The following is a 133,239-nucleotide window of genomic DNA, read 5'->3' as shown; positions in this document are numbered from 1 at the left end:
AGAAATTATGTAAGGGGAGCAGATGGGGATTGCAGTATTTCCTGTTTTGATTCTTTTAAGAACATGCACATGCACACTGGTCAATATATGAATCTACAGCTCCAGACTCTCATTGTATAAATCAGCACATCAATTGTCATTATGTAATTTGGCACAAGTAAAAGGGATGCAATCGAGTACTGCTTTCTTTCATGTATTTCCAGAATAGTTGGAGAATAAGAGGATTCATACGTGAAATCCTGTCCAAAAATCTGTTTTTCTCTGGTATTTGGAAAGTCATGGAGAATCGGCACATGGTCCCCAAATACTGGAGAAAGGAAACTGGAATTCTTGGCCACATGTAGCTAAGGTTAGTTCTAGCTAAATGTCATTGAAATAATTAACATATTAGGAGGATTGATGCTGCTATCTTTTGAAAAGGAAAGAAGGAAGTCTTACTTTGATTTTTGTTTCTGGAAAAATGTTAGATTGTACAAGGTGGGGCATACAAGGACCACCTTATAGGGGGGATTTAGAACCACATATTTTAAAAAAGAAATTTCTGCAACTGCAGGTGTTGGATACTGCAGTTGTGGTGGCTCCACTATGCAGATTTTAATACCCCATGAGAGACAATTCCTTGACTATTATGTATGACAGTAATAAAACAGTTAGGATACCATTCAACCAACTGTAAGCTCATTTCACTTCTGTGGTTTCAGACAGAGCTACTTAATTTTCTTCCATTTAATAAATACCAAAGTATTTAATTTTGTCAGGGCTGTGCCCTAAATATTCAAGCAGCAAAGAAGATTGAGTAGTTACTACCATAGTTTTGTTAAGAACACCATAGTTTTGTCACCATAGTTTTGTTAAGAACAAATTTTGCCTGGGAAGCATAATATAATCAAACTGGTTTAGAATCAAACTGGTTTAGCCAACCGAGTAATCAAACTGGTTTAGAGGGTACAGGAATTAAGCTGGTATTTGTTGGGCTTCAACCACACAACTTTGGGTATACCACTGATTTACAGGGGACTCCTGAAGATCCATTGGTACACTATACTTTCACCAAATACTTGGATGAAAAGATAGACATGGGAAGGAATGTGACTACTTTACTGAGGTGTCTGTTAATGTATTTCTAGACTGCTTCACTGTCCCGTGGCGCAAAGTGTTAAAGCTGCAGTACTGCAGTCCTAAGCTCTGCTCACGACCTGAGTTCGATCCCCGGCGGAAGCTGGGTTCAGGTAGCCGGCTCGAGGTTGATTCAGCCTTCCATCCTTCAGAGGTCAGTAAAATGAGGACCCAGCTTGCTGGGGGGGAAGTGTAGATGATGGGGAAGGCAATGGCAAACCACTCCGTAAAAAGTCTGCCGTGAAAATATTGTGAAAGCAACGTCACCCCAGAGTCGGAAACGACTGGTGCTTGCACAGGGGACTTTTCCTTCACTGCCTTATGTTGCTTGAGGCCTTGAACAAAGATTAAACAAATTAAAAACCACTAAAAAGAGTTAATAAAAACAGCAACAGTAAACTATTTTTAAAGGAAATTACAACAGATGGGACCATAAGAGAATAAATAATATGTACACCTGCAGCAGTTAAAAACTCATAAAATCTGTCAATCTAGCAAAAGAATAGAAAACGACCAATTCCAAAAATGCATTAAATGCCAAAGAGGCATGCTGAGAACTTCATGGCAAACATGATCTCAGTGTTGGCTGACTTTCCAGTGCTTAGCAGGAGAGCCTTCATCTCATCAAGAGTCCTGTTCTCATACTCTATCTGCTGCTTCTGGCATTCTTCCTGCAGCTCTTGCTTTATCAGTTCAAGTAGTCTCACTTCCTCTGCAAATTCCATCCTACCTAGTCTGATCTGGCCCTACTTCAGTTGACCTGGAAAAAACCCAAAACTTAAATTGCTCGCTCCAAATTCACAATCCCTGGCCAATCAAGTTCTTATCCCACTGTGCCACCAAATTGTGGACTGCAGACTGTTCCACACTGCCCTCCAAGGCTTTTTCAACACCTGGAAAGGCTTTTCTCTCTCTCCTGTAATCCATCACCACCACTTGACTGGGAGGGTCAGGAGTCCCAGCTTCCCTTCCAAGTTCTGAGGTCTTGGCTCTGTGTCTCCTGCTGCCCAGCACCTGGTCCTCACAGGGACTATTTACTGCCTTGTGTGCCCCTGAAGGAATAGCCATTTGCCAACCACCTACCTTCCCCCTGGCCCTCCTTTTAAAATAGCATGTCCAAGATGGTGGAGGTCTATGTGGTACACAGGAACACTACCAGCATCAAAAGTTGTAAAGTATTTATTAATAAGAAAATGCTTACAAGCATACTTTTAGCACAGCACCAGATTGAGGAAGGGATTAAAAAGAAATGGGTGAAATTCAATTCCTTTGTCTCTTTCCCTATACATGTCCTATCAGATGTTAAAATGTAGGACAGACTCCTTAGCTTAGAGAGTTACACATCTTACAGAGCTACACAGTGGTGGCTGGCTGGCTCAGAGTTACACATCTCTTGCAGTGCTGCCATACCTTGAAGTTTCCTTCAGCTCCTCAGGACAGCACATGTTAAAATGGCTGCCTCCTCCAGATGTCAGTTAAGAGTTCTGTCTGCACCAAAGACACCTTCCTCCTTGCTTCCAGGATTTTTCCCCCACTGACTGACCAGGTCAGGCCAGGTCAAAGAGGCTTTTCCTGAAGATTCTTCGTGAATTCTCTAGTATTTAGTACCTCCAAGTCTCTATTCCCTGCTCTAAGGGGGGATGCTTGACTATCCCGTTGTCTAGACCTATTAGCATTTGTATGAAGGTAAGCTAAGGTAAGTCTAAAAAGTCAATGGACTGAATTCGCTTCTGCCTGCCTGTTCTCTGTCCAAAGAGAGAGAAAAAAACTTTTAAAACTCAGAGTAAAGGTTTTGCTCATTTCAAACCTTGGATTGTAATTCAATGAACAGCAGTTGAAGTTGGCGGCTTGGGGGGGGGGGGGGGGGTGGAGAAAGAATCCTGTCTGAAGTGGTTTCCAGACCACAGTTGCCTTTTTTGTTTTTGTCTGTCCTGAAGCTGACTTCAGACAGGCATCTTTCTTTCTCCCCTCCAAGTGCCGTTTTTAACCACTGTAAGGAAAGGTCCCCTGTGCAAGCACCAGTCATTTCCATCTCTGGGGTGACAGTGCTTTCACAACATTTTCACAGCAGACTTTTTATGGGTTGGTTTGCTATTGCCTTCCCCAGTCATCTACACTTTCCCCCCAGCAAGCTGGGTACTCATTTTACCAACCTCAGAAGGTGCTATTCTCTTTGTTTTTCTCAACATTCATTCAGCTGTCATTGGCTGCTTGAGGGAGAGGTGGAATTGAATCTGTCTGACACAGAGAGTCAAAGCTTCCTTCATCAGTTATTCTTGAAAGCTCATACCCAGAAAATCTGATGGATCTCCAAGGCACTACTTTTCAAATCTAGCTTTTCTGTCCGCCTATAGTTTTCCTTGTAAGAAAAGGAAAAAAATATTGCCTGCTGAATGTTTTGAAATTCACCTGTTTATTCTTGAGTAGCACCATTGTGATTGTATTTTAATAATTTTAGTAATCTTAGTACTGTATTTTTTGAAGATGTTACTTGATTGTTAGCTGTCCTGAGTCTGCTTGTGGAGAGGGAGGGTGTGTCAGAATCAAAGGATTAATGGAGAAGCTGAGGACTCAGAGCGCCCTGAGTCATGTGACCCGAAGGTGGGGGCCAGGGGTGCTCAGAACTCTCAAGTCCTGAGTGACAGCTAACAGCTCAGAGGGTAACTGTCAGAAAAAACGGTCAGAAAGAGAGAGTTGGACTCAGAGTATGGTGAGAGAGACTTGGTGTGAAGTGAAGCTCTATATACACTCTGTGAAATCAGCCAGGTGGCTGAGCGTGAGGCATATCTCTAGGTCACGAGTGCCCTCTCAGGAAGAGGAAGGTGACAGAGAGTGTCTAAGTGGAAGTCCTTAGTGGTCACAGACATATGATACACTGCTCCGAGGAGCTTATAAGGTGGCTGAGGGAGAGCCATGGGTCGGAGGGAGTCAGGAGAGCTGGGGCTTGTCAAACCAGACGACTCGAGGGACCAGACACTCAAAGCCCAAGAGGCCAGCTTGATTCAGGTTTAGGAGAGTGGATTAATAGAAGAACTGTGTACCCTGAAATACATCAGTGCACTGCTGGAGGGTCTAGCCGACATACTGTATAGAAAATGTTATTCATACAAGATACAAACTAGCCTCTGTACATACATCCCATCCCCCAGTCAAAGCCTATTTTGTAAATAAAACACTATAGTTTACTGTTACGTTCTCTGGTGCCTGTGTGATTGGGAAAGACTTCAAATTTGCAGTGGTCCCCTGCTCATCTATCATATCAGACCCCCGAAGAGACTAACGTATATTTAGCTGCCCTTGCTGAGGCTGGAGGCGATAAGCTGGCGTCGCCATAGAAGGTGTGATAGAGGGATATAAATGTAAGGTAAATATAATATAAATAAATATTCAGGTCCATTAGATCTATATTACCTTGGAGACTTTGTATTTATAGTCTAGTTATGCCCAAGTGGGTATGCTTTCTAACTGTGACACATCCATTGCTTTTGCTTCTATTAGTAGAACTGTACATGCAGAAGAGGGACAAGGGAGCAGTTTAGTCCTCTTTCCTTTCCTGAGTACTGCCCTCCAGATTGCATGTCCATATGGGTCTTGCAAGCCCTAGGAATCAATGTTCTTAAGGTTAGGGACTTGAAAGGGTGGAGGAATGTAGACGAGATCAATGGTTCTTGCCTGGATCCAGAGGAACAGTTATTATAAATTATCACTTCTTTCAGCACAGTGCAGTACCAGAGAGGGATACCAGTTGTAGCAAGGCAATTGTTTGAAAAAATTGTCCTGGTATAGTTCTTAATTAGTCCTGGTTCTTAATTAGTGGCATAAAAACAACAAACATAGAATGAAATAAGGATTAAATGAATAGTTTTGCCAATACACTTAAGGTTATAGATAATTCTAATACTATCAGGGTTAACACATACATACACAAAGTAAAGATTCTCTGATCTGATTTGGCTTCCCAAAGAGCTATCCTTGTATAGAAGCCAAATCTATTTGGCTCCTATGGGTGGTTTCACATGAGAGATTTGGCCCAACCTAGCCCAAACTCAGAGGATGGTGGAAGACAGGAGGGCCTGGCATGACTTTGTCCATGGGGTCGCAAAGAGTCAGACTTGACTGTGTGACTGAACAACAAAAAAGCCCCACCTCCCAGTCAGATTAAAAGTGCACAATCACACAAGCACATCTGCCTTCCGAGTTGCACCCATTCTCACTCCATCTCCAGATGCCTCACATCTGCATTAAAAAGCTACCTGGATTATCCCAGTAGTATCTTCCTAAATCACATTTAGATTAAATTATCGGCTGCTGTCTGAACGCCACGGCGCAACTCGTAAGCGGAAGAGTTGTGTGATTGCGCCAAGCTGTTTTCTGCACAGTCGGGTTTTTCCCCTAACCCCTCTTCAAGGAGTGCTTGTGTACTTCTCTGCTTGAGTGCACACACCAGGGGGACTTTAAAAAACAAACATCAACCCTTTCTGTAGCAAGTCCATGGTTGAGCCACTCTAGCAGTGTGAATGGGCAACCACGAACCACTGCTGGGATCCTGCTGCTTCAACAGTGGCTGTCTGATACCCGGAAACAGATCAAACTCAACTGGATTTTTTCCCCATAGGATAAAATTGTGTCAATTTCACCGTGTGAAACCACCCTATATGGTTTAGCTGACTTCCATTTTCTTCCACAGCCAGAGTGCCACAGTGGTGGCTGGCTGGCTCAGAAGCGAAGGGTAGAGAGAGGCATCAGTTTCACTCCCCTCTGCTTCCACACTTCTACTACACTTCTACTTCCGTTTCCAGCCATCAAACTGGTGAGGGAAAGGTGCAGGACAAGCAATTCATGTGTAAACTTCAAAATCGCATATCTGGACTGAAACAGACAGTGAGATGTTGGAATGAGGAACCACTGAATGCGAACTAAGGAAAAATTTGAGTAAAGCAAGGGAGAACGATGTGTATTCTCATGATACAGAGACAACAAATGGATTTATATTCTGATTTATGTGGATGACCTTCTTTTATACAATGAAGAAGGGAGAATTGTGATGAAATAGTTCAGCATCTGAATCAAGAAGCAGAAGTGAAACAATTAGAAAACATCAACTACTATCTCGGAATACAGGTAGAATGAGAGGAAGATGGACGCTATCTTCTCAGTCAGAAGCAGAAAATCCCATAATTTCACCATGCGTGTCTTAACTTGTTCTGTTTCTTTATCGTATTATAGTAGATATGACCTAAGAGATGAGCTTTTTAATTCAAAATTATATTTTGAAATTGAGTCAAGTTCCTTAATATATCTCCTTCTCAGTGCTTATCTTTTTTAACCCTCAATGACAATTGAAGATATGTTAACTATTGTATCTTCTTTCCTTCTTCATTAATAACTTGCCAAAGTTTAATTTCCCCATCTTTATTGATCATGTCTTTCTATGTTACAAAGTCATTATTTCTCCTATCCAATTTATCACGATAAGAATCTAGTGGTGACATTGAAGGTGACATTGGGAACTTATTCTTATGTTAAGTAACCACCAGTGTTTCAACAGGCTGTCTCTAATAGCATGGCTTGTGCTTCTGATAGGTTTTTAAAAAGATGTTTTGTTTTTAATTGAGGGCAAACTGCACTGGGCAGCCTGTCCATGGCTGCTTTTATTCTGGCAAATCCACCCTGGCTCCAAACTCAGTCAGTTACTATCACTGGCCTTGGTTATCCTCGCTCACACATAAGTCTTCAGTGCCTTGGAAATCTCAACAGCACTGAATTCCCCGGCAGCTCACAGTTTTCAGGGCATGTGCATTTCAATCTCTGGTGTTCTTTTTTAATCCTGATTGCAAAATCTTAGTTCTTCAGAGCTCTGGATCGGGATACCAGTTGGGCAGCTATGTGGTTTGATGTTACCTTCAGATTTCCTCAGAGCACAGGTGGGCTTACACTTTTTCAGTAGGCTCCAGGCTTTCCTACTGGAATGCTGAAAGCCAAATTCACGGTTTCTTCACTCCATTTTTGTCTACGTGCAATGTTGAGCTCATGGAGTAGTTAATCTGCTACTTCTGGGTCTTTGCTGATGAGGAAATTTTGATACAGTCTCTCACTCTGATCACTCCAGACTGGAATACATTCTTTCTTATATCCCCGAGGAATGTGCTTTTTTGCCATAGATGTAACAGCGCTAATGAATTGATGGTAGTTATTAGGTGTTGGGGGGAACCCATATAAGATACTTATCCAGATCTTCACTGAAACATTTCTGGTTTGCCCTCTTTAAGTTCCAACAAGGTTTTGGGAAAGACCTGATAACTGGTATTTGGATTCCTAGCTGAAGGATTGCAAGTTGATGCTGACTGTGTGGGAAAGCCTCAAGAATATGTCTGGAAATAGGTAAGGGCTGCTTCTCCAGTCAGGGTTGGACACTGGACTCTGTATTCCATGTTGTTGGTTTGAAGGTGCCTGTCTTTACAATTGAAAATGAGATGTTCTTCAGCCCACTCAACAAGTGCCTCACCATTATTATTAACTGTGCTATCTCCAGTTTCCATGGTGGCTGTAAAAGTGACCAGCATATACAAAAGGATGAGGGAGGTTGGTAGGATGTGTGCTTGCCATGGGAATGCAGGAGGTTTATAAACAGTTCTCCCTTAAGGTCGCCAGGTTGAAAAATTTCTGGGGATTTGTAATGGAGCCTTGGAAGGATGAGGTTTGGGGAGGAAAGTTACCTCAGTGGGGTATAATGCCATAGACTCTATCCTCTAAAGCAACCATTTTCCCCTGAGGAACTGATCTCTGTCATCTGGAGACCAGTTGTAATTCTGGGTCATCTCCAGTCCCCACCTGGAGGTTGACAATCCTAGTTCCCTCTGAGGTCTCTCCCCTCCTCCAACCACTTCCCTCCCCCTCAACCCACCCTCCTCATGCTCACATCCTAACCAAAATGGAGTTGGCAACCCTATCTCTATCCCACACAACAGCCAACCTACCTTTATCTGTTCTCCTGTCTTAAGCTTCCCCCCACCACAACCACAACCACAACAGCCTCTATCCAGGAAAACTGTGATTCAGTTGTGTGGTACCAGGCAGAATTGCATGGAAGAGAACCTTCAAGGTAGGGCTGGGGGCAGAGGATCCCCCAGTTTGGTGAGCCCCAACCCGCCAGCAGGGAGGAGGCTGCCAGGGGATCTCCCCCCTCAAAGAGTCCTGCCACCACATAGTGTACATGGCATGTTGAAATCACCCAGAAGTGACATATCATGCCAGGCACATCATGCGGGGATGCTCTAGGAAATTGCAGAAAACTCTATGTTTTCATGCAGGTACCATAGAGTTTTTCCCCAAATTGCTACAGCATTCTGCACAAAACCATAGAGGGTTTTGGGGGGTTTTGCAGAGCATCCCCTTGCGACATAACCATTCCTCAATTTTCAACCAAAAACGTGCTGAGAGATGCGGTTCATCAGCACCATTCCTCTATGCTGGTTATCCTGTTTGTTCAGATGTTCAACAACAAGAGAGTATATTTACCCAGGAACCTTGACTGTCCAATACACAGTGTCTGTTCTGATTAGTTTCCCCTATTGACAGATGCCTCAGAATGCTTACCAATCTAATTTAGTGAAAGCACTCAAACCTGCTTTCAGATAAGGGGACTAGAGGAGACCCCAGTACTCAATCCATAAGCTTGAACTGTTGAATGAGATTTTCTACATAGTTGATAGTAAAATTTGCACCAACATCCAAGGTCAATCATTACAGCATAAAGGTTTTTATTTAAAGGGATACATGCTGCCTTTTGGTTGCTTTAAAAACATGAGTGTATGATGTTCAAGACCTTTATTATACTACTTCTAATTGCTAATTGTTATTTGCAGTTGGGGCATGAAGGCCATCTCGTCTGTACAAAAATATTTGGTTATCATTTCTTGGCTATATCTGTTGTTAATGTCTTCACACTATGTATGGTGCGTCTGAAAGGGCCTATACAATCCCACCCAATTTTTATTTTTGTGTGACTTAAATGTCAAAATCACTCTTGCCAATGTATGAACTGAAACAGCATATTCCAAAGCTCAAGTGTTTCCTGTAGTATCAATTGAATTACACTTATTCAAGGAAAAGTTGAAATAAAGAGGGAATTCAATAAAGAAGAATCTTTCTACGGTCAGATCTACAAACCATGGAAACAGACACAAGGGTCTAGAACTGTTCTTTCACAAAGGGAAACAAAACTTTTCTGGCCTTGTCAACTGTACTCTGACAACAAAATAATTCTTGTGCAGTCACATGTGTTTTTAAAATAATGTGGTATGATGAAATGCAGAACTTCTCAGAAAAGGCACAGGAGACTTATTTGCTTTGTTTTCTAGGAAGAGAAATAATTCTGCTCCAGAAAACTAGCCAATTTACAATCGTGTACAGGATTTCATGTAGTATTTAGGAAAAATTATGATTACACAGTATCTGAATATCTTCTCACAGTCTGCCATCCACTGGTGAGATGTAACATTGCAAGGGTTATGTTATCACATAGCAGTCATAAGAACATAAGAGAAGCCATACTGCATCAGGCCAATGGCCCATCCAGTCCAATACCCTGTCACATAGTGACCAAAAAAACCTAGGTGCCATCAGGAGGTCCACCAGTGAGGCCGGGACACTAGAAGTTCTCCCCCTGTTGCACCCCCCCCCCACAAGCACCAAGAATACAGAGCATCACTTGCCCCAGACAGAGTTCCATCTATACTTTGTGGCTAACAGCCACTGATGGACTTCTGCGCCATATGTTTATCCAATCCCGCCTTGAAGCCATCTATGCTTTTAGCCCCCACCACCTCCTGTGGTAGTGAATCGTGTTAATCAACCTTTGGATGAAGAAGTACTTCCTTTTATCTGTTCTAACCCAATTGCTCAGCAATTTCATTGAGTGCCCACAAGTTCTTGTATTTTGAGAAAGGGAGAAAAGTACTTCTTTCTCTACCTTCTCTGTCCCATGCATAATCTTGTAAACTTCTATCATGTCACCTCCTTGGTCATTGTTGCTCCAAGCTAAAGAGCTCCAAGCACTTTAATCTTTCCTCACAGGGAAAGTGTTCCAACCCTTTAATCATTCTAGTTGCCCTTTTCTGCACTTTTTCCAGTGCAATATCTTTTTGAGGTGTGGTTATCAGAATTGTACACAGTATTCCAAATGAGGCCGCACCATCGATTTACACAGGAGCATTATGATACTGGCTAATTCAATTCCCTTCCTAATAATCCCCAGCATAGCATTGGCCTTTTTCATTGCAGTGGCACACTGTGTTGACATTTTCAGTGAGTTATCTACCACAACTCCAAGATTTCTCTCTTGGCCAGTCTCCACCCGTTCAGACTCCATCAACATGTATTTATAGTTAGGATTTTTGGCCCCAATGTGCATTACTTTGCACTTGGCCACATTGAGCCTCATTTGCCATGTTGACGCCTACTTGACAAGCCATGACAGATCTCTTTGGAGTGCCTTACAATCCTCCCTGGTTCTCACCACCCTGAACAATTTAGTGTCATCCACAAACTTAGCCACTTCATTTCCTACTCCCAACTCCAAATAATTAATGAACAAATTAAAAAGCATTGGACCTAGTACTGAGCCCTTCAGTACCCCACTGCTTACTACCCTCCACTGTGAAAATTTCCCATTTGTACTCACGCTCTATTTCCTATTAATTATCGAGTTTTTGATCCATGAGAGGACTTGTCCTTTTATCCCATGACTACTGAGCTTACTTAGGAGCCTTTGATGAGGAACTTTATCAAAAGCTTTCTGGAAGTCAAGGTAAATAACACATGTTTGTTCACCCCCTCAAAGAACTCTAACAAGTTAGTGAGACAAGATCTTCCCTTACAGAACTCATGAACAAACTACAGGAGTAGCTTGTCCATTTCCCCAGATATTAGCCCTTTGTTTGCACTTTTGTTAAACAACAAGTTCAGTTTTAAGTGACTGTGGCTATTTTGAATGTAAAAAAAAATAAGGAAAAGGGAGGAGTAGCATTATATGTCAAAGATGTATATACTTGTGAGGAAATACATGAATCTAAGAATAGGAGGATAGTTGAGAGTCTACAGGTAAAAATAGAAGGGGTAAGAAATAGTGATATTATGGTGAAGATCTGCTATAGACCACCAAGCTAGGCAGAAGACTTGGATGAGATACTCCTAGACCATATTACAAAGTTTTCAAAGAGACAGAACACAGTGGTCATGGGAGATTTTAATTATCTCGATATCTGTGGAAATCAAATTCTGTTCACAATGAAAGTTCTAATAAATTCCTGACATCTTGCTGACAGCTCCGTTTTCCAGAAGGTGGAGAAGGAAACAAGAGGGTCTGCTGTCTTGGACCTGAAAATCAATAATAGAGAACTGGTTGATGAGGCACAAGTAGTGGACACCCTAGGTAGTATGTAGTCAGACAATGAAGATCCTGTGAATTTAGGGGGAGGTATTTGTGAGTTTCCTGAATTGTGCAGTGGATTGGACTAGATGATCCTGAAGGTCCCTTCCAGCTCTATGATTTTAAGTCCCCAGGGTCAGATGAATTGCATCCAAGAGTACTAAAGGAATTTGCTAATTTAATTTCAGAGACTACGTAATTATAGAATTTAAGATCTTGGATAATGTTGTGTCCTAGGTTCAAATGGAGAACTGTTACTTTTGGAGGGAACTGTTACTTTTGGAGGGAAGCTGAACAAGCCAAGCTTGTACTCCACACCAGGGTTCCAGAGAAGGCCTAAGCGTGCCCAATCAGGGGAAGGATTGAAACATAAGTAGCCAATCAACATCTAGGCTCATACTGTACCCTGATAGGCCCTTAGGCCTCTGTAAATAGCCAATCCATGTACATAGTTAAGGTCCAATCAGAAGGGGGCAAGAATTGTATAAAAGGAGCGGGAGGTTTGAATAGAGCTCAGTCTGTGTTGGTGTTCCTGAAGTAAGCTTGCTGAAATCACTCTCCGACTCTGGTCTCTTACTGCGCCGACCCCAGTACTTTACACTGGCGATGAGGATGGGATGCCAATAAGAACCAGCAACAGAACCAGGAACACGGAAAGGTGGCTAAATCCAAGCCATCTGGGTCCCCACCTCCGCTCTGCGCACACCCCAGCTCGCAAGCCGCCCAGACACGCTGCCAAGAATGGAGGCTCCAGCCAACCTCCTGCAGCCCTTTAGCATCGATCGCCCCGAGCTGTGGGACTCGTGGGTCGAAGGCTTCCAGTCATACCTGACCTTCCGGAAGATTACAGAGACTACCATGCAGAGAGCTCTGCTTATCAGTACGTGTGGCACGGAGACCGTGGACTTAGCCAGGGCTCTTCTCCAACCCAGGAAGCTCTCAGAGACGCCGGTGGACGACATCATCAGCGCTCTGGAGAAGTATTTCCAGCCCCAGCCAACCAAGCTCACCCGGCACTGGGACTTCCGACAAAGGACACAGAAGGCAAGCGAAACCACGATGGCGTTCTTGACAAGCCTGCGCCGGGTGGCAAGCCGATGCAGTTTCGCAGACCTCAACGAAGCCCTTCTCGACCAGTTTGTATGGGGCTTGAGGGACGAAAAACTAGTACAGAAACTCCTGTCCCTCTCCGAGTGCGACCTAACAAAGGCAATTGATGTGGCCACCAGCTGGGAGAAGGGCAGATCAGCAGGGCCACGGCTGACAAGACAGACTGCGGCACACCAGATCAACCCTGAACCATCTACAGAGGACTCAGACAAGGACAAAGCTCTACAAACCGGCTATCGTTCAGCAGGAAGGAAGACCACCCATACCCCACAGGGCATGAGACACAAGACACCACCTGCATGTGCAAGCTGCGGGGGCCAGCACGAGCGAAAGACCTGCCGATTCCGGAATGCCACCTGTCGACTCTGCAGCAAGGAAGGCCACATCGCCTGCGCCTGCAGATCCACATCCCGAGCACGCGTCCCGCAAAGATCTGCGCACTCCGAAGGCCAGCCAGACTTCGAGACCGACGCTCTCCACGCCCACCAATACCCGGTACAGTACCTACCCTCGCCAGTCAGGCCCTCCAAAATCCGGGTCAATGTAGAGATCGGGGGGGTGCCCTGCCAAATGGAGGTGGACTCTGGGTCAGCATCATCTATTATAGCGGCAGAGACATTTTTTAAAATCCCCACCAGGCTGAGGCCTCGTCTCAGGGACCCGGGGTTTACCTTAGTGGACTTCCAGAAGAATAAGGTGCCTATCTTGGGAGTGGGCCCGGTCCCAGTCGAATACAAGGGGTTCAAGGGCCAGCTACAAGTGCTAGTGGTCAAGAACCACCTTACAAACCTTTTGGGTCTCGACTGGTTCAAGCCCCTGGGAATAGAGATCAGGGGGGTCAATAAGACTGTCGGAGTGGACTTTAACAAGGTTTGCGAAGAGTTCCCGGCCGTTTTCGATGGCACCTTGGGCTGCTACACGGGTCCCCCGGTTACACTACACCTCGACCCCACAGTGCGGCCTATTAGGCTTAAAGCGCTGCGAGTTCCATTCGCGCTCAAGCCTAAAATTGAGGAGGAACTGGATAAACTGATTGCACAGGGAATACTAGAGCCTGTCACCCACGCAGCCTGGGAAACGCCCATCGTGACTCCAGTCAAGCCCAGTGGGGAAGTGCGGATTTGTGCAGACTATAAGTGCACCCTCAACAAGGCTCTTCAGGCCCACGCATACCCTGTGCCCATCGTCAGCCACGTTTTAGCCACCCTAGCCAGCGCAAAAATTTTTGGCAAGTTGGACTTGGCCCAAGCTTACCAACAGCTGCCGGTGGACGAGGCCACGGCCAACGCCCAAACAATTGTGACCCACCGGGGGGCCTTTAGAGTAAAGCGGTTGCAATTTGGCGTGAGTGTGGCTCCGGGGTTGTTCCAGGAACTCATGGACTCTCTTTTAAAAGGACTTCCCGGAGTCACTCCATTCTTCGATGATGTGCTGATCGCTGCAGCCTCGCCTGAAGAATTCGCCGCCCGCCTTAGAGGAGTCCTACAAAGTTTTGAAACAGCCGGCCTCAAGGTCAAACGGGAGAAGTGCCTCCTGGGCGTGGATCGGGTGGAATTCCTGGGGTTCTCCATCGATGCCCAGGGGGTCCACCCCTCCGACGCCAAGCTGCGTGCCATCAGAGATGCTCCAGCGCCCACCAACAAGCAAGAACTCCAGGCCTTCCTCGGCCTCCTAAACTTTTATCATGCTTTTCTCCCCCACAAGGCAGCGGTGGCCGAACCCCTGCACCGGCTTCTAGACAAGAACCGACCCTGGGCGTGGGGCCGCCAGCACGCTAAAGCCTTCCAGGATATCAAGGGCCTCCTGATGTCCAACTCCGTCCTTGCCCATTTCGACGAAACCCTGCCCTTGGTCCTTGCATGCGACGCATCCCCTTATGGCGTGGGGGCAGTTCTGGGCCACCGACTCCCTGATGGGACCGAAGTCCCTATCGCGTACTACTCGCGGACCCTCTCGTCGGCGGAGCGGAACTACGCCCAAATCGACAAAGAAGGGTTGGCAGTTGTGGCCGGCGTCAAAAAATTTCATGATTACATCTACGGCCGGCCCTTTACCCTCTATACGGACCACAAACCCCTCTTGGGCCTCTTTGCATCAGACCGGCAGACCCCTCAGGTGTTGTCCCCACGGGTCCTCCGTTGGTCCATTTTTCTAGCCGGCTACACTTACACCCTAGTGCATCGCCCGGGCAAGGCAATGGGCCATGCTGACGCCCTGAGCCGCTTGCCCTTGCCTGACGTGGATCCCGATCCAGCCCCGGCTCATCAGATCCTACTGATGGACATGCTTCCGGACAGGCCATTGCTCGCCCGCGACGTTGCTGCCCGCTCCGCTCGTGATCCAGTCCTCTCCCGTGTCTTGGACTGGGTGGGGAGGGGGTGGCCCAAGGGCTCGACTGGGCCGGAATTTACTCCGTTTGCAGCCCGGAAAGACGAACTATCCACCCACAAAGGCTGCCTACTATGGGGCAACAGAGTCGTCATCCCCAAACCCTTGCAAGACCAAGTGCTTAGAGCCCTGCACGAGGCACACCTGGGCATAGTCCGCATGAAGGCTCTCGCACGAAGCTATGTCTGGTGGCCCGGCCTCGATGCAGAAATTGAGGCTTGGGTTAAAAGGTGCCCGACATGCCAGGTGTCAAGGCCTGACCCCCCACGTGGCCCAGTGCAACCATGGGAATCCACCAAAACCCCCTGGTCAAGACTGCATATGGACTTTGCTGGCCCCTTCCATGGGCGGACTCTACTCATACTAGTGGATTCATACTCCAAGTGGTTGGAGGTGGTCCAGGTGCCCTCGCCATCATCGCAGGCAACCATCACGGCTCTGAGGGCCATCTTTGCAACCCACGGGTTGCCGGAGACCATCGTCACCGACAACGGCACAGCATTCACGTCTGCAGTGTTCCAGGACTTCTTAGCCAGGAACCTCATCAGGCACATTCGCTCTGCCCCGTTTCATCCAGCCACCAACGGCCAGGCAGAGCGGATGGTGCGCACAGCAAAGGAGGCCTTGAACCGTCTGGGCCCCTCAGACTGGCCAAAAGACTTGGCGTGTTTCCTAATGGCCTACCGGACCACACCCACCGCCTCCACAGGTCGCAGTCCAGCCGAACTCCTCATGGGCCGCCGCATCACCACCCTGCTGGACAAGCTGCACCCTGACCGAGCCCCAGACAGGCGACCGGCGCCGGAACACCTTAAAGCCCCCAGAGGGTTCTACCCAGGTGAGACAGTGTGGGCACGGAACTATGCCACCACTGGCCCCGCCTGGCTCCCTGGAAAGGTGGACCACGTCACAGGACCGGTCTCCTATGCAGTGACCTTGGAGGGTGGACATCTCCTGAGGCGACACATCGACCAACTCCGTGGTCGCCTGCCTGCCGGGGAGCCAAGGTCAGAGGCTCCAGATCCGGACAATGTAAGTCCCCGTGAGCCTGACACAGAACAGGGTTCCGTGGAGCCCGCTTCGGCCCAGCAGGAGGAGACCCCCGACCGCGCAGCTGAACCCAGGTCTTCCGGGGCTGCCGTCCCAGATGTCTCCTGCTCTGCAGCCGCGGAACCACCAACCGAGTCAGAACGCCCAGTCCCCTCGGAGCTCCGACGCTCGACACGAGACCGCCGCCCTCCGGCATATCTCCAGGACTATGTCACCTGATAGCTGGAACTATGGGGGGAGGGGTGTTGTGTCCTAGGTTCAAATGGAGAACTGTTACTTTTGGAGGGAACTGTTACTTTTGGAGGGAAGCTGAACAAGCCAAGCTTGTACTCCACACCAGGGTTCCAGAGAAGGCCTAAGCGTGCCCAATCAGGGGAAGGATTGAAACATAAGTAGCCAATCAACATCTAGGCTCATACTGTACCCTGATAGGCCCTTAGGCCTCTGTAAATAGCCAATCCATGTACATAGTTAAGGTCCAATCAGAAGGGGGCAAGAATTGTATAAAAGGAGCGGGAGGTTTGAATAGAGCTCAGTCTGTGTTGGTGTTCCTGAAGTAAAGCTTGCTGAAATCACTCTCCGACTCTGGTCTCTTACTGCGCCGACCCCAGTACTTTACAGATAACAAGCTGTATGTAATCAGACATGGTTACAACATAATAACTTTAATTGTGTTTGTCTGTGTTCTTTATACAGTTTATATCTCTGCTACCTCATATTGCATTTTATGACACACATGGCCTGGCTGCACAAAGTCCCATTAAAGTTCTGCAGGGCCTGTAAAATGGAACTGTTCTGCCAGGCTTTTGGCTGTGATAATGGATACCCAATTTCCTTGGCTACTGTGTCTTTCTGGTTTTTTTATATTTTTGGGCACTGGGGGGTTTGGGGTTAGCTATATGTATGTTTTTTTTCTGACATAAGGCATGTGGGTTTTTTTGTTATTAATTGTTATTTGTTGTTGATTCTGTTTATTGTTTCATCTTGCTGGTTTTATGATGTAAGCCACCCTGAGCCCATTTTGGAGGTAGGGTGGGGTATAAATTGAATAAATGAAATGAAATTCTGTTGTCTTGGCCCTAGGGTTGCCAGCTCCAGTTTGGGAAATTCCTGGGTATTCCCCCAAATTCCTGGAGATTTGGGGAGTGAAGTCTGGGGAGGATAAAATTTATATAGATATTTTATATAGATATATATTTCATATATCAGGGGTGCAGTCACACCTACCATTAATAGTGGGTGTATAGCGCTCAAATCTGAACTGCTGAATATTAAATTAAAATGAAAATGAAAATCTTAGAATTAAAATGAAAATCTTGACAGATACAAAAGAGAGAGGTGGATTCCAATTACCAGATTTGAAATTGTATCATGAAGCAGTTTGTTTAGTATGGATGAAAGAATGGATAACGTTGTTAAATAAAAAACTTTTAGTGTTGGAAGGCCATGGAAAAAAATTTAGCTGGCATGCATACTTATATTATGGAAAAAAGAAGATGGATGGCCTTTTCTCTCACCATTATATAAGAAGTAATCTACTAAATACATGGATAAAGTATAAGAAATATGGTGATGAGAGGAGACCTTTGTGGATAGTGCCAGCTGAAGTGATAAAGATAATGGCTAAAACAGGCAAAGAAAAACGGCTATCATACAATCAGCTACTAAAAATACAAAGTGGAAAAATAGAACTGAAAACTGCAGAAGAACTGAGTTACAAATATGATTGATTTCAAATGCAACAAATAAAAAGTTTGGTGGAGAATGATATCAAAACTGAAGGAATAAGGAAAGAGCAAACAGAAATGGAAAGAGTTCTGCTTGGAGATAATGAGAAATTATTTTCAAAAGTATACAAATTACTCTTACAATGGTCTACAGAAGATGAAGTAGTGAAATCTCAAATGATAAAATGGGCAATTAAGGTAAATAAAGAAATAAAGAAGGAATCTTGGGAATATTTGTGGAAGAATTCTATGAAACTCGCAACATGTCAAAGTATCAAAGAAAACTGTTTTAAGATGATGTATAGATGGTATATGACTCCAAAAAAAAATAGCAAAGATGAACAACAAGATGCCAGATAGGTGTTGGAAATGTAAAAAGCATGAAGGTTCTTTCTACCATATGTGGTGGACTTGTGAAAGGGCTAAAATGTTTTGGCAAATGATTCAGCAAGAGATTTCTAAGATTTTAGGATATGAATTCAATAAAGTGGCAGAGACTGCCATGGCGTTGAGCGGGCTTCAGCAACAGCGCTGAAGCCCCGCCCACTCAGGACGCGCTTGGAAGCGCGCCGAAGATTCCGCTCTCCCTCCGAGGGGGGGCAAAACTTCCCCATCAGCCACGCTGCGATGCAGCGGGCTTCCGGAGGCTTCATTCTGCTGGGATTACAAATGGAAAAATTTCCAAAAGAAGACAGAACTTTAATATGGTACTTGCTCTCAGCTGCTAGGACATTGTATGCGCAGCTGTGGAAGCAAGAAAAAATACCAGAGAAATGGGATTGGATTACAAAAGTTACGTCATGGAATGAAATGGACAAACTAACAAGAAAATTAAAAGACTATGATTTTTTAAGTTGGAGTGGAAGAAGTTCAGAAGATATGTAGAAAAAGAGTGGAAAATAAAAGGACATTGGACAATCTTTGATAATGATTAAGTTTTTTAAAATAAGAATATAACTTTTGATTTTTTTTTACCAGTTAAGGGTACCTTTAATATTTGTTTCCTTTAAGTAAATAACACTGGCGGGGGTCAAGTAACGGGGGGAGGGGTGGGGGAAAAGTAAGATATGGGGTAGGAAAAAATTTTCTTTTTCTTTAAGTTTTTATAAGTTGTAGATATAGTTTTGCTGCCATATGTTATTAATAAAAATTGTTTATTCACTAAAAAAAATAAAATTGTAAGAACACAATACAGAGGGCAGTTATTGCAGATATTAAGGGCAATCTTTGATTTAAAAGTATTTTAAAAAAGAAAGAAAATTTATGACACGGTAGCTTAGGAAGCCATGATAACCTAACCAAAATATGCAACTATTTTCTCATAATATGTTTTCATTTTTGTCCTATCTTATGAATTATATAATGAAAATAATAACTTATCATTAACTTTGTATATAATTTTAACATAAGTTTGTTGTAACAAAAACTATACAAAAATAATGTTCTTAATACGTCATATAAAATTGTCATTTATAAAGTAAACCATTCAAATATATAACTACAAAGATTAGTTATAATAAGCATTAAAAGCTTGCCATTTGTTCTCAAATTAATCTTTTGGTCTCTGATTAATATAATTTTTCAATTTTACCATAACTGCATATCCTTGCATTTTGTCTATCCAGTTCTCAAAAGTGGGACAACCCTCAATTTTCCACTTTGCTGCAAATACTACTCTTGCTGCAGTTAACAGGTATCTAAGTAATGTGTGCATTGTTCTATCTGTGTTCATCGGCAGAATTCCAAATAACATAGTCTCTGGTAACATAGCAAATTTTATATTCAATTTTTTAAAAATTTCATTGTGTTTTTTATTCCCAATATTTACTGGGTTTTTAAATAAGGCCATCACATATGGTAAAAAGCACCGGCTAACTCTTTATATTTCCTTTATAATTTTTATCCATCTTCTCAATGTCTTTGGGGGTAATATACCAACAATAGAAAGGGTCCCGTGACACAAAGTGGTAAAGCTGCAGTACTGCAGTCCTAAACTCTGCTCACGACCTGAGTTCAATCCCGGCAGAAGCTGGGTTCAGGTAGCCAGCTTGAGGTTAACTCAGACTTCCATCCTTCCGAAGTCAGTAAAATGAGGACCCAGCTTGCTGGGGGGAAAGTGTAGATGACTGGGGAAGGCAGTGGCAAACCACCCCGTGAAAAGTCTGCTGTGAAAACGTGAAAGCAACATCACCCCAGAGTTGGAAACGACTGGGGACTACCTTTACCTTTTTTTTACCTTTACCAACAATAAAACATTTTGTACCAATTTTCTTTGTGTGCTTGACTTGCTGTGAATTGTATGTCTTTCTTCCATAGATTTTTGCTTTGCTGAAATGGGATCTCCTTCCTGACAGTTTGCAATCATTTCACCATACATGACTTAACTTGTTCTGTTTCTATGTCATATTGTAATAAAAGTTGGTAAATGTGTCCTAAAAATTATCTTTTTATTCAATATTATTTTTTTCAAATTAAGTCAAATTTCTTAGTTTATCTCCTACATGCATAAATTTAAGTCTCAATTAAAGTTGAAGATATGTTAACCACTGTATCTTTTTTCCTTCTTCATTAATAACTTGCCAAGATTTAATTTTCCCTTGCTTATTTATTACAATTTGATATGTTATAAAATCATTATTTTTTCTTTCGGGTTTGTTGTCATAAGCATCTAGTGGTAACATTATAGGTTATATTGGAGGACTTGTTCTTATAATAAGTGACCACCAGTTTTTCAATAAACTGTCTTTGATAACACAACCATTACATCTCAGTTTTGTCTATGTGTTTTCCCAGCTTTTTAAATCCAAAGATGACTGTGTAAGCCTTCAGACAAGTCTGCTGCTTCCAATTTCATCAGTCTTTCATTCAGGTTTTTAATCCAGTCAGAAATCCAGACCAAGCCAGCTCATTTCTACACCCATTCTTCCTAGCCCAATTTTGATCTGAATTCAGGCCTGTTTTTGAGATCGAAATAGCCTTAGTCAATCTGACTGAGTACCTTGGTTGGAACAGTGACAGGGGAACTGCTTCCCTGTTGATTCCCCTGACCTCTCAGCACCTATCAATACCATTGACCATAATATCCTTCTGAGGCTGACTAGACTGGGGATGAGGACCACTGAGTTTTCGTGGTTTCACTTGAGTGATTCCAGAAGGTAGTCCTGGGGGATTGCTGCTCAGCCTTCTGCATTTATGCTAAATGGTTCTCCACAGTTCCATCTTATTCCTTGTGTGATTTAAGATCTACATGAAACCACTGGGACAGGTGAGGTGTATGTAGATGACATTAGCTGTATTTCTGCTTAACGGCTAAGCCAAGTGGGACTGTGGAAGTTCTGAACAGGTGCCTGGAGAAGACAAAGGGATAGAAAGGATAGTGAGGGGTACTCAAAGGTGGCCAAAGATAGCTTGGTGAGAAAAGGCTTTCCCTCAAACAAGGGGTCTTCCTTCAGATGGTAGAAAATGAGGGGAAAGAGGCTTGTATCCTCTCTCTAGCTCTGATTTCCTGCTGGAGACTTTTTGTCCTTTATACCTTACTTGGCTCAACTGCTGATTCTTCCAACTCTACTACTGCTTTTGGATCTTTAAAAATGTGATGAGCACAGCTCCTGAACCTTTCTGAGAGTTCTACCTCCTGGTCCATTGACTAATATGTGCAGCTGCATAACAATCCCTGGATGAGCTCCACCACCTATTTTTCTACAAAATGACTCCTGCTAATACATACTGATACATATTTTGGCAATTATTATCATATATGCATGACCTTTCTAGGTTTCCCTTAGGCAAAACCCCTCAACATGGGTCAGATCAGCAGGGCAGATGCTAGGTTTTTTGGCACTCTAGGCAAGACCATATACTAGCGTGCCCCCCCCCCCACACACACACCAATTTTAAAAACCAGGAAAAATGAACATCAAACTTGAAACTCTTTACATTTTAATTTACCATTTTTTAAATTTAAATTTATTTTTTTAAAAAACTGAGAATAATATAATATCGTCATAGGTGGTTTTCTTTTTTGATCCTAGACCTACAGGGGAATTCTGAGTTTAGAGATTTACCATGTTTCACCAACATAAAGCATGAAGCAATACTGCGCTGACCTGCATAAGGACTATAAAATATCCCGATTAGAGATAGACACTTCAGTGAATGACGACATCTCTTGAATCTGGAATAGGGGTGGCCAAACTTGCTTAATGTAACAGCCACATAGAATAAACATCAGATGTTTGAGAGCTGCAAGACATGAACGTCAGATATTGGGAGGGAGGAAGGAAGACAGATAGGGGAGAGGTGGAAAGAAAGCAACTTTAACTTTAAATGCATTTTCTAAGCTGCTGATTAGCTTGGCTTGGAGAAGTGAGCATTCTGTATCTTAAAATATAGCTCAAGAAATTGGCATAGTTAAAGTTGCTGGAAATATAAAATAACCTAGAGCAGTTACAGTAAGATGTTTTCTAGCTCCTACAGACTTAGAAGCAGACATACAAACTATTAATATTTCATAACGCAAAATCTATTAGCAACCAGTGTTAAATAAGGAATCTATATACTATATCTGACTGGATTACAGTCTTTAAGGTGCTTCCTGTCACACAAGCTAACAAGAAAACTAAGAGACTGCGATTTAGAACTTTTTAATCGGGAGTGGAAGAAATTCAGAAGATATGTAGAAAAAGAGTGGAAAATAAAAGGACATTGGACAATTTTTGAAGATTAAGACCTTTAAGACAAGAATATAACTTTTGAAGGGGGGATCTTTTTCTTAATCAATTTTTGCTTTTTCTTGATAGTTAAAGGTACCTTTAATATCTGTTTTTTTAAAAAAAAAATAACACTGGCGGGGGGTCAACTATTGGGGGGAGGGGTGGGAGGAAAGTAAGATGTGGGGTAGAATGATGGGGTTTTTTTATCTTAAGCTTTTTATAAGTTGTAGATATAGTTCTACTACCATATGTTACTAATTAAAATTGTTTATACACAAGGTGCTTCCTGTCATCACCAGCCACAAACTGGTCATTCAGGCATACATCCTAACTGCATCCCTAGGGGAGTAAGTTGTAGCAAGTGAATGCAGAGTCTTCCCTGAGCTGTCTTTTTCTGCCACCTACAACTTTTTCTGCTCAAGAGCAGAAAACTGAGAAGAATCCCGGAAGTTTTCCGGCTCCAACTGCAGAAGGATTGGGATTCTTTGCACAAGGGTTGGGGGCTTATCTTTTGCTTTGAAGAAGTTTCTGCTGAGCTGTACCCAGCTGTCACTTTGATTCTGAGGCAAAAACAACTAAAACCTTGACTGACAAAAAAAATATGTCTTAAGGAAGGATCCCGAAGCACTTTCTCTGCATTACAGCAGCCTTTGCAGCACTCACAGCTAATTGCAAGCCCCAGACAAAATAAAAGTGCCCCCAAATGCCCAAAGCGGGGGGATTGCAAAAACAACACACACCTCTGCCATTGGCCATGGAGAAGTTTTTTTAAACACACACACACTTTAAACCAAATATGCACCCCCTGGGACTTGAAGTACTCACAAGAGCAGTGCTTTTGCAAGCCCCCAAGTCTTTCTCTATGCTAGGCAGACGTGCTGATTTAAGGAAGTGCTGATAACCACATTGAAAAGGGCCCCCAACATCATCATCATCGTTTTATTTATATCCCACCCTCCCCGCCGAAGCAGGCTCAGGGCGGCTAACAACACAAATCAATACATTCATTAAACAATAATTGACAAGACTAAATTAACAATTTAATTAAAATTCTATTAAAATTCTAAAACGATAAAATTAATATCAATATGCTGGTGCTATTGTACAGATGGTAAGTTTACTTAGCAGCCTCTCTCTTTAATCGGTGAAGGCCATTCGAAAAAGGATAGTCTTGCAGGCCCTGCGGAACTGTTCAAAATCCCGCAGGGCCCGCATTTCTTCCGGAGGCTGGTTCCATAGGTGTGGAGCCACAACAGAGAAGGCCCAAGCATGGGTACTCTGTAGTTTTACCTCTTTCGGCCCGGGAATAGTCATCAGGTTCTTCCCTGCTGACAATTGCTGAACCGTCTCTATCCCTTTTGCTTTTGCTTGCAAATAGCTGTAGGGATCCTGAAGCACTTTCTCCTCACTGAAGCAGCCTTTGCAGCACTCATAACTCATTGCAAGCCACAAACCAAATAAAATGCCCAAGGGGGGGGAGATATATCCAAGGAAGTTTTTTTTAAGTACACACACACATTTACAAGCCCCCAGGTTGTTTTCTGTGCTAGGCAACTGCAGCACTCTAGGGCCAAACTTCTTGCAAAGAAGGAGACCCCCTCCCAGCCCAGCCTTTTGCAAACTTCCAGCTTGAGTGAGAGGGAGAGAAGCCTATAATGGAACTGTTCCCAAACTCACTTCTATTTTGGCCCAGCATTCCTGACATGGCCTCTCTCCTGACAGCATCCATCTTAGAATCAAACATTTTGTGGCAGTCACGCCTTCTTCACATTCAGTTTCCCCAAAAACCATCCCTTTAGGAGTTTTTGGTTACTGACAACAATGGATACAATAGTGTATACATAGCACAGGTTTGTAGCATTAATTTCTATGAGATAACATAATTTCATGGTTACATAAAAGCATAGCATGGGGTAGTGATAAAATAGATTCATTTTAGGACCATCTGATATTGTTATATGGTTTACTGTTTTAACTTTTTCAGGGCTGGATCGGGGGGGGCACAGGGGGGGTGCTTATCCCGGGCGCCGACGGAGGGGGGGCGCCAAATTGGGTATGAAGTCCACTGTATTCTATGGGACCATAAGACAGAATGGCTCATAAGGGGGAGTCATTTTTTTAATTTTGCCCCTCCTTCAAAAAAATGTAGATCCGGTCCTGTTGTTTTTAATTTGATTTGAATGTACTTGTACAACTGTTGTATACTGCCCTGAGCCTTGTTTCACAGTGAAGGGCTGTCTAGAAACAAAATTTATAAATTATAAATACATTAATTAATTTTACTACAGAAAAGGAAGATTTCAAACAAGAGAGGGGGAGATTGCAAGTTTTTGTTCATGCTTTGATTGTTCATAGTTCATGGTTTAGCCACTGTTCAGATTTGCCCTGGACTCCCACTTTTCTATTCCTATTTGAACTTCAACGCCAGCTGTTGGCCATTAAGGCTTCTATGTGGCTATGACTGGAATCTTTCCTTTTTTCATGAAAGAGATTTTTTATCTTATTATTTCTATTTTAAAGAAAAAGTTGGTTTTTCCTTATGGATCTTTCCTTTGGTTTTAAAATCTACCTAAGTGGTAGGTTTTCTCAGCTTGGCAAAATACCTTACAGCTCACGGTAAGTCAACATACAATGAGTCAACATTGGGCTTTCAGCCTTGCTAATCATTAACCAGCTGACCTCCTCAAAAATCTATCTAGCTTATTAGGTCAGGAAAACCCCTAAATAATTAGGCTATTACGATGGCTGGTATGAAATTCTTCCTTTTTTCTTTCCATCTACTCAGGGTGCTTATTAAAATCTTAAGGTATATTTAAAGTATGCAAGCAAAACATCTATTCCCATTGTCTCAGTTTCACCCCCCTCCAAATTGGTTTTCTCTGGAAGTGGTTTAATCTTTCTCGTTCTGTTTACTGTGGTTTGCAAAAACCATGGACTTTGCATGTCTGGAGTTCCTTTGCCCTTGATCTCCATCCAGTGCCTATAAAGTCCCTGCCAGTGTGTTTTCATCACAAAACAGGAACATTTCTCATGTCTTTTCAGGCCTGTTTCTGGAAAAACGACTTCTCTTTGGTTCAGGCCTCCCCTAGTAGAACAAAAAACTGTTCAGGGGCTGTGAAACCAGCCTGTCTTCTTTGGCACGCTTGTCTATCTTGAACATGCTATCAAAACCATTTCATAGAAATGGAGAAATGAAGCAAGGATGCCCTCTATCAGCTTTATTGTTCAACCTACATATAGAGGTTGTGGCAAAAGCAATAAGAGGTTCAGCACTTGTATCTAGTTTTAAAATTGGTGAGATCCATTATAAAATAGTTCTTTGTGGATGATATTGTAATACTGATCAGGCATTTTGAAATCTAGTAATAGCTTAAACCAGATCCCTTTTTCATTCTCAGAGGTGTCTGGTTATAACCTACGTAAATATCTTTTTTAAAAAGCAGCCTTGTCTGATCTAGACCCCTCGATTTGGCTGAATAAAAGGAAATTGATGGGAAAGCTTGTTACTTATCTTGGTCTAAAAATTGGTCAGGATATTTCTTGGGTGATAGAAGATAATCTTAAATCAGTAATTGCTGACATTGAACAATGACCTTTCTATGTCAGGGCACATTAATATATTTTTTAAGAAACTTAAATAAATGTTATTGATTAGCAAAAGAAATTATGTACAATATGATATATATAAAAAGAACTACAAGATTTAAATAATAATATACCAACCAAATTCAAATAATAATATACCTACTATATAAACCTTCATTATATAATACTAATATAACACAAAACCATGCCTTTCAAAATTGAGCTCTTTTCCCTTATTATTCTCAGTTTAAGGAGTATAATTATAAGTTCAACACAACATTATAATCTTTTCTATTTGGCAGGATATTATTCTTTTTGAAATAATTTAATATAGGTCTCCACATGTCATCATATCTATTATTGTAAATATTCCTGGTATTATCCTCAAAAAAGGGATTATTCATTATTCTTCCCATCACATATAGTTCCCAAACTTTATTATATCAAAATGTTAAAGTTGGCAACTGAAGAGACTTCCAACATTTTGCAATAGGCTTTCCAATCCCACAATCCCAGCAGGGGAACCCCCAGTTTTCCAAGCTCTACCCTGCCCCCAGCCAGCTGGTCGGTGGGGGAAGCCCCTCCTCCACAGCCACCATGTTCCTTTAGATCTCCAAAAGTTTAAAAGCCTGCAAACATCTTGTGTTTTAAAATGTGCATGTGTGTGCCTTTAAATTTGAGCAGGAAGTGAAAGCTGCATTGGGAGGGGCCAGCAGCAGAGCCATATATGTGTGTGAGAGTGCAGTCCCTCTGCTTTGCCTGTGTTAGTCTGAAGAAGTTGGTTGGAAATACAGCAGATCCTGTACGTAAAGCCCCAGTGAAATCACAAAAGTGTGCACTTGCAAACTCTGTTTATTTTGGCTGCTTTGTTAGTGTGTGTTCACTTTCATTTACTGGAATTGCAGATGCTGGGGGACAAGGAAATGAAGACTATTCAGGGAAATTGCACTGCTGGGTTTTTATTTATTTTAGGGAATGGGAAAGTCTCCTGGCTCCACACCCAAAGTCCCCAGGTATTATCTGAGTTGGACTTGGTAACCCTATTTTGCAACCGTCAAACATGCAGCTGCAAACATAATTGACAGTGCAGTTCTCTATTTTTTCCTTACTGAGAAACTTGTATCCATGCATCAGATAGTATCCATGTATCAAATAGAAGTGAATTCAAGGTAAAAGGAATTGAAATTCTAAAAATAGACATTGTTTCCTATATTTCCTTACAAAAATTTTGGATTGGTGCGCAGCTCCACCACATGTGATTTGGAGTACCCACGTGTGATTTGGAGGACAACCTCTCCAACAATTAGGACTATATGATTCTGTAATTTTATGAATTCTAGAAGGGCACAAATACCATTGTGATATCATCTTATAATACTGTGTCCTAATATTTGATATTTTAGAGGATTTGGATGGGGACATCCATATGTTGTCCCAGTTCATATCCTCTGCTATTTCTCATTGCCAACATTTAATGTATGCTGGAAGGGAAGGATAAAATATTTCTATAATAAATTTGCATAATTTTGAAAGTAGTCCTTTTTCATTTCCCCCCAGTTCCCTTAATGTAAACTCAAACTGTGTTAAACAGTGTTCAAAGACTCTTTTTTTAATTAAAGAAGATATAAGATATTGAATCTGGAGATATAAAAACCAATTCATAGAGTCTCCGAGTTTTTCTCTCCCCGTGTTTTAATAATCATTTTTCCATTATGTACCCACTCCTGTAAACTATCCAATCCTTTACTTGCCCATGGATGTGAAAGTTTAGCTAGTAAAAATTGTGGGAATCAGATTTGGTTTAATATACTAGCCATAGGGGAAATGTCAGGTGCAATGTCTTTCCTTGATTTATCCCAGATTCACAAGGGATTATCCAAAAAAGGATTTGCTGGGATTGAAAAGGATCCTTTATTACAGGGGTGGCCAATGGTAGCTCTCCAGATGTTTTTTGCCTACAACTCCCATCAACCCCAGCCATTGGCCATGCTGGCTGTGCTGATGGGAGTTGTAGGCAAAAAAAGCTGGAGTGCTATCGTTGGCCACCCCTGCCCATAGTGATTGACGATGCAATGCTGAATGAATGGCAAAAAAAAAAAAATCATAATGAGTGTATTTGGAAAGCCAAAAGACCTAACATTAAATGGCATTTAGCCCAATCCAAATGGTCTTTGGGTGCTTTAAACATTCCAAAATAAGGGTATACCATGATGCAGCGAAGCTAACCTGGTTATCAGCATGGCCAACACGTCATTTTTTGTCTAAGACAAATAAAATATATAGTGTGCCTACTGTGGTGCAGAGGCTAGTGTGTTGGACTAGGATCTAAGAGACCCAAGTTCAAATCTCCATGCCCCAAGGGACTCCCCTTTTGTCTGAGACAGTAGTTGAACAAATTGAAGTAAAAATGCCACATGATGACATTTATGTTGGCATATTTAAAATCTAGAATGGGAAGGACAAGAGATCTCTTCAAGAAAATTGGAGAAATCAAGAGAATGTTTCATGCAAATATGGCCATGATAAAAGACAAAAATGGCAGAGACCTAACAGAAGCAGAAGAGATCAGGAAGAGGTGACAAGAATACACAGAAGAATTATACAAGAAGGATCCCAATGTCCTTGACAACCATGACAGTGAAATCGCTGACCTTGAGCCAGACATCCTGGAGTGTGAAGTCAAATGGGCCTTAGAAAGCATTACTAACAACTAAGCGAATGGAGATGACGGTATCCCAGCTGAACTACTCAGAGTCTTAAAAGATGATGCTGTTAAAATGATGCACACATTATGTCAACAAATTTGGAAAACGCAACAGTGGCCACAGGATTGGAAAATGTCAGTTTATATTCCAATCCCAAAGAAGGGTAATGCCAAAGAATGTTCAAACTATAGCACCATTGCACTCATTTCACATGCCAGCAAGGTCATGTTAAAGATCCTACAAGCTAGGCTTCAGCAGTATGTAGATCGGGAATTACCAGAAGTTCAAGCTGCGTTTTGGAGAGGTCGAGGAACTAGAGATCAAATTGCATCTATTTCTGTTTCATTGACGACTCTAAAGCCTTTGATTGTGTGGATCACAACAAACTGTGGCAAGTCCTTAAAGAGATGGGAGTACCAGGCCACCTCACATGCCTCCTGAGAAATCTGTATAAGGGTCAAGAAGCGACTGTCAGAATGGGATATGGAACAACTGATTTTTTTAGAATAGGAAAAGGAGTTCAACAAGGATGTATATTGTCACCCTGTTTATTTAATTTATATGCAGAGTACATAATGAGGAACGCCGGCCTGGGTGAAGCAGAAGCCGGAATAAGATTGCCGGGAAAAACATCAAGAACCTCATATATGCAGATGATACCTCTCTAATGGCAGAAAGTGAGGAGGGCCTAAAGAACCACTTGTTGAGGGTGAAAGAGGAGAGAACTAAAATAGGCTTGAAACTCAACATCAAAAAAACTAAGATCATGGCATCCGGCCCCATCACATAGGGTGGCCAGACCGTCCCGGTCACCCGGGAATGTCCCACTTCTGGGTCCTAATTCCCGCCTCCCGACCTGCCTATACCGGGACCATTACAAGTCCCGGTTTAGCCAGCGAGAGGAGCCGGGCATGGGCGGGGCCAGGAAGCGGGGGGAGGCTGCGCTGCTGCTGCCTCTTCTCCGTAGCTGCTCCTCTGAGATGGGCTCAGCCTGAGCCCATCTCGGAGGAGCAGCTGCGGAGAAGCGTGGCAAGCCCCGAATCTGGGTCCTTCTAGGACCCTGAGCAGCAATGCTGGAAGAGCAGGAGCAGGCCGGACTTGCGCCCCGCCCCTCCACTCCCTGCAGGGGCAAAGGCGGCATGCGTGGGCCTGCTTCACTTCTCCGCCCGGCCCCTCTGCTGTGCGGGCGGCAAGGGACATGCTGGGCCGGCCTCGGAGGAGAAGGAGGCGGCCGGAGGAGGAGGAGGCGGCATGGCTGCGGCGGAGGCGCGCTGGCCTTCCAAGCCAAGGACTTGGTAAGTCCGGGGGTGATGCGGAAGGTGGGAGGGGAGCTGTGCTGCGCTGGTAGCCGAGGGAGAGGCCCTCCTCGCCTTCCCTGCTGGCCCTAGGCTTCCCAACCCCCCCCCCTTTATCCCCCGGTGGGTCTCCAGAAATCAGGAAGCGGGGTGGGGGTGGGGGCTGGAGGGGGGGAGAACATACCTGTAGGTGTAGCAGTTTGTAAAATGCCTGCCCCTTTAAGGCTGGCCTGGGCAGGAAGGAGGAAACAGGAAGGGCTTCGGAGAACCGCCCCTCCCTTTCTTTGCTTTCGTTTTCACAGCAGGCAGAGGGAAGAAGACCAAGTGCGGTAGGTGTTTGTGTGTGTGTGTGTGTGTGTGAGAGGGAGGGGGCCCGGGGCAAGGAGGGGTGATTCCTTGGTATGGAGGCCCTTCCCCCCCTTTAGAAAGCGTGTGTGTGGGGGGGGGGAGGGAAATGTCTACTAGGCACTCTATTATTCCCTATGGAGAACAATTCCCATAGGGAATAATGGGGGATTGATCCGTGGGTATTGGGGGCTCTGGGGGGGCTATTTTTTGAGGTAGAGGCACCAAATTTTTAGTATAGCATCTAGTGCCTCTCCCCAAAATACCCCCCAAGTTTCAAAACGATTGGACCAGAGGGTCCAATTCTATGAGCCCCAAAAATGGTGCCCCTATCCTTAATTATTTCCTATGGAAGAAAGGCATTTTAAAAGGTGAGCTGTCCCTTTAAATGTGATGGCCAGAACTCCCTTGGAGTTCAATTATGCTTGTCACATCCTTGTTCTTGGCTCCACCCCCAATGTCTCCTGGTTCCACCCCCAAAGTCTTCTGGCTCCGCCCCCAAAGTCCCCAGATTTTTCTTCAATTGGACTTGGCAACCCTAGCTGGCCCGGCCTCCACAGGGTTTAAACTGGCACTGATATGAACTTTGGAACTGTACTCAGATCAGCTCTGATGCCTAGAAACTACCTCTGTGTGCTTGCTGTGTAATAGCACTCAGGATAGTCCTCTTCAAGCTTCAACATCCAAATTTCCAGGAATTTCCAACCCAGAGTTGGTAACCCTAGCTCTATCACAGATTTAGGAGGTCTTTGATTGCTGATTTAGGAGGTCTTTGATTGCTGGGGAGGGGGTCAGTAGTAGGAAGTACCCATACAGGGAGCACATACATTGAAGGTGGAGGTATTGTGACTCAATTCACACCCTACATTTTTTATAAACATGGCACTTAGGTATGCATTTTGCAGGGACAAATGTAGTCATATTCTAATATGTTAAATGTGCCTATTTGCAGTGTTTGGTTTAGCATTCCTTGTTAACTGAACTTTCCAGCACTTATGGTAGATGCATTTCTCTGATGCATAAAATACATATATGTTAGACAATAATTTACATGGAATTTCCATCTCATTATAAAACATTGGGTGTAATTTTGCATAACTAAAGGTAATGGATTGGGCATGCAATAAAAATCCCAGTTTTATTTGATCATTACTTAAGTCCTTTCTTTCATATTTGCATAGTGGCATGATAAGAGTTATAATTTGCTTTGTTTTAATTTAGTGTCAATAAAATTGATTCAGACATCTGTTTCCAAAACAGAAAAAAGTGTTGTTTTTCCAACATGAATTTTTAAAGTAAAAGATTGCCTGCTTCTTTTAAATTTTGCCCCAGAGGTTTTACTTTAAGAGCATATTCCTACAGCTGCAAACCTGGTAGAAATTTGCAAAGTCCCATCCACTCCAATTATCTAATTAACATTGACCAGAGTTTTAATATTGCTGCTTGGTAATTCCATTGGCCATTCCATCTAAGAATTGTACACAAATTTTAAGTCAGCAGCCAATATGGTATTCCTGCAGCACAGATTAGTAAAGCTGCAGTACTACAGTCCAAGCCCTCTGTTCACGACCTGAGTTTGATCCTGGCGGAAGCTGGGTTCAAGTAGCCAGCTCAAGGTTGGCTCAGCCTTCCATCCTTCCGAGGTCGGTAAAATGAGTACTTTCTGGGGGGAAAGTGTAGATGACTGGGGAAGGCAGTGGCAAACCACCCCGTAAAAAGTCTGCCATGAAAAACATTGTGATGTGATGTCACCACAGAGTCAGAAATTACTGTTTTGGAGAATTTGTACCAGTATACCATTAACGTACTACAGTAGCAATTTCTGAAGGTGTGTAAAGCGGAACTAAATTTATTGTGCTTGGAGCATGAGTAGATGGAAAAATTCAGTTGAAAAAAGGAGGCAAATAACAAGGAACATGTTCAGATACTTGATAGCTCACTATAGGAGCAAGGGAAGACATGTACTGAAAGTATATATAATACTGAAATCTGTTGGTTATCTTACAGAATGCAACTAATGGACATGTAGTTTTACTACTTGTGATTGTGGCTTTGGAATTACTGTCTAGAAAGCTCCATTAAGTTCTGTATGGTCAGTAACAATAATAAAGTTAAGCACTTTAAAATTAAGCATTGATGCATGCCATTTAAGACCATGCTTAACTATTTAATTGAAGTTAATAGGACTGAAGTGTTTAGCTCTGGCTAGATTGTGCAAATATATCAGTGTCTTTGCAAATGTTAAAATGCTTCCCAGCTATGGATCTCTTGATTAAGGGTATGCAAACCCCCTCCCCCCATATTTCTTGGTTCAGGTCTATAGGATTAAAAAAAATCCAGTATTTCTGAAAAATCCCAGATCCCAGTATCGGTATGGTATTTGGATCCTGGATTCTTCAGAAATCCCAATTTTTTCTGGGTCCAATAGACCCAAGAAGAAAAATATCTGTAGTTTTAAAAAAACCCGCCCTGACTCTGGGGCTTCTCCTTGCAGCATGGTTTAAATTGTGCTTAAAGAAAAACTGGCCCCAGGATCTGCTTGTGGCAAGGAAGGAGATCACTCCTTGCTGCACACTGACTTGGCTGGGAGTGCTTCTCCTGGAGAAGCTATCCCCAGGATCCTTCCTTCCTTCCTTCCTTCCTTCCTTCCTTCCTTCCTTCCTTCCTTCCTTCCTTCCTTCCTTCCTTCCTTCCTTCCTTCCTTCCTTCCTTCCTTCCTTCCTTCCTTCCGTGGCTCTCAAATATCCGATGTTCATGTCTTGCGGCTCTCAAACATCTGACCTTTATTCTGTGTTGCTCTTTTGTTAAGCAACTCTGGCCACCCCTGGAGTAGACAATACTGACTTTGGTGGACCCAAGCACTGATTCAGTGTAAGGGAGCTTTGTGTTTGTGTCTTCTGGTGCTTTCAGACATACCACCCAAATCCTTTCAGCAAAGGCCAGATAGGAGTTATGGGCAGTGTTTGCCTGCAGTGCAATTTTGTTCTCAAATCCTGTATTTACTTCATCAGTATATGGGATAAGGCACTTTCTCAACTGTGCTGCATAATGCAGCCTATTTATTTTGTCCTGTTTGCTCTGTTGGCTCTATCTGCGCCACCTTCATCACTTTCGGGGTGTGGATCCCCCAGTGGGGTGGTCTCCCGACTCCCTCCGCCGGCTGTTTCTGATAGCCCTGCGCCCCCTCTTTCATTTGATATGTGTCCCGTGCGGATGCCACCCTCCCGCCGGGAGATGCCGCAAAATGAGCCCCCTTGAGGCTTATGGCGGCAGGGCTTGGGGGAAGCAGCCTGTCGGTCACTTCTGGGTTCCTGTCCTGCATCTCGACCTGTGTTATTAGTGACAGGCTGCTTCGGCGTGCTGCTGCGCCGGCCCCCTGGGTCCCACAACGATGGGACCGATGCCACAGGGACGGGCTCGAAACACTCTATGACCCCTCAAAAGAACAGCAGTCTAGCTCGCTTCCCCCGAGCCCTGCCGCCATAAGCCTCAAGGGGGCTCATTTTGCGGCATCTCCCGGCGGGAGGGTGGCACCCGCACGGGACACATATCAAATGAAAGAGGGGCGCAGGGCTATCAGAAACAGCCGGCGGAGGGAGTCGGGAGCCCACCCCACTGGGGGATCCACACCCCGAAAGTGATGAAGGTGGCGCAGATAGAGCCAACAGAGCAAACAGGACAAAATAAATAGGCTGCATTATGCAGCACAGTTGAGAAAGTGCCTTATCCCATATACTGATGAAGTAAATACAGGATTTGAGAGCAAAATTGTTTCCGGCGGTGATATTTGGGGGATTTTTGGGGACGTCACAGGAAGTGCTGTGAAGTCACTTCCTGTTTCTGGCAGTGGCATTTGGGGGAAATGATGTCATTTGGGGGAAGTGATGTCACAGGAAGTGATGTCACTTCCTGCTTCCGGCAGGTGGCGCAGGGGGGAAATGATGTCACAGGAAGTGATGTCACTTCCTGTTTCCGGCAGGTGGCGCGGGGGGGAATGATGTCACAGGAAGTGATGCCACTTCCTTTTCCCGGCGGTGGCATGACGTCACCGGAAGTGACGTCACTTCCTGTTTCCGGCGGCACGCGCGCTTCGCGCGCGCACCCCTACCTTCCTTCTCCCCAAGGTGTCCCTGGCTGGCCTTCAGACATTATGGCCACCCTACCATCACACCTTGGCAAATAGAAGGGGAAGACATGGAAGTAGTGACAGACTTCACATTTCTGGGATCCAAGATCACTGCAGATGGTGACTGTAGGCATGAAATTAAAAGACGTTTGCTCCTTGAGAGGACAGCTATGGCAAACCTGGGCAGTATAATAAAAAGTAGAGACATCACCCTGCCAACAAAAGTCCGTATAGTCAAAGCGATGGTATTCCCAGTAGTAATGTATGGCTGTGAGAGCTGGACCATAAGGAAGTCCGAGCCCAGAAGAATAGATGCTTTTGAAATGTGCTGCTGGAGAAGAATCTTGAGAGTCCCTTGGACTGCAAGAAGATCAAATTAGTCAGTCCTAAGGGAAATCAATCCTGACTATTCCCTGGAAGGTCAGATGCTGAAGCTGAAGTTCAAATACTTTGGCCACCAAATGAGAAGGGAGCACTCCCTGGAGAAGATCCTGATGCTGAGAAAGACAGAAGGCAAAAGAAGAAGGGGACGGCAAAAGATGAGATGGCTGGACAGCGTTACTGATGTAACAAACACGAATTTGAGCAGACTTCGGAGGATGGTGGAAGACAAGAGGGCCTGGTGTGACTTTGTCCATGAGGTTGCAAAGAGTCGGACTCGACTGTGTGACTGAACAACAACATTTAAAATCTAGATCTAAAGTTTATAAGAAAGGGAATTCAATAATAGATAATTTATTGAAATAAGGATAAGTTTAAGAAAAAATTTCTACTGAGAACCTCTCCTTTTGCATCTGCAACCAGAGACCTGGATGAATTTCAGAAGTTAGAAATTTATTTGAGCAAATGAAAACTATCTAAATTAGACAACTATCATTCCTTAAAAGTCTCTGGTTTGACAATCACCTATGATGAGATTATTAGGAAAATTAATTGTCAGATATCTTGTCTCAAATTTCTACAGATGAGTTTTTAAACAAGCTTATTAGTCAATATAATGGGGAAATAAATGAAAAAAATTAATGTCTCGGCATAAAAAAAACATTTATTTTCCAAATGCTACAAACTGATCAAAGACAAGTAATTAGTAGTTCCAAAATATAAAGACAAATGGAGATCAGCATTAGGATATGAAGACACAGAAGAGGTTTGGGAACATGTATTTTCATTAGGATCAAAATGTACAATATATATATGAATTTGAGGAAGATTATATGGAAAATGTTACATCAGCCGTATTTAACTCCTAGAAGCTGTCAGATTGGGAAAAACAGTAGAAAATATTCCAGAATGTATGTTACTGCATTATGTTCCAGTAATGCCAAAGAGGCTATGTGTGATTGTGCCCAGCTTTATTACAGCTGCGTGTTTAACCTTTGGATGCCACTGGAAATCTAAGGTGCCTCTGGATATGCTTGAATGGTTAGATAAATATCTTTTATTTTATCTTATTTTAAAATTTACCCCCATCCAAAGAAATGAATACATTGTAACTCTATAATCTTAATGGGCAACAGTTGTTGAACTTATTCAGTTGCATCTGACAAATGTTAGCCGCCCTGAGCCCGCTTCGGTGGGGTAGGGTGGGAAATAAATGAATGAATGAATGAATGAATGAATGAATGAATGAATGTTATACAACTAATTTTAAACTAATTTTAAAATTAAATTGAAATTTAAAATGTTTCTTTGTAAGCATATAATAAATAAAGTACTTAATTAAAACCAAGACCTTTTTTTTAGCAGGAACACACAGGAATGCAGTTGCAGCTGGCTTGGTGTCAGGGGGTGTGGCCTAATATGCAAATAAGTTCCTGCTGGACATCTACAAAAAACCCTGTGTGAAACAATGGTGACATCAGGGGGGTGTGACCTAATATGCAAATTAGTTCCTGCTGGGCTTTTTCTACGAAAAAGGCCATAATTTAAACTATCTATCTAGTGTGCCTAGTGTGGTGCAGAGGCTAGTGTGCTGGACTAGGATCAGAGAGACCCAAATTTGAATCCCTACGACCCAAGGGACTCCCCTTCTATTCAGAAGATATGTTAAGTCTAGTAATAATATTTTGTGGAAATGCAATGAAAAATCACTCATTACAATGGATAATTTTTTCAAATAGAAGAAGAAGAAGATGATGATATTGGATTTCTATCCCGCCCTCCACTCCGAAGAGTCTCAGAGCGGCTCACAATCTCCTTTACCTTCCTCCCCCACAACAGACACCCTGTGAGGTGGGTGGGGCTGGAGAGGGCTCTCACAGCAGCTGCCCTTTCAAGGACAACCTCTGCCAGAGCTATGGCGGACCCAAGGCCATGCTAGCAGGTGCAAGTGGAGGAGTGGGGAATCAAACCCGGTTCTCCCAGATAAGAGTCCGCACACTTAACCACTACACCAAACTGGTGTACTACTACACCACTACACCAAACATAAATTACAACTAGAAATCTCCATTAGAAAAGGCAGGTGCGTTGTATGGTCTGTGGGCTCTTAATAGTAACTCCCACCAATTACAATTTCTTGCACCAAATCCAATGGGCTACTATAATTAATCAGGAGGAAAGGCAGCATGCTATATCCCCATCTCATCAGCTCTTGGAAGCTAAGCAGGGTTGGTATTTGGAAAGAAGACCACCAAACAAGCCTCTGCAGAGGAAGACAATGGCAAACAAACTACCTCTCACTTGTCTTGAAAACTTGCAGGGATCTCCGTAAGTCAACTGAGATTTGACAGCACTTTACACACACACAATAATCAATCAGTTTAAGTGTTTTTGTTCATTTTTCAGTTTATTATTCTAAATTGTTTGCTGCTCTCATACTTCAATATGCATATTTGGAAACTACTGGGAGAACAGCAGAAAATTACAACTGGAAATTTGAGCATTAGAATATAAACATGCTGCCAAAAAAGCAGAGTGCACTACAAAATCTACAACATTCACTCACTAGTAAAAACATTATATTCCTGAAGTCTGCAACTTTCAGATTGCCAGACATGTGCATCCAAATTTAACTGATGGAAATCTGTATTTCAATTGTGAAATATATGTAACCATAGAATACTAGACATAAGCCCATGCATAGTTTTCTTCTTCATTTTGCTGGTGTGAAGCTTTGATAATGGATGCCTCACTAAGAGGAGAAGCCTTATTAGGATAGAAGTTTTTGTAAACGTTTCAATTTTTGTTTTTAAAAAGTCCACACATCTCTTTCTAATTAGCAGTTCTACATTAAAGGAAACACAATGATTAAAAAACAAGCTTCCTGGGGCTTTTATGGGCTTATGACCAATATATATATTTGACTGGTATATGCAGAAGAGGGCACTAGAGAGTTGCAGATGGCAAATTTCTTTACTCCCAGAGCTTGATGGTTGATTTCTAACCTCACAACAGATTTCATGCACAGAAGGGAGGTATAGGTAAGTGGCAATACATACGGTGTACACAAGAAATACTCACAAAACCACATTAGCTGTTATCAGCAAGGATTCAGTTTTAGAAATTTATTTATTTAGATCCCCCCAAGAGGCCTTAAAGCAGCTTACAAAAATAAAATTTAAATACACTGGGGGAAAATAGGACAATACACCATACCCTAGGCTCCCCTGTTAGAGGGAGGAGTTGTGGCTCAGTGATACAGCATCAGTTTTACAGGCAGAAGGTCCCAGAGCAGACTTTACCTACCTTGATAAACTAACACTCTGATTCAGTATAACGAAGCTTCATGTGTTTGCCATACTGGCTCACTCCAGGTCTCAGGTTGTCACCTTTGGGCTAGAGTGAGAAAGTCTTGTTTTTTACTTCTGACTACTTCCAGGCTTAAATACCTACACATAGGAAGGGAACAGAAGCTCAGTTGACATTTTATTTGGTATGATTTTTACTAATATGTAGAGTTCTTCTTATTTATTTATGTTAATAGGCCTATATTCTGCCCTTTCCTGTAAATGGGCTCAGGGCGTATCACAACATACAGTAATAACAAACCTACAATTCAGAGTTAAAAGAATACATTAAAATTAAACAGATAAGAATAATAAAACAATAAATTCTTTATTGTTAATGACTAAATATAATCAAATTGAGTTTTCCAGGGGCTGCTGTTTCTTGTTAATATTTCATAGGTATATGTCAGAGTGCAAATGTAAAATTCAGTGCGGTTTTGGGAGGTGTAAAGACACTGGCTGTTTCTACACTTGACAGAAGATCCTCTATCAATGCACATTTAAAATGTTCATCTACATTGCATACTGCCATCACTTCTGTCTTCCTTTGCATAATCTTCAGTTGTCTACTCATTTTCTTGAATTGGCACCAAAAGCGGTTTCACCCTGGATTTGCTCCTCACTTTACAAGAGCACTTTTGAACAGAAGTTTTCTGCAGGTGGATTCCATGCTCATAAAATCAGAATCAACCCTGAGTGTAGAAACAGCCTCTGCTTCTGTCTCCCCCGCCTCCATTTCAACTATGCCTGCTGTCATCCCCCCACTGTCACTCATCTCTGTTTCTGTCTTTTTTTCTATTTCACTTCACCAATGCTGTCAGTTCTTCTCTCCCCCCACATTGTCATCCTTTTCTCTTGCTCCTCCTCCTCCTCCTCCCCCCTCCCCGTCAGCTTCCCTCCACTTCATTCCAGAGTTGGAGGGATGTGGCTCCTCACCCACTTGCCTTCCCAGTCCCTTCCCCACAAGTACTTATAGTTCTCTGCAGGGCTGCTTTCTTTCTGGGCTTCTCTGTTGCCCTGCAGATGGTTCAGCTTTGGCTGCAGATGGTGGGCACTCCCCCATCAAGCCTATCCCAGCCCCTGCCGTTTAGTCCCTGGAGGCTGTTGCACTGTGGTTGCCTCAATGACTGGCTGCTTTTTTGGAGTCTGAACGTCCTCTCACCACCTACACTAGTCCACCCTCTCAGCTGGTCCACAGCTGCCTTTTGAGGGCCCTGGCAGTTGGAGTAGGCCCTACTCCTCTACGGGCAACCCAATGTTTCTTCCAGCCCAGCCATCTTTTCCCTCCAGCAGGCAGTTAGAAGACACAATAATCATTCCTCCCCTCCTCCCCCAGCAGCGCAGCTTGAGTTGCCTGAGGAACATTTCTGTGTGAGTGCAAACAGAAGTATTCTATGGCTGCAATCACACACACACTAAATAATGCACTTTTGATACACTTTCAATGCATTTATCTACTGGATTTTGCTGGGTGAACTGGCAAAATCCAGTTGTAAAGTGCATTGCAAGTGGATTGAAAGTGCATTATTTACTGTCGTGATTGCAGCCTGTTTTTAGGTTTTGTAGTATCCCCCCTGACTTTTTTTTCTATATTCCCAGATTTTTCTGCAACCCTGGGGAGTCCCCCAAGATTGCAGGAAAGTCTTACTCCATTGTAAGTGGACCTGATCCACAGATTTAACTATCTGCAGATTTGGTGATTAGTATATAGATAAGCCCAGCATTAAAGATAAGCACAGCATCGGGCTGCTTATTCTTGAATAATAGAACCATGCCAAAGACAGCCTTATTCTGTTCTTCCAGAAATCTTACCTTCAGTAGTTCATAGAGTTCTAAGCAAAGTAACTCCTGGGGGATGGGGAGAATGTGCCATCACATCCAACTTACAGCTCCCCTATGAATTAATATCCCTCAAAACACCCTATCATTAACAGGGCATGAACAATTAGCCAGTGCAAGAATCAATGAATCAAAAAGGCAAATGCAATTCTGGGCTGTATCAACAGAAGTATAGTGTCCAGATCACATGTTGTGATGGTATCGCTTTACTCTGCTCTGGTAAGATCTCACCTAGAGTGTTGTGTTCAGTTTTGGACACCACATTTTAAGAAGGATATAGACAAGCTGGAACAGGTCCAGAGGAGGGCAGCAAAGATGGTGAGGGGTCTGGAGACCAAGTCCTATGAGGAAAAGTTGAAGGAGCTGGGGAAGTTTAGCCTGAAGAGGAGGTGGCTGAGAGATAATATGATCACCATCTTCAAGTACTTGAAGGGCTGTCATCTAGAGGATGGTGTGCAATTGTTTTCTGTGGCCCCAGAAGGTAGGACCAGAATCAGTGGGTTGAAATTAAATCAGAAGAGTTTCCGGCTCAACATTAGGAAGAACTTCCTGACTGTTAGAGCAACTCCTCAGTGGAACAGGCTTCCTTGGGAGGTGGTGGGCTCTCCTTCCTTGGAGGTTTTTAAACAGAGGCTAGATGGCCAACTGACAGTGATGAAGATCCTGTGAATTTAGGGGGAAGTGTTTGTGAGTTTCCTGCATTGTGCAGGGGGTTGGACTAGATGACCCTGGAGGTCCCTTCCAACTCTATGATTCTATTATTCTAATACTAGTAAAACCTTTCCTTTGCATTTTGTACTGCCATTGAATACTTTCCAAATTAAATCAATTAGTTTTGTTGCATTACACACGTACCCAGTTCAAAAGATGCATGTAGAAGTATTTGTTACCTTTTTTAAAAAGGTCAGAGTCACATCAAGAAATTGTGAAGACCAGTAGGCATGGCATCAATACAATACAAGAAAAAAAACCAAGAAGGAACGTATGAACCTGACTTATAGTAAGCAGGACTAGATCAACTTACCACACCAGCCCAAGCACCCTACTCCCACATTTCTTCTCCCAGGGCCTATAACAGAGTACAGAGGGAGCACTTACTCTTTCTGCAACCCAGCTTGCATCCTCCCAGGGGAGTGGCAACCTTGCTCGCAGAGAAGGCAGGATATAAATCCAGTAAAATAAAATAAATAAATGGGCCACTTTTTATAAGCACAACTGAACCAATAGCAATCCACTGACAAACATGCATTAACATAACTTCCCCAAAGAAGGCATCAAAAAGTGAAAAGCAAGGGGTTTTGTCCACTCAGACCATAGAAACACAGAGCTGGAAGGGAACTCAAGGATCATTGGCTCAGTGGTAGAGCATTTGCCTGGTAAGCAGAAGGTCCCAGGTTCAACCACCGGCATCTCCAACTTAAAAGGGTCAAGACAAGTAGGCGTGAAAAACCTCAGCTTGAGACCCTGGAGAGCCGCTGCCAGTCTGAGTAGACAATAATGACTTTGATGGACTGAGGGTCTGATTCAGTATAAGGCAGCTTCATGTAGTCTAACCCTCTGCAGAACAGAAATTCACAACTTCCTCCCTGCCCCACTCCCCTAGTGAACCCTGTTCTATGCCTAGAGGATTGTGGGGGGGACCTCCAGGAGTCCTGGCCAATTTGGCCTGGAGGAAATCCTTTCCTGATCCCCAAATTGGCATTAAACTGAGAAAAGCCAAGCACTGACTCATCCTTTCCTGCCCTCCCTCTCATGATCTGCCTAAGTTCACACCATCAGATCCTCCTCTCTCAACAGTCTGCACACCATCACTGCCTCAGAGAATGAGACTTAGGTGCTGCAATGGACCTTCATCACAGGATCTCCTTTTCCCACCCCCACCCTTGCCCAGAAAAATATTACCCGCATGCAGTTTAGCTCCATTATTTATGGTGTTCCTGTGGGTTTTGCTGGTTTATGTTTGACTCACAGATCCCTATCCTAGCTCTATCCTGACATCTCCAACAAGATGAACAGTTTTAGTGCTGCTGTATTATTTTCAGCATGCAGTTTTAGTTTGGAATGTCTGGTGACTGAGTGAGCACCACCTCCAACATCCCCTTATGCTGCACAGCTACTAGGGTTCAACTGAGGCATTTGGGTGCAGGCGGATTTGGAATGGCACGGGGTGGGGGGCGGTTCTGCTGATCAAATTGGATGGCTACCCTGCTGCTTCTTTCTAGAGACTCAGTTTTGGGAAGAGCATTTCACTCCAGCTTCCCAACACAGACTGAGAGGGGGCGCAGGAACAAGCATGTGCTCACTTCACTCACCCTCAAAGTCTAGAACTGGCTAGTTGAACAGTGGCAAGTTGACCTTGTGGAAAACCAACTGTAAAGAGTTCTTCAAATCATCAAAGGTGGAAGTGATGTTCACTTGTTCACCAGAAGTAATCTCTGTTAGGGAGTCAGACTCAGAGAGGGAGAACAAACTGCATTTTTTGTAACATCAGAGGAATTGTTGATCAGCCAGCAATCTCATCTCCAAAAAGGTATTAGCAAGTCTCTCAGCTTTTGTGTGGTCAATGAAACATTGCTCTGTACATAAAAGCTGGCTCAGAAAATAAAGGATGGCTCTTCTGTTTGCCCAGCAGTTCCAATTTAATTGGTTAAAAGAGATATGCAGTACTACTTGGTTTGTTTGAAGACAGAGTATGGTGCCAGTTTTTATTCCTTTCTGAGTGACGCATCCTCCCGGTGAGTTAGCTGAGGTTGCAGGCTGCCTTACATTTAAACTGGAGGTCTGGGAGCTTATCTTAGAAGTATTTGAGGTTTCACTTCCTTGTGAAAGATCACAAATTATCTGATTAAGAGGGTTGAAGACATTGTTAAGTGAGCCAAGCTTGATAGAAATATAATTAAGCTTTTGGAAGATAGCCACTATTGTTTCACCTGTTAATAGACAGTGATCATCTATAAGTGAGACTGCCTATAGAGTGCCAGATCCAGTTCAAGGTTCTAGTACTGACTTTTAAAATCGTATGCAGCAAGGAACCTGAATATCTCAGGGACCTTCTCATCCCATATGTGCCCTGCAGAGCTTTGTGTTCAATGATCAACATCTGGTTGTCTCTGGCCCAACAGGCATCTGGCTAGCCTCAACTAGAGCCAGGGCCTTTTCAGCCCTGGCCCCAGCCTGGTGGAACAAGCTCCCAATTGAGATCAGGACCCTGTGGATCTGTTGCAATTCCACAGGATCTGAAAGACAGAGCTGTTCCACCAGGCTTTTAGCTGAGGCACGGGGCTTCCAGATTTTTCCATTCTTAGCCTCCCCTGCCGGTAGTCTTGGCCTTGTGGTCAGCAGCCAATACCTATCAGCACCACTTAGAAAGTTCCGTCAGAGCATCACCACCAATGCAATGTCTTATGTTGGTTCTCAATTATGATTCTCATTTTAGCTTTCTGATTTTATGGTTAAATTAGATATTGTATTATCGTCACAATTTACGTGACTTTGTAATCCACCCTGAGCCTGCTTGTGGGGAGGGCAGAATATAAATTGAAGAAAATCAATCTTCAGTAAAAGGTCTTTTTGAAGTTGCACCTGGCTCCTCTCCCTAAAAAAAATTCTTCAATGTTTGTGTGTGGGTGCTTGTTGAGAGACAGTCTTCTCATTCACATTAAAAGGGAGCTAAAAAGAAGCCGGTCTTTTCAGCTGCTGGTTGTGATATAAGCTTAGCAAATAGCTGGCATTGTCCAAATGGGTACAAGGACCGTAATAAGTATTCTGTGGTAAAACCATAGATTTTTTGGCAATTCATAGAGCTACCAGCATCACGTACAAGTTTTCTTCAGAAGCTACATCATTACAGTCAGGGCTTTTTTTTGAGCAGAAATGCACAGGAACACACCTCCAGCAGGCTTGGCATCAGGGGGTGTGGCTTAATATACAAATGAGCTCCTGCTGGGCTTTTTCTACAAAAAGCCCTGATTGCAGTCAAGACTCCGCCCCTCCCCCCATGTCTCTATTCCCAGTCACTCCCACTGGTTGCCAATCTCAGCCTGACAGATACTTGTTCTCCGTGGTAGCTGCTGTACTATAACAGCAGGAGAGTTGAGTGGAGGAGATTTGGAGAAGGAAGGCCAAGGTAGGGAGGCTCACCGTGATTTGGCAGGCTGCCTGGTGACAGAGAGAGTCCTAACTGTTATCCCCAAGGCTAAGTTCTGCTGAGCCCGTTATGGGGAGGGCAGGATATAAATTTATTAAAATGAAAAATAAAAAAAGAACTGAGCAGGAAGAAGTCACTTCAAAAGCTGAGCTGAACAGGAGCTGCTGGAGACAAAATTTTAACGCGTTCAGTTGAATGTGAGGAGCACCATAGCAAAATCATGTGATCTTATCTATGTTTGTTTTGTTCTACTATAGCAGGGGTGTCAAACATGTAGCCCGGGGGCTGAATCAGGCCCCTGGAGGGGTCCTATCAGGCCTACGAGCAACCGGCTATCATCTGCTTCCTTCTCCCTCTCTCTTGCTTCCTTCTGCATCACAGCTTGCTTTGCCAGGCTTGCTCAATCACACAGGAGCTGTGGAACAAAGCCTCTATTTTCTCCAATGGCTGAAGCTGCTCCCTTGGAAAGGAAGGGGGGAGGGAGAACTTGCATAGCCAGGTTCTCTCATTTGCACAGCAGAGCTACTGAGCCATACCTCTCTTTCTTCTATTGGCTGAAGCTCATCAGAGCAAGAGTTGTCAGTTATCAGAGACTGTTAAATAAACAAAATATTGCAGAAGAGCTAATGTTTTAAGCATATTTCATTTTAATTATTTTTCTAAAAATCTTTCATTGTGTTTGTCTGTGTCCTTTATAAAGTTTATATCTCCACTGGAATAAAACCCATTTTGAAGGAAAATATAATGGGCTCTAGAAAGAGGCTCTGGGCGAGTGCTCCTCCTTGTCATCTTCCCACCCACCCAATTGAAGGCATTCACTCCCGCCATCTCAAGGGGTGCTGATCTCTGCCATCTGGAGAGTTGTTCTGAATTATCTCCAGCTGCCACCTGGAGACGGGTAACAGTGATTCCCCCCGGGGGGGAAATGGCATTGTACCTGTCTGAGGTTCCACCCTTCCTCAAACCCCACCCTCTCCAGGCTGCACCCCTTAAATCTCCAGGAATTTCCTTACTGGGAGTTGGAAACCCCATCTCCTTCACTTTATCTGCCCCTCTGACTTCAGGTTTCTATCACCTCCCCCCCTCCCAGTCACCTCTATAGGCAAAGGACAGGGTTTTTTTTCCACAGTGGGGTGGGGGACCAAGGCAGCTTACATCATTCTCCTCTCCCCGCTTTGATCTGCACAACAACCCTGTGAGGTAGATTAGGCCAGAAATGTGTGACTGGTCTGAAATCACCCAGTCAGCACTGGACCTGCTGGGCTTGCAACCACCACCACCCCTGCCACTTGGAGCGTGATTCTGTGCTTTACATCAGTACAGTTATGCTGGCATTTCCAAAATGGCTGAGGGGATGTAGTAAAAGGAATGACAGGATTGCACATTGGAAACAATGGAGAGGCCTGAAAGCCCATTTGAGATAATGGAAGCTGGGAGTGCCAACTGACTTGCATGGACTCAATTTAAATACATCACAACACAAAATAGTTGCAATGAAAATACAGTCAACTGTAAGTTAATGTTTCTGGGTCCAGACAAACTTGTCTGGGGCTGGAACAACAGGTCCCAGAGTGGAAAGATGACCCCAGAAATAGAATTAATGTTCTGGAACTGGAATGACAGCCCTCACAGCCCTTTGGAGTAGCAGAAGTGTTCTGGGAGTGAAAGGAATAGCAGAAGTGCTGGGTTTGCACTGCCAGAGTGGCCCTGGATCTATTGGGCAAATTGCACTGGTTCTGCTGGGTTTGCAAAGATGGTCCCCTCTAGAAAGAGGCTTTGGGAGCATGCCCCCCCCCATTGTTGCTGTCATCCCATCCATCCACCCAAGTGAAGGCATTCAGTTTCCCCCACACACCCTTAGTGTCTTCCACTCCCCATCCTAATACCACCCACCCAAACTACTTCTTCCTCTTAACTACCCTGCACCCTTGGCATGCCACTACCCCTGCCCCACCCATGGCATTCACTCACCCCCCACCCTTGCCATCTTCCCACCCACCCAGATGAAGTTATTCAGTTTCCCCCACCTCAAGGGGTGCTGATCTCTGCCAACTGCGGAGCAATTGTAACTCTGAGTGATCTCCAGCCATCACCTGGAGCTGGACAACAGTGATTCCCCAGGGGGAAATGACATTGTACCTGTCTGAAATCCCACCCTTTCTCAAACCTCACCCACTCCAGGCCCCACCCCTTAAATATTCAGGAATTTCTTAAGGAGCTGGCAAGCCTATCTCCTTCCCTTCATCTGACCCTCTGACTTCAGCTTTCACCGCCTTCCCCCTCCCTGCAGACTCTACATAAGCTGCCTTTCTCCACAGCATGTGGGGGGGGGGGACCAAGGCAGCTTACATCATTCTCCTCTCACAACCCCATAAAACAGGTTAGGCTGGAAGTCTGTGACTGTATCAAAATCACCCAGTCAGCTCCCACAGAACCTAGGTCTGGCAGGCCCCACTCTGAAGGCCTGACTCCTCTGCCCTCCTCAGACCACTACAGAACCTGGAACTGGCAGCCATAGTCACTTACCTCAATGAATTCTGCCTCTTTCACATCCATTCTACTGAGGTTTCATATCCTCTTTTTTGTATTCTTTGTTTTTATACACATGTTTATGTGTATAAAAACAAAGAATATAAAAAAGAGGATGTGAAAAAGATTTTATTACAGATGGAGGCAAGATTTCATGGCCTTCATGAATTTAATTTGATTCAGGCTTTACCAGCTCTTAGCCAAAGCTAAGAATTTGTTTTCAGAAATCCAGCCAACCATGGGAATGTGTGAAGTAACGATAAAGGAGTGCCTTCAGCATTGGCCATCCATCATCCACACTGAGATCAACTTTGCAACAAGTAACAGTGTTCCACTGTTTGCTTTTGGAAAGCACCTGAAGTGTAAAGGGCAAATGTGCCAAAGAACCATGGACAATCAAGGTTTCCCTGGCACATATTCCTGAATTTTTAAGATTCTCCTCCCTTTCATATGGCAACTTTTAAGATTCTCCTCCCTTTCATATGGCAACTTAGAACTAATATAGAAGTTGCAAGTATAACTGCTGCATAAAATCCTTCCACTGCAACCACCCCATCATCTCTTAAGTTGCAGCCACATGGAAGTTCCTCTCTACTTTGACTTCCAAACTGGAGCACTTTTGGAGAGGAGGGAAAGCTTCTATGTGACATTGTCTTTTAATTGTCCACTTTCCAGGGTTTCTCTGTCCTCTGTACATTCTCTCTCAAACCTGTTTTCTGGAAAGAAATGCAATCCAAATACATTAGCAAGCCAACTGGACAGGCAGGTGCATATTTTTGAAGGTTACATCACATTGGCACAATTTTCTTTCCATTGCAAGGTACTATTTTCTCTCCGGCACCCCTGGAAAACTTTTTCTAAGCTTCCACTAAAAAGAAGAAAAATAGGCTCCTCAGTGGAAGATTGCTCTGCAGAGCTTGGAGAGAAGTGCATTTGGAGAAGAGATACAGGACCTGAGCCCTGTTAATGAAAGCCTGGAATTCAGAGGAACTAGATCGTGGCAATAGATCACTGTAACACAGCTGGGCTCTTTCTCAATAGCAATTACTGATTTTCTTAAAAGTTCTCATCACATTGACACAATTTGTTTTCCATTGCAAGGTACCATTTTCTCTCCAGCACCACTGGAGAATGTCTTGTTGTCTCTCTCAGATTTTTTTTCTGCCAACTTGGGACTGCTTCATGTTTGAACAGCAATCCCTCTGAGTCTGTTTCTACCTCCATTTTGCTGCTCTGTCAATCATACTTTGGCTGAAACACAGATATATGTCTAATCCCAGGAGAATTCCATGCCCCTCAGATGTAGGGATTTTGGCTTTCCCACTTGGAGGCTGATGGTGAGGGACTCACCAATGCCAGGGCCAGTACTAAAAACTAGTGATACAAGTTAGCCCAGCTTGGCAGGAGTGGCTATGGTACCCTTACACCCAGCCACTGACAGCAGCAGCCACCATACAACATACCCAGACTTTTCACAGGGAGACAATGACAGGAAAGGAGGGGGAAAAGAATGGCAAGCATGCCGAGTAAGGCTGATAGAAAGGGGGACACTTAATGTAAAGAACCAGCAAAGAGTGACTGGGAGAGGATCAAGAAGACAAGTTCTTCCATGAAAGAGTGAATGTGACAGGCTGAATGTAAGAAAGATAAACTGCAGTCATATCATTCCAGATGACTTTATTAACATATAATTGGAATTTATAACAGGCTTTGTGGTATCAAATAGACAGAGAGAAAATATCACAATAATAGCTGAGGACTATGTTTACGACAACCATGTCATAAGCAGCTACAGAAGTCATAAGCAGCTACAGAATTCAAATATAATTTTATTGCTGGCGTTGTTGATTATTAATCCATGATTGCAACAAGCTTGGTCACATTTTAGTCCACTCTATTGAGGCATGTGCAACCCTTCCAGTGCACTGGATGGGGTTAAAAATGTTGTCAAATGGCTTAAAGATTATGTCATACCAATGAAATAGTGTTATTTAAATGCAATGATATGGTAACAGAAGTACATACATGTTATTACGGTTCAAATTAAAGGAGAAGAGGGAAAAAAACACTTTTAAAAACAATGGACGTACAGTGGAGGGCTGACAGCAGAATGTTTGAAAACAGATGTAGAAGAAAAACAAAATCTGACAGGAGAGTGAAGTGAGTGCAGGAGGGTATGTAAAACCAATTTTTTTTATGTGACGGAGATGCAGAGAGAGAGCAGAGGTAAAAACAAACGCAAAAAAGACCAATGACAAGCAACCATCAGTACCATTCAGATTATTTCTCTCCCTATGCACCCACCTGTTACTACTAAACCCAATGCTGCCTGATGCAGCCAAACGGACCTGCATTGAGGTGCCCAGGTCCACTAGAGAGTGCCAGATTGAAAGGCCATTAAAAGTGGAAAGGAAAGAGAGCCAGACCTGCAAGTCAGTTTTCATTCCTTGGGTAATCCTAATGTGGTGATGTGGACAATATCAGTTTGATTACAAAGTTTTCCTTGCTCTATATATGACAATTTCTTAAAACGTTTCAAGAATACTTTTAAATTGTTTGTCTCACACTAAATTGTTTTTCTTGCGTGTATCTTTGCAAGCAAAGCAAGAATATTGCTGATGAGCTTATTTAATCTCTTACTTAAATAGGGTATGAGTTAACAAACATTCTTTTCCTAACTCAGCAACTAACTTGGTACTTTAAAGATACTTAAAAGTGCATGGCTAGTATATTTCTCTTATTGCTTGCTTCAGCATTCTAATATGGCTGAAATCTGACTTTTTCTCCTTGACATTTCTCCTTCAGAGGCCAGTTAGTCTTCTAAATTTAGGTGACTGGACCGGGACACTCTGTATCTTCTGGCACTTAGCATTACCAAAGCATTCGAGTATTGTGTTATTCTATAGCAGCACCATGCAAATACTTTTTTAAAAAAATTGTCATGTTTTGGTTTTTAAAAGTGCAGTATTTTGGTATTCTTGAGCAAAGTTACACAATATGCATTCACCAAAAAAAGTAGGTGCAGAATCATGACACCAGCATGACCACAGTGGGAGAGAGAGCTGTCCATCTGGCTCTAGTGTGAAAGAGAATGCGTGGTTAACAACATTCACTCCTTGTCCTATAGAATATCTGATGTAAGTGCAAATTGAGAAACAATCACACTAGCAACTCATATGTAAACCTAAAAGAATATTTAAAAGACTATGTACTGAATGTGTCAGAAGCCATGAGAGTAGTAAATAGACCCTCCCCACGCATTATTAATGAAGGAGGCATGAGAACCGGAAACTGTGTCAATCTCATGTATAATTAATTAATGGGTGTGGTCAGCCACATCACATCTGGTGACGTCACTGGAAATTGTGTCATCAGGGTCATGGCCCCAATGACATCGCCCAGGTCATGACCCCGTATTGCCTCTTGTATGAGGACGGGGTGGCTTAACTGCTCTAAGTTTACAAACCTGAAGGCCTCTGAATACTGATCCATTGGCAAGTTTGCAAGATGTCATTCCCACTCTCCAGCTTTTTCTAGGTAAACCTTTGGAGTGTCAGGGCTAGGGGACGGTTTTTGTGGGGGTGACGAGGGGTCTTGTTCAGCAGCAGCATTATTATTTGGCAAAATGGAGGTGGCGACAGGCTCTACCTCTGTGCTGAGAGGGGCATCATGAACTGAATTATCATTTGGCCTCTCAAAGGCCCTGACTCTGCTAAGAAACCTTAAAAGAGATTCACTTCTTTTTTGTCTAGATTTAAACTTTTTTTGCATTCTTGAGGCACTTTTGTAGGACTCTTTGCCAAACCTTTCTCAGTTTCAAATGCTTGCTTTTCCTTTGGTGTGTGTGACAAGGACCTCTGACCTGCCCCGCACCTATCTGCAGGGCTCCCCCATTTGGGCATACAGTATAACTTTTTAAAATTCTTTCAGAGCATTTCCAGAAACCCACAAGGCTGCCTTTTAAAGCAGCATTTAAGAGATTGCAAGAGCCATCTATCCCCAAAGAATGAAAGCCTGTGGCTTGGCCGTTAAGCATTTGCACAGCAGCTGTTGTAATGCCAAGCAATTTCAATATCTCGCTAAAAGGGGCATATGTAGTGATATTAATGCGGGGCTGACAACCTCTAACCTGGCTTGCACCCCTTTTCCTGTTTTTACACACAGAATCACTTTGTAAAATAATTTCAGAACCTTTCCAAAAGCCCATAAGGCTGCCTTTAAAAGCAGAAATTAAGGCGTTGCAGGAGCTGTCTATACCCAATGATTGAAAACTGTTTGAATGAAAATAAAATTTCAGCATGGCCAACCCTCAGCAAATATATTATTAACACATCAAGCCAAAACAGTCATGCAGTTTATGTTTATATATATATATATATATATATATATATATATATATATACACACACACACACACACACCTTTCAGGGTTCCTTTGTGTTTCATAGCACCCCCTAGCATTTGCTGACCTGCTGTGTTTTGCTTAGAGCCCACATGTGCTTCATCACATTTGAGCCTTTTCTCATCTATTTATAAATCAGTCAACATTAGAAAATTATTACATAGGCACAAAATTTTAAAAAAAACATTTCCCCACCATATAAAACTTTAAACATTAAGATTGCTTTTTAAAATGAAAATCCAGAAAAGCAAAGCAAAACTTAAAATTTACCAGACAGTGGTTTCAAGCATCGCCTGGTTTCCAACAGGGATAAGGGAGGAGGGAAATTTTCCTTAGAAGGCCCATCATCATCTTTGTCAGGGGCATGGGGGCATGCCTGGGCCTGTAATAACAACACTAATTTCTTTAAAATGGTTCCTTTTATTTACAGGATTTTTTTCATTTACAGACAGCAAAAAAAGGAGTTGCAGTCTATTTACAAGGCTAATTTCAAACAGACAGTAAAAAGCAGCTGCAATCTCTCTTTTATTTACAACACAGAAACGCCATTTTTTTTCTGGCGCAGAAAAAAATGAACGAAAATGCAAATCTTTGATATAGCCTTGAACATATTTAACCATTGCACTGTCAGAGTTTTCCAAAATTGTTTCAAGAGTTTTGCGTGAATTTGTAGCATCTCCAGCTTTATTTAATAAATTAAATATTTGGTCCATATTCTCTTGCGTAAAGACCAGGCATTTCAATGAATAGCAAACCGAGTTCACAACTTGCATTAATGAATGTATTGAAATTTCATCTGTAACAAATGTATTGACATTTCATCTGTAACAAATTTCACTTTGCAGTCTACTATTTGTTCAGACCAAGAAATGCATACATGTGATTTTTGTGCTGGCCACTGACACTGACATCCTTCACAAGATTCATATAAAAATTCATTGATACAATGCATTGTTATTGAATAGACAGCCGCATGCACTAATGATGACATTGCTGATTTCCATTTTCAGGATGGTATACAGTCAGAATCTTCAATCTTTATGGGGAGGGATGGTGGCTCAATGGTAGAGCATCTGCTTGATAAGCAGAAGGTCCCAGGTTCAATCCCTGGCATCTCCAAAAAAGGGTCCAGGCAAATAGGTGTGAAAAACCTCAGCTTGAGACCCTGGAGAGCCACTGCCAGTCTGAGTAGACAATACTGACTTTGATGGACCAAGGGTCTGATTCAGTATAAGGCAGCTTCATATGTTCAAAAACTTCCATGTTTAAAAGCTTTCTCATGGCAATGACTCGTTCCCTGGGCATCATGCCAAATGGAATTTATTGCTGTTCCTGTTTAAAAGACAGCATTTATTTTAGTCTTACAAGCTTTGACAAGCCCCCACACCCACTACACAACAATCAACAACTGGGGTCCATACCTGCGTGGAGATCTTCTCTGAAGGAATAGTCTCCTCTGTGGCTTCAGACAATTTTAAATCTGGAATTTGTGGCTCAATGCAGGCAGAATACTAGAAAATTAAAAGCAGATTTTTTTCAGTTAAAAGCACTATACAAAGTCTGTTTCCAATAACCTTTTCTACTCCCCCACCCTTTCCCCTTTCCCAAATTACCTGTGCCATAGAGTTCTCACTTTGAATCAGCTCTTGGGAATCAGGAATCTCTTGGAAAACCTGGATGCTGTAGGGAATAAGTTCCTGAGTATCTGGGAAATCTTCAAGGAGGCCTTGCAAAATTTGGGAAATGCCATTTTTAGCTAGCATGTCAGCTGTTGTCTCCTCACTGTCCATACTAATGCATGTCTCTTCGTCAAAAACAGGCCCTGGGAAATGGAGCTTTGTGGGAACAAATTCTTCATCCTCAGAACTGCTCACGTATCTCCTTTTAAAATTATGTCTCACCAATGGTGGGGGGCTGGAAAGTACCAAGGGTCTGGCAGGGGGTTCTATGTTCTCAGAAAGAGCCTGTGCACGTGTGTTCAAGCACAAATGGCTTATTTCCTAAAATAACCTGGTGGGGGTGGGCCCCAGCCCCCCAACCATTTGCTATTGGCCAGGAGTGACTGGGCGTGTTGTTAGAGGGGTCACATGGGCCTACTCAGGCCTTCTTAATGGCAGCCCCCATTTTCAGGGGTGGGGTGCCACAGACGGAAGTTCAATGATGCTGCAATGGGTGGCGCTGGAGAAAGGGGAAGGGGAGGGGGCTATACATGTGATTTCCAGCCTGCTCAATTAATATGTGGGGTTTCTACGTCACAGCGGGGTGGACATAGACACTGATTGGCCTGGCTATGCCACATGGTGTGAGTTAGTAAGGTCATTTCCTGGAGGAGGTGCTTAATTAATTAAATACGCGGGGCAGCTATGTCATGGTGGGGCACAGATGGTGATTGGCGGGGCTAGGTCACGTGGAGGTGGAGCTAGACAGGCCACCTCCTGGTGGGAGGCGCTTAATTAAATATGTGGGGTACCTACATCATGGTGGTGCCCCCAAAATAGGTCCTTCCGTCCCCACATTTGACGCGGTTTCCAGTCACATGACCTGGGTGATGTCATTGGGGCCATGACCCTGATGACGCAGTTTCTGGTGATGTCAGCAGATGTGATGTCACTGGCCACACCCTTCATTAATTATGCATGGGTTGACACAGTTTCCGGTGACCTCACCAGAAGTACTGTCACTGGCCACGCCCCTTCATTAATTATGCGGGGGGTCTATTTCCTACTCATGAGACATGCACATATTTTGTTCCTAGTATGTTTATCTGAGTTTTTTTTTAAAGGCATGGCAGTCATCAGTTTAGGCATATGCAAGTGAGAGCATCAGAAAAATGAAGGAAATGGAGAAAAGATTTTATACATTCTTCAGGACACTGGTAATATATTTATACTACATTGCAATCCAAAAGTATTCAGGTAGAATAAAATATATAAACACCTATAAGGAGAATGACAGTAGGCCACATCACAAAAGCCTGAAGGAAAGGTTCCGGAAGGTTCTGGTAAGTGTACTGTATTCTTAGGAGTGTCAGTTGGTTTGGGCAGAAGGCCATACAATACATAGTGCAACAGGTATCCACACTAAATATTCAGGGCCAATGGCTCTGTAATCATCATGATGTCATCTTGCTCACTCCAAAGGAGATTTTGAACTGTATCCAACCATCACCAAGTAAGTCAGGTGAGAATTGTTTACAAACTGTGTTCTTCCTGAACAAGAGAGGAGGGAGAATATTCCTTCTTGTGCTCCTCTCTCTCATTTTAGGAACAATGACTATTGCTTTCCGACTAAATTTGAAGGATGATGGCCTAGTAATAGCAGCAAGACAGCTGTCATTGTTCAGAGGGCATGACTAGGCAAAACTGACAGTCTTGTACTGTGTTTTTGAAAGGAGGAAGAAACTGGAGAAGGTAGTTATGCCGTCTAATGATCTGGAGTGTGCCATCGTGAGGGTTGTAAGTCTGGATCTCTTGGGAATCAGTTATTTCAGTGCGCTGTACCTAAAATCCAGGAGAAGGAGGAAATTTGACCAGATTTTTCCTCCTCACTATAGCCAGTCAGATCTTAGCTAATTTTGTCCTCAAGAGTTCTCAGAGAGCAATTTTGTTCTCAAGAGTTCTCAGAGAGGATTTCTAGACTGCTGAAACTCCTCCTGTGTTTGTCTCCCAAAGCCCAAAATATATACATAAGCTTATATCTGTTCTAGAAGAAAAAACTTTCATAAATGTTCATTTAAAATCTGGTATCATGAAACAATGTAAAACAGTGTAATAGTTCAAAAGACCACATCTGGTTTATCACTCCCTTGCGGAAACTTCCTTTTTCTATAGTTCATTCCACATTCTTCTAACTTTGCAGTGTTCCAATATGTCAGCTATCTGATAGTAAAGATTAACTCAAGTGAACAAGAAGATTCAATATGCTTTGACAAGCATATCCGTCTTGTCAGGTGGGAACCATAAAGCACAAGTATTTTTCGGCAAACACAGGAGAGACCAGTGCTGAATTCACTTAGCCATCCCTTCATTATAGGCCTTGAGCACTTAGAATGGATGAGCTAAAATTCACATTAATAAACAAATAATAGCAACAACATCAATTGCTAGATATTATTGTTGTTGTCATTGTTAGATATACTTATGAACAGATTTTCCTGATTAAACAACCACTTTCAGACGGTTCAGCAACTTTCTGATAAATCAGTACCACCGTTAAAATAACTAAAAACAAGCTATACACAAATGCACAAATGAAACATTTAAAACAAACCATAGAAACAGCAGCAACGCAAAATAGCTAGGGAAAGCTTTTAAAGACAGGAATAACACAAACTTGGAGGTGATAATGCACATCTCCTTGGGATGAGAATTATAAAGTGTACACGCTGCTAGAGTGAATGACCAAAACAACATCTCAGTCTATCTTTCCTTCAAAAAAAGAAGAGAACAGACAGCAGGATCTCATTTCCTTATTGGGGTGGGGGAGAATACATGGGAAAAAGTGTCCCCTAAAATCTGCCTCCTTTTTTCACCTCCCAAGGAAACACAGGTGAATCCTTCCTTATTCCTGGAGAGCCCTTCGCTGTGGTGATTGCTGAATATGTCTGGTTCTGAATCCTTCATTCTCAGTAGCTCTACTGACAGAAATGTCAGACCCTGGAATGCTAAGAGGAAATTTGTGGGGGCATTTGGGCAGGAAAAGAGATGGATCCTGAAAAATCCATCAACATTTGTCCATCACAAGTAAGTGTCCTTCCCTGCAGTTTCTCTCAGTCATCTAAATCAAGGTTCATACAACTTGATTTTCCTTTCATTCTACAGCTGCCATAAGACTATTTATAGTGATAAAATCTAGCAGTGGATACTAGACACAGAGAATCAATCTACTAACTGTTACTAGATGCCCACAATCTATTGGGATATTTGGTTCACATCGCAGAGTTTTGGCCAGTCATAGAAGTGTGATACTGGTTGCAGCAAATACAATAAATACAACATACAAGAAGTATATTGCAAAAGTATTGCAAGAAGTATATTGCAAAAAAGGTAAATTTACATTTACTCAGGTAGATCCAGTTCCCATTCAAGTTGCAGTCAAAGAAGAGAAAGAAGCCTGATCCTAAAAAATCCTTTCCCTATCACAAATGGCCAGCTTGTCCGGCATCATGTGTGGGAGTATGAAGAGAAGAAGAGAAGGAGGAAATTAGAATCATACCCTGCCCTTCACTAGCCAAAGGAGTCTCAAAGTGGCTTACAATCTCCTTTCCCCTCCCCTCCCCACAACAGACACCCTGTGAGGTAGGTGGGACTGAGAGAGCTCTCCCAGAACTGCTCTTTGAGCAGAACAGCCTTGAGAGACTTTGTGGCTGACCCAAGGTCACGTCAGCAGGTGTATCTGGAGGAGTGGGGAATCAAACCCAGTTCTCCCAGATAAGAGTCTGCACACTTAACCACACCACCAAACTGGGCACTGTATCTACAGGAGAGACCTGCAGAGGCATGTGTCTCCATGGAAGACCACGTGAAAAGTAAGAGGACAAAGTGAATAAGAAAGAAGGGGTCAAAGGTCAGCTCCTAGGGTAAGACAAAAAAAAGGCATCCCATTCATGGAGATAACACCTATGCACATGTAGAGTGATGTAGCACCCCCCCTCTCCCCCCCACCCAATGTCCAGGCATGCTGACACTCCCTCTCAACCCTGTATGCCATCAAGGTTCACAATGTTCAGGTTGTCCTGCTGGCCTCGGTATTTTTCTCTTGGTAGTAATTTGATAAACGTGTCCACTTTTATTTTCCTCAGTAGAATAGTAGTGTAGCTTTACAACTCCATGTCCCTACAAGACCTTTACATAGTAGTTCCTAATTCCAATGTGTCACGTGTTGTTTCTTTCTGAAATAGAGAGGGCTATACAACTCTGGTTATCCTCTAGCAGTTGAACTGGCAAAGGTTCCTTAATACCAAAGTGGTGCGGTTCAATGATTGACCAAGGAACAACCAGACTGCTGCAACAGGTAACTAACCAGAGGGAGACAGATGACTGTCCAGAGCAGGGGTGGCCAAACTTGCTTGATGTAAGAGCCACGGACAGTAAACATCAGATGTTTAAGAACCACAAGACATGAGCTGTTTTTTCTATAGCGAGGCCTAGCTAAAGTCTTAAAGGCAGATGTCTTGACCAGAGTTCTGAACCAGAGTTTGACTCAAAATCATTACAATACCTGTTGCCAAATCCTTTGTTTCTAGTTTCAAGATGGCAGGACCGGATCTACATGTTTTTTTGAGGGGGGGCAAAATTAAAAAATGATGCCCCCTTATGGGCCATTGTATCTTTTGGTCCCATAGAATACAATGGACTCCATACCCAATTTGGCGCCCGGGGCAAGCACCCCCTTCTGCCCCCCCCCCCCAGATCCGGCCCTGCAAGATGGTTTCTGGGTCATGATGAGCAAATCTCCTGTGCCATAGCTGCAGAAACTTCTGGTCAGCAGTTGTCTTGCCTGTACAGGCCTTTGGCAGTCTAGCTCAAAAACTCCATTTCTGAGACCACTTGTGTGATATAGTTCACCTTGGTATGAGACAGTAGATACATTTATTCTCAATGTATGAAAAAATCCCTTTTTTGAGAGTGTGGGCACACTTAGCAAATTTGCCTTTAAATCAGGAATGTATGAAACATCTCTGTAGTAACTTCAGTTCCACTATCACCTATGTGGCAATTTAGCGTAACTTTTCCTTTTCCTTGTATATTTACTTGATCTCCATGGGCTAGGCATTCTTTTCCTGAAAGAGTTGTACCCAGTTCATAAAACAAATTGATATCTGATATCATATGTATGGAAGCACTACCAATTAGCCAAGGCTAGTGATTTTCATACATTTATTCTAAATCAGATATGCAATAATTAAATTGCTTTCTTTCAGAGAAATCCTTCTGTCTCTATCTTCGAGTGTGAGGTTGCTTACCCTTGAGGTTGCACCCCCTCTGGATATGACCTGGCTTGTTACAATTGAATCAGTGAAGCACATTTCATTTGTCTTTGGGTTTGAGCTTTTTGTGGTCAATTGGCTTAGTTCCTGCCCACTTTGACATGGCCTCTCAGACCATGGAACTCATGATAGCCCTTTTGTTTACTATATTCATCTCTTACTAGCCCCAGAACATCTTCCAACTTAGAATCTTTCCCATTAAATGCTGAAGTGAACACAGAATAAGATTGTAGTAGGAAATAAAAACAGTCCAATTTTTAAATTCTCATCTAGCACTTTACCAGCAGTTGCAAGTTTATCAATTAGATTTAGCAACATTTCTATATGGGTCCCTGTGTTTCCACTTTCTTGTAGCCCATTTGTGAAGATTTCTCTAAACAAAGATATCATGCTAGACTGATCTTGCTCTCCACTGACCTCTCTTAAGGCTTCAGTCATCCCCTTTTCAGTTTCTTGTTCTTTTATGTATACCAACTAGGACACAGTAGGGTTGCCAAATCCCCAGGTCGGAGTAGGGGATTCCCCGGTTTGGAAGCTTTTTCCCACTTCAGAGTCATCAGAAAATGACGGGGGGGGGGGATGTCTGCTGGGCACTCCATTGTTCCCTATGGAGACTTATTCCTGTAAGGCAGGGGTGGCCAACAGTAGCTCTCCAGATGTTTTTTGCCTACAACTCCCATCAGCCCCAGCCACTGGCCATGCTGGCTGGGGCTGATAAGAGTTGTGGGCAAAAAAAACATCTGGAGAGCTACCGTTGGCCACCCCTGCTATAGGGTATAATGGAGAATTGATCTGTGGATATCTGGGGCTCGGGGGGGCTGTTTTTTGAGGTAGAGGCACCAAATGTGCAGCATAGAATCTGATGACTCTCCTCAAGACACCCTCCATGTTTCAAAAAAGATTAAACTAAGGGGTCCAATTCTATGAGCCCCAAAAGAAAGTGCCCCTATTCTTCATTATTTCCAATGGAGAGAAGACATTTAAAAGGTTTGTGGTCCCTTTGTGCTGGCCAGAATTCCCTTTGGAGTTCAATTATGCTTGTCATAATCTTGCTCCCGGCTCCACCCCTAAAGTCCCCAGATATTTCTTGAATTGGACTTGGCAACCCTAGGACACAGCAAATTGAGAATTAAGTACGTTGATTGGGAAGTTTGATAATTAGATTTTGTGCTTCACCATCTGCATTCTCCTATTTAGTGATCTCATTTTCAGACCCTGAAGGTTGTACACTTAATGAAAAAAATATCTTTTTCCTCCTTGAGTTGATTTTCAATTATAAAAAGCCATGCACTAAAATTATCTCCTCTAAGTTTTTCCCAGCTTGCATATCTTTGGGCCATAGCTTAGCAATTCAAGGAAGAGCAACAGGGAGGAAAGTTTATTTCTGCACTCATAGCTTGGGACCAGAAGTTAAGCAAATTCCCAGCCACTTTTGTTCATACTGGAAGTAATTATGCAAGCAAGAAAAAAACAAACAAATAAGGAAAATCTCTTTTAAACTTTAAAATCCACTTTGGGCCTATAACCCTATTAGGATATTTGGTTAATATAGCAGAGTTTTGCCCAGTCATAGAAGTGTTAAGGATACTAAGTGCAGTAAATAAATATTTGGAGATTTCTTTGAAGTATATTGCAAAAAAGGTAAACTTAAATTTATTCAAGTAGATCCAGTTCACAATCAGATTGCAGTCAAAGGAAGAGAAAGAAGCCTAATCTAGAGTCCTTTCCGTATGACAAATGGCCAGCTTGTTTGGCATTATATGTGTGGGAGTATGAGGGCATTGTATCTACAGGAGAGATCTGCAAACCTGTCTTAACCTGGGAGCTGCATTGTGTCTCCATGGAAGGCCTTGTGGAGAGAGCGAGAGGACAAAGCAAGAGAGGAGAGTCAGAGGGCAGCTCCCAGGTTAAGACAAAAGAGGCATCTGGTTAAAGGAAAGGAAAGGTCCCCTGTGCAAGCACCAGTCGTTTTCGACTCTGGGGTGATGCTGCTTTCACAACGTTTTCACAGCAGACCTTGTACAGGGTGGTTTGCCATTGCCTTCCCCAGTCATCTACACTTCCCCCCCCCCCCCCCAGCAAGCTGGGTACTCATTTTACCGACCTTGGAAGGATAGAAGGCTGAGTCAACCTCGAGCTGGTTACCTGAACCATCTTCCACTGTAATTGAACTCAGGATGTGAGCAGAGGGTTCCAACTGCAGTACTGTAGCTTTACCACTCTGCGCCATGGGGCTCTTTCTGGGGATCTGGTTAAAGGAGATAGCACCTATACACACTTTGAATGATATAGCACACACACACAAGCACACTGTGTTCAGGCATGCTGAGTTCATTTCAACACAATCATCATGCAACTTTATGCACATCATATTTAAGAAGCACAATATGTAAATCAGTTTAGCCTTTCAGCTCAAAGAAGCTGAAACCAGTTATACTAAACAGATTTCTCACAAATTGCTTTAAGCAGATGATTGTTAAATCTGGTGCTGATAAGTAATATGTTGGGTTAAGAAAATAAATGCTACTTTTTCAGGAATATAACATGCTACAAATACATTTTCAGATTCTTAATTAAGTCCTCAGAATATTCTTATACAGAAAACACACTGTGCAAATTTAAACAAGTAGGGACAAAATTAATAAACAAACTTTGATCCAGAAAGCTCCAAATGAGTTTGGCCTATTTATGGCGCCAAAGCTGTAATGGAAGTTTCATAACATGCATGATTCATTGTTCTGTGATAGGTTAGGTTTCTCTCTGTGAAAACAGCCAAGGATGTGTGCTGATGCTCAATAAACTCAAACCTATTTTTCTAAGATCTCTGTGTTCTTTTCCCCTGGATTGTGTAGTACCATTTTAAAAAAAACAGTCCCATCTATTTACAAAGTAAAAAGTCAGTGTGAGAAAATGATACCATAAATGTTGGAAATAAACATGCTCCAAGAAGTCTAGATTAATTCCATCTGGTTAGGGCTGCCAGGTCTGACTAGGAAAATATCTGGGGACTTTGGAGGTGAAGCTAGGAAATTTTGGGGATGGAGTCAGGAGCAAGGTTGTGACAAGCATGAATGAACTCTGAACCCAATTATTTGTCTTTTTGGCAGTTCACAGTATCTGTAAAACTCTCTTCCAATACTATATGTCAAACAAACCAACTTTCTTACATTTCTTCATTGCCCAACTTCCCCACTCATACATAGTAATAGGGAATACTGTGGCATGAATTTAACTTGATCTTGGTTGCCAGCAACACATCCTTAGATTCGATGCCATTTTCTAGCTCCTTCATGGCTGCTCTTCCCCATCTCAATCTCCTTCTGATTTCTTGGTTGCAGTCTCCCTTTCGTTTGATGATGGAGCCAAGAAATAGAAGATCTTGAATAACTTCAATGTCTTCATAATTAGCCTTAAAGTTGTGCAATTCCCAGTAATCCAGTAGTGTCCAGTCAGCGGCATGGGTGTCTGAAGTAATTAACTTAGATATTTCCCAAAGACTCAAGTGAATAATTTTTTTCTCTGTCATATTCAAAATAATATCTGAATTAGATCACTATTATCCACACCCAACAAATGAGCAGCAAATACTTTCATAACATGACCCACCTGTGGGAAACCCAGGGTGGATGGAATGCACATAGATTTCCCAGGCCTAATGCAAACTGTGGGTTGTGTTCTCCATCACAGAGGTTATTAAATAAATTCCAAGAAGATCCAAGGCACGCTTCAGACAGAGTAAGCACTACAGTGAAAAGATAAAAGCATAAGGGGCCACTTCTGCAAGCCAAAAGAATTAAGGCCAATACACAGAAGCCCAGCAGGACAATCAGACGCTTCAGGGGCCACTTTTTGTAAGCACAACTGAACCAATGGCAATCCACTTATATATATTAACATAACTTCCCCAAGGAAGGCCTCAGAAAGAGAAAAGTGTGCACTGAGATAAAAGAAACACACTGTGCAGATCATAGAAACACTGAGCTAAAAGGGACCTCAAGGATAATCTAGTCCAACCCCTTGTAGAACAAGAATTCACAACTAAAAGGTCAAAGTGTTTTCTTATTATAGCCATAGGTCATAACAACTCAACAAACACCCAAAGTATACAGTTTACTTCCAGCCATAAAAATTAAAACATAAAAAAATACATAGCAGAATACAGTTCTATGAACAAGATTGAAAACATATATAATAAATCAATGTGACAGAATGAGTCTATAACTTGGCCAAACTTTTTGTATGGGTGGCTTCAGTTATCTTTTTCCTTATTTATATCGCTAAAAAGATGAAAATAGCCACCATAAGGGTAACATCTGGAATGGCATCAGCCAATAAAAATTTAATACATTCCTCTTCTGATTTAAACTTTGTGAGAAATTGATTCAGCAGTTTATTTCTGATGGACCCATAAAATGGGCAGGATAGAATAAAATGAACAATATCTTCTATCTGATTGATAACACAGGAACAAAGACACTGGTCCACAGATATTTTTTTTGAAATCTACCCTGAAGGTACAAGGATGGCATGGTTTGGAAACAGACTTTAAAAAAAAATCACAATTACCTCCCTGCCCCACTCCCCCAGTGACTCCTGCTCTATGCCTAGAGGAAGGGGAAAAAAAGAGAAAAAAACCCTATAGGACAGTGGCCCCAAACCTTTTTGGCACCAGGGACCAGTTTAATGGAAGACAATTTTTCCATGGATCGGTGGGGGGCAGGGGGCTGGGTTTTTTGCCATCCCAGGTGGCCCCCCTGCCCTGCCCCGCATAGGAGTCTTTCAATGAGGGGTAGGTGAAGGTCACGGTCGCACTGCCCCTTCCACCCACCAGGGACCCGGGTGGATGAAAGAGGTGGTGCTTTGGAGCAAGACCATGCTGCCTCTTTTGTCCACCTGGGTCCCAGGTGGGAAGAAAGGGTGGCAGGGCCTCACTATGAAGCTGCCTCCCCTCCCCTGCCTCCCCCAGGTGGGCGAAAGAGGAGGTATAGCACCTCTCCCTTGCTCTGTAGCCTGGTTGCTAACAGGTCATGGACTGGTACTAATCCACAGCCCAGAAGTTAGGGACCCCTACTCTAGGAGCCTTGGCCAATCTGGTCTGGAGGAAATCCCTTCCTGGTCACCAAACTGTGATTGGCATTAAACTGAGCAAAAGCAGAGCACTGACTCATCCTTTCCTGCCCTCCGTCTCATGATCTGTTTAAGTTCACACCATCAGATCCTCTTCTCTCAACACTCTGCACACCATCACTGCCTCAGAGAAAGGAGACTTAGGTGCTGCAATGGCCCTTCATCACAGGCTTTCCTTTTCCCACCCCCACCCTTCCCCAGAAAAATATTATCCACATGCAGATTAGCTTCATTATTTATGGTGTTCCTGTGGGTTCTGCTGGTTTATGTTTGACTCACAGGTCCCTATCCTAACTTCTCCAACAAGATGAACAGTTTTGGTGCTGCCGTATTATTTTCAGCATGCAATTTTAGTTTGGAGTGTCTGGTGACTGAGTGAGCACCACCTCCAACATCCCCTTATGCTGCACAGCTACTAGGGTTCAATTGAGGCATTTAGATGCAGGTGGATTTGGAATGGCACTGGGGGTGGGGTCTGCTGATCAAATTGGATGACTTACCCTGCTGCTTCTTTTTAGTTACACTTTAATTTGGGAAAGAGCATTTCACCCCAGCTTCCAAATACAGACTGGGAGGATATGCAGGTATAAGCACATATTCACTTCACTCTCAGAGTCCAGAACTGGGTAGATAAACAGTGGCAAATTGACCCTGAAGAAGACCAGCTGCTCAATTGTCCAGGGGAGCAGGTGTGAGCAAAGTGGGTTAACAATGTCACTTGCATGGAAGAAAACATGTTCACTTTGCATGCTTGTCAGAGAACATGAAAAGAGCCTCCCGACCATGGCCCAGAGGACCAGCCAGACTGTCTCTTTCATGGTCCAGGAGCTCAGGGGATTGGTGGTCTACAGCTCAGAAGGCTCAGCAAAATATTCCCTCTCCATTGAAGATGCTGATGAATTTTGTCTCCAAGGTCATCGGTCTCCCTTTCGGTTGATGATGGAACCAAGGAACAGAAAATCTTGAACATTTTCATTTTCTTCATCATCAACCTTAAAGTTGTATAATTCCCCAGTAGTCATTACCTTTGTCTTGTTGATGTTCAGTTGTAATCCTGCTTTGGCACTTTCTGCTTTAACCTTCATCAGGAATTGTTTCAAGTCTTCACTGCTTTCTGCTAGTAATGTAGTGTCATCTGCATATCTCAAATTGTTAATGTTCCTTCCACCAATTTTCATTCTACCTTCATTGAAAATTAATCCATCTTTATGATATGTTCTTCATATAAATTGAAGATACAGGGAGATAAAACACATCCTTGTCTGACTCCTTTGCCAACTAGAAACCATTCTACATCTCCATATTCTGTCCTAACTGTAAACTCTTGTTTGGCATGCAGGTTGCGCCTCAAAACAATCAGATGCTGTGGCACACCTCTGTGTTTTGAAACTAACCACAGCTTTTTATGATCCACACAGTCAAAAGCTTTCATATGCTCAAGTAGCCACCATAAATTGATAATACAATCTCTAGTGCCTCTTCCTTTTTGGAATCCTGCTTGAACATCTGGCAATTCTTACTCCATATATGGTAACCGTCTTTGTTGTAAGATTTTGAGCATCACTTTACTTGTATGAGAAATTAACGTGATGGTCCAATAGTACCTACAATCTTTGATGTCTCCTTTTTCAGAATTGGAATGTATACCGACCATTTTTAGTCTGTGAGCCACTGTTTTGTTTTCCATATTTGTTGGTGTATTCTTATTATGATTCTGATGTACTCTGTCTCTGTGGCTTAAAATAGACCTATTTTAAGCAACCCAGCAGCCAATTATATTGATATCCCATCCACTTCTGGTGATTTGTTTCTCCCGATTGCTGTCAGTGCAGCTTTCACTTCACTTTTGAAAACTGCAGGTTCTTCTTCAAAATATACTTCTTGGAGGGAACCTTTCATCTATTTTCTATAGTTCTTCAATGTATTGTTCCCATCTTTTCTTTATTTTGTCCTGTTCAATTAGTGCATTTCCATGTCGATCTTTCATGCAGATCTTTCAGCATGCCTAGCCATGCTTTAAGTTTCCCTTTGATTTCTTGGATATCATTGAACAGATCTCTTGTTCTTTTTTGTTGTTCTCTTCTATTTCTTGATGCTGAGCATTATAATGTTTCTCTCTGCTTCTATGCCAGTCATTGGAACACTGCATTTAGACTTTGACTCTGTTTCTGTCACCTTTTACTTTTGCGTCCAGTGATGTCCAGGTATATAATTGGCTGCTGGGTTGCTTGAAACATGTGTTTTCAATTAACAAATTGTTGTCTTCATGAGTCACTCTCCTGCTTCATTTCATGCTCCTAGGCCAAATCTTCCAACTATATTTGATTCTGCTTTGTTTCCTACTTTTGTGTTCCAGTCACCTATGATTATCAGCACATCTTAGTTAGGTTTGTGATCAGTTTCTTCCTCATCAGCATCTGTAGATGGAGAGTAAACTTGAATGACAGTTATACTGATAGGCTTTCCATGAAGTTTGTTTGAAGAAGAAGAAGAAAAAGATATTGGATTTATATCCCGCCCTCCACTCCAAAGAGTCTCAGAGCGGCTCACAATCTCCTTTATCTTCCTCCCCCACAACAGACACCCTGTGAGGTGGGTGGGGCTGGAGAGGGCTCTCACAGCAGCTGCCCTTTCAAGGACAACCTCTGCCAGAGCTATGGCTGACCCAAGGCCATGCCAGCAGGTGCAAGTGGAGGAGTGGGGAATCAAACCCGGTTCTCCCAGATAAGAGTCCGCACACTTAACCACTACACCAAACTGTTTGCTATTAGTTGGTCAGACTTTGCATTATAGCCCCTTACTGTCTGTGCTACATCTTGCCTCACTATTAGAGCAACTCCATTTCGTCTGTGTTTGCCATTCCCCAAGTAAAACATTTTGTCTGACAGAAAATGATATCAAGTCCACTTTCGTTCACTCACTCCCAGGGCTGTAATGCTCAAACCTTCCATTTCTTTATTCATTTTTTCATTCATATTCCATGTTCCTATCATATGTGTTGAACAGCTTTGGACTTTCTTTTAGCACGCATTCTTGTCAACAACTGAACGTCCTCTTAACTTTATTCCAGTCGCATCATTAAGAATAGTACTAGTTGTAGTCCTCAACTCTTCCCCAGTAACTGAATGAATGCCATCTGATCTGGGAGTTCCATCTTCCAGAACTATGTTGTTGTTGTTTAATTGTCTTATTGTTGGTGGAAACTTAAGGTCAGAAGTGATTTACCATTGCCTTCTTCTGCACAATACTAACAAGGGCTAGCTCAAGTGGCACTGTCATTGTCTACAAAAGATCCTCTTCCAGTGTAATCTTCCGCTGCTGCTGCTGCCCAGTAGCTATCCTTCAAGGGTTCCTTCACCCACATCACCATTAGAACCAGACCTCAGATTCAGTGGGAGCTCACAGGAGCACAGCTCCTGAACCTTTCTGAGAGTTCCACTTCCTCTTTCTGAGAGTTCCACCTCCTTATCCATTGAATAGTATTGCAGCTGCATAACAATCCCTGGATGAGCTCCACCACCTATTTTTCTACAAAACAACCTCTGATTAGAACTGCCTGTTCTCTTCTACTGATGTGGCCAGTGCTCCCTGAAGGGGATGGAGGCATCTTAGTCTGGTGTTTCACCTGTGACCATTCTGTCTTGAGTGAGTCCAATAGGATTTTGCTAGGAGTTTTGATGGAATCTAAACCCCTGAGGGTGTTCCTCCATTGAGTGGCCTGGGAGTATGAAATGTCCTCCTACAGGTTTCTCAATTTTGTGATTCTTTATGGGAGACCTCAAAGCAGCTGTTTTATTGAAAAGGAATTTAAGAAACAGACTAGAATGGGATATTGCTGAATTACACGTTATTACAACACTCAAGACAATGGAACTCCCAGGGCTTAACAGAGATATTGCCTTATCTCACTACACATGCTAAATCATGCCACTGGACTCAAACATAGTTCTTGTTAACTTTTTTATTATCTGAATGCCAATTTGCTGCTATGCACGGATCTTAACAAATGTGTTATTCCAATCACACAAGCTGCCCCATGGCTGTGACTTGGCCTGCCTCTTTCTCACAGCAAGCAGAAACCAGTTTTCAGAAGATCTTGCTTGTCACTGGAAAGAGGCTGGCCAAGTCACTGCATCATGGCAGCTTGGGCGAAATCAGATGGAAGCGTCAGGGAGAAAAGAACTCTGATACCGGAACAAGCTTAGTGGGGAATCAGTCTAAATTCCAATAAACTAGGGGAGGATTTAATCAATCTTAAGGTATCCCCTATGAAAAGTGCAGATAAAAGCATTAACCCAGTAGTGACATCTATAGCTGATCCCTTCACTGATTGTAACTCTTTTATGAAAGTGAAACTAACTACCTGAATAATATGCATCAAAATGCAAAGATTGTTAACTTCTTTTGGAGTGGTGCTGGAAACAAAGCAAATTAACATTGTTAACAGACTGCAAAAAGTTATGATTGACTCTAATGAACATTACAAGAGGGTATAAAACAGAATGATAACAAGAAAGTGGGAACATCTTCATCTGATAAAGGACATCTTAAAAGTAAATCCAAGGAGGAGGGGAGAGCATCTATATATCTAATGCTCAACATGACCCCACTGTGTGCAGATACTTATTTCTGCAGGTCATGGGCACATGGAGGAAAAGAGATTATCTTGCACATGTGGACCACTCTCCAGCTATGCAGAAAAATCTTCTATGTTTTAAAAACTTTATGGGTGATATTTAAATCCCCTCAAAATAAAACAGCATTCTCTGTACATTTAGAATCATAGAGTTGGAAGGTACTCCAGGGTCACCTAGTCCAATCTCCTGCACAATGCAGGAAATTCACAAATACTTCCCCCACACACATACATCCCTAGTGACCCCTGTTTACAGTTTGAAACTGTGGCAGAGGTAGGAAACTGCAGCTGCAAGGGAGGCTGGAGGGTGGAAGCTGCACAGGGCTTTCTGATGCTGTTGAGGGAAGGGGGAGAAGCTTTGATGGGCAGGGCGCTGGGCAGCCACACAGGGTTCACCACCATTGCCACTGTCATGGGGAGAGGGGGAGACAGTTCAGAGGGCAGAGTGTCCGGGAGCCACTCAGATCATTGCCATTGCCTTTGTTGGGAGGGGGTGGGGAAGCCTCAGCAGACCCAGTAGCTGGGAGCCAGGCAGGGCTCAGTTGTTTAGAGGCCTTTGAGGGGAGGGGTTGGTTGCTTCTGTACATAGCTTTCATGGTTGTTGGTGTCATTTATGTATTAAACGTTAAGCATTGTTAATATAGGGGATGTATGTTTGTCAATAAAATTAATTATTTGTATTCCAGACACAATTTCCTTTTAATTCTTAAAAGAATGTGATAACCCAGTTGAGAACTGTGTTATCAGCTATGGTCCCAGCATACACCAAACAAGCTTGCGTTGACATTATAAACTCATCAAAGCATATCCTCTTACAACCCACACAAGAAAGCTCTCCCTCCCATTGCCATTATCCCTGGTTGCATGACTGCAACACTGGGTGTCACATATGATTCTGCCTTATACTGAATCAGACCTTGGTCCCTGAAGGTCAGTATTGTCTACTCTCAGACTGGCAATGGCTTTCTGTGGTCTCAAGCAGAGGTCCTTCACATCACCTACAGCCTGGTCCTTTTTAACTGGAGATGCCGGGGATTGAACCTGGACTTTCTGCATGCCTAGAAGATACTATAACTCTGAGCCATGACCTCTCCCTTGAAGCCCCTTTCCTGCTGTAGCTTTCAGTCTGACAGGGCAGACACCTGTGGCTGTAAGTCTAGAGTGTTCAGTGATTGTGGCCAGGGCCGGCCCTAGCCTATCTGATGCCCTAGGCAAGGCAAACTTCCGGCACCCCCACCCCCCAGTGATAACTAATTTTTAGAAACTGGTCACACTGCAGTTAATTTGGAGATTCAATGACCTCAGTTCTGCGGATTTCTTTCTAGGATAAATTCTTTCCCTGGCCATCTGACAGCAATGAAGATCCTGTGAATTTAGGGGGAGGTATTTGTGAGTTTCCTGCATTGTGCAGGGGGTTGGGCTAGATGACCCTGGAGGTCCCTTCTAACTCTATGATTCTATGATTCTAGCTGTATGTTGAGAACATCAATGTGAAGCTGTTTCTCACAAAGAATCCTGCTGTTACTTATGCTGTGTGCAGCCATCTCAGTTTTACAAAAGCATTAAATCAGACAGAAAGGGGGGGGCAGTGAGAGAAGCAAAAACATTTCCCTGCAAAAGTGCTCCCTCAAATGTTATGCAGAGCTATGATATGAAGTTAGTATCTTTGCAAGATCAAAACCCCAGGGATCCAGGTCCCCACAATCCACCCACAGCTACAAGTCCCCTTTAAGGAGCCTCCAGAGAAACTATCGATCCCACCCACAGCGACCTGCAAGGGGGGAGGTGATCACCGACCACTGACCTTGATGCAGGGTCCCTTGATGTCCACTTCTCAATTGGCGACCTCCATCCAGCCCCCCCAGAACCAAACTGGGCGCACACAGATATGAGAACCCCTACCCACTGACATTCATGCAGCTGCACCTTGATCTGTTTCTGGGGGGGGGGGGTCGACTCTGGACCTTGACCCACCTGTAGAGACAAGAGGCCAACATCCAATTCCCAAGTTTGGGGTTGCCAACCCTCCCGCCGCCACCAGGAGAACCCTTAATAGCAAAGGGGGGAAAGGGCTACAGCCAAAATGGGAGGAGCAACAGGGTTACCGCCAATGTCCTCCATGAGGGGGAGAGGAGGTCCCCAGAACCCCAAGAGTTCAAGTCTTTAGCACCCTCCCCCCCCCCATGACTGGCTACCTCCGTGAGAACCCGGGAGAGTGGACAAGATGACCCGGAAGATTGGGAAATGGAAGCAGACGGTGATCTCAAGGCTACCCTCTACCTGTCCCATGACCCGAGGAGCCCCTCATTGCTTCTTGGCACCCATCCTACACCAGCTGCAAGGCTTGCCAGCCCGAGGGAACTGAGCAATAGCTGCAGATTGACCTGCCACTCACAAGCCAAAAACAACCTGGAAGTGGGTAGGATGGCTCTTAAGGAATCAGAACTGTAGTGGAGAGTAATTGCAGTTTGCAGCTGATAGAGAAGCTGGAGCTCAGTCCCCTGGCCAGGCTGTCTCTTTCCGTGTCTCCCTCTCTCTCCAGCCGCCTCGACCGAATACCTTCCCAGGCTGGGCTGAGTGAGGGCGTTGCCGGCCAGCAGCATGTGCTCTGTCTGCTTCAGCACAGCTGCCCCTTGTTGACGCCCTCTCTGGCAGCAGAGGGGAAAACAGTCAAATCCAGCCTCAGAATCCCAAGGAGCCACCACAGCACGCTGCAAGAAAGACTGCCAACAATGTAACCTGGGTGGCGGCCGATTTGGCACCCCTGGGAGGCCAGCGCCCTAGGCAAATGCCTAATTTGCCTAGTGGCAGAGCTGGCTCGGACTATGGCTTTTGCTCTCAAAGGCTGAGCTCCTATAGCTGATGCACTGGCACAATAGTTTACAGACTTTCTTGAGAGACAACTCTGTAGTAGTTTGCCTCTTTCAGTAACTCAGTTTTCAGAGAGTGTTGACAGCAACAAGCATAACATTCACATTCTGCTTCATTGGTTACTGGAAAACTTGCCTGTCCAGTTGCGCCTCCCACAGTATCTCTGCATGGTGCCAACGCTCATCTTGCATCCAGCAGTTATTATCGAACTGGCCTTCTCATGCTCTGCTTGGCACTGTGCAATCATTAGTTCTGCAGCATTGTTCAGCTCTGCTGAAAATGGTTATATAGCATTATTGGTATTGCAGTTATTGTTAATTCTCTGTGTAAATAATATTTGTGAAATTCATAAGTAGTTTTATTTTTAAAAGTATAGAAGCCCATACCACAATATTTTTTATTATTATTTAGTATGATATTCACACTGCGATCCCATTTAATTGTTTTCTGAAGCAAATGGGAGCATTTTGGATCCCTCCCCATTGCAGCCTCCCGGCCCACATAGCTATTACACCACATGGATCCTGCAACCCCAGGAACAAAATCCTATGGGTCAGAAATAACTGTTGAGCGGAGGGGAGGGATGGAGAACCATCAGCACTTTCCACTTTCTCTAGATGGACTGGCCACGATTCACCCAGTCTGTGACTGGCCTGCCAGCCGCTATCACTCATCTTTCCAAGAGCCCTCCTCCCTTCCCTCACACACACATTTCAGTGCTCTGATGGTGGCTTAGGGAAGTGATGGCCTTTCTATGAGGCGGCAGTGGCCAGGCATTGAGCAACCGTCCTAAGGACAATGGGAGGCCAGCCGGAACATAGCTTCTCTTTCCCATCCAAATCCTCTAACTGAATACTTAGACTGATCTTGGGGCCACTGCTTCCCCTCAGCCTCACTCCCTTCTCCTGACTCCCCCCCCCCAACCACTTCTGCCCCTTAAAACAGACCTTTAAGTGCAGTCCGAACTCACAGGTGGTGGTCAGCCAGTGATCAACGGCAGTGCCCCTGTACCTCCTCCTACTATCAGGATCCTGCCAGGAAAGCTACTCCAGTAAGCTGGTGGGTGGCTGAGCCTACTCTTCTGGACTGGCGGGAGAGTCTCCTCAGAGGCCCTTCTAGCTGCTGCCACCACTTGTCGCTTTCCTCTCCTAGCATCAATGCCCCCAACCCGCTCAGCCATTCAGGGACGCTGCTTCCCTCAGGTCGGGTCACCCCAACTTCCCCACCCACCCACTTGTGTACACCTTTCACTACAGGCTGGAACGGCAGGCACAGTCAGCCAGCACTTGACAGTGGGACTCCTGTACCTCCATCTGCTGCCAGGCTCCTGGCTGGGAGGCTGCTCCGGTAAGCAGCTGGGCGGCTGAGCCTCCTCTTCTACTCTTCTGGTGGGAGTGTCTCCTCAGAGGTCCTGCCAGCCACCGCTTTCCTCTGCCTCCCCCCTTCCACCCACTTCAAACAAGGTGACCCCCTAAATCCAACCCTCTCTCCTCAGGCAACAAGGGGAGGAGGTCACCCTTGTCTAGAGCCCATTATATTCCCACAATGGGCCTTATTACTAGTTCTTTAATATTTTTAGTAGGGATGGGCACAAACCAGGAAAATGTAGTTTGGTTCATGGTTCATAGTGTGCCCAGTTCACAAACCATGAATCTATATTAACTTTTTTATTCCTGATGCTGTAGAATCACCCCTGGCATTCTAGGGACACCAAACTCACAGGGGATCTCCAGCTGAATCTCCTCTACCTGCCCTCCAAGTTTGATGAAGATTGGATTTTAGAGGGTCCAAGTTACAGTTTCCCAAAGAAGGTGCTCCATCCTCCATGGTTTCCAATGGAGGGGGGAAAACAGCAGAAACAAAACAAGGGCAATAGACGCCCCATAAAACAGAATCAAAGTCCCAACGAATCTCTACAGTAGAAACTGATGGGAGACATTTTTGTCAAGTCCCCTGAGCATGCTGATGTTGAAACCCTGGAGTACTGGTCACATAAGGCTGTCAGCTTGCCCAACCTCTCTTGAGTGGCCTTGAGCCCTGAGGCCACCTGACACCCAAACCCCAGCAAGGGAGAGGAGTTCACAATCAAAATGTGGGCCCTCAGCTGAGACACCCAGTAGTTAAGCCCCACTGCCCAGTGTGAGCAGAGAGATGGAATTTCTCAAACCCAGAGTCCTCCTGACACCCACAAATCCCAGCAAGGAAGATAAACTCACAATCAGGAGGGCATAAAATGTGGGTTCTCATCCAAGGCACCCAGTAGCTAAGCCCCTTTGCTTGGAGTGAGCAAAGAGATGGGATGGCTCAGATCCCTGAGTCTACCTATCACCCAACTACAGCAGGGGAGAGGAGTTGACAATCAGGAAAAAAATGAATGTGCTCTGCTAGTCTGCTTTCAATATCATCATCATCTCTGTGTCTAACTGCCAATAGCCAACAGAGAAAAGGTTGTGGAGCTGAGCTGATATGTCTCATAGAGCAGGATGGGAACTCTGTTACTGGCAAACAGCAGTGCCTGTTAAGCTTTGGAGGGCTCCTATTGGTATTTCCAAGGCTGGAGAATTCCATATACCATGTGGCTTTGGAGTTTTGTAAACAGTTTAATTGAGCAGAGACAGTTTGCCTGGAAATGTACCCATTCATTAATCATCATGAACTGCCACAAATAGCATGAAAGTTCATGGAATGTTTATGCTGGTTGCCCTTCCACAAACATTGTTTTGCGAACTGCAAACTGGCCAAAATTTGTGATGAACTTTATGAGATCATTCATGTTCATCCCTAATCTTTAGTATTGTATATCTAATCACTAAACTGTAATAATATTCAATGATCTCCAGAAATCTTCTGAAATGGCTGTCATGGAAGAGATTGGATCAGCAGATAATCAAAACTGCATTGGGGTCCTCCAATAAGGAGACTTACCATCTATTTCTGCTAAAGAGGGTCATCCTTTAGGCATTTTTTCACACAGCTGTTTCCATTTCTATACTTTCACTGTACTGTAACCACTGGCTTCAGGGAGGGTGCCTCTTGATTATATAATCAGAGCAAGTTTTATTGTCCCCCCCCTCCACAAAAGACAGGATCAAATCATATGGGACTCCAGAGATCTACAGTCAGGAAGGATCTGTCATGTTTATACTATGTGAGAGTTCAAATGTCTGAGATTTATCGACATTTTAAATATCACCATTTCCCAAGATATAGAGTCTTATTAGCCTATTAGAAGAAAAGGAAAAAAAACTCAGATGATTTCCCATTCACATGTAAAGAAAGCAGGGTTAGAAAAGTATTTTAAACCAAACTGGAATATGCAAGCAAGAGGAAATAAACTCATCTCCCTCCATACCTTACTTCAATCCAAGGATGGAAGATAGTGGACCACTGTAGATGTCCTGTTGTTAGCACTCAGACCCCTCCTCTCGAAGAGGAGCAGTTTATAGCATATAGAGGCAGAAACAGCCTTCTTAAAATATCACCCCAAAACTCATAAGTGCAGGACACAAAATGGATGCCAGTTAGGAACAAGCTTGGGCAAGTATTTTCAAAGGTGGATCAGAGCGGCTGACAGTCTACTGTCTCCTTAATGCCCCAGAGACATGCATAATTTAGGACAATGGGTATCCCAAGTCCTATTAACTCACTCTTAGATTAATCCCATCAAGTCTACTTCCTCTGCACTCACCCTAATTAAGCAACAGTTAACTTAATTCTGTTTATCTAACCCTTCTTGCTATGTACTTGCAGGATCATCAAACCCACTCCCACATCATTGTCTACTTCAAGAAAACATATCAAGCCATTGTTTCTCTGGCAAATGCATCATACTCACCAGAGGGCGCGTTTGCCCTATATCAGAAGCAGTGTGTGTGTGCGTGTGTGTGCATATTGGATCCTCCACATACTCCCCCCCCCCTTTGTTGGGCTCTCTTCTCCTCATGGAACACTGGGTGTTTTGCTGCTTCCAGGGACCATTCCTCAAGACTTGTAATTAACAGTCTTCCCTAAGATCTCTCTTTCCTCCCCTCCCTGTATTTCTCTTAGCCAGCGTTCTGTCTATGTTCATTGTGTGCATTTTGTTTTATTCTTTTTCTTTTAAAGAAAATCCTTTAAATAAAAACTGGTTTATATCAGAATTCTCTTAAAGGGAAAAAATTGCCATATACACAGGTGGAGAATCTCAGTTCTGTCTCCTTAAAGCTAATTCCAAGTAATTAGGATATCACCTCTTTGGGTAACACTAAAGGAACACTCTTTTTAATTCTCTTTTAATGTTTTGTGCTTTTTTCACTAAGCAGTGAGAATAGATGCTGGTAGGTCTTTAAGAAGAGAACATTACAATTGTTATTTATTTGCCCTTATCTCTGGAGCCCCAGTGGAATTTTAAATGATCATTTTGATGTCTGGATGCCTCTGGTGGAAAGTAACTGCCCAGACCAAATCGGCTTATGGTGAGGAAAACTATTATTTCCTGAGTTGCAAACTGAACTGCCACCAATGGCCAATCCTTCCTCAGACATGAAGGTAATATTATAATAATAATAATAATAATAATAAATTTTATTTATATCCCGCCCTCCCCACCTCAGCAGGCTCAGGGCGGCTAACAACATTTTATAAAAACATACAATAGTAGATAAAAACCTTTAGATTTAACAATATAAAACATTAAAACATTAAACTTAATAACATTAAAACCAATCCAATAAGTACAGTTATTCAGCGGTATAGGTCTTCACACCGCATTGGCGGATCTTTAGTTACCGATCTTCTTAGCAGTCCAAGTGTGCAAGTTTAAAAAGGGTGGTCTTGCAGGCCCTGCGGAACTGATCAAGGTAACAACAGCTGGCCAGAAAGTAAATTTGCTTTCAGTACCTGAGATAGCAGATGCTAGTAGCAGGGAGTTAGATAAAAAGGATTTGCTATTATAATTTTACTTGCATTCACACTGAAACCCCTTCTTCTGTGGTAATTATATCACCAGCAGCATATATCTACTTTGTATATCATATATCGACTTATATATATATATATAACTTCATGAATTAGGAGAGACTCTAGTGCAGGAAGAAGAAGAGGAGGAGATTAGAATCATACCCTGCCCTTCGCTAGCCAAAGGAGTCTTAGAGTGGCTTACAATCTCCTTTCCCCTCCCTGGTTCCTGAACCCCTGTGTTACTTCCCACGTTTCACTGGATCTGTCTACATCCTCTGAGTAACAGGCGGACACAAAAACATGAATATTGTGTCCAGTTATGCAACTGCCAACAATTGAGAAGATAGCAAGCCCTGTTGTAGAGAACAACCACCAGCTTCCTCATTCTCACCAATATAATTTAGGTCAGGTCATGGATGGGAAGAGAAATATTTTCTATTCAACCTCTCCTTAGAAAGTCAAACCACAAAGGACCAAGTAGAAACCACATACTTCCTTCAGACTTCGTCACCATGGCATGTGACCAAGCTAACCACAAAGGATACTAAAACTAAACTAAGCCCACTAGCATTGTACAGTCATAAGTATCAGTAATTTCCTTTGGGAAAGACAAATGAAAATATTCCTTTGGAAAAACTGAATTATTCCAAGACTTCAGGAACTGATACAAATAATGCTGATGTCCAGGACACAAGAGGCTTGGAATTTGTAAAGCTTTATTTACATCAGTATTATATGGCTTTCTACAGAAACATCCTATCCAGTAGTGGTGACATGGTACACTTAGCCAAACGGAGGGGGGGGGTTGGGATAGTGTCGACATTTCATTGACCCTTTGTATTCCACTTTAGTAACTGGTTGCTAATGGATTTTTCCTGTTATTTCAGACAAGACCTGTTTTGGTAACTGACTGCTAGCAGAATTTATTTATCTGATTTATTTATTTGCTCATACAAACCTTCTTGCATCAAATTAGTGAAGCGTGGTTGTGCTGCTTTTGAGGGAAGCTGCTCTTTCCATGAAGCAATGACCCTCAGGCTAACGCTAATACAACAGGCATGGTCCGGGCAACACCTAGAAGGCTATGGAACTGCAGAGAGGGTTTAGGTTAGTGTCATGAGGAGAATTATTTATTTATTTATTTATTTATTTATTTATTTATTTATTTATTTATTTAATACCTTCCATTTATAGCCCACCCTCCCCTGCACAGCAGTGCTCAGGGCGGGTAACATAAACAGACTTTTAACAAAAATTTAAAACAACTCTAACATTTATAGTAATCAATAATCAACCATCAACAACATAGCATATAGAGAGAGCACAAACAATGCCTCCTTCCCCAGCAGTTTGAGAGGGGGAAGGAAAGGCAGATGGAAGAACAAGGAGGAGATCAGCCTGGTTGGAAAGTTGATATCCTCAGTCATAGGAACATCTCCAGCTCTCAAGCCTGCAGAACTGCATCAAATACTGCAAAACCCAGATCTCACTCTGGTTAAGGATAGCCAGACTCTTTTTGGGCCAGGTATCTGTGATGGGAACTGCTATTTTGCTAAACAGGGAGGCCAAAGGGAATCTCTAAAGGACATGACCTATTATTCTGGGTTGGGTGCCCCATCTGAGGTCCTGATAACTGAGACATATACCTTTGCTTAGGATTGCCAAGTCTAAATCAGAAAATACCTGGAGACTTTGGGGATGGAGCCAGGAGACATTCCCATTCTCTAAAATAAATAATTAAAAATACTGCAGTGGAGTTCCGCTAAATACAGTCTTAATTTCCTCATTCCCCAGCACTTCCACACAGCAACCAAAATAAACATAGTTTGGAAGCACACACTTTGTGGTCTCACTGAGGTAAGTTACTCACCATGGGAGTTGTTGACTGCTCTATACTCAGCCCAGTTCACCAGAGGTTACTATTTTATTGTGCAAACAGCTGAAGGGACTGGAAAGCAAACAGAGCTTCCGGGCTCCTTCCCTTCCCTTCCAACAGGCTCCTTGTTCTGCAGGCTAGCTCCACCCCATTCAGCCTGACTCTTAAAGGCACACACACACTTTTCTAGAAGTAACTGTTCCTGGTGTTTTCTTAAGCCTCCCAAGGTTTGAAGGCACATGGAGGCTATTGGGGGTGGGAAGGAGCCTGCAAAAGCGGAAGAACCCCTGCTGGGACCTGGGAATTGGCAAGTTTAGCTTTGCTACATGACTGGAAACCCCTGAGTTAAAAGTACTTGTTCCTGACTATCAACCCTGAAAAATACATTTTTGCCCTACATATAATAGCTAACACATGCTATCAAGAGGATTATGCTATGAGTAGCAGACTTTCCTTATATGCAAGGTCAAAATGCAAAATCATAAAAATAAAAAGGGGCTATTCTTGCCATTGACCCATTGCTTGTGAGGGGCAGGGCAATGGTGAGCATCATTGGCTGCATTACTATGTCACCTTAGGGGAAAACCTGGAAGTGATGTTGGGGAGTAAGAATCCTCAAGCTATCCTATTCACTTCCATGTTTTCCCCAGAAGTGACATAGCAATGCAGCCAACTTGGATGTATTTATATATATATATTATCCTCCATTGTTCAGAACAGCCATGGGCAAAGCAGGCTGTCAGTAGGAGGTTGGGAGGCCTGGCAGTTCTGTGTAACATGTTGCAGGGGAAGGGAAGCTCCATAACGACAGTCAAGGAGACTTTTAGAAAAGCTTGTCCAGTGTTACTGCCTTCTAACTAAAGAACTAAGAAATTCTGGACAAGCTTCTAGGAAACCACTGATATAACCAATCATATGCATTCATATTTTTTCACTGGATTAGGAATCAATGGAATAACATACGCAGTGAGAGAAAAAATAAAAAGAAGAAACCTTCTGCCAAACAGCCAATATTTGATGAAGGGCAGCTCTTCAGTATTGGTGAACCTCTCAGAGATGTAACGCAGGAGGATGTTGAGAAAAAACATAAGAGCAGTGGAGAGAGTACAAAGAACTGCACAGTTGAGCTGAAGAACCAGCCACGTGGTAAGCAAGTACTGATTGGGCCCAGTGTCTTCCTACGGACTAGGGATGTATACTTGAGAACAATGGCCTCCGTGGGTTTGTTCTTCACATTCTATAATATAAAAAGGACAAAAGCGGTTGGGTTTGTTTAGTTTATATATTTTAACAGCCACCTTGGGAAAATTTCATGTACCAGTAATTGCATTGTGGAGGGCATTAAAATGTTATCCTTTTTAGGATTAGGACATTCACAGCTGCTCGTCAAAGTGCTGCTGTTTACCACATACAGTTTTCTTTCTGTATACAAAAGACACTTGCGGCAGAAAACAACCACAGAAATTTGTTGATCTTGTTACTGGAATGCTTCTCTGTCCCAGCCATTGCAACATACTGAGGTAGAAAGCATCCCATGAGTTTGTGCAAAAGAAAAAAATGATCCAGGAAAGAACCAAAGTGTTATACTAGTCAGTATGTTGGCAAAAACAAACATTTATGTCGCCACAAACAGTTACTTTTTACACTCCTAAGGGCAAGGAGAAGTAGCTGAGGGGAAAGGGGGAGGGGATATACAAATCCAACATACACTAAAAACACAACTAGAGTGAAATGGACCAACATTATGGATAGAGTATTGGAATGGCATAGGGATCCATTCATCAAGGTGACCCACCTGTTGACCAATGGAACCCATCCCCAATCCATCTGCTGGAGGTCCCACATGGGCTTTGAGTAGAACCAGGCAACTGCCCAGAGCTGGGCATGCCACTGCAGGGCTCAAGACCCCTAAACAGGTTTTCATCTGGGTAGGTAGGCACACAAGTGCAGCCTCCCCACAAATGGATCCTGCCCAATGCCTGAAACCACCACAAGAGATGAGCCTGGTATACTTACCTAGCAGGAGAGACATCTTGATCACAAGAGATGGGCCTGATCCCTCTAAAACTCCTACAGCTGCAGTCAAGAAAGGAGAGTGTTATGAACACCATGAAACCACAAGTCCTGACCACAGCAGGACAAGTATACACCTTCAGTCCTGTAAAGAACGGACTGCCAGAAGGAAATATCCAGATAGTGAATCAATGAGCCACCAACTGACCAGCAGCTTTACAGATTATCCTCTCAGCATCAATCACCTTGTCAGGGAAATAGTTCCCTACCAAACCTGCCTTTTGAGGAGCTCTGAACAGGAAAAAAAACAAGAGCATGAGAGCCAAGAGTGCAGGTCTTGCAAGTCAAATCCAGATGGACATGAGCAGGGCTTTTTTATTGTTGAAAAGGCTCAGCAGGAACCTATTTGCTTGTTAGGCCACACTCCCTGATGTCACCATTGTTTCACACAGGGGGGGTTTTGTAGAAAAGGCCCAGAAGGAACTCATTTGCATATCAGGCCACACACCCTGACACCAAGCCAGCCAGAACTGCATTCCTGTGCGTTCCTGCTCAAAAGAAGCCCTGGACATGAGGCAGCCTGGAGGGATTAAAAAGACAAAGTATGAGAGGAGGGGCCATGTACACAGGGCTTTTTTTGTGGCAGGAACTCCTTTGCATATTGGGCCACACCCCTCTTATGTACTCAATCCTCTGAGAGTTTACAGTGCTCTTATTACAGGGCCTGTAAGCTCTTGGAGGACTGGCTACATCAGGGGTGTGTGGCCTAATATGCAAAAGAGTTCCTGCTACAAAAAAAAAAACCTGGATGTACAACACATAGGCAGTGGACTTCCAGCAGCCTATGGATTGAATATGATGAGTGGACAGGCTGCTCCCAGCAGCCCAAGTGGTTGCACCAATCCAGAAAGCGTGTGTCCTGAAATCCCTGGGGGTAAGTTCAATGGCTGCGAGACTCCCCCACAGGATGCTAGCAAACCGGAACTGAGTGAGAAGAGAGTCATTGATGTGGATGAAAAGAGGGTCAATTGGCAGCAGTTGCCCTGAGGTGCAAGTTGGGTCCCTGCCTCCTCTGGTCTGTTTTGGATTTCCTGAGAAATATCTGCCCCTGAATATGGATGTCATGCACTCCAAGGGCTCAGCCCAAGAGGTCATGCTGGGATGTTGATACAAGATCACCACACCAAAAAGCCCTCCCAAAAGGCAAGCATGAAGGTGGCCTGGAGTAGGGTGGTCTCGAAGGCAGCCTAGCAGATTGCATGGAGCTGCTGCAGCAGTGCTGCCAAGACCTCAAAGGTTATTGGATGTCAGGTGCACAGAGTGTGACTCTCTTCCAACCATCAATGGTCCTGTGGATGGTGAAGGAGCAGCAGGGGTCAGGGTACCCATGGGTCTTACTGTAGAAGGATATTGCTGCCAGGCAAATGGTCATAGTTCTGAGTGCCAAGCTCCCTCCCCGAAGGGAGCAAGGTACTGGAGGACCAAGGTAACGGAGGACTAAGGTAATGGAGATGCCCTAGCCAAAACAAATAGGAGGTAGGAAAGGAAAAACTGGGGGGGGGGAGGGGGGCAGAACAGCCTGGCCAATACCAGACCCCCTTAAAGAACAACCACTACAAAAGGAAGAGGAGGAGAAAAAAGAGGGGGAGCTATAAAGTGCAGTCAGAAGAGCTGTGCCAAAATGGTAGCTTCACTGGCAAAACCTCTTTGTCACCCCACAGCTACGTTCATGTTGAGATCTCCTTATCCCTTCTGCCAATCTCTGCATGGTTCAGAAGCTTCATGTGCTCTGGCCTTCCTCCTGTGCTGCCGCCACCACTTTCCCAGCCTCTGTCAGAACAACTGAGCAGCCAAGCCAGGGCAGCAGAACTTTAAAATAGCGGGCAGACCAGAACTGAAGCCTGCACTTCCCGGGTGCACTCCAACCTGGCAGTCAGCAATGGGCCGCACCCAGGAAGTTTCAGATTGCTGTGGCAGGAATCTGGCCCCTGACACTGCAGCATGAACACATGGTCCTCTTTTGGCCTCTGTGCCTGGCCCAGCAGTCTCAAAACAGCCATAGGTAAGGCTGCAGCTGCAATTTGTAGACAGAAAAATTTCCACATGTTCCAGTGACATTATTGATTAATTATACCCAAGGGTGATTTTGTAGAAAAAGCTCTCCGGGAACTTATTTGCATATGCCACACCCTCTGACATCACCGGATGTGTGTCGGAAGGCAACTCCCACCGCTCAGGCTCCACTCCAAAATATCCAGGTATTTCCCAACTCAGAGCTGGCAATCTGGAGAAAAATTACTTCAAAAGCCCAAAGAAAACAGCCAAGATGTCAAATGATTTCAATATCACAAACATTTATCAGAGGGCATACATGGCCTGTCAAGTCACTTTTGGGGGAAAGAAAGATGGGGGACAGATGACAGGGAGAGAGAGCGAAAGGAAGAAGAGGTGGGGAGGTGAGAGAGAGAAAGGAGGGGAGAGAGGCTTCTCAGTGTGCACTCCACACACAGGGAAATTATCTGGCTGCTAAATTTGCAACAGCTCTTGAAACCAACCCTTTTCTGGGCAGTTTCTGACTGGGACTTGCCACTTCTGGTTTACTTCATTTTTCTTTCATGATTAATTTCATTTTGCACTAATTTGATTGGTCCAGAAAAAAGGCCTTACATTGATTTTATTCTTGTTTCCATAATTTTGTTTTTCCGGTAATAAGACTGAGCTTTTTTAGTCTGTCATTTTCTCATACTGATCATCATAGTGGTTTTTTTCCTGCTCCTTTTATTGTTTCTGCTTTACCATTTCACATTGCTTCAACAGCTGTCTTGTAAGCTCTGGGTACCCTATGCTGAAGGGCACTATATGCCCTTTCCATCCTATCTCTTGGGAGCAGCCCAGTTCCTCCATAAAGGGGGGGAAAGCCCTCCATCCTCTCTCCTGGGGAACTGAACCTGATTTGTGAGGAAATTTCCAGGAAAGTACTAGAGACTGCCTCCTGGGGTGCAGGGGAAAGAGACCTATCTCTTGGAGAGAAAGGGCAGCCCACTTCCTCAAAAAAGTGTGGGAGGGGAAAGCCCTCAGTCCTCTCCCCTGGGAAACTGACCTGATATGTGGGGAAATCTCCAGGAAAGACCCAGAGACTGGCTCCTTCGCTGAGAGAGAGAGGGGGGTGGGAAAATTTATTTATTTTTATTTATTTATTTACATTTGACGTTTATCCCGCCCTCTTCGCAAGCGGACTCAGGGCGGCTTACAACAGTCGTTTACACGATTTAAACCAATAAGTCAATAAAATCTATAAAACATTAATACAATTAAAATTTAAAAACTATTCCACAGTACTGTACCATTACTATGTTGGCGGTTCTGCTTTTCAGACGGTTGGTCACCGGGAACTCTAGCTGATGTCAGGTGGCAGCTCTCTCTCAGTTTAAGCATCGAAGGCCTGTTGAAACAATTCAGTCTTACAGGCCCTGCAGAATGTAGGAAGGTCCCACGGGCCCTTATGGCCTCCGGGATAGCATTCCATAACTCTGGTGCTGCCACAGAGAAGGCCCTGGCTCGTGTCAAATGCAACTTGGCCTCCTTTGGTCCAGGGGTGGACAGCAGATTTTTTGTCCCTGATATAGAATCCCCCACCCCCTCCAACAGAAGACTCCCACTCACCCAGTAGCCCAGGGAACTCTCCTGTGCCCCCCCCACCTGAAAGGTGAAAGACCTCCCCCTGAGATGTCTGCTCGCTTGGCAAGGTGTAGGTTGAAGGTGCCCCCTCCAATGCTGCCTCTACCAATGCCCACTTGACAAGGCAGGCCCCAGCCTTGTCCTTGCTGTGGTGGCCTAATACACTTGTCTTCAGCAGAGGAGCGCTCCTCCCCTGAGGGCAAGTGCACCCAGCCAAGCCAAGCAAGGCAAGGAAGGCCAGGCCTGCAATGGAGGCCAGAGATCACCACCCCCACCCTTCCCTCAAGGGCCAGTGCACCCAGCTGAGCAAGGCAAGGAAGGCCAGACCTGCAATGGAGGCCAGAGATCACCCCCCACCCCTGCTGCCGCCTTTCCCTCAAGGGCCAGTGCACCCAGCTGAGCAAGGCAAGGAAGGCCAGGCCTGCAATGGAGGCCAGAGATCACCTCATCCCCCACAGTCACCCTTCGCTCGAGGGCAAGTGTGCCCAGCAGAGCAAGGCAAGCCAGGCCTGCAATGGAGGCCAGAGATCACGCCCCCCACCCCCGCCACCACCCTTCCCTTGAGGGCAAGTGCACCCAGCTAAGCAAGGCAAGCTAGGCTAAGGCTTGCCTTTTAGTGTGGGCTAAACACTACCACCCCCATCCAAAGAAGTCCACCCCCCCCCCTCACAATTTACTGATCAGTAGTTTGTCCAGCAGGATCGCCAGATAGGCAGTAACTCCAAGCAAGGCCTCAACCTCTTCCCTTGCAGCGCTGAGGGGGTGGAACCAGATTTCCATAGAGCCTATGCTGCCTTTAAAGAGCTGATATTGTAGCTTTTTTTCCCCCTCATGTATAAACAATTTTATTGGTAACATATGGTAGCAAATCTATATCAACATCTTACAACTTAAAAAGAAAAAATTTATCTACCCCATATCTTACTTTTCCCCCACCCCTCCCCCCGTTATTTGACCCCCGCCAGTGTTATTTACTTTAAAAAAACCAAATATTAAAAGTACCCTTAACTATTAAGAAAACCAAAAGTTATATTCTTCTTTTAAAACTTAATCATTATAAAAAATTGTCCAATGTCCTTTTATTTTCCACTCTTTTTCTACGTATCTTCTGAACTTCTTCCACTCCATCTTAAAAACTTCCAAATCATAGTCTCTTAATATTCTTGTTAATTTTTCCATTTCACTCCATGTCATAACTTTTATAATCCAATCCCATTTCTCTGGTATTTTTTCTTGCTTCCACAACTGCGCATACAATGTCCTAGCGGCTGAGAGCAAGTACCAGATTAAAGTTCTGTCTTCTTTTGGAAATGTTTCCATTTGTAGTCCCAACAGAAAAGTCTCTGCAACTTTGTTAAACTCGTATCCCAAGCTTTTGAGGGTGTGCCGCTGATAGCGGCGGACAAGGTCAAGAGCCTAGGGGTACTATTAGAGTCCTCCTTAACGATGGAGGCTCAGATAGCAGCCACTGCCAAGTCCGCATTCTTTCATCTTAGGCGGGCAAGTAGTAGTCCAACCTCGGTCACCTCGAGGTTGGACTACTATAATGCTCTCTACATGGGGCTGCCTTTGTGCCGAACCCGAAAGCTGCAGCTGGTGCAGAATGCCGCGGCCAGGCTGTTGCTAGGGCTCCCAAGAAGGGAGCACATCCGGCCGGGACTCCGGGATCTGCACTGGCTGCCGATAGCTTACCGAGTCCGGTACAAGGTGCTGGTTATTACCTTTAAAACCCTATATGGCCTAGGACCTGCCTACCTGAAGGACCGTCTCTCCCCACATGTTCCCCAGAGAGTACTGAGATCAGGAACTCAAAATCTCCTGGTTATCCCCGGGCCAAAGGAAGTCCGCTTAAAATCTACAAGGGACCGGGCCTTTTCTATTACGGCCCCCTCCTGGTGGAACCAGCTGCCGGAAGAGGTGAGGGCCCTGCGGGACCTCGCCCAGTTCCGCAGGGCCTGTAAGACAACCCTCTTCCGGCTGGCCTATGACTAGCTGATACAAGATACTGAGCATAGTTATATTAGATGTCTGCTATCCCCAATGTTCTAAATGTTTTAAATGGTTTAATATTTTAAATGGTTTAATGTTTAAATTTTAAATGTTTTTATGGTTAAAATGTATTTATGTCAGATTCCTGTGTTGTGAGCCGCCCTGAGCCACTTGTTGGGAAGGGCGGGATATAAGTCATAAAAATAAATAAATAATAAGATCTTAGAAATCTCTTGCTGAATCATCTGCCAAAACATTTTAGCTCTTTCACAAAACATTTTAGCTTCAGCTAACTGCAAGAGAAGCAGAGCTAAAGCAGAAACAGGCACAGAGAACTTCACCATGTGCTGCTGCCTTATAAGCACATAAAGTAATAAATAAATAAATAAATAAATACTTTGTTTCTTCTCTCCTGGAACATCCTTCCTGTGCGTTCCTGTTGGAAATGAGCCCTGATTATACCAATGTTTTCTTTCACAATTTATGTTGGTTTAATAAAATATTGGATTCAAAACATAAATAAAAGCAATAGCTGTATAAAGGAATAGAATTTGTGTTAGGTATTCAACATGCAAAGGTGACAGAAAACACCTACTCCCTGGGTCCCCAAAATGGTACTGGCTGACATTTTTCTGGTGCCTGCTTTTTAACAAGTTGCTTTGGCATCAGCTGCCGCCACAGCACAAAATTCTTCACAGTGTGACTGAAGGTAACATGTGCATGCAAGAAAATATTTTTAAACAATATATTCATTTTAGAAGAAGAAAAATGAGAGATTGGATTTATACCTCATCCTTCACTCGGTGTCTCAGAGCAGTTTATAACCTCCTTTTCCTTTCCTTTCCCCAGAACAGACAACCTGTGAGGTAGGTGAGGCTGAGAGAGCTCTTTTGAGAACTACTCTTGAGAGAGCAGCTCTTTCAAGAATTATGAATGACCCATCAGGTGCATGTGGAGAAGTGGAGAATAAAAACCTAGTCCTGCCAGATTAGAGTCTGCGCACTTAACCACTACACTAGGAGTGGCTAAACTGTGGCTTGGGAGCCACATGTGGCTCTTTCACACATATTGTGTGTATCAGTTTGTGAGAGCCAGTTTGATGTATTGGTTAAGTGTGTGGATTCTTATCTGGGAGAACCGAGTTTGATTCCCCACTCCTCCACTTGCACCTGCTGGGATGGCCTTGGGTCAGCCATAGCTCTGGCAGAGGTTGTCCTTGAAAGGGCAGCTGCTGTGAGAGCCCTCTCAGCCCCACCCACCTCACAGAGTGTCTATTGTGAGGGGAGAAGATATAGGAGATTGTAAGCCGCTCTGGGTCTCTGATTCAGAGAGAATGATGGGGTATAAATCTGCAATTCTTCTTCTTCTTCTCCCAGCCCCCACCACCCTGTCAACTGGCTTAGAGAAGGCATTTTTCTCTTTAACTGGTAGCTTGGAGAATGCATTTAAAGTTAAATTTGTTTTCTTTCTACCACTCCTCCCTCTCCCATGTATTTTTCCCCTTCCTTCCTTCCTTCCTTCCTTCCTTCCTTCCTTCCTTCCTTCCTTCCTTCCTTCCTTCCTTCCTTCCTTCCTTCCTTCCTTCCTTGTGGCTCTCAAATGTCTGATGTTTATTTTATATAGCTCTTATGCTAAGCAAGTTTGGCTACCCCTGCACTACACCAAATTGGCTCTCCTGTTAAACAGATCTTCTTGAAATGCTGCATGAATTTACTCCCTAACATTTACTCCATGACCTTTGCCAACATTATAGAAGACTAGACACAGTTGTGCTTAATAAAAATTGGAATTGGCAGTAAAATATAAAACTCGATTCCAGTTTATCTGGAGAAGTGCCATTAGCAGCTATACACTATGAGGAAGAGATCACTTCATAATGAAGCACTTGCCGATGTTGCTCATCAGTGCTCTGGCCACCCTACGTTGAAGTGCTTTGGCACAGTTTACAATTAACGCAAGATTTTGGCACATTCTGCTTTGGAAGGAAGTGCTTTGGTGCACTCTATCCTGGATGGGTTCCAAGAAAGAAAATATTGTGTTGGACTTTGTAGACTTACTCTTTTCAACACGTACTGGTTGCTTCAGTGGTGGAGGAATAGGTCTGATAACTATTGGAAATTATATAAATACCAGCTGGAAAGGATTTTCTGCTGTTCGTTTTTTGTTTGATGTTTGATATGAATTGTTACTTAATAATCATTGTTGAAATTTATGAAATAGCATTAAGAACATATGAGACAAATTTATTAAAACTCAGTAAATTTTATTCAAATATCTGTACAGTGGCATTAATAGGATATTACACAGTATTATTATTGCTTACTGTTACATTACTATGTCCCCCATGTTGTTTACTGACCTTACTCCCTGACATTTTGTAGTTTCATCCTACCTCTTGCAGCAGCCATTTAGTAGTTGCTCCCAGGGCTTTTTTTGAGTAAGAACACATTGGAAGGCAGTTATGGCTGGCTTAGTGTCGGGGTGTGTGTCCTAATATGCAAATAAGTTCCTGATGGGCTTTTTCTACAAAACCCTGGTTGCTCCTACCACCCTATGTTAGAATTCCAAAGATCCCTACAGGCACTATAAGGCTAGATACCCTTTGTCTACTCAAATGAAACACACCACCTCATTCAGGCTTTGGATATTTAGATATTCACTTGTACTGGTCATTGGCCAAATAAATTGATTGATGGATAGATATTCACTTTTCTTGGCAACCGATTACTACCAAGATACACTGGAATTTAACTTGAGTTGGTGAATATATCCCAAATACAATTTGTGTAACTGAGAAGAGACCTAATAACATTCTCCACGGTCATAAAAGTGATCTTAAGGATGACAAGGGGCTATTCTCTGTGTTCACTCTGGTCTGACACACAGTGGTCTCAAATAGCAGATTAAAAGATACCAGTTCCTCATTTTGATCATTTTTAGTTTTCAATTTGAAACAGTGGTAGAGCACTTGAATAGATGACCTAGGGATACTGTAAAGTATTATGGATGCTTTTAAGAGCAGATTGCTGGGTTAGTTAGGGGGTCATGAAACAGAAGGAAGAGCTGGATGAACCATTAGATCCCTTTGAGATCATATCCAAAGCCACATTTTTTTCAAACACTGCCTACATGCAAAGTCATTTTAAAAACATGAATTCCCGGTGACACATCTTTCAGTCGATGCTAGAAGCATACCCTTCAGGTGTAACTTTGGATTTATGAGGCCAAGTGCCATGCTTTTGTCAACAAGCGTGGCAATATACAACCCAAAGCCACTCTTAGAACTTACTGATCTTTTATCACCTTAATGAAGAAATAGATATATTCTACTCTCCTGTTGTCTCAGAAGGGAGCAATCTCTTTTCAACCTTTAACCAGAAGGAAAAGTTCTCAGGAATGACTCACTCCTAACCTTCCCTTCATTTTTCAAAAGGAGAGAGCAGCTGCTGCCATCCTCTTATGCTTCTCCCTCTGCTCTGATTTGGAAAAGAAGCGTGCCAGTTGGATGTGTATGAGAGGGTATGCCAGAGGGTGTGTATGAGAATACTACCCAAATCATTCCAGACTTGTCTTGATTATAGGCCAGTAGCTACAATGGCATCAGTGGTTAGCCTGGAAACCATTACTTGTAAACACTTCTTAGACACAGTACATAGAAGACAGCTAATCAGACAGTTAAATCTAGCCAACTGCTGAAAAGTTCTGCCAGTTTATGCCCTCTTAAGGATGATTTTATATTCATTCCTTTAGATATAATTGTTAACTGGCTGAATGCCCTTCTTTGTAGCATTGAAAATGAGACTCCTCCTCAATCTTGATATTTTTAAATGAGAAACACCAGTAAAGCTTGCTCCACCATTTTATTTTTGCTAGAGGGTTAGGTTGTGTTGCTCTTAACATGATAGCTTAAATTTGCCAACCTCCAGGTGAGGTGTGAAGATCTCCCAAAATTACAAATGATCTCCAGAGATATTCACCTGGAAAAAAGGGCTTCTCTGGAGGCTGGAATTGGACAAGCGTAAGGTTGTGCCAGTTATTGATCCAAACGACCTGTTCTGAAAGCAAAAGAGTAAAAGGTTTATTGGAATCATATACAGAGCATGGCCTTGTGTTGTAGACAGCCAAAGCCAGGAATGATGAAAGCAATATGTTTACTTAGAATTATAGTCAAAAAAGCACAAACAAAGATTCTCTGCCCAGCAAACCACTGGTTCTCACAGAAGGTGGTACCTAGGGATATTTAGAGCATCAAGGTAAATCTTACTGTTCCGTTGTCAGAGCAGTGTGATAGCTATGTCTGGAATACAATCAACTACAAAGTATATTTTCTCCCCATCCCACCTGCACATGTCTTAGCTTTTAGACATACGCTTCTTCAGGAAGCAAAGTTGCAGAGTTCAAAGCAAGCAATACTACCAGTTCATGTCCATTTCAAAACATGGCAGGCTTATCCTGACACCACTGAGGTCCCTCAGTTCCCCAAAAAAGGTTTCAAAAACTGGTTAGGGAAATACCTGGAGATTGGGAGGTGGAGCCTGGCAAGGATGGGGTTTAAGGAGGGGAAAGACTTCAGCAGGTTACAGTGCCATGGAGTACACCCTTTAAAACAGCCATTTTCTCCAGGAGAACAGATTGCTATAATCTGGAGGTCAATTTTAATAACAGGAGATCTCCAGGACCCACATGAAGGTTGAGAACCCTATCCCCAATCCTTGCCCTCCCCCATCTCCAGGCCCAAATCACCAGGAATTTCCCAACCCAGAGTTGGCAGCCCTATCTTTATTTATTTATTTCATTAGATTTGTATTCCATCCTTTCCACAGGGAGGGTGTGTTTCATCATATGTTAATAGCAGATTAAAACCACAACATTTAAAACTCACAAATTAAAATGTCTAAAAATTCAGCATAATAAACAGTGCCTCAGCATAGACCAACAACAACTACATAGTCAGTTCAAGGCCCTAAGGTAGGCATGGGCATGAAATGAACCATGAATCTCAATTCATGCTCAAAATGTGCCCATATGTGGTTCATCCCAAACCGGTTCATTTGATCACATTATGCCTGAATTTGAGTCATTTTTTGTTCATTTTTCAAGACCGTCTGGCAGGTAGAGAGAGCCCATGAAGAGTTTGGTGCCAGTTTTGTTTCTCTAGCCCACTGGGGGGCTGTTCTACTTCCCAAACTAGCAAACTAGCTAGCGGCACCTGCTTTGGGGGGGGTTGTAACAGCCCCCCGAGATCCAGTTCTCACCAGACTTGGCGAGAAAGTAGAGGAGAGTCCACTGAAGAGTTTGCTGCAAGTTTGGCATACCTAGCCCACTCGGGCCATTCTACTCCTTCCCAAACCAAACAAACCAACAAACCACAGATTGGTTCAGGAAACTGGAAAAAAAAATGAACTGAAACAAGCCAATGAATTGGGCAACCCAATGAACCATGAAACAAAATGAACCACCATTTTCACATTCCATGCCCATCTCTATCCTAAGCCGTAGGGGAGGCTGAATAGCAAGGCAATGCCCGCTGGTTTGAAGGCCCTGTGGAAAAGCTCTGTTTGCAGGCCCTGCAGAACTGTAATAGGTCCTGTAGGACCTTAATCTCTGAGGGAGCTCATTCCACCAGGCAGAGGCCAGGGCCATAAAAGCCCTGGCCTTAGCTGCGGCAATTTGGACATCCCTGAGGCCGGGGCCACCAAGAGATATTGGTTCCCTAATCATAGGATCCCGTGGGACTCATATGGGAAGAGACTACTGTGCGTGTTCTGTCTCCAGCCCTTTTCATTTCTGTTTTAAAAGTAGTAACAGTGATACCGGCAAAGTTTCTCTCATCTGTTACATGGGAAATGGATATTACCTGTTGTTGGAAAATAGCAGTATATTTTAGAACATTTGTGGAGATTAGTTTTTTTTATTCCTCATAAAAATCATGTAATGTTATCAATGCCAGTCAGTCAGTCACATGCATTGCACATATACAGAAAGAGAAAGATTTTTTTTTAAAAGCCAAGTTTATAATTGGACCTGTTTAATTGTTTATAACACTAACTTAAGCAGGATGTTCATAACTGAAATTCCATCAAGTCGTTTGCATTAAAAGCAGCCAAGGGGGTAGGGCGGGGTAATTTTGAACAGGGACAGAACACTGGGAAAGTGGGTTTAACTTCCCCCACCCCTGTTTGCCTGATTGAAATGGACTGCCACCTCAGACCCAGCTGTTTTTGCTAACAGTAGGGGAGAAAGACATGTTATTCATGTTGAACCACTGGAAAACAATCACTTATGGTTTGGAATTATGGGAGCAGGGTGGCCTCTAACTCCCCCTAAATGATGCAGAGTTTTTGCTCTACTGGTTATTCCAGACAAGTAGGTGATTCCTGTAGGGTTACCAGGTCCCTACTGGCCACCAGTAGTGGGGCGGGGGGAGGGCGGGTAAGGTTGCTAGATTCAGGTTGGGAAAACTCCTGGAGATTTGGAGATGGAGTCTGGGGAGGACATGGACCTCAGTGGTGTATAGTGTCAGAGTCCACCCTCCAAATCATCCATTTTCTCCAAGGCAACTCTGTAGTCTGGAGATGAGCTGTAATTCCAGGGAATCCCCAGGTCCCACCTGAAGGCTAGCATCCCTACAATCCTGTTTTGCCTATCTATCAACAGTTAAGAATGGTTCTCACCCACTCTGAGTGGACTAATTGTTCTTTTGGTTGATCCTTGTTTTAAACGTGCCCTTCTTTGTAACATCCCCCCTCACACCTGTTTGCTGTTTGCAGCTTTTAGTATAAATGTATCTGCCCACTGGTTGGGGTCTGACTCATAAATGGGCTCTGACTCATAAAAACTTATGCTGAAAAAATGTTATTAGTCTTTAAGGTGCTTCTGGGGCTCCTATGAATCCTCTAGGAAGGCTGAAATGTAAACTACCTCTTATGGAGAAATATATGGCTGAAAGCAACAGCTCTGTCTACTTTCCACCTCTCTTTTGTAAAGCTACAGAAATGTGACATGAGATCACCATACTTCAGGTTTCCCTGCAAACAGCAGCCAATGAAATGAACTATCACCCAATATGAGGGAGGGAGGGAAGGAGGGAGAAGACAAGAAGATTGCATTCTCTGCAACATGTGGTTCTTGCTTAACTGTATGGTAAGATCTGTGTATGTGCTCACCGAATTCCAGGCAAAAATAATAAACTTTACCCAAATCTCAGTAGGCTGCTCAATCTGTTCCACTTTAGAACAATCAAAATGCTCTTATTGCAGAGTTTAAAAAAACAAGGAAACAAGAGTTCCCAAAGCCTTCCAGAGTAAGGAATGCAATGACTCCATCCAGATCTCCAAGTCCTTCCTCTGTCAGAAGTCCTATGGCAGCCAACAGACAAATATTTGAAATAGTAGAAATACGAAACGGGAGGATTTCATACCAGGATGGGGTTAGCAACAGATGGTTCTAACAGGCAGAATGCTTCATGGAACTGCCAAGCTATTCACTAGATTGCAAAGGCCTGACATACTGCTAAGCAGTAGACAGGGACTACACTGCCCTTTTCAGTTAAGGAATGCACAGCTGCAAAATGAGGTTTGGGTTTATTTTGTACAATGTGATCTCCAGGAAGATGGATTACATATAAGGTATTGTAGCTCCAGATTAAACTGACTCCATAATAGTAATATAAACATGAATTTCTCTCCTACTTAGGCTGCCAGTGGACCTCTGGGCTCTTCTTGGTAGTGTAATTCAAACACATACCAAGGAATATTCCTATCCCAGAAATTACAGTGAAGGAATTTGCATACTTGCGTTAATTTAGATTTAAATAGTTCCAATAGCTCACAAATACATGCTGAGAAACTGTGAAACTGATTTGAATAGGCTCCAAAAAGATAGGAGGTGATATGAAAAACTTCAGCCTGAGACCATGGAGAGCTGCTGCCAGTCTGAGTAGACAATGCTAACTTTGATGGACCAAAGCTCTGATACAGTAGAAGTCAGTGTCATGTTAAAAGAAGTGCTTCTAGAAGTAAAAGGTAAACCTATGCCAGCATCTAATTCTTAATTTATTTGAGAGTTCTATAGAACATCTGGAAAAGAATCAAGGATGGTCCTAGCATAAAGGCATCAGACAATTCATGATGATATAATTAGGTGCTGTAGGCATACAGAGGCCCATCCTCCACCTCTTGACTCAACTCCAGGCATATGTTGTGTTACTTGCCAGAGAAACAAAGCAACAGAGATGGCTCCACTGAGATACAGAGAAGCACATGCTGCAGGCAAGCCTCAGACAATGTCATGCACTGCTGTCCTACCCCCATTTTGCAAACACGTAAAGGATGATCCTAAATATGTATTCAGAGAAGCAAGTCTAACTGAACTCATTTATAGGACTAACTTCATTTATAGACAAGTTTTAAACTGTTCCACATTCTAAATTTGTCTTCTGCTTTCATAATACACACTCCATCTCTCTCAGATTTTGTAATTGTGATCTGTTTCTCAAACAGGTTGTTAATATCACCATTACTTCATAGTCGGCAAGTGTATTTTCCCATTCTTCTAAGCTTGAACAGACATCTAATTTCCAGTTTGCTGCACAGATACTTCTAGCCACTGTCATCATATATTTGAATATCTCTTTCAAAAATTTTGGTAATTTCTTGGGCAGTATACCTAATAGCATATTTTTAGCTTCCATAAAGAATTTAAATTTTAATATGTTCTGCATTTTTTCTTCCATTTTTTTTTTGCTTTTTTTACAAGTCCACAGATATGGTAAAAGGTTCCATCTATGTCTTGACATTTCCAGCATTTTCCTCCATAGTTTTTGTCTATTTTCTCAATATCCTTTGGGATTATATAACATCTAAAACATTTTGTACCAGTTTTCTCTTAATGCCTGACTGGCTGTAAACTTAATTTCTTTTATCCCATACGCATTTCCATTGATGCATAGGTATCTGCTCTCTAAAATTCTGCATCCATTTAATCATACTTTTTCACTGATTCTTCTTCTGTTTCTAGCTGAACTAATACGTATATATCCATCATAGTAGATGGTCTTTTTGTTTTATAATCAGCTGTTCTAAACCAGTCATATCTCTTAGAGCTCCACATTCTATGTTTATAATCTTCTTTAGCCTTGAACAGGGCTTTTTTTTTTTAGAAAAAGCCTAACAAGAAGTCATTTGCATATTAGGCCACACCCCCTGATGCCAAGCCATCTGGAACGCTATTCCTGTATGTTCCTGCTAAAAAATAGCCCTGGCCTTGAAACTGATTGATAATATAGCAACCATTGAATATTGATTCCCTCATCTCTAATATCTTGCCAGGACTTGATTTCCCCCTGACCATTTACCATATTACCGTACATTAATTCAATCTGCAATCCAAACCAGGCCTGATGCTTAATAATATAATTTTATATTTGGAACTGCTAACCCTCCTCTCTTTTTTCCATTTTGTAATATTTTAAAGATTATTGTTGGTTTCTTGCCATTCCAAATAAATTTATCTGCTTTGCTACTCTATCAATATTCTCATATATGAATAGGTAGTATGTGAAATAAAAATAAAAAGTTTTGGTAGTACTGGAACAATTTTTATGGGTTCAAGACTGTTAGAACCACATTGCCTGCATAGCTTTTCATTTTAAATTCTACATCATCCACTTTTATTCCTTTGATCCATGTATCTTGTCTAATCTTTGTAGCTAAAGTTATTGCTAGGATAGATAGCAGGAGTGACAAGGAGTGACAACACTTTGGCATGTTCCTTTTTCAATTAGAATTGCTTCTGTTAATTTTCCATTTATTAAAATCTTTGCTTGTTGGTTTGAGTGGATACCTGTCATCCAGTTCCAGAATTCAGGGCCACAGCCCATATTGCATTCAATATCATGCTTTTTCTGCATCCAGAAATAAAAATACTGTTTTCCTTCTTTACTTGTTCGCAAATGATTGCATCTATTACTGCATCTATTATGAATCATATATTATCTTTTATATGCCTCTTTGGTACAAAGCCTGTTTAATCATTGTGTATTAAATTTGGTATGCATTTTCTTAGTACTTCTGCCCATACTGAGGCAAAGTTTTATAATCTACATTCAGTAGACAGATAGGTCCATATGACTATGGTAGCATTGCATCACTACCTTCTCTATATATTAACATTATATACGTCTCTTTTCATGTCAAAGGTATTGTCGTTCCTTCTTTTATATCATTCATAACTCTTTGTAATGTTATCTGTGATGGAATGCACATTTTTAAAAGCTTAAGTCAGAAGAACTATACAAACAGCTGAAGGATTGTAATGGGTTAATTCTTCACAGAAAGAGAGAGCCTTGAGTGACAGGCCGCTCCAAGCAATCTGATTGGTTAGCATCAGTTGAGCAAAGAAAGACTTCTGAACTGGATGCTGAGAAGAATTCAGTCTCATTTCAGCCCTAGCTGAGAAGAGTCAAGTACTGACAGTTTCGGAATTCAGCCCTGACTGAGAGCAGTTTAACACAGACAAGAGAACTGAGGAAAGTTGGCAAGGATGAATGGGTAGTTAAGATAGAGACTCCCATTCAGGCCAAGGAAAGGGGATAGAGCTAGACTACTGGAAAAAAAATACAGGCTGGCAATTACTGTAATTCCTATCAGTGTGCTGGCTCCCTTGTTGTTAAGCGAGTTTTCTTTAGTCTTGGAGCAGAAGTTAATCTAGAATGTTTTTGCTATGCTCAGACTTCCTGTGCCCCTAGTGGCTACAGCCAGAACTGCATTTTTAAAATGCTGGATGCATGATTCTGGCCCCCATCAAAAGCCTTCCTCAAGCTGCACCCGGGCGGACCACACACCCTGCCACACCCTTGGTATACCACTATTTCACAGGCAGTATAATCCACTAAAGGTTCTCTCCCCCTCTGATCTTTACAAAAATAGGCAAGCAAAACCAGCTCTGTGCCTCCTATAAACATGCTAAGTTGCTACAAACAGGACTAACTGAATTTCACAGTCTGAGAAGCTTCATGGTGCTAGCTTGGGGGAGGAGGTTGCTTCCACTGGGAAATACTGGAGGACCCCAAGTCCCAAGGGAATGTTACCCACACTGGGAAATCCCAGTGGGGCCATGAGTCTTACTGCCCCCTCCCCAAGTTTACACCCCCACTATCCTGTATCCTGTGTCATTGGCTCATGTGACTTGCTTGTTCTCCTCAATTCTCATAAGCACATAGAAGCTTCAGCTATTTGGCCCACTGAGAAACCTATTTGCATAGGCATGGATTACCAAACAAGCTGTCAAAGTCTTCAGGTAGCAGAACATGGGAGGGGTTGGGAGATTACTCCAGGATGCAGTTTAAGGGTCAGACACCATACTTCAGACAGGGTCAGCGGGGAGGCTGAAAACACATGAGTCCCCATCAGACCCAGCGCCGGCCTGTGGGCAGGTGGTGCCCCAGGCAGGCTCCCTGCCCCCCACTGCTCTCCTTCCCTTCGCCCCCCCAGGCTGGTTCTTCCCCACCACCCTCCTTTCTTTCCCTTCACCCCCCACCCCACTCCAGGCTGGTCCTTACCCCGCCCCCACCCTCCTTCAGTGCTCCTCCCCCCCCCAGCTGGTCTTTCCCTGCAGCCACATCGCCCTCCTTCCTTTCACCCCCCCACCCACCAAGGCTGGTCTCCCCGCCCTCTTTCCCTTCCCTTCTTCTCCACCACCACCCCCCTGGCTGGTCCTTACCCCGCCGCCACCCTCCTTTCCTTCAGTGCTGCATTTCTTCCTCCCCCCCCCAGCTGGTCCTTCCCTGCAGCCACCCCCCCCACCCACCGAAACTGGTCTCCCTGCCCACTTTCCTTTCCCTTTTCCTTTGCCACCTCCAAGGCTAGTCCTTCCCCGCCGTCACCCCCTTCTTCAATGAGGCTAGTGCAGTATTTTATCTTTTGAAGAACCTGCGGGAAGAGAGTTCACTCCCCCTCCTTCCCAGAAGCAGAAGTGAGGGGGAGCGAAGTCTCTTCTCGCGGGATCTTCAAAGGATTAGAAGCTGCTCCAGCCGCACCGAGAACAAAAGGAGCAGCCGTGGCGATGGGGTGGGACAGCGGTGGTAGCAAGGGAGGGCGGCGAGGATGAAGACGAGGATGAGGCAGGCAGGCAAACTAAGTGTTTGCCATGAATGCCAGGAGGGGGGAGCCCAATTCGGCGCCCTGCACCTCCCGGTGCCCTAGGCAACTACCTAGTTTGCCTAGCGGGCGAGCCGGCCCTGATCAGACCTTGCTCTTGCAGTCTTTTCTGTCTCTCTTGTCTGCGTCAGGCACCAAGCTCTTCCTCCCTGGTACAAATGTGTCAATTTCCTTAATTCCCCATCCTTCCAGTCCCCACACCCTCCCTTCAACAAGCCCTCAGTTTTATTGGTGCCCTTGAGTTTTCCCTTGAGAGACCTGTAGACTGTAGTGGCTTCCCACAAGAGATTTCCCTCAACAGAAGGGGAGGGGTTTGCTGGGCCTGCTGGCTTCCGCCTGACGGTGAAAGTGGTGATGGTTGACTCACTGGTTGGCTGGCTGTGGTCGGGAGGCTCCCTACTGGGCAGGAGGTCAAGTCTGGGAGGAAGGGCAAAAGCCTGACCTCTGGACACAAGGCAAGTAGTGCCATACACCCCAGATTATTTCAGGAAAAGTGGAGGGAATGCAGAAGCCTCTTCTCTACACACATGACCGTCACAATCCAAATGGGAAAACTGAGGGGAATCTGCATGTCAAACATGGGTATTACACAGCATGGAAACCGAGACTCAACCTGTGTACATTGCAATTTGTGAAGAAGAGGAAAAGGGGGAGGGGAGAAGGAGGAGATTGGATTTATACCCCTGTCCTTCATTCAGAGTGGGTTACAATCTCCTTCCCTTCCCACAACAGACACCCTGTGAGGTAGGTGGAGCTGAGAGAGCTCTTGTGAGAATTGGTCTTAAGCAGAACAGCTCTTTCAAGAACTGTGACTGACCTAAGGTTATTCAGCAGGTGCATGTGGCGGAGTGGGGAATCAAACCTGGTTCTCCCAGATTAGAGTCTGTGCACTTAACCACAGTGCACTTAACCACACTCTATGCACTTAACTCTCAAACACATCACTTAATCAGTACACCAAACTGGCACACATCACACAACTTGGCACACATCATGAGTAACTAGCTTGGAAATCTGCAAGGAAAATAAAAACAGCATGGAAGCACTCACTGCTAGTATAATCCAGAGAGGATAAAAGACAGACATGCACCTTCAACTTCTTCACTTCTCTCCTAGACTGAGGCTTTTGTGTCTTTGGTAATAACTCAGCCAGACGTGCTTTCTCATCTCCCAGATAATTAGCATGCTGTGAACCTAAGGAATGAGTCAGGAGAATTAGAGAAATTGCATGAAAATGTCTTACTGGGAGTCTATTTGCTTCCATCATCTCACAGACATTCTGAGTCATGAAAACATGGTGGAATTTCCAGCTGCTTCTCACAGGTTGACTCAGATTCAGGTTTACTATAATAACTTAGTTTCAAAATAAATCAAAAATAGTATATGACAAATTCACTGTTCCATTCCAAAATTCAGATTCCAATGATGCAATTAGAAGCAGACTGAGGTATGAAGGCCTCTTCTGTGAATCTTCCTCCAACATCACTTTTTCCTGTGCCATATCTAATAAGGCAGGGCTGGATCCAGGGGAGGGCAGAGGGGGGTGCTTGCCCCGGGCGTCGACGGAGGGGGGGCACCAAATTGGGTATGGAGTCCATTGTATTCTATGGGACCATAAGACAGAACGACCCATAAGGGGTGCCATTTTTAAATTTTGCCCCCCCCCCTCAAAAAACATGTAGATCCGGTCCTGCAACAAGGACCCATAGCAGAGGCCTACATTAAGCCCTCCATACAGACAAGGGCCACCAAAGGTCTTTGAAATATACATGCCCTATGGTTTCATTCTGACACACTTCCATAGCATTTTCAGGTTTAATGAAGAACCTAGCCACAAATTATCTCTGTATAGATATTCTTTTTGTTTAGGATGCTGGCTTTTGCCGTAAATAAATATTTTGTGACAAGTAAGCTGCCCTGAGCCTGCTTCAGCAGGATATAAGCCAAATAAATAAATAATAAATAAATAAATCTTCTGTCTGCTGCCTCTGCCAAGTAATTAAGGATCAAGGAGGGGAAGTTTCATGGGTTCATGTTTTTGGGGTCAAAACAAGCACATGCCAAGCTGGGCTAAATCTTCAGAGTGATGTAGACTTCACTCAAGGTGAGCTTGAGAAAGCTGAAATTCATATTTCAATCACCCCAAAATTGAGCTTCATGCCATGCCATCTTGTTTCAAGTAACAGTTACAAAGTCAGAATCTAGGCGCAAAGGGTAAGAGTCTACAATAGGGAATGGGATCAAAAACGATGAGGGTCCCTTAACTGTGCTACAACATAATGCCATTTAAAACCATAAAGGGGGGGATGGGCAGTAAACAGAAACAGCACAGTCTTCTATGAATGTCAAGAAAATTATAAGTTTGCCATGCTGAATGTAGCTACATGTTGCACACAGATGATGTATTCTTTCCTTTAATTGAGCTAATAACTGCTTGAATCAATATTAACACATGCAGAAGCTGGTGGATAATTCCCCACCTGTATCAAATATAATTATCTCCCACAAGTCAACTGAACAACTGGTGAAATGAGTATTTCTGAAATGTCAGAAAGATCAATTGATATAATAAAAAGGTGTGAGTTTTCATTATCTCTGATGCTACAGAATGTGCTGTTTGAGTGACAGTCTACTGTTCAGGATCCAAGGGGCAATGCTTTGACTTTACCTATGAGGATCTTCAGCAGAAGTATCTCTTTCCTTTAGAAATTAATGGACTCTACTACATAACAGCTGGTCACCAATTTACCAATCCTAGTGTTTCATACTTGCTATTTTCCCCATGGTAGGAAGCTCAATGAAAGCTTTGCAGGAGCAGTTTCACTGTGAGAAAAGATCATCATAGACAAGCAGGGTTGTTTTTTTTTTTTTAAAGAACTGTTTACTTAGGAACTTACTTTTGGGAATAAGTAGGCACAATGCAGGCAGCATTACTCTTAAAGCAGTTAAAGCCCCCCCCTGCCCAACCATCCTTGCAAAAACCTTCCCCCACGAGTGCTTGACAGCCAGCCCCAAAACATCTATTTCTTTATCTTTTTCTGCCCAAACAGTTCCTTTCAGCAACACGGTTTAACTAGCTTCAAGCTGGTCCATAGCCAGGATTTTTAAGTTGAGGAGCATTTTAATTTCTCAGGGGGCACTAATTTAATTAACAACAACACTCCCAAATGACTCCCCTGACTTCAAGCACTCTCCACAGCATGTTGTTCAACAAAAACTAGTTAAGGAAATGCTTATTGTTTATCATCAACACACGCATACACACAATAAAATGAACTAGGAAGAGATTCATCTCTTCAAACCATAAGACAAGATAGCTGAAGCAATATACCACAGAATTTTTCAAATGCTTTATTCAAGGAATCCACCAATACAATTTCTTCCTTTTTGGCCAGTGCTGTTTCCAGTTGCTGAATCAGAAGTCTGTTCAAACCATGTGTTGTGGCTGTACATTTTAAGCCATTAACACAATATACATTAATATATTTGCATTGTGGCGTTATTGTTCTTACTTTCTATCCCTGGCAGCCCTCCCAAAGCTGTCATATTCTGTGTGGAATAGACGTTCCATTCCTTTCTGAGGCAAACAGGCGATCCATAGTCATGTTTTATATTTTTACAGTACAGTGACACAGTGAAGGAGGAAGCAGATCCTATTGAATATCATACAACTTTACAGTTCTTAAAAAGGCAGAAATACAGATCCAAGAAGAATACAGCATTCCTACACATATGACATTGTCAATCTGTACTTGAGTACCAAATGAGTCTGTGACTTAGTCTCTGTTTGTTCACACAAAAGGTAATTCAGCATTTCTGGTCACAATAAACTTCCACCCACAAAGAGGAAACTGCCTCTTCTATTGGCTCTGGGCTTCACCTCAAAAGCAAATCCCAGGAAACCAGGTGCCACTATCAAGCACATTATAGAAGGTAACTCAGTCAAGCTGTTTGCAAATGAGGACAGAGACTGCAGCAGAGAATGCTCGACTCAGTTGCTTTGGACAAGTTGTATGCTGAGCGGATTTCCCCTGTCTGAACAGCTGCTGTCCTCACATGCTTTAAGATGACAGAGCCAACAGATTTGACACTTCTTCATCACACTGAAAGACTGTCAGTATGAAAGACTGTGAGACAAGAGGAGTGACAGAGAGTTCCTCTCGCCATATCCCTTTGTCCGTACTACCACCATTAGAAGGAGATGGAGAAGAGATAGGGCTGAGTTTGGATGCAAGATACTGAAAGAGAAGGAAGCAGATAGGCAGCCTTCTCGTGAGCTACAGGGTGCACAATCTCCTTCTCCCACTGAGGGCCTCTTAGTAGCTTCAAATTTGCTTAGGAAATCTGGCATACACTTTACTAGTGAACTCTATGTATAGCCTTCCTACCACTTTCTGGTTTTCTTTCCTCAGAGTCTCAGTTACCAAGAATTGATCAACATCAACTAGCACCTCCTATTCACACTCCTTCAGAGGACGTGGTACAAAGCCAGCTGACAACACCACAACTAAATAACATCCCAGGTCAAAGGAAGCATGAGGTAACAATAGTTGGCCCTTCCTACTGTTTCTGACCTTGCATTTTCCCCAATACCTTCTCTAAAATTTACTTCAGGATCAAGGGCTGCCAGTGTGAGTTCTGATTAAAGAGCTTCAAGTGTTAAAGGAGTTTGATTGAAGTGGAGCCATGATAAATAGACGGGGCTGGAGCCAAAGCCCATCACACCTAGTTTCACATGCCCAGGGAAACTTTAGATGTGTTCTTGAAAATTATCCTCCCCTTTTGAAAGTGAAGGGAGTTTCCAAAGCGGGTTGTGATACAGCATTGATATGCATATTTGCTATTCAAAAGGGGGGAGAGGGAGTATTTTGCCTAACCCAGCGCTTCATTCTGTGCATCCAAGAGATAAATGATCATGTAGTGGCAATTTGAGGAGTCTGTAAGAATAAACTATTGATCATGTTTAAGCTATGTGTGGGCAGAAGTGCAATGCTGAAAGTGATGGATGAGGAACAGGGTCCCCCTTCCTGCTCTAGGCTCCGTGAGAGTCTGTTTTGTTCTTGTGGGCATATCTAAGCAGCAGCCAATGCCACTGATTTACCCACCCTTGTCTCGTGAAGTATCCTAAACTTCTTAAGTTGCCAACATAATGGGTATCAAGCTGAAAAACAAATCAGTGGTGGTGGAAATCGCCATCAAGACACATCTGGTTTACAGCAACCCCAAAGAGTTTTCAAGACAAGAGACAAACAAAGGCAGTTTGCCATTGCCTGCCTCTGCATAGTAGCCCTCAACTTCCTTGGTGATCTCCCAGCCACGCACTAGCTAAGGCTGGCCCAGCTTAGCTTCCAGGATCTAGTGAGAACAGACTAGCCTGGACCATCCAGGTCAGGGCAAACAAATCTTGCCTTTTGTAATTCCATAATGCTGTCTAGTAAACATGTGGTTTATTCTATTCTTTTTAGGAATAATGGTGAGTCATATTTTATAACTAGACTGTAATGTACTGGGAGACGAGACGGTGTGAAGGCAACATACTTTATTCGGTGGTACATTACAAGGGAGCGAACACGTGGGCCAGGTCCCGCTTATATACATTCCCCGGAACTGCCCCCCAGTCTGACCAGTCCAATCCTGGCCAGTCAAACTTCCCGCCACAGATCTTGTTGGGCGGGGCGTATAGCGAGCTACATCCGGGGACTCGTGGGTTTGCCTGGGTCGCCTCTGTAGCGATCGCCATGCGGTACCTTAGCTTATGTTTCAAGACATAACACTGACAGAGTTTACTGCATTTTCTACTTTTTCATTATGCAGTACCAAAAACACCTAAACAATAATTAATGTGATGTGGTTTGCTGCCTTTCCATTCTGAGCTATTTTTTTACACTGTGTCTGCTTGTTCCTATTCCCCTAAATTCCTGTCTTACTTAGGTCTCCTAAATGTAGATGCATTGATGATTCATCTGAGAACATATGTAAAATATCTACAACATTAGATGATACAGAAGTGGTTTTGGATTTGAGACAGTTCTACTGAATCATGATTTCAAAAGACCAGTGACTGAAAAATGTATTGCCATGTTCAGGACCCCCTTTTTGCTCCCTAATTAATCCATTACAGCAAACAATTAGGCAAAATAATGGATCTGTTCAAATGAAGGGCATCCAAATTTCTTCCTTCCTTTTGCTCCTGGATAGAACACTGTACCCTTGATTCAGTTTCAGGTATGACTTTTGTGTTCAAAATAAATGTCATCCACCATGAAAATACTTGACTAAGATATTGCCATTTAATAAACACCTATCATTATATTCAAAGACAAATGCAGCCATGGTGCTGGGATTTATATACAGAGACAAAATCATGTGTTTGTGAAGCAAAGAAGCAGTGTGATTCCACAGCTAGCCCTCTCATAGAGCTATGATTACTAGGATTCCCAGAAAACAGAAAATTAAAGTTAACTCCTTTTATGTTGTAGATATGCTCACTGAAGTTTAAGAAGGACCAGATCAATGGTTTCTCAACACTGTTTTCCACAGTTTGTGACAAGATGCCCAAGAAAGCCCACAGGAGAGACAGAGTCCAAAGCCACCCCCTATATCTACCTCCAGCAGCTGCCATACTGTTTCTAAACATGGGGGGGGGGGGACGACAAGTCAACAGACATAGCTAATAGCCAGTGATGGACCTATCACTGAGAGAGCCAGTTTGGTTTAGTGGTTGTGCATGGACTCTTATCTGGGAGAACAGGATTTGATTCTTCACACCTTCACTTGCAGCTGCTGGAATGGCCTTGGGTTAGCCACAGCTATTGCAGGGGTTGTCCTTGAAAGGGCAGCTGCTGTGAGAGCCCTCTCAGCCCCACCCACCTCACAGGGTGTCTGTTGTGGGGGGAGAAGATATTGGAGATTGTAAGCCACTCTGAGTCTCTGATTCAGAGAGAAGGGCAGGGTATAAATCTGCAATTATTCTTCTAATTTGTCTAATTCCCTTTTAAGGCCATCTAAAATACTGACCAGCATTGCTTTTCAGTGGCAGTAAATATTTTTCCACTAAACCATCATTTCCTACCTTGGATTATGGATTTGCAGTTTTTTCTGCATTTCAATTCAGTGGGGGGGGGGTGGAGTTAATATCCCATAATTCCTGGCAGAAAATGGTGGGCAAGGGGGACAGAACTCATCATTGACTATTAGCAACTGTGTCTAGTAATCCCCCCCTCAAGTTAACCCCCCTTTGCAAAAATAAGGTTTGGGTGTTCATGAAGAGGGAAGCCTGGCAGCAAAGACCATTTCAAGTCAAGTCAAAATTTGAAACTTTCTCAGCCCAATGAGATGGAGCCAGATTTTTAAAGAGAGGACTCACAGGTGTAAACTGAAGGTGGGCTTGACCTCCCTGCATGTAGGAAAATAATGCATGAAGGCTCAAATCTTTCTCCTTGGTGTGCAGACATTTTTCAAGGGGGGGAACCATTCAAAAACACCATTCCCCATCTGCAGCCAGAAATGGTACAGTCATCTCTAACACTGAAACCTGTCATCACATCATTGTACTAAGTATGCAAAGTAGGCCTGCTGACTTCTAATGCATCTTTGACCACATTTAGAGGGGTAACACTAAATTACACATGCTACACATGACAGATTATCTTTTCTCCACTATTGCAATTCCAGAGTCTTTTTAAACACAATCTGGAAGAAGGACTCCTGAGAAGAATAGCACAGCGAAAAGTCCGCCGGCACGTCTTTGGTGAAATCAACGCCCAAAAAGTCAATCAGTTTGGGACGGCCTGTTCAGCTTTTCATGCGCTAGCAACTACAGTGCGTAAGCAATTGAAACATATGCAAATGAATATTTTTGGTGCTTCTGCTTTCCTTTGCTGGCCCCTAGCACGCTGGTGAGGTTAAAACTAACCATTATATTCAAAGACAAATGCAGCCATGTGCTGTGGCTTACAGGAGTGACCCATGAAAATGAGCTATGAAAAATACATTTGCTTGCATTGCAGTCTCTTCCTTTATCTCCTTCACTTCCACCCCATCCTTTGTTATCTGTATTTTTTTGCTAGCAGACTGTGAGCAATTCTTGAACAGAAACTTATGTTCTTTATCTCTGTAAAGCACTGCCTGTATTGATAGTGCTTTGTCCCTAACGGTAATTCCTTCAAGGACAGCCTCTGTGTTCATGGTATTTCCTTCTTGCACTCATTACAGGAGATGCAAAATTTCACGTTACCCAGTGACCTACCCATGACTTCACGGATGTTGAGCAAAGGAATAGTCTGCACCACAGAATCCGATTTAAAATCTTTGCAACTGACTTTCCCAGAGTTAGATGGGGAAGAGTCTGCAGAACATCCCACACCAGGTGACAAAAAGAATTCACCAGAGCAAACAAAAATGCCTCCACTGCCTCCACTGATTAAACCTTCCAGATCTAGGCTATCCCAGATTAAAACAGTTAAGAGCTGTCATCTTCCCTCAGTTCCCACAGTAGTTGCATCTTCATCATTAAAGTGGGGGAAATACTAGTGTATTCTTGATGTTTTTAGCAAAAAGGTATCCAAAATGATCTAGTTTAGGGATCTGCTGCAGGACGTGAGCTTTCAGTCAAGCCAAGTCCTTCATAAATGTTACAGGAAAAGAACTTCAATATATTTTCAATAAAAAAATTCTAAAGAATTTGAGTAAAATAAAGCAAGTTATATGGGCTTCATTTGCAAATACAACTGGCACAGTTTAAATCAACTGCATGTACTACTTGAATAATGAAAGCAGGATTTTAGTTTTAGTCTGAAATTTGACACTTCAGAATGTTAAATTCTGTAACACAGACACAGAATTTAAGAAAAGCCATTATTGAATTGAATGTGCATTCTAGCCTGTATCAAGTTTTGCTTTCCCAAATCACAAACATTGAAAACATCCAAAGCAGTATAAGACACGCTTGTAAAAAAAATCAATTTGAGATTTAAGGCATGTTGGCATTTCATAATGTTCAACCAATTCTAAACAGATTTGGCATAGATTCTTTTTTTTGCCTCCTACAGCAGAGCTCTTCTCCTACAGGGCTCTCTGCAGCCTCACAAAATCGAGCATAGAAATGTATACTCAGAACAAGTCTTCCCATCAGTCATCCAGTACAGTTAAAACTGGCTTAGTATTTGTCTAAAAGTGCATTCAGTTGGCATTTTGAGACAAGGGTTATTTATCTTAGTTTTCAACTGCAACCCTTCCTCAGAGTGGCTTATAATTTATAATTATATTTATAATTCAGGGGTGGCCATTGGTAGCTCTCCAGATGCTTTTTGCCTACAACTCCCATCAGCCCCAGCCATTGGCCATGCTGGCTGGGGCTGATGGGAGTTGTAGGCAAAAAACATCTGGAGAGCTACCGTTGACCACCCCTGTTATAATTCATATCAGAATAACAGTACAACAGATAAAGTATCAGTAGAGCTGCCAGAACAAAAACTAAACTATCAGGTCAGCAATACAGCTGTTGACTTAAAGGGGTTTTATACATAGGGACAGACTAGTGAGATTTCCCTGTTGACAGCCATAACAGCAAGAGGAGATGGGATTTATAATCTGCCCTTCACAACCTGAAGGAGTCTCAGAGTGGACTACAATCTCCTTTCCCTTCCCCTCCCCATAATAGACACCCTGTGAGGTAGGAGGGCTGGGAAATCTCAGCACCAGGCATCAGGGCTTCCACATGGTGGACTGCCCTGAATTTTCCCTATTCTAATCCCCCATTCTACCAGGGGACTTTTTCAGTAATTTTTTTTTTTACATCAGTGGTTGACATAGTTATCAATCTTATATTCCAGGGGTGGCCAGCAGTAGCTCTCCAGATGTTTTTTGCCTACAGCTCCCATCAGCCCCAGCCATCAGCCATGCTGGCTGGGGCTGATGGGAGTTGTAGACAAAAAACATCTGGAGAGCTACCATTGGCCACCCCTGTTATATTCTAACTAGGAATAAGGCCCATTGTGAGGGAAAATACAACGGGCTGTAGAAAGAGGCTCTGGATAAGTGTCCCCTACCTTTGCTGTCTTCCCACCCACACAAGTGAAGGCAGTCACTTCCCACCACCACCTCCAGGGGAGCTGATGTCTGTCATCTGGAGAGCAGTTGTAATTCTGAGTAATCTTCACCCCTCACCTGGAAATTGGCAACAGTGGTTCCCCAGAAGGAAATGGCTGGTTTGGCAGGTTGAGTCTATGGCACTGAGCCTGTCTGAATTGAATTCCAGACAACAGATGTCTCACCCCATCCTGGAGAAAATAACTGCTTTGGAGGGTGGACTGTATGCCATTCTATTCACCTGAAGCCTCCCCCTTTACTGAAAAAGTAGTCTTGGTTGCCTAGCAACAACCTCTGGCTAGGGGTGAGGCTGAGGAGAAGAGGGAGAGGGGAAGTGACAGGAAAGAGCCATGGCTTCTGAGGAAACACTCCCAGTGGGGCCAGGCCTTGCCACCTAGTCACATTACAGCAGCAGCTCCCTGGCTATTTCTGTGGCCTTTGGAGGCTGCATGTGCCAGGAGGCCATCTGTGTAGGCTGTTGATGGGACGGTAGAGGTCGGTGAGGCCAGTTGACAAACAGAGTCTTATCTCAAACAGAGACACATCTCCAACTCTTCTCTTCAACAGAGAAGTGTTGGAGATGTGTCTCTGTTTGAGATAAGACTGATTTGGTGGTTTGCTCAACATTCCTCAAGCCTGCAGTAGGTGGGGACAGGGGAGTCAGTCAATGGGAGCCAAAGACACTGACTGAGCCATGATGGGCCAATGGTTTATGGAGTGCATGGAATGCACCACTAAGGCAATGGGAGAGCTCCATTTGTTCATCACTATTAGCGAATGTTTTATATATATAAGATAGCAAAGTCAGAATATCTTTGGATACTTAAATCTGATGACTGGAACTGTGAAGAGGCAAGACATTTTTCTATAAACCTAAAAAGGACTCTAGTTTTCCTGCAAAATGTGAAATAAAAAAAAAAAAAAAAACCACTGGGAAGCTTTAAAAACCTGAAAATGATAAAAGGAGTGTCTGTAGCTTCAAGCCAAGGATTCCTTCAGTGGCCATTGCTAGGCAACCATAATGTTCTAGGTTTCAGTTTCTTGATAGTAGAAAGGTACAGGGAGGACCCAAGGCCCTTCCAGCCCATAGAGTCCACCCTCCAAAGCAGTAATTTTTTCCAGGGAGACAAATCTCTGTTGTCTGGAGTATAGTTGTAATTCTGGGATATTTCCAGGAAACCCTAGGCCTGGAATTAACTTCTGGGTGACTTAATACCATCCAGTTTACATGACTGAACTAGGCCCCGCTGCTTGCTACTGTCCCAACAGCAGCAACCCTATGAAAGACAGTGTGGTGTAGTGGTTAGAGCAGAGGGTATCAAACTCATTTGTTAAGAGGGCTGGATCTGACAGAAATGGTACTTTGTGGGGCCGAGCCATGCGTGTCCTTAAATGTAATGCCAGATAGAGGAGATATAGACTTTATAAAGGACGTAGGCAAATACAAATACAAATATATTATTTTTAAATTAAAATACAAACATGCTTAAAACTCTTGCAATAATTTGTTTAAATTTGAAAGGTAGGGGAATAGTGGGATTTTACAGTGGGATTTTAAAAATAAAACATCGAGGAAAAGCACAAGGATCATACAGCAGAAAACTATAAAAAATGCTCTTAGCCTGGGAAAACATGAAATGGCAAGGCATTGCAAGCTCCCCCCACCCCCGGGTCTACTCAGATTAGCAATGTCTCTCCTGTGTAATATCCCCCTTTGGCTGTGGGTTCCCAAGTTAGAGTACTGACTAGGCACTAGTGCTCACTCCACTGAGAAGAGACAAAGCTGATTCAGAGCATGGATTTTTGATTTGCAAGCACACAAATCCAGGAAACTTCAGCTGGCCATAGGAATGCTGGGAAGTTAAACCTCTCAATTGAAACAAAGTTGCCAGGAAAACATGGAGGGGATTTCTCATTCCGGTCTGCTCTGCCAATGAGCCTGAGTGGGAAATCTATTCCACATTTTCTTTACAATGTCGCTCCTGCTTTAGCCTCTGCAAAGAGAAGGCAGAAGGAGCTGGGAACATCAGCAGCATTGGAGCTTCACAGCGTAAGGAGAGGAGGGGAGAGGGGGGAGAAGAGAGCCCTGCGGGCCTGATTGAAGCCCTTGGGGGGCCCTTTGGTCTGCGGGCTGCACGTTTGACACCCCTGGGTTAGAGCTTCGGAATAGGGTCTAAGAGACCCACATTTGAAAGGCTGGGCATTATTGTTGGGGTTGCCTAGTAATGGGCCTGTAGTCAGAAATTTTGGGGTGGTGGGGCAAGATGCTGGGGCAGGGGAGTGGGGAATTTCAGTTCAAGCCCTTTCCATCCTGTTGAGCTGTGGACATAGTGCTACCCTCCAAGCTAGGCTCTTCCTGACAGTCCAGGCAGAGAGCGTATTCCAGCCAGCTCTCCAGTGGGTGGGTGAATGAGCGAAGTGAGTAGACAAGCAGCGGGCAGATCAGGCAGGTAGGCCTCTCTGTAGTGCTCCTGCACTGAGGAGACATGTGACACGATCATGTGACCTATGGTGGCTAGGTGACATAATTGGCCAATGAGATCTCTGAATATAGCCTCAGTGAACATTCCCACTACCAAAGCATTGACAAGGTGACAGTTCATCCTTCAAGGAGAACGCAACCTGTCTAAAGAGTCACAAACGCCCCCTCATCTTTTGTTGAACTGACTAAGATCCAGATAAATAAGGAAGGCGAATGCGTATTCTGAAGTTGAATTCACCATGCAATTTACTGTATTGTAAGTATCTCTTGCAGCCATGTTATACCATTACAAAATCAATTCTGCGAGGTAAAAGCAAAGTCTGTGTCTTTCCAAAGCTGTTTTGTCTTGCAATTTAATTAGTTATATCTCTTCCTTAAAGAACACCCTGATGGCTACTTGCCACCTTAATAAGAACACTGTAAACATCAAAGAAAGGTAGTTCATACATTTTGAAAAAAATTAAAGTTGTCTTGTATTAAGTCTTTTCCAGACAAGCACAACTCATTTGGAGACAGTGCTTGGCATAGTTGATCAAAGCTGTGCTAGGATTTAAGCCTTTAAAAGGGCAGAAGTTAAAGAGAAATGTCTTCTGACTCAAACTAACATTGACAATACCTAAACGTTTACCTAGAGATGCTGCCCTTGATTACATTCATGCAGTGCAAACCTATGAAAAAGTGAAACAAAAGTAAAGTTGTAAAACTGAGTCAAGAGGAATTGGCTTCAGAAAACACAACAATCTGGTTCACACTGCAAAGGGGCTGGCAATGTGCCAACCATCAAAGACCAGCATATGCATAATTGGCATTATAAAGTGTATTTTCTTTTTTTTTTATGTTATGCATGATCTATGTATGCAGCTGAATGAGCCAGTAGAAGTCTGAGATGACAAAACTCTGCTGTTGTATTATTTAAATAATTATATATATATATATTACATTTTTAATCCTTCCCTATGTAAAAACTCCCTGCCAACAGCACATGTTCGCACATCTGGGAGAAAGGTTTTGGCCCAGCTCCTTTGTATGGTGCTGTTACACACAATGCTTTAAAGTCTCTTATTTTTAATGGGAAATTAGCTAAGAGACTTGGTAGAGTGAATTAGGAGTGAAGATCTTTGCTTTCAATAATACAGAGTTCAGGTTTTCAGCCAAGAATATACCACACGTTTGTATCTTTTATAGTGTTTACTTAAGATATATATCAAGAGGATGTATATGCACACACACACATATGTTGTATAAACACACACACACAAGAGTCTAAGAAATATAGAGGAATTCAAGGGTTGTTGAAGCAGGTAATATTCACCTGCTCCAGAAGAGGAGACGTCCGTCCAAAGGAAAAATACATGGAGAGGAGCACGAACGACCAGCATAATTTGTCCTATAGACCCAATTACAGGAGTAACGGGTGGTACAGACTGCAAATGGCGCCCTACAGAATGCACACTGAGGTGGGGTTCTGACCCACACTTTATACGGGTATGAGGATGGGGGTCAGTAGTTACAAAAGGGTCTTTGGTGTCTCATAGATAGCTATCTTGAATCGCTATGTTGGGAAACCTCGCACATTTTGCTAGGATAAGTTTAGAGGAAATGCATAATTTGTTACCGGGCTTTGTCTGACACTTGGAAAGGGATCAAAGACTTGAAGGTAGGATCAATCAAGTTATGCATTAGATTGGATTTTAGCAAGGTAGAGGTGATAGACTGGAGGAAGAGACATTTGGCAATTCCAGAAGATCAGAGTGAATGTACTGCTTACCCGCAGTTCCCATGCCATTATGCATCCCATTTGGGCGGGGACTCTGGAGGGGGGAATGGGTGAGATTGTGCTGAGATACAGACTGCAGGCGCCCACCAAACCAGGCTCTCTACTGGGTCCACTCTACCTATTCTAGATGGAGTGTTGTCTTGGCCTGTCTTTTGGTCAGACTCCATTTTGTTCACCAAGAACAGGAGACCCTCTCTCTATATTTGCACTGGGGTACTCCGTTTATATCAGGCAGTGCTTCTCAGTAACAGTGCACCAGTTATACAGGAAGTTATTAATGTTGTTGAATTTTGAAAAAGATGCAATTTGAAGTGCTGTGCACTGCTGTGGATCATTTCTAAGACCCCACTGCCATCCCATCTTCTGCCATGTATCCTCCAAGCCTCTAATGTCTATGGTGAGGGTATGGGAGGATTCCCACAAGCTGGTCACACACCTTCCCTTATATGATAAGCTTATATGATAACCTGACATGTGATGGAAGTTTCAAAGAGACTGATTGATATTTGGGCACAGACCCAAATTTGAGCCAAAGTTCAGACCAAACTTGGCCGCTTCGCAAACCCCAGACTGAGGTTCAGGAAAGGAGCCTTTCCCAAATTCTCACCAAGCTTCTCCTCAGTTCGGATGTTTAGCCCCCAACACGTGCACACCACTTCCAGGCAGCATCAGACATTGTTCCCGGTGCACTTTCATCATCCGAAATGAAGTGGGTATGTCATGCAATGTACTCACATCACTTCTGGGTAACATGGGCACTTTGAGGACAGTGCCTGATGCCACCCAGAATTGGCTTGTATGCATTGTGAGGGCAGCGCGCTTGCATCACTTCCAGATAACACACTTTCACCTCACAATAGTCTTACAAGCTATGGGCATGGCATTTTCCCACAAGTCAGATCTGCCTTCCTCTGACTCGATTCACATATTCTTACAGGGAGGAGCAATTTAGACCAGGAAAATGGCACTGCCTGCCCTCCTCACACACACACATGGCCATTGTTCTAATCAAACTAGCAGCATCCTGTGGCTGTATTTCATTAAAATGCTTTGGGAAGGTACAATCAATCTCCTATAAAGTGTCCAAATCCAGCACACACACCCTCAGTGAAGCAAAGTGTGATGTTCCACATGGTAGATGAATAAACCATTTGATCTGAAATGCCATATGACATCTTACTGCATGAACAGAAAGGTTGCATCACACAAGATCAGTGATCCCCAACACGAGCTACCATAGTCACTGGAAAAGGCCATATATCCATATTTTGATAAATAAGAGTTGTGTGTGTCACCTGCAAGGCTTTTTTTGCAGCAGGAACTCTTTCGCATATTGGGCCACATACCCTTGATGTAGCCAATCCTCCAAGAATTTACAGGGCTCTTAGTACAGGGCCTACTGTAAGCTCTTGGAGGATTGGCTACATCAGGGTTGCGTGGCCCAATATGCAAAGGAGTTCCTGCTACAAAAAAAGCCCTGACACCTGTCAGTGTGTTACCTGGCTCCCACTTGCTGCCCCCCTTTTGATCCCTTCTACATCTCCTTTTCAAGTCATCTTCTCCACCGTGACTTGCTTTTCCCTTCTCATAATCTCTGCTTTTCTACACTTTTTGTCACCTTTCACTTTCCTTCCTTCCCCTTTCTCTGCTCTACATTCTGTTGTGTTTTGCTGTCCTTCACCCCTATCCCATTTCACTTCTCCAGCTAGCTTTAAGGTGTACTAAAGGCAGGAGCCTGAGAGTCTGCCATAGCAGTGATGGGAATTGCATGGGAAGGGGGGACACCTAAGCTCCAATTCCCCCCCCCCCCGAAGTTCTAGCAGTAGCTGCAGGTTAAAGAATAACAGACTTGCAGTTTATCTCCATTAATCTGCAGGAGGGGTATGTGCTTGCTTGAATCTACTATGCCACAATAACAGCTTTACTACCAGTGAAAGACAAGTAGGGGATGAGATCCTCACTACAAGAAGTGAGACACCAGAAAAGCTAGAAGAGATGAGGAAAGAACATGAGGAGGAAGAATGGAATTTGTATTCACCTCAGCCAGGGCAACTACCCTGACACCTCTAGCACCTCCCACATCAAGACTATAACAAATAAAATCCACTATACAGAGATATATGAATCCCCAGTACTGGCTTCCCCCTGTCAGAATTGCTGATTCCACAAAGGCTTGCAGATAACTGATGCAACCTACTACAATTTCAACTGGATAAATATTACAGTGACAGACCTACTCAATTAAACTACCACTTAGAAGCCTTTTTGGTCCTCTTTACAAACTGAAATCTTCTACTTTGTCTACTTTTTCTTCTGACCATTTCATTTGATTGAAAAAGTATTTTAAATATATATATAGGAAAAAGTTAGAATCCACATCTTCAATGGCAGCCATTTTGTGGTATGCCAATACACTTTTTCAAGACTCCAAAGTGCCCACAGGTTCAACAATGTTGGGGGGGGGGGGCTTGCATAAGATGATTTCATTAAGTGAACTTCACAATGTAATTAAATAGATTTGTGAAACACCCCAGAGGGACTAATCTCTTCCCCTTAACTTCATGTACTCTGGAATGCTGCTTTCTCAGCAGTAATGAATTAATTGTGGGATTAATATGCACATTTCCATTGTAATGTAATTAGTTTTTCTAGCAATTTGAATGTACTCTGCAATGAATGAATGAAAAAGGAAAACCTTAACAAATTCTCAAACATGAAAGAAGCATTATTGGGGGGGGGGGGAATGTTCCTCCAAATTCAGAGACAAAATAACAGTTTGAGTGCCTAACTATGCAATACAGTTTCCCTCAAGTATGTTTCTGGATCAGGTCAGCAGATATTGTCTGGAAGCTCCATACTCAGAGCTTGATCTCTAGGTGCACTAGGGACCAATTCAGGATTGCTGCACATGGGAAGGGGATGCTTAAGCTTTGCCACCTACTCAGGGAACCACTAGTTGTCCCACTGGAAAACTTTTTGTGATGCTACTTCTCCACTCACTCAGTGTGCTTACAACCCACCCACTCCCCACTGCAAGCTTTATCAGATTCAGAGTACACATAGGTTAAGATATCACATTTGCCACCCTTCAGCCCTGTTCACACAACGTGTTGAGTCTGTGTTAAACTGATCCAGTTCTGTTCCGAATATCTTTGTTCCGGATATTATCGATCAGACTGCCATACTGCAATTCGAATCACTCTGCAGTGAAACCATCTTCTGCCGTCCACACGACGGCACCATGCAGTTCTTTTTTTCCCCCTCCACCATTAGGCGCATAATAGCATTATGTGCACATTATGCGCAGGTGCACATTGTGCATATGCACACATTATGCGCATTTGTACATGCACATAGGTAAAACCATTATGTGGTTATGCGGTTATGCGCATATCACTAAGTAGTAAAAAAAAAAATTGTGACTGTAAACCGGACGTCTGAGGCTCCTTTTGCTCTGGGATAGCCTTCAGACATCTGGAAGTTGGTTAATATCGCAGCAGAACTATCCAGACGGAGAAAACTACAAGGTGAAACCGGACAACTCACAAAACACCACAAAGAAGCAGGTAACAAAATAATCCCATTTGGAGAAGGATTGGAGAGGGGTAATGATGATTGACTACCGGGAGGCAGATGTTGCTGTCTGATCAGCCACTTTTAATTCGGTAGGAAACAGTAGTGACAACTGATTAAACTGTGCGTCTGAACAGGCCCATTTTGTCTCTTTTAAAATATACAGAGATCCATGACTATTTCACACCTCTGGTACTCTCTCTCCCTCACAGAGACATCAGCAGACAAGGTAACCCAGCCATTTTGAATAACAGGCCCTCACTCACACATTGGGCTTGGAACTCAAACGTTGGTCCATTCACATGCTGCCACCATTTTTACATATGCTATGTAGACTGAGATATTAACTTGTGTGTGTTTCTTCTCCTGGGACAAGCAGTCTATGGGGTTAAACAAAACAAGAGGCTAACTTTTATTTATGGTATGAACATAACACTGAAGAAAGTAAGGTTCTGCTTTCATTGAACTTTTGAACTATAGTCCTATTCCTGTAATTGGGATCCTTTGTTACAAATTGACTATTTTCAGCATGCTTTTAGCTGCTCTTCTCCACAATTTCATCCACTCAAGCATCCTCTTTTTCTTCTCAGCTCCCTAGCTGCCAACTAGGGATGGGCATGAACAGCATTTTTGCTGTTTGGTTTGTGGTTCATGGCTGAACCACAAACCGAACCATGAAGCTATATGAACTAGGAGATTGGTTGGCAAACCAAACCAGTTCATATGGGTTCGTGACTCCTGCTTTATGCTTGTCGCTGCTTTTCATGGAAAGAGGAAGGCACAGGTTTAAATAGCTCTGAGCCATTTAAACCACTGCTTTCTGCTCTCTGAGGCTGTCTGTCTTACACATTCATGGATGTTCATGGCTGGGCTGAAGTCTGTGAACCACAAAATGGCTGAAATTCATCACAAACAAAGGTTCATAAATTGGATTGTGCCCATCCCTACTGCTAACTTCCAGTCGCTCTCTTAACTGCTGTTTTTCAACTGTCAACTCTCTAATGCTCCATCAGCTCCCATTTATCACTGTTAGGGAGAGGCAGAACCCAACCTGCCAATCACACTTGCATGCACAGACGGGCTACCAGTAAAGTTTCCCCAGTGGACAAATAGTGGCTTCCTGAAGCTGTTTCAGGTTGGGAACTAGTGTATGTGGAGCGGAGACTTAAGTGCCCTATATCCCCATGTGCCATGGTCCTGATCTAAATCAGGCCCATGTCCACATGGGAATCATGTTTCAGACATGGAACTCCCAGACCACATCTGTCAATTGGACCAAGGGACATACCTGGGAAAAGCTTATAAGGCAGTTAGGTCCTCTTATTATCTCATACTAGGTACAAACAGGAGATAGTTAGCTTGATCATGCTGTGCTTGAGAACTTATTAACAAGCAAAGCCAGAAGGCCCAGTATTTAAAGACATAGTATGACAAAAACCCTACAACCTTAATAGAGCAAGAGTGCCACCAAAAGTTTCTGGGATCTTGGACCCCTGAAGGTCCCAGTAAAATGAATCATTCATTTCCATTTCATGTTGGTCAAACCTGGCTCATGTAATCCTTTTTGGACAGAGCATATCTGGTATGGACCAGACTATCTATTTGTCCTGGAAGTTCAGAGCCATTACCAGATGCTGGATGGAGGTGGACTATATTTTATATTGCTCTGATTGATAATGGTAGTCTGTGACATCAGAGATGGGGATTTGTGTGGGATTAGAGAAATCAGGTTTTCATCCTTAGAAAGGAGGCTGGTTTAGGCCTAATTCCACATAAATACTTGGACATTTGGGTTTTTCATTTAGTTTGAGTTGTTCAATCTTCAGCGGGAAATGGATCCACAAGAGGTTGGGAAGGAATTAACAGCCCTTTCAACCTCTTGTTACTGCAAGGAGCACTGCATATGCTCTTTGGTACTTGCTATAATCTGTGTTGAGTTTAGCTAGTTCAATGATGTTGCTTTTTTCATTTTCATTATATTGCCTTTCTTTTGAACATTTCTGTACTATTGTTGATGTTTTTTGCCTTTTTCCCACTCTTGTTCTTTTCCTCCCTCTCTCAATTATAATAAATCATCTATTTATAAAGACATTTTTGGCTATACTTAGTGCAATTTATTTCTCTGGGATATTTCTATTAATCACTTCTCCACATGCTTGACATGTGTGCTACTGAGTTGGTTATAAGGTATTTTCTAGGGTTTCTACCCTGTCACTTTGGCATTGTTCTAGTACTGTGCTGGAAAGGTACCTTCTCAGTGGATTAGTCTAGATGTTCTCAGGAGGTCCTGAGTAGTGGCAGTGAGTTGCCAGCAGGCCCACCACTAATCAGGGGCCCATGGGGCCTGGCCCCCTGATAGTATTGGGGGGCCTCACTCCCCATCCCCTCAACCCCCCCCCCATCTTAGGGTCACTCCTCTCTCTTCCCCTCCTGCACAATTTAAATTGCATGGGAGGGGTGCCCAGGAGCAGCCGCTGCCTGTCCCACACCATTTAAAGGGTCTGCCAATCAGCTGATTGGTGGGCTCTAAATAGTGAAGGAGGGTGGCAGGAACAGCCACCAGCTTCCCTGCATGCCCCCCATGTGATTTAAATTGCCCAGGAGGGGGAAGGGAGATGGGTGGTCCCTGGCCTCTCCAGCTTCCCATTTTCACCCCCAAAGCCCCCTCCCCCCCATTACCTCCTTCCCCAGTGGCCCCTAGCTATGGGGCTGATTGCCAGTGAACTTTCCAGGGAATCCTTGGTCTAAGGAAGTTTCCCAAGCAAGGAAAGACACAGTTCTCTCCTTCCTAGTAGGGGTGTGCTATTTTTTTTTAACTAGCATTTTATAGTTCAGGATTATTGGACTTCAAACATTTTGGGATTTCCAAAAAAATCCATTAGGGTTAACACTGTGCCTGATTCCCTATTATCTGCATGACCTAGGAAGAAGATACTGACTGCTGTCGATCAAGGTCTAGAAGCGGGAAAACCTGTTTTCTCTGTTTGGTCAGTTAGTCAGGTGACTTCCTTTGTTCAGGCAGAGAGGTCAAGAAGGAAGAGGAAGTGGTCTTCCATTAAGCACATGATCTTCTAGTGTAAGCATGTAGTTCTATAGTGTTTGTTGTTTTATCTCCCAGTACCCTTTCCCTGTAGTAATAAATACATTTTTGCTTTCATGTTAAATGCCTCTCAATGATTATTTGATCCAGTGATCCATCGCACTGTTTGAGATAAAGAAATAGAATTTCAAACAGAATTCCCTAACAGTGGGGAGCTCTCACCTCTCTGATACCCTGGCTGATCCTCAGGCTGACTTCTACAGTTCCTTTAAAGTTCAAGGGACTGTATAAACCTGCCCAACAAGCAGAGCTGGATTAACAATTAAGCCAAGTAGGCACTGGCCTATGGGCCCCCATGCCTTTAGGGGCTCCAGGCTGCCCCCCCCCCAGTTTTTCCCCTGTTTGCAGCCCTCCCAGCCTGCATGAGCAGCCAGCAACTCAGCTGCTCTTTCCCCAGTTTTCCTGGTGCAGCTGCTGCTGGCATTGTCACCAAGTTTGCCTCTCTTTGCCTCTCCCCCGTAGCTTAGTAAAAGGGTCTTTTAAGAAGGTGCCTGCAGGCTGCAGTGGGGCTGGTGGGCGGTGGGGTGGGCACTCTGTGAAGATAATCTGTGAAGGGGCCCCCAAGATTTCAACTGCCTAGGGCCTCCACAGGGTTTAATCTGGTACTGCCAACAAACAGTTGAGAGGCAGGAGCTTGCTCTTGCTCCCACCTCTCTGCTATTTTCAGATCTACCTGAAATACCCAAATATATCCACAGTTTTCTTGGATTTTTGTTTTGGTTTACCCAAGAAAACCCGGATACAATTGGGAAGCTGAAATACACCTAAAAAATACTGATAAGGTATTTTCCAGGTATATTTTCAGCTCAGGAAGATCCAAATGCATACTCCTACTTCCTAGTATAACACATACACTTATTACATTTAAGATTGTTACCAAATTTCATGAATATACTATACTGGTTTGAAAATCCCTTTCTCTGTCATGAGTTCCCACCTTTCAGGACAAAACTGCAGTTGTCTTTCCCCCCCGCAACCATAGTAACAAAATGTTGCCAAATTTATTGCTGTTAAAACTGATGTTTTTGCACAGTGGCATAAAATAGTGCATGGCATATAAACAACATAACACTGAAAACATCAGCAACCCAAGTGGGTAAAACAAAAAGTCTTGTGTCGACATTTTTAAAAATACATTTAAAACATACATCTCTAGTTACATTACAGCATACAAATGAAAACAAGAATTGTTAATCCAATCAGAATGGTTTTGATTGCTCTGATTGCTGCTAATTAGCAAACCAAGATTCATAGAGGGATCCTAATTTCCTAGCAACTCTCTAATTTTCTAGCAACTTTCAGATTGTGCAGATCCAAAGCTTGATAGTCGCAAATCTGCGCAAATCTGCAACTCTCTAATTTTCTAGCAACTTTCAGATTGTGCAGATCCAAAGCTTGATAGTCGCAAATCTGCATATGAACATCAGTAGAGAAACCTGATAAAAATGCACTGTGTGAAATGGTGTCACTTGAAAGTTACACGAACTTCAGCACAGGTGACACATCTTATAAGACAGAGGAATTCATCATTACCCCATGACTTTAAATGTAGCATGGTCTGAACTAGTCACATGGGGTAATCCACCCTTCTTTTCTTAAATGTAACTCAAATTACTATAATTTTCTACCTGTCTCCTACCATGCACCTAAATATACTGGAATTTCTTCACAATACTTTAATGAGTAGCTTAATCAAAGGTATAATTTACTGAGATTTCAGTGAAGTTCTCTGCATACATATAAAAACTCCTTTGGCTGTGCATTTCTGTTCCTCCATTTATATATGCTATTCTTATTTCTAAGAGAAGGCTTCACACTTCCACCCACCACATTGCAGCCAATTAAACTTCACTTTAGCTGCTAAGTACTGCCCTTTCCCAAAATACTACTTTGGAGCACATGAAATCTATTTATGAGAGAACCTTTTAAAGTGCCCAGCACCCAAAGTTCACAAAAAGGATTCAGAATGCAAAACATATCTCTCATTCAGAACTTGTCCAGTTTTTCTCATATGCACAGCAGTAAAGTTTTGAAAGAAGTCTTACCAGTGGAAACAAAGTAGAAAGAATCAGTGTATTCTAATAGTCATTCAAGGCCACTCTTTTTGGTATAAATGACCACTGCAATACATTGATACCTTCCAATTTTCCAAAAGAATAAACAGATGCTTTTGAATGGCCAAATGCCATAGGGTTAAAGATGATGTGTTGTTTATACAGTTGGGAGTGTCCTCAGATGTTCAGACATGATGATGAGGAAATGTTTCATTTATATGCAAGTCATTTTGATCTCAGAAGCTACACAGGGTCACCCTGGCTAGTATTTGGATGGGAGATGTCCAAGGAATACCAGGCCATGGCACAGAGGCAGACAATGTCAAACTAGTTCTGAATGTCTCTTGCCTTGAAAACCCTATGGGTTCAAATAATTTGACATCAGGATGGGAACTGGTATGAGACTATTTTGGTGCATTCTTAGTGGTTGAGTAGCCACATCCTGTTTGTATGGGAAAGAAAACAAAAGTTAAACTTTCCATAACCCTGGGGGGCATTTTTGGATGAATGCTTATGTCATCTCTTAAACTTTACCACAAATGACTTCAAGTTTATTTAGTGTTCTGGAAAGGTGTTTGGGGAACATACATACATTTCAGTAAGGGTAATTTACAAGATGGTTTTGATGGACCTTATTTTGATGGCAGTATCCTTCCACAGTCCCACACTCAGCCATTTTTTTCTCATTTTTGAGAAAGGAGGGTGACACCCTGCACAAGAGCAAGATGAAACAAGGACTGGAAACTTGAGCCTAGTTCTGTCTTGCCACCATCATTTTCCTTTTTAAGCCTATGAACATGCCTAACTACCAACTATTAGAGATGGGCATGCTTGTACTAGGCCAACAGACTGATAAGCTACTGCCTTCTCTTTCTACTCACCCAAACTGCAGGAAACTTTCCCATGAAAGGTGTAATGCTCCTCTGTCCTTTCTCATTTATGCAACATAAATGGGGGTCAATATACAAGGCCAAATACTAGGTACTTGATTTAAGGAAGCTGAGAAGTATAGGTTTAATGTTTTCCAGGGCTTTTTTGAGCAGGAAAGCACAGGAATGTAGTTCCGGCTGGCTTAGTGTCAGGTAGGCTTCCCAACCCTCCCGCCCTGGCGGGGGACCCCAGGATTTCCACCCTCTTCCCCCACTCCCCCAAAAAAACGGAAGCGGGGGGAGGGGGAAACGGTGCCAGGGAGCATGGCGAGCCGCCGCATCCCGGAGCCAGCAAGGCTGCCGCGCCGCTGTCGCCCCCTCCCCGCCCACCACAGCTGCTCCTCCAAGATGAGCCCAGGCTGAGCCCATCTCGGAGGAGCAGCCAAGAGGCGGCAGCAGCGCAGGGGAGGGCGAGGCAGGCCAGGAGCATGGCGAGCCATGAATCCGGGCCCTTCTAGGACCCAGACTCGCGGCTCGCCATGCCCCTGGCCCGCCTCCACCCCCCCTCCGATTCCACCCCAGAGGCGGAGCGGGCGAGGCCGCCGCGCCACTGCCATCTCTTCTCCGCTCGCCGTGGCTGCTCCTCCAAGATGAGCCCAGGCTGAGCCCATCTCGGAGGAGCAGCCACGGCGAGTGGGGAAGAGGCGGCAGCGGCCTCGCCCGCTCCGAGATGGGGCGACTCGCCGTTTCCCCCCCTCCCCCTAGCTCCACCCTAGTGTCTCCTGGCTCCACCCACAAAGTCTCCTGGCTCCACCCACAAAGTCCCCAGATATTTCTGGGGTTGGATTTGGGAACCCTAGTGTCAGGGGTTGTGGCCTAATATGCAAAGGAGATCCTGCTGGGCTTTTTCTACCCAAAAAGCCCTGGTGTTTTCTATGAAGTATATATGGACAGTGGACTACAAAACATATGAAGCTTCAAGGGAAACTGTAATGGCTGCGCAGGCAGGATCCGCCCCTGTGTCCAGCAACAAGGTTCACCTAGGTGGACCAGTGTAGGATTAGGGGTAGAAGAGTGAAGTCAGGGTAGCCTCAACAGCAAGGCAACTCTGGCAGCATGCTACCAGGAATCTCAGAAGGCGTGGAGGCAGTGGACAAGCCTAGATGAGGAAATGATGGTTATCTGGGCCCAGGTGGTTTCAGGCAGGCCATGGCTATATAGAGGAGCTGACTAAGAAGCAGGAAACAGAGAAAGGGAAAGTGGAGCTTAGCACAAGGACCTGATGTGAGGCTTTGGCTATAAAAAGGGAGGAGGCTAGTTAAAGGGAGAGAGTATAGGAGCAGAGGCAGAAAGAGAAAAGCAAACAAACCAGACAGTGGCAGCAGTGAGAGAGAGGTGTGGTCTCAAGAAGGTTGCAACAACATGGCTCTTCTCCCTTGTAATGAACTGCAACTCTAAGGTGAGTGAGACTAACCACACCTTCAGGTGTTTGAACTAGACAACTTCTAATAAATAACTTCTACAAAAAAGCAGTGACTGGGCTGATGTTTTCAAGACCCCATGGACCTCAGCTTCTGGTTTCAGCGACGCATTCTTAGGAGTGGCTCGGACCGGCACGTCCAGAGCCGTTTCTAAATCGGACTGTTTGAGGGGTCCCCCATGAAGTAACTCAACCCTGGGACCCAGGAAGGGTCCTAGAAGGCAGGGAGCTTGAGTGGTTGAATGGGGAAGACAGAGGTGGCAGCTGTCCCCCAATCCCGCTCGCTTCAAGCCTTGCTGTTCCAATCGCCATTTTTTAATGGCTTGAGGGTCGACTGCCGGCTTCTTCCTTTCTCCTTTCTGATCTAAGTGACTCTGCAGTAGAAAGACAATCTGCATCTCTACTATTATGATTGTAAGTGTTCTTTCTTCTTTTTGCTGATTTCTAAGGCATTCCTCTTGACAAGCAGGAAAATGGAGAACTGGGGCTGAAGCGGAATTCAAGTGGAGGCAAAAGATTGAAAAGTGGGGGGTGGAACTCTCTCTCCTCCTTCAAGGCTTCTAAAAGTTTCTGCCTATCTTGGTGATATCTGTAATACCTGCATGAGGAGAATCACACCAATCCTTAAACATAGAAGAGACTTGATGACCGAACTTAATTGATTTGTTTTAGACTCTCTTCTGGGGAAGAAGATCTGACTTTGGGAAAGTTGTTTGTAAGCATATATGGATGTGAAGGACAGCTGGCTTAAGAAGCAATTTGAAGGTTAAACTGAAGTGCTCTGAATAAATTTATATGAGCTCCAATTTGACTTTTAAATTCTAGTGGGCATTGTATATTGACCCATAAAACATAACAGGATTCTTGATTGAAAGAAGAATATTTGTGCCAATTTCTAAAGTGGATTATAATTCCTTGATGTTGGATGTTATGGATATAACCCTTTAATTTTGCTTCTACCTTTTTTCTTTCTTTTACTCATGGTTTGAATATTTTTGATATGGTTTGAATATTTTTGGCTTTGGCTTTATTTTTTCACTCTTCCTCTCTTTGTTTATCAAAGTTGGAGTTTTCCTTATTTTTACTATTTTTTTCTTTTCTCGTTGGGAGTGCCTGGTTTTATTTTTCTCTTGGATTATTTGTTTAATTAATTGTTTAATTGTTTAATTTTTGATCTTATTTTTGGATTACAAATAGGGCATTTAGCCCTGGATTATAAATTAATACCCTGAAGCAGTTGGAAGATCCCGTAGTGACTTGAATTTCAATTGAACTATCATTGGTAGAGGACTTGCTATAGTGAATTGTTTTTGTTGTAGTGAATTGAACTATTTTGGCTATGTGGTATTAACTGTTTTACTAAAAAGTTTCTGTTTATTATTAGTTTTACTATTGTTTTGGGTACGAAAAATTGTTGATAGAAACTAGAAGGCTGTTTTCCTTTTAAAACTATTCCATAATAACGGCACTGCCTGGCAGAGATTAGCTTGTCTGTTATAAACAGGAATACTGAGTTCTAGGGTTGCCAAGTCCGATTCAGGAAATATCTGGGGACTTTGGGGGTGGAGCCAGGAGACTTTGGGGGTGGAGCCAGGAGAAAGGATGTGACATCACTTTGTGATGTCATATCCTGTGATGTCACTTCCAGGTCAAAGGTCAAGTGATGTCATTTCACAAGTACCGCCCCTTCAAATGATATCACTTCCAGAACATTGCATCCAAACGCCTTCCTGTGATGTCATTTCCCCCTTCCAAATTTAAATTTCTCACTTTACATTGATTTCTGGCCCTCAAACCTTTGTTGTAATAGCAGGGGATCTCCAGCCACCATCTGGAGGCTGGCAATCCTGATTTATACCCTACTTTTAGTGGGAACCCAAGCTGCTTCCATCAGAGGTTGAGAGTATTCCAATGTTACCCAGCAAGCTTCCTTGGCAAGGTAGAGATTCAAACCCAGGTCTCCTAGACCCTAGTCCAGCACTCTAAAGCTGGAATCCAAAGGATGGGTACATAATATGAAGGGAAAGAACTACTCCATGCACAGCAGGAGTTTTGCTTGTACTCTTCACTGCAGGAATTTCTTTTGCTAACCAGGCAAGGTGTACTGAAAACTGCACAGAGGTTTGTGTTTGAGGGCATTTGGAACTAATTGATGCTGAGAACTCTGAAATAAAATTCCAGCTACATAGGCAGTTCTCTTCTTTGATTTCTAAATAATTAGCAAAACTGATTTACTGTCTCTTCCCCACCCCACTCCCAGCTCCAAATGGCTGTGGAATATCTTTGCTGACCATTGGAGTAGGGTGGGCTGCAAGGTGACAAAAATACAACCTATGCCTGTCACCTTCTCTCCCCAGGACTCCCCTGCTCATTTGGTATTCTAAAACCACCAAACCAGAGTTTTGAACCAGCCCTGTATGTTTAATAAACAGTATTCAGAAATATGGAGATGAACACTTAATAGCAAAGAAATCAAAGAATGCTAGTTAGACATCAACTCATAGAAATAAGCCCTCCTATTAATTCTGAAGTCCTCATTATATGAACAGAGAAGTCACAACTTTGTATGCACTACTAAGACAGCAAGAAGAGGAACTGCTGAGTTCTCTGAGACAGTGAAATCTTGAGAAAAAAATGACAATAGTAGAGCTGTAATGAAATCCACTGCTTTATAAAACTTTGTTAAGTTCAATCAGTAGTAATGTCTTAACACAGTAGCCAATATACTGTTGAAGTAAATGGAGGAATGGCTTGAAATTTGTTGCTCTTCAGTTACAGACTCTTTATTTCTATCTAATCTTTAACAAACTTTTAAGAAAAGCTAAATATGTAATTAGTACTAAATATGTAATGACAAGATTGTCCATAGGAAACAATAGCAGAGCCTGGATTGTCCATAAGATATAATGGGAGAGAAGATTGTCCATTGACTTGTATGGGCTTCATTGAAATACATCGAAGCACAGAAACGGCTTTAACAAAAACCTGGAATGGATTCTTTCAGGAAAGTCAAAAGATACTACAAGTGTCCTGGGGGAGGGTGGGTCGCCACACTCTGGGACTGCATTGCTAGAGGACTGGATTGTCAGGGGAAAAACTAATCTGCCAGCCTTTAGGACTGGATTGACAGGGGAAAAGGTAGTTTGCCATCCTCCAGGACTGGATTGACAGGGGAAAATGTACTTTGCCAACCTCCAGTCCCCAAGGCTGCCCTTCTACCCTGTCCCTGGCAATGCAGTCCCAGAATGTGGCAACCCACCCTCCCCCTGACAATTCCATTCCAGGACACTTGTAGTATCTTTTGACTTCCCTGAAAGACTCCATTCCAGGTTTTTGTTGCAGCTGTTTCTGTGTTTCAGTGTATTTCAATTAAGCCCATGCAAGTCAATGAACAATCCAGGCTCTGCTATTTCCTATGGACAATCTTGTCATAAATTTTAGTACATCCCCCTCCGACACACACTCAGGGAAGATCTTTGTTGATTTGAAGGAAACTGGAATAGGGGGAGAACTTAAAGGCGCTGGAACGGGAGGGGGAGAAACAGAGATGACAGTCTCCCTTCCAACACACACACACACACACACAAACAAATACCAGAAGATTTTTGTTGATCTTAAAGAAGGTGGAATGGGATACCGAGGACACACACAAACAGATCACGGAAGAGCGTTGATTCTAAGGGAGCTGCTGGAACGGGATGTTGAGGGGGAGAAAAAGGACACCTCCAAACACTCACTGAAGGGGGGGGGAAACTTTGTTGGTGCTTCAATGGGATGGAGGAGGAAAAAGGAGAGTGAGCGTGCATGGCTCCCCCCCGCCCCCATCCCTGGCTCCCACACGCTGGCCCCTTAGCAGCCTCTCTCACTCACACGCGCGCGCGCACACACAGAGAGAAAAGAGGGTGCGCTTGGCCTATCCGGCTTTCCTCCCCCCCCCCCCCCGCTCCCTTGTGGAATGGCTTGAGGATAGGGGTGAAAATCTAACTTCCCCGCCATCAGCTTCTTTAGGGACTTAACTTCTCTGTGGCCATGCAGGACTGGATGCAGCAACCCCGACAACTCAAAGACTCTGGATTCCAAGGTGCGGTAGCCTATGCTGCCAGCTCTGCAAAGAGCTCCCACCAGCAGCACACTTGCACGAGGTCAAATGAGGGTTGCTTGGGGGGGCCTTCTTTAAGCAGGAAGGCGGGGCAAACCTGCTCTCTGGACTTGCAAAACACACCGAGGAGACAGAGGATGTTAGTCCTCCAGCAGCGACGCTCTAGCATGTTCCTTAGTCTCTATGGTGCCAATGTCCATCATTTTGTCTCCCGCTTCCGGACGCTCAGAAAGCAGGGGTGGAGCCTTCAAACCAGGGGATCCCCCGTCCCCAGCAGGGGTTTGGCAAGCCTACTGAGTTCCAAAACAAAATCTGAAGAGGCATCATACAGACCTTGTGGCTGTGAGTGTATTTATTTTAATAAGAATGGAAAATAAAGCTGCAATTGGTTTTAAAGAAACAGTTTAAAAAAAAGAAAATCGAGAAGGAAAACACCAATATCTTCACCCAGCGCTGCATCTGGGCCAGGGAAATTTACGACCCTGCAGGGAGACATGAAAGAGATGCAAAACACCTTATTGACTGCCATAGCACAGCTGACTAGTAAAGTAGATAATATTGGTGAACAGATGGCAGAGATTAAACAAGAGCTTTTGGAGAACAGCAAACAGACAGCAGAGACCAATAAAGCCTTAAAAGTATTAGATGCCCAAGTGACAGAAAATACACAATCTAGACTCTTGCAGCTGGAAGTAGATACAGCTGCCTATATGTTGAGGCTTCAAAACATACCAGAAGAGAAAACTGAAGATTTGCAGAAAATATTAAGTGACGCCTTGGCTGAAATTCTACAGGTGACTCCTCAAAGGATGGAAGAAGAGTTTGATCAAGTTAGACAAGTGCCATCAAGCTATACAAGATGGAACAAACTACCCAGCGAAGTTCACTTGAAGCTTATAAGAAAGAGGGCCAGAGAGGATATTTTGAAACAAGCAAGAGATAAACCTATGATGATAGCCGGAAACATGGTGAAGATTTGTTTGCAAGAAACCCATATTTTAACTAAAGACCAATATCTTTTGAAAAATAAGAAACTTGGTAGCTTATTTACAGCAACAGACATGAATAAAAAGAAAAGGAGAGTGGCAATATATATTAAAGATAAATTCAACCCACAACTGCAGTACGCCTCTGAAGATGGAAGAATTCTATTAGTAGAAATTACAGTGGGCAATAAAAAAAATTTACTGGCAAATGCTCCAAATGATCAACAATAGAAATTCTTTCAAGACTTACATCTTAAATTATCAAATTTGGAATATGTAGAATATTGTTTAATAGGAGATTTTAATGCAGTCTCTGATAAATGGACAAAAAAACGCATTTACAGATTAAAAGCAAAAGTCTTCAATTGCCAATAAGTTTTTGGAAACTAGCAGAAGAATTGGACTTGGTTGACATATGGAGAACAAGATACCCAAATTCTAAAGACTTTACCTACTATTCCCCTAGTCACCAAACGTGGTCAAGAATTTGAGAAAGCTCAAAAACAAGTGATATGTCAAATCATGGAACAGTTCTATAAAAAATTATATGAAGATAAACAAGTTCACAAAACAGAATTAGAAAATTACATCAACCAAAATAATCTTAACAAATTTACAGAGGAACAGCAAAAAATTTTAAATGAACCAATAACAATAAGAGAACTTGGAGACGTAATGGCATCCCAAAAGAATGGCAAAGCCCCGGGCCCAGATGGACTACCTGCAGAATTCTATAAAGCCTATGAGGAGTCTTTATTCAGGGCAAGAAGCTACAATATCCTTAATTCCAAAAGAAGATGCGGATTTGAAAGATATTAAAATTTATCGTCCAATCTTTCTTTTAAATGTGGATTATAAATTTTTTGCTGCAATATTGGCACAACGTTTGAAGAAAGTTCTACAGTCTACAATACATCAAGACCAGGCTGGATTCCTTTCTAGAAGATATTTGAATGTTAGAACAGTTTGTATTATTTTGGAATATTATGAAACTCATCCAGAGAAACAAATGGCTCTAATTTGCTTGGATGCTGAGAAGGCCTTCAATAACATTCGTTGGCAATTTACGTTATAGCAACTGAAAGGTATGGAATGTGGTGAAAAAATTTTGAGAGCAGTAGAAGCAATATACTCTTTTCAAAGAGCAAGGGTGACAGTGAACGGTGAATTAACAGAAATAATTAATATTCAAAAAGGTACATGACAAGGCTGTCCACTGTCACACTACTTTTTATTCTATCTCTAGAGATACTGAACAATCAGATAAGAGAAGACACACAAGTATCAAGAGAGCAGTGATAAAAGGTGAACAATACAAATTGAGAGCTTTTGCAGATGACCTAGTTTTTATATTAGAGCAACCAATAGATTCAATAGACTGTCTTATAAACAAGATCACACAATTTGGGTACTGGGCAGGACTGAAACAAAACACAAAACAAAATTTTTGACAAAGTATATGACGATGGAACAAATCCAATCTCTTCAGCAAAAATCAGGGGGGTTGTATGAGAAAAGAATCAAATATCTAGGTGTACTTATCTCAAACAAGTGCAGCAATTTAAAAATATACAATTATGATAAACTACTTAAAGAAATTTAAAAAGATTTGGAAAAATGGCATGATTTGAACTTATCCTTAATGGGAAGAATAGCCTCAATAAAGATGAATATCCTTCCAAGGTTATTATTTTTATACCAAACTATTTCTAAATAGTGGTTTTTTTCAAGAATTGAATAAGATGGCCTCCAAATATGTTTGGCAAGGCAGAAAACCTAGAATCAAACTATAAAGACATTGCAAGACTCCAAATTAAGAGCAGGTATGGGCCTCCCAGACTGACAATTGTATTACAAAGCTTCTGTACTTTTGTGGGTAAGAGACTGGATATTACTGAATGATAAGAGACAACTGTTGTTAGAGGGACATGATCTCACTATGGGGTGGCATGCATATCTATGGTATCAAAGACTTGCACATTCTTATTTTAAGAACCATTGGTTTCCGAAATCTTTGTATCATACATGGTCATGGTTAAAAACGAGAATTTACCAAAAAAATTCCAAGATGGGTCTCTCCAATGGAAGCATTTACTCATCCAAATCTTTTAAAACCTAATCAGAGTTATACATATGATGACTTGTTGGGAAAAGATAATCAGCTGAAAACTAGAGAGGATTTGGAAAATATGGACATTAAAATGAACTGGTGGTTGAGAATGCAAGTTGAATCTAGGTAGGCCAAAGACAAGATGGCAGGCTTCAACACAAAACAATACCCATTTGACAAAATCTTCCGAGGCCCTCAAGAAAAACTAATCTCTAAACTATATGCATATCTACTACAGATGAAGACACAAGATGAAGTTGTAAAAGATTGTATGGTCCAATGGGCGAAAAATTTGGGTCATAACATTACATTAGAAGAATGGGAGAGATTGTGGAAGTTCAATGTTAAATTAACTAGGTCAGTAACTTTTAAAGAAAACTTGTACATAGATGGTACTTTCCACAGAAATTGTGTAAGATCTCTACTAATATGTCTAACAAATGTTGGAAATGTACTAAACAAGTTGGTTCTTTTTATCATATATGGTGGACATGTGAGATGGTGAAGGACTATTGGAAAATGGTTCACAAACTACTACAGAAGATTATGAAGACACAGATTCAATTCAAACCAGAATTGTTTTATTGAATATATTTCCTGAGGACTATTCCAAAGAAATCAGACATTTGTTGGCACATTTCAATACAGCAGCCAGGGTTCTCTTGGCGCAGAGATGGAAATCTCAGGAAATTCCCATGAGAATGGACTTGGTGGGGAAAATTCTGGAAACAGCAGAGCTGGATTTTTTGTCCCAGCTGTTGGCTGGGAAAACTAAGGAAGAAAGAAAATATTAGATGAAATTTTATGCCTGGCTAGACACTCAAGACTCTTAAGATTCTCTGGTGTGAACTTATATCTCCTTTTTTCCTGTACTCTGTATTACAAGATTGTCTTTATTGGAATTGCCAGATTCAATAGATATTTTAACAAAAAGATTTATATAACATAAAATACCAAAATGTTGATGATGCATAGTTTAGAGACAATAATAAGTGACAATTTATGTATTTTAAGTAAGTATTGTAGATGTAGACTTGTATTCTTTGAAAGTATTTTTATGCAGAATAAGACTAATATGTACTTTATTTCCTATCCCTTCCTACTCCCTATCCCCAATTTCTTGAAATCAATAAAACTTTTAAATTAAAAAAAAGACCCATGGACCTCAGGTATGATGTGCCCCTGCCCCAGGATGATGCAGGCTAGAAATGCTGGGTATCAAGGTTCTCACTAATATTGTGGTCACTGTGTGGTGCCTTTGAGCCCTCAATAAAACAGAAGAAGTTAATCTAGGATGGTCCTCACATATATGTAGGTCTCTTGGTTATTAAGCAGTTGACACTTCAGATATGATAAGAGTTTTGTGTCAACACTTGCACTGATATGTGACACACATGGAAATTGCCAATTGTTGCTGCATTCATCTAGCAATGATGCATGTGTGAAGCAGCACTTAATGTCAGATTTGAAAGCTCATTTCTGCTAGCTCTGAATATAATACTTCTTACTAGCTGGGTTCTCCAGGGCAAAGAGTCTCTTTGATATGACATGGAGGTTGATTTTGGCTGCTGATGCACTCTACTACCATGTAAATAATGACTGTAAACCATTTGCATAATATTAGTGTTACCAATGCATCTACTATTAGCACTATTGTAGATTTATGCTGTTAGGTTCCTATAATGAAGTACTTAAAAATCTTAGTCCAACAACAGGATCCACCACTGGCATTCTTCCTATTTCAAAAGACTTGCTTATGTCTTCAATGCATATTCTGGAGGGTGGCCTTGACCCTCATGTAGTTAAAACATGAACACTTTCTTTTCATTTTATCTGCCACTTCAGAATAATAGCATGAATATTTGAAGTTGCTTTTTACTAAATGACATGACTGGTCCATCTAGCTCACTGACTGATACCAGATCTCCAAGTATATTAAAGATTTAAATGCGCTCACGGCATAATCTGGGATACCACAATTTATGGGTAGTGATTATTAGTAATCACTGGCCCCAGAGTGGTCTGGCTGTCCTTGACCAGTGCCAGGGCCTTTCTGGCTCTGGTCCTAACCTGGTGGAACTCTCTTGGCTCAGTTCTGCAGGGCCTGTAAGACCGTGATGTTCTACCAGGCATATGGTTGAGGATAGTCAGGTCTCAGATTCAGTGGGAGCTCACAGGAGCACAGCTCCTGAACCTTTCTGAGAGTTCCTCCTCCTCCTCCTCCTGAGAGTTCCACCTCCTTGTCCATTGAATAGTATGTGCAGCTGCATAACAGTCCCTGGATGAGCTCCACCAACTATTTATCTACAAAATGACCTCTGAGGATAGTGATGACTAGATATTTCTGCAGGCTTCCCTCCTTCTCCCTGTGTCATGCTAGCTGCCCTCAATTGTCCATCTGTGATAGATATTAGGGCTCCATTTGATGTGATATAATAAATGGTTAGGTTTTGATTTGTAACCATCTGGTATTTAAACTGTAATATGCTGCATTATTATATGTTTAATGATACACCTGATCTCTGCTTGCAAAGAATGGGGGAAGGGAGGGAGGAAGGAAGGAAGGCTTGTAGCCCTTTTCACCTTCCAAACCTTCCAGACCCACCTGACTGCTGCACCACTTGCATCCTGAATCCTGGCTGCAGATTACCCTGCCTTCATCCCACTGACTGCCCTGACTTGGATAGCCCAAGCCAGTCCGATCTCAGAATCAAAGCAGGATCATATTTGGATGGGAGTCCTCCAAGGAATACCAGGGCATGATGCAGAGACAGGTGATGGCAAACCACATCTGATCTGGGGGCCTGGGATGGATGGGAAGTCAGGTGTGGGGGGGGGGGCTTGTTGGGAAATCAGGGCCCCGGACCCCGAGAGGCCTTTTGTAGCTACAGGCCTGGCACTTCTCCTACAATAGTGACATTCTCTCACAATATATCACACCAGTGTTAGTAAATTTCCTAGGAAGATCAGAGCAGTTCTACATCTCCCTGCTTCTCTCCAATCTTTCTTCAGAAATAACTTGCAATGTCACAAAATTTTGTATGAGGACATGCAGCATACATAAGCAGATGGTTAAGTCCTCAAGGCTGGACTATAATGACACCCTTAAATTT

At 43.3% G+C, this 133,239-nt stretch overlaps 1 protein-coding gene and 1 non-coding gene across 2 annotated transcripts; both read left to right on the top strand.

The window, feature by feature from the left end:
• The first annotated feature begins 52,277 nt into the window (after positions 1-52,277).
• TRNAI-GAU (transfer RNA isoleucine (anticodon GAU)) lies at positions 52,278-52,352 on the top strand. The gene has a single exon. It is a non-coding gene; the product is annotated as a tRNA-Ile (tRNA).
• An 11,779-nt stretch (positions 52,353-64,131) lies between these two features.
• Positions 64,132-106,058, top strand: LOC132581052 (uncharacterized). Its single transcript, XM_060252090.1, has 8 exons — positions 64,132-64,261; positions 65,705-65,819; positions 70,527-70,718; positions 72,008-72,202; positions 78,613-78,815; positions 101,920-102,047; positions 105,182-105,328; positions 105,722-106,058. The coding sequence occupies exons 1-8, from the start codon at positions 64,132-64,134 to the stop codon at positions 106,037-106,039; spliced, it is 1,428 nt and encodes a 475-aa protein (XP_060108073.1). The 3' UTR covers positions 106,040-106,058.
• Positions 106,059-133,239: the final 27,181 nt, after the last annotated feature.

The sequence above is a fragment of the Heteronotia binoei genome, chromosome 13 (genome assembly GCF_032191835.1).
Source record: "Heteronotia binoei isolate CCM8104 ecotype False Entrance Well chromosome 13, APGP_CSIRO_Hbin_v1, whole genome shotgun sequence".
Taxonomy (NCBI): Eukaryota; Metazoa; Chordata; class Lepidosauria; order Squamata; family Gekkonidae; genus Heteronotia; species Heteronotia binoei.
The sequence above is the reverse complement of the archived record's forward strand: the minus strand, read 5'-3'. Positions and strand labels throughout refer to the sequence as shown.

Bases quoted from the DNA above. Each gene is read 5' to 3' on its own strand.
- LOC132581052 (XM_060252090.1), top strand. From the start codon at position 64,132: ATGGCCCAGAGGACCAGCCAGACTGTCTCTTTCATGGTCCAGGAGCTC. The intron at 65,820-70,526 runs GTTTGTTTGAAG...CTCTCTCTCCAG, and splicing joins ACTGATAGGCTTTCCATGAA to CCGCCTCGACCGAATACCTT. The intron at 72,203-78,612 runs GTAAGCAGCTGG...TCACTGGATTAG, and splicing joins CTGGCTGGGAGGCTGCTCCG to GAATCAATGGAATAACATAC.